The 144179-nt window shown below is 39.4% G+C and overlaps 4 protein-coding genes across 5 annotated transcripts in view; 2 read left to right on the plus strand and 2 right to left on the minus strand.

Moving 5' to 3' along the window:
- LOC135465690 (uncharacterized) overlaps positions 1-11165 on the plus strand; it is a 13412-nt gene extending 2247 nt beyond the window's left edge. Inside the window, exons 2-8 of the mRNA XM_064743000.1 lie at positions 1-7; positions 3774-4368; positions 5188-5824; positions 6058-6180; positions 6873-6960; positions 7681-7843; positions 8574-11165. The exon at positions 1-7 is cut by the window's left edge and continues 1309 nt beyond it. Of these exons, the coding sequence (XP_064599070.1) occupies positions 1-7; positions 3774-4368; positions 5188-5824; positions 6058-6180; positions 6873-6960; positions 7681-7843; positions 8574-8632 (1672 nt within the window). The 3' untranslated portion in view covers positions 8633-11165. The remainder of the gene's footprint in view (positions 8-3773; positions 4369-5187; positions 5825-6057; positions 6181-6872; positions 6961-7680; positions 7844-8573) is intronic.
- Positions 11166-13466: 2301 nt separating this feature from the next.
- Positions 13467-24926, minus strand: LOC135465543 (twisted gastrulation protein homolog 1-like). Its single transcript, XM_064742780.1, has 4 exons — positions 24855-24926; positions 23513-23753; positions 21828-22034; positions 13467-17023 (listed from the first exon to the last, which is right to left on the minus strand). The coding sequence occupies exons 1-4, from the start codon at positions 24855-24857 to the stop codon at positions 16701-16703; spliced, it is 774 nt and encodes a 257-aa protein (XP_064598850.1). The 5' UTR covers positions 24858-24926; the 3' UTR covers positions 13467-16700.
- Positions 24927-25298: 372 nt separating this feature from the next.
- LOC135465687 (E3 ubiquitin-protein ligase RNF166-like) lies at positions 25299-34813 on the plus strand. The gene is made up of 7 exons (XM_064742993.1): positions 25299-25458; positions 27859-28015; positions 28891-28994; positions 29601-29715; positions 30630-30737; positions 32402-32463; positions 33159-34813. The coding sequence occupies exons 1-7, from the start codon at positions 25334-25336 to the stop codon at positions 33163-33165; spliced, it is 678 nt and encodes a 225-aa protein (XP_064599063.1). The 5' UTR covers positions 25299-25333; the 3' UTR covers positions 33166-34813.
- Positions 34814-45429: 10616 nt separating this feature from the next.
- Positions 45430-119699, minus strand: LOC135465772 (neuropilin and tolloid-like protein 2). Of its 2 annotated transcripts, XM_064743102.1 has the most exons (9): positions 118992-119699; positions 90126-90173; positions 67193-67354; positions 56076-56330; positions 52674-52709; positions 52193-52329; positions 51248-51476; positions 48938-49063; positions 45430-47627 (listed from the first exon to the last, which is right to left on the minus strand). In XM_064743102.1, the coding sequence occupies exons 1-9, from the start codon at positions 119035-119037 to the stop codon at positions 46735-46737; spliced, it is 1932 nt and encodes a 643-aa protein (XP_064599172.1). In that variant the 5' UTR covers positions 119038-119699; the 3' UTR covers positions 45430-46734. The 2 variants fall into 2 exon arrangements, with proteins under 2 accessions (XP_064599172.1, XP_064599173.1); XM_064743103.1 differs by lacking the exons at positions 67193-67354; positions 90126-90173; positions 118992-119699 and adding an exon at positions 57386-57408.
- Positions 119700-144179: the final 24480 nt, after the last annotated feature.

Genomic DNA, 144179 nt, shown 5'->3' on the forward strand with positions numbered 1-144179 from the left:
CCAACAGGTGAGTACAAAAATGGCTTGCACAGGTTACTGAAAGGGTTTAAAGGATATATACAAAAAGGTACTATACTGCGAAGAGGAGGGTGTTAAGGAAAATGAAGAAAGATATGCCAAAAAACAAAACAAAAATAATGTGATTAAATTTTTTTTTCATTTTTGAGACATATTGTGTATTTTATAATAATCCTGCTATTTTATGCATATTTTCTTTCGGGAATATTCAGAAATGATGTCGTGGATGAACATACTGGGAACATGGGACTTGCGCCCTCAATTCTGGCTGTACTACCTGCTGTCCTCCACTCTACAAAGTCGTTTTCACAGCCACCGTCACCATATTATGACATTAATATCTCATGGTTTTTGGACTCTTAACACACAGACTGCTAGAAGAGAGCATTCGTGATGCATTTAAATGTATAGAGCTTTGAAGACATTTGACAAATAGACCTTGAAACTTTTTCAGTATGGTATGCAGTTTTTTTCCACTTATAAACCTGACTCCCAGCAAAGTGAAACATTCTTGAGTATGAAGGGGGAAAATGTCAATCACATAATTAACTATACATAAACAACCCATTTAACCATATATAGATAACCTATTTAACCTTTCCAGGGGTTGGGAAAAATTGAAAGTGGAGCTGATGTGGATGTCATGTACATTTGAAAAGCTGTAGAAATGACTATTTTGGACACCATTTTTTTCATCCCTTTTCAAGGGTGATACATGTACTGATGTCGAGTGAGTGAGTGCTTGGGGTTTAACGTCGTACCGATGTCAAATGAACTAGAATAATGAACTTGAATAATGAACTTGGATTTTAGAGTTTGGGGAAAAAAAATTGAAGAGCTACATGTATAAAACCCAAAAGTACATAATCCAAGTCTGTAAATACATAGCAGGACAAGGACAGTGCCCTGCACCAAATAGCATTTTGACATAGGTCAGAGAACCAAACAGCCTTATAAATAACATGATTTTTATAACGCTCTTAATATTGTGAATAGCTGGAAGACCTGCCATTATGTCCTTCACCATCTTAAAAACTTATTTCTGGGCTTGTTAATCTGCAGGTGTATGATACGTACTTTATACAGACTGACAGCACATGAAGAGAATACAAAGCTCTGCATACGTGTACGTGTACATAAACAATTCCAGACATTATTGGGTATCATTTGTCTATATTTATGTATGGCCACAGACCCCCATTAATTTTCCATAAGCGACAGTCTTAACGTGTAACTCAGCCCCAAACATTCCGGTGCCAATAAGCTTTGGTCCATACCTGACCGAGCCTGTGAGAAAGAAGCCATTAAAATCTTGACATAGGTTGACTGTCAAAATCTGGACCTTTCTATGCCGGCAGCTGGCAGGGGTGCCTAGGAATGCCAGGAGAGGTCACTGGCAACCTCATCACCACCTATCTCCTTGTGTCCTCTCGCCCAGAATTTCAAACTTTCATCATTAAAACTCATACCTGCCCAAAGCTTAGACAATTTCCAGCATTTTGATACCAAGCATGCACCTGTACACCAAAAACGGCATGCTGGCATCAAAAAAAGATTTTACACCCTAAAATACACAGAATTACATATGGAAGTTGTAATGGGGGTCTGTGTCCATGTGTTTTTCCTCATAAATGATCTGTAATGTTCTTGCCTTTGCAGTGACTGTGATAAATCTTATACAGGCTTTCATACATACTCGTGTAAATGCATTAGCTCATGTTGCTGCAGAAAGCTGTACATATGCATCTGTGACGACACTAGCTATTATTAGTTACCATTTTGTCCAGATATGCTTAATTGACCTGGTCAGTCTTTTCTGTGTGATGTACAGACCTGTGTACATGTATTTTATACATTAGCTCATGAAGCAACAGAAATCTCAGCCTCTGCATCTACATGTAGATATACAATCATGACAACACCAGACATTATTGGTTATCATTTTGTCTGTATGTATGTTTTCCACGTAATTGACATTGCTTTGGATACATAGAGATTATCAGGACAGTCCATGATCCACGATCATGTATGAGCTAGTCTAAGAATTGTCTGAGGTTGGCCTGTTGTATCAGCGTGACCTTGTAATTTAGGTTGTTTAGGGGACAAAGTTAGGAATTTTCACCAAAAGGGTCAGTCATATAATCATTGAGTTCTAATAGATGCTGGGACGTCATGGTGTTAACCATGCTTGATTTGTAGAACAAGTTAATTTGGGAGGCGCGATCAAAGTTTGGGCAGTTTTGGACTCGAAAGTTAGATAATTTCCGCCCAGGCTGTAGGGAACATGCTTGTCGTTTCTTTGCGTGCTACAATTAAAATGAAGACCATTCAATGTGTTTTCTTTACAATTTAATGTTGTTGTTGTACATATAGTTACCTCACCATAATGTCCGATGTTAGTTCAGGGCTTTCCCTGGTAAAGTGCGCTTTGAATGTAAACATTGAAAGTAGTTTCTGTTTTCAGAGGATACATATATACGGACCATCATTCACGGACAGTATAGGCTGCTACTCTATGAGTTGGGTAACAGTTGGGTGATAAAATACATTAGAATAAGAGCTGTTTTCAGCTAGCCTGATTTCAAAATGGCCTATACTATATACACATACATGTACTTCACAAGCAGCTGCCAGTATATTTATAGTATGGCTTACAATGCTGGCACATAATTTACATGTAAGGCTTTCATGTTAGATTGTATCGATACTGTAATATTGTACACCCAGACAGAGAATAATCTACATGCATGTAGAGTAGACCATTCCGCCCACATCATTATCAATAAAATTGATTTTACCTCATGTTCTTAATATAGCAATCTAGTATAAACAGCTGTACTCCTTTAGCACACTTTTGATGCATACATAAATTCTGATTCAGATTTGTTTTCTTGAAAAGATAGGTTTTCAGAATGAAACTCATTTACCTGTAGTATTAGCATTCGGTAACACCTTTAGGAGCTACATGTACTTTGTGCTGTAACAGTCCATTATAACATTTGATATACACATATACATATAATACCAGTACATCATGTACAGTTTTAGTTTAAATTTCACTCCGCCAGACATGGGAAAAATACCTGTCAATATCTGAGTTGCTGAGTAATGGAAATAAGAAAATGTCTTTACCTTGGTATTTTTGTATTATTCATATTCACATACACTCCAGCACTTGAGATGTACATACATGTGTGCTGGAACCCAGCTCCCACTGCCATGACTGAATGGGTCAACCAGTAGAATGTATACTTGGACATGGTTTTGTCCTGGGCTGACTTTATTCAGAGCTTTGGTGTCTCTATTCAGTTTCCTAAACCTTTATTAATCAGACTGCCTTTATACATTTATCAGCAGGTAGGTTCAATATTTTGTAATGTTTGGTATTACGAAATAATGATAGATGTGTTTTAGATCACATTTATGTGTATATGGATGATATAATCTTAGATGTCTTAAGTTGACCTGAAATTTCGCCCATGACTGTGAAGACATTTTGACTAATTCTGAAAGTTCTGTTGATCTTAGAAAGGTGCTTTGAGGTTTGTTTGGAAGGTAGGATGATAGTCTACTGGGAAAATGTAAATAATTTGACTTTTATTTACCTCTAAAATGCACCCATTTGGGTGATATTTTATGTCATTTACTTCAATAATTTTTTTTTTTTTTATTTCTGTACATGTATTTTGAAATTGTATTTAGCAAACGTACTCTGGACACAATCTTCTATTTCTTTTTGTCTGGTTGTTTTTCAGGCTGTGCTCAAGTGCATGTTGTTGCTGTTAAAACTCGAGTCTCAGTACCATGAAATGTGTCTACAGGAAATGCAGACGACTTTACGAGAACTTGCTCAGTCATGCGCCAGTCATAGTTGCCATGACGTCCTCCAGTTAATGGCTAGTCTAGGATTGGCCAGTCAGGGATCTCCTAACAGAAGCCTTGGGAAATCTGTTGGCCAGTATTCAGCCTTGAGTGATAAAGGCACACCCCATACTCAAGGTAGCCATGACGACTTGCTGTCAATCAAAGAAAATGGAAGCATAGAACTGGAAGAAACTGCCAAATTACCGGCTAAACAGGGCTCAAAGTCTTCAATATTCTCTTTGTTTGGTCGCAAAAATTCACCAGAGGATGTGAAGAACAATGGAAGCTCATTTTATGTTGACATAAAGTCTGACAAACAGCCTGTGAACTCTAAATCTTGTGGCCTGTCAAACATGTCAAACCAGCAGCTACATGTGGACACAGGAAGTGTGCTGTCACTATCTGTGACTCCACCCCCGAGTGATGGCAGTACCAAAACTTCTCTGACCTCTGACAGACTTGGCATTATTGGAAGCAAGAGCAAAGGTAGGCAACTCTTGTGCTTTCAGCAGGGGTGAGACTTTTCAGCTGATAACAGCTGATTTCAGCTGATTTTAAAGTGCTCTCTCAGTCCCAAGAGCTGCCAGGCGGAAATATTAAACTGATATGAAGGGTACCCTATGCAGTATAGCTAGCACCAGGGTTCAAAATATTTACAATAGAAAATGCTATTTATAACCCCTATCAGTGAAGAGCCCTTAAAAGCAAAAGCTTCTTCAGTTTCTGTAAAGTTTTCCTGATGTTACGGGATAATATTCCTTATGTGACAATGAATCAGGCTGATATGGCGTCGAGTATTAAAGGCAGTTATGCTGGAATGACATCATGAGCATTGGAAAGAACATCATTTGTTGGTGTAGGTCAGTGATGGGCGACGTCAAGTGTTCTTGCATGACGTCACACGAGGCAAAATGGGAATCGACAGAAAACTTTTGTTTCCGTATTATCCTTCCGAACTATAACATCGGTTCTTATACAGTCCCTTTTTTGTTGTTGTTGTTACAAATTAAGAAAGTTATTCCTACAATCTGGATCCTTATCATTTAACCTTGCTTTTAGGACAGACATGTCTTAACACTAGAGTAGCTCTTTAAGGGAAATCAAGTATTATATTTTTGGGGTCAGCTAGGAGAAGAAATTTCTCACTGAATCAAATGTTTAAATTGCTGGCTTTCAATCCTTAACCAATGAGATTGCATGTTTGATCCAGCTCAGTCACATATACCTGATCGATACCAATCAAATACATGTGAGTGTTAAAATAAAGTAAATAACATTTGGGTGCCATGCTCTTGTATATTTCAGCCTCACGGAACAGTCAGCTTGCATCTGAGGAAGAGCTAGACAGTGTTATTAATCTGTTATCTGGCTGTGGGGCCAGCAACAGTAGTAACAGTAGCAGTCGGGCCTCGCCACAAATGCAAAGTATACCCGAGAACAAAGTGGCATCCCCGAGGCTTGAACTGCCGCGGGACCACCTCCCGCACCATCACCACACAACGCCCAGGGGCCTCTCCCCGACCCCTGCCAGCACAAACTCCTCAGGGGTTGGGCCTGTCGTCACCCACATTCCCATCACCGTGACACGAGAACCTGACAGCCTTAAACCTCCGCCTCGCACCCAGCACCATAGACGCTCCGAGGGGTCCATAGACTTCACCAACAGCGACTTCTATGGCCGGAATACCTGGCCACATCAGCACCGCACCAGTCTTCCAAATGGACCCCCTGGTGCCCCCCAGGGACTTTATGACCCTCTGTCTCAGGAACAGCAGTCCTTTGCTCGTCGCTACTCTTCCGATCTGCAGGCCAGACCACGCGGTTACTGCGGTAACCATTTGTTGTCCTACCCTCAGTGGACGTTTCCCGAGTCTAAGTTCCAGACATGGCAGACGTTGTCGAGTCATACCAGTTCTCAGGCCAGTGGACTGGCTACAGCTGGGTAAGTTAGCTAAAGCAACCCTACATTAAGGTCAAGAACTGCATTGTAGCCATGATTGTAACTCATAGATCAAGGTTATAAAGCAAGTCACTTTTTTGGTATAAAATAGAAAATGTCACGCAAAAGCTGATGCAAATTTTTAAAAAAAAAAAAAACAGGCTTGGTGTAGACGTATTTTGTTTGTTAATCAGTGAAGTGACCTTGCTTGAACCTTTGATGTTTTGTTTGGTCAGATCTGACACGATGACCAGTAGCTGGTCTGGCTTCCAAGACTCCAGTGACCTCAGTGATGATTCGTCTAGCGGAGAACAGTTCTTTGCGGTCGGATTGGACCTGGTCAACGCATTAGACTCAAAGTGAGCATACGTTCTACATGTCTTTTTTTTTTGGAGGGGGGGGGGGGTCCCCACAGTAGATAATGATTTTGTGATTATTGGCACAAATATATCATATTTTTCATGTATGTTGTAACTCTTGGGTATGGTATTAAATATTGAAATTTCATGATTGAAATATACTGCCTTTCAGTAGATATCAGACTCATACCTGTACTAATCTACTTATATTGTTAAAGTGATTCTGAAGTTTGAAACAGTTATAAAATGACACACTTTATCAATTTTACAAGCATTATTGCCAATTTTGTGAAAATGAAATGCTATTCTAAAATGATAACAAGAACTCAGGAGGATCAGAGCTGATAAATTTTTTGACAAAAATATCTGGTATAGCCTCATTAAACTTTTGTTCTGTGATACAATAATGTTCAAGATATACAAATCAAGTATTAAATTTTAACACTCAACGATTAATGTGTTGAAGTTTATACTGCATGTATGTCAGCACAGTGCAATGACCCAGGAGCCTTCCACAGAGCGGTCGCTGTGAGTTCAAGTCCAGTTCATGCTGGCTCTGCTTGGTTCCTCTCACCATAATGCTGGCCGCCATTGTATAAGTGAAATATTCTTGAGTATGGCGTAAAACACCAATCAGATAAATAAATAGATTTATACTGCATGTATTACGTTTCCAACTCTTTCTCTGACAGAAATGATAGCAGTGATGAAGAGCTTGAACAAAGAGCTTTTCTCCGGGATGCCAAAGAACAAAGACCTAGAAGTCTGGAAAATCTTCTGGTAAGTATGTACACACACATTTATAGGCTCCAGAGGGTTTCCGTGTGATTCTGTATATTCCTCTGTCACACTCAAGTTACATAGATGACAGTGTCTTTGTGACATATTGTATCAAAACAAGTGTGCAGTGAGCTCTTACTGGCTTCCTCTCTGACTGTCTGTGGGAAGGTTTGTCAGCAACTTGCAGATGGCCGAGGGTTTCCCACCATAATGCTGGCCGCCGTCATATAAGTGAAATGTTCTTGAGAATGGCGTAAAACACCAATCAGATAAATAAATCAATCAATCAAAACAAGCAGTTGTGTGAGTGGACAGTAGATAAGGGGAGATGTAAGGGAAGGGAGGAGATGGTCTTTGGTGATTGAGTGCATGTCTGTCTGTTTGTCCATCGATAGAAAAAATTGCCCTATACACAAATTTTTGTGTTTGTTTTGTTAATAATTTGTGCATAATAATTGCAGAATTTCGTGCTTTATTGTTGGATTTAATTGGCTGTCTTAACAGTGGTAAGTTTTATGAAGTAGCAGGAAAAAAAGACCTGTTAAGTGTTACTTCCTGGATGTTTGGGGCTGTTTCTGCTCATGGCCGTCTGTGATTTACATCATTGTGATCGATGAAACGGATTAAGTGCTGTTTCAACTTGATGTCAGTTGCTGAGAGTTAACTTCGTTGAAACTGCTTTCAGTTGTGTTTTTCTTCATTTCCTTTATCGCATGGCAGGACGTGAAATCCAACTACACCTGGCCTCCCAAGCAGCCCTGGGCAAGGTCTGCACTGGTGATCAGTGAGGCCATGGAGGCGTCTGTCCACGACAATGCTCACCGCCCTCTGCAGATGCAGTGGAGTGATCCCATGTCCAGTCGCAATGTCTGGGGTGCAGCAGGTAAGGGAGCTAACTCCAAGCGGACTTTTATCTCTCCACGTACAAAGCTTACTAATTTGTACTTTAAGGGAGATAACTTGTAGAAAACTCAAATTTGGCTTAGGTTATGTTCATGTCAGATGCAGCCCCCTAGTTGGCCACTTGTATGTAGTACAAATCTTTGTGTTTGCCCTAAAACTTCATCCCAATATGTATATTTCATAGGGAAATAAATTTTGCTGCTTACAGTTTCCAAGTTGTTTGCCTTCCAACCTTCCAAACAAACTTCAAAAACACCTTTCTAAGACCAGTAGAGCTCTCAGATTGGGATTAAGACTTAATCATGGGTAAAATTTTAGGTCAAGTACAGGTCAACAATTTATTGTAGCTTAATATCAATGATTGTAAAATACGTTAACATGATTATTATGAGAAGTTTTATTTGACATTTCAGGAATCTTGTGAGATCGCACAGGTTGAGACAAGACAGGGATGGGGGCTCTCACGGCTAAAAGGCGGGATTTGACAGCAGCTGCTAATGACACTGCTGAGCCAACAGACCCGGCTATGCGAGATGTTTATTCAGTCTAGCTAGTACTGTAAAATCTCGCCTATTAGCTGCGTGCATTTGCGAGAGCCTCCACCTTGTCGGGTCCATATCTGCTTGAACTCGCAGGACTCTTGAAATGCTGACTCGACTTTTTATGATTACCGGAAAGCAAAAAAATGAAATTGCTGGATAAATTTACAGGCCTGGGACCCCAGCTTCAACACCGAGCGATGCACGATTTTGGACCTCTGCCTCACTGACAACAGGAAGACGTTGGAAACACTGTTACTAATATAAAATGCTCTTGGAAGGACTAAGGGTCATGCTTTGGTTATCTTCCCATCCTGTGCTATGAAGTGACTGCTGACCTCAGGTTATCCCCCTTTATGGTGCTCTTTTCTCTGAGAACAAAATATGTCATTTTATGAGTTTAACTCCAAATGATAAGTTGACTTATGATAACCTTTCACTGTAATTTTATTGTTTTAGTACTGCTGGATGAGAGAACATTTTAAGACATAATTAACAATCATGGGGCATTGATATTACTTCATCTACTTCCAGGTACATTTGCTGGAATGATGTAGATCTCTGATTTTGGTGCATAATTTACAGTAGACTAGTGATTATCAGGCTGTTTTCATCACATTTCATTGGCTCTAAGCTTACTATACACAAGGATATGAATTGGATAGCTTGCTTTGATAAACCACTTCCATATTAAAGCTTCATTTATTGACAGCCGTCTTCACATATTGCCAGAGCCAAACATGGTAAAGGCTAGTCTCACTACAACATGGCTGAAATATTGCCGATATGGCGTTAACCCGCATTCATTCATTTATTCATTGGCCATAGCTCCTCAAAGAAGCTGACACCAGATTTAGCAGTGTACTACTGTGATTTTTTAATGAAACTTTTCACTTCCACGTAATTCTGCCACATTGAAACAGTGTTATATTCCCAGGCCCCCGTGGCCAAATCCAGAAATAGTGGCCACGAGTGATGATGAAACAGAAATAACATTAAAACAGTGTAATTTTCCCAGGCCCCCATGGCCAAATCCAGAAATAGTGGCCACACGTGATGATGAAACAGAAATAACATTGAAACAGTGTAATTTTCCTAGGCCCCCGTGGCCAAATGGTTAGCGTGTTAGGGCAGCACAGTGACGCAGGAACCTCTCACAAATGGGGTCAATCTGCGGATGGATTTGGGATTTCCCACAGGTTCCTGGCCGCCATCTTATATGTGAAATAATCTTGGGTATGGCATAAAGAACCAGTCAAATAAATGAAAGTTAAAGTCTGAGCAGACAAATTCAGGTCAGATTTATGAGTGCATGCTGTTGTCAAGAAAGGAATATTGAACTTTATGATAAAATAAAGAAATGATTGTCTGTACATATCGTACAGTAGCTTGCTAAATAAAAAATAAGGGCTTAAGCTCTGGATACACATTGCTTTCTTCACCAATTCATATTTCTGTGTCTGTTCTCTGAGACATATTGCTTTCTTCCTCAATTCATATCCCTATGTGTGTTTTCTGAGACATATTGCTTTTTTCCCCAATTCATATCCCTGTGTGTGTTTTCTGAGACATATTGCTTTCTTCCCCAATTCGTATCCCTGTGTATGTTTTCTGAGACATATTGCTTGCTTCCCCAATTTGTATCCGTGTGTGTATTTCCCCAGAGAGCAGGAATATTGCCCGTCATTTTCATCATTCATCTGTTATTGTTTAAACCTTTTTTTTTTTAATTCACAGTATTAATTTATGTACATACATGTCAGTTAGTTTGTCTGCTTCAGGAAATTGTCTGAAATCTGATTGAAAAGTTAAACAAAGGTATATAAGCATGATTCTGATGTGGTCTTAGCTTGTAATGAGGTAACGGCTGCCATGAAATTTTTTAAGTTTTTGTCTTTTTTTTTTGATATTATATTTGAGTTCTCTGGTTTACATCAATCAAATCCATTGCAGCAGATTTTGGAGAAGTAAAGCGAACTTTCCTGAATTGTTGAGATAACAGAATACATATATCTGTGTACTTGTTTTAGAATTATTTTACAGTATTAACACATTGTTTTTATTTTAGTTTGATGCATATTAACATCATCTCTGTACTTGCATTCTAAATTGGTTGTTTTTGTTGAAGTTTTTAGAAAAGTTTATTACAGACATGTACATATCCCTAGATTGAAGGCTGCAATCCTTCATATTACCCATGATCCTTTGTAATACTTTTGTGAACTCACTGTGAGCTTTTGAATATAAGCAGTGGAGATATTGTTGGTTGATAATATTCAATATTTACAAATAATGCAGCATATTAGTTACGGTTCAACCATGTATAATTAGGACGGTAGATTCACTGGAACTTGATGTACAAATTTGAAATGTGCTTTGTATTCCAAAAAGTTCAGAAATTCAACATTGTTGAATAAGCTATCGGCTGGGTTTAAATTCGTTGGCCAACATTTATTGGAAGTTCACAACTACCAGGGAAAGTGCTGCTCGTGTTTTTTTTTTTTGGGGTTTTTCTTTTTTCTCTTCAAGTTAATATGAAACAAAAACAGAGTTGATCTCGTGTTTTTTGGCTGGGCCATACTTTACAAGGTAATTATTAGCCAGGGGCTTAATAAGGAATTGTGTGGTTTAGACACTATTTTTATATCAATGTTGTTGTGGAAATGTCCCCTCTATATAAGTTACATGATTACTAATGTGTACTAGGTGACGAATTCCTGTAACAACTTTTTTAAGAAATGAACTGCTCACGGCATAATGTCATACTGTCATACTGTGAGTTTGCAGAGAGTTGCAACATGTATACACCTAACTGTAATTGTTTGAAGATACATCTGGAAAGCAGATGCCACGCTTTGTAATGTCATCATGCTGTGTCATACATTGTGATGTCATAGAACATGTGATGTCATCTCTTTGGAATAACATCCTGCATGTACGTGTCAGATGTTATGATGTCACACTATGTGATGTCATACTACATGTATGTGATGTCACACTTTGTGATGTCATATTAAATGTATGTGATGTCACACTTTGTGATGTCGTATTACAAGTATGTGATGTCACACTTTGTGATGTTATTTCGCTGCATGTATGCCATATACTGACGACAGCCAATTCCCCAGAGCCAGTTTTGACGTAACTTAAAATGTAAAATTTGATTTGAACGCTCATTTTTGCACCCCCCGGAGTTCAAAATTGGGAGCACCTAACAAGTGTTATGTCAAGATAAAAGCGTCACAATTTAATCTTCGAAGACAGTAAAGTACGCAACATATTGAGGTTTGAAATTCTCACCAAGTCTAACAGATTTGTGGAATTGAGCCGTGGTGCTTGGATATCGTGTAATGCCATCTTGTTACTTAATAATGAATATCACCACATAGGGTGTCTTGGTGATGTGACTTTGTCAGTGAGCTGGTGTCATTTTTGTGATGCAGAGTCAGAGGTTTGGAAAACATTTTGTTATGTACCATTTTGTTGATGTTTCCAAAAGTTAATCTGAAACTTCAACATATATGTTATCACATTAGAATATTTTGGTGTCAGTAATAACAAGAAAAGTGTGATGATAATTGTGTTAATTTGATGGAAGTTTGTCAGTGGGAGTTTTAGAAAGAAAATGGCGAGGCTTTGAGACTCCTAAAAGCTTATAGCTGTTGTACAACTTAAGTTTGTTGAGTACAGCTTAAAGACTTTAATCATGTTTATATTTAAATTAGAATGCAATTATCAAAATTAATGTACTTTTTACGACGATGACGAGTCTGTTATATTTCCAATAAATTCATATTCTTTTGGACTGTAAACCAGTTTTATCAATGTCACAGGCTTGTCATCGTCAAACAAGTAAAATGGGTCGCTGGCAATGAATCATACATGTAGGACAAAGTTTCTCCATAAAGTGTTTGCATGTAGGTTAGTGCTCTGTGGCAAAGATTGATCATATTGATCTGTTAGTTTTATTGATTGTAGCACTGGTGTGTTGATGTGGCTTAAATTTCATGACCATGGTGAATTGATTTATCTGTCAGTACAGTACTGTCCTTTGGTTTTATGTGCTTTTTTTTTTGTAAAACATCAGTTTAGTGCTTTATTCCCAAACCTGGAAAGGTATTGTTGCCTTTCTTCCATACCTTGGCAAACATAAATTTGGATTTAGCAGAATGTGTAGAATTGCTGGCAATTTTGTATCATGGGATTTGGTCTGAATATTTTGGCTTAAAGTTTAAGGGGAACTACTGTTTCTTTTTTTGTTTTTGCGTGTATATTGTTTTCATTCGGGGATGTTGGTTCCATGTTTCCAGATTTTTCTGAAAATCAACATATATACAAGTGTTGTTGCTGAGCAATAAGTTATGAACAATATTGATGTGTAGAAAAGTCAATAAATTGTCCAGTTTGGCTGAAATTTAGTTGGTCTTGGCTTCATTTTATTTTTATCCATTTCCTTTTTAAGCACCCATTTCAAACCAATTTTAGCATGATCACAAAGCCTTGAAAAATAGTGAAATTAGAAAAACATTTCTTGACATTATTTTGTGGACATGGATGACTGTTTCATATATGTGCAGTAGAACTGTCTGCTGTCCTGGGCCAACCAGTGGCCCAAACACTGATCATTACATACAGGTAAATAAATGCAACATTCCACGTCAATGCAAAGAAGTACCAACCTCCATAATCATATTCTTGACTGATTGGTGTTAAATGCTGTACTCCAGAATTTCTCCTCTTGTATTAGTTGACCATAATCAGGTTTTACGGGTGGAAGAACCACTGAATTCGTGAGGGTGCTTGACCAGCCCGCTGAGAAAGCTGCAGCACAAACAAGAGCTGGATTCTAATACGCAACCCCATTGGTCAAAGGATTTTACCATCTGGGCCAACAAGGCCCCATCTTATTCTAAGGCATAATTTACACAATAAAATATTTTGTAAGAACTGACCTGGGGGGTAGGTGACTTTGTACAATATTTTCTCCCTACACATTGGAAGTAACAAAAACTATTCCATAATTAGGGAAAAACTTTTAACATACAACAATATGCATACACTGTATATGTATCATTAACAATTTTTATTACAAATGTATTGAGGCTTTGTATACCCAAACATTATAAAAGCTAGCAAATCAGTAAATTGCATAGGCTTCTACTGAATGCAATACAACATTTCAAAGAACAACATAAAATGTCTTCACAAAGTGCATGAATACAAAATGTTGATGGGCTTTGGTAAGCTTAATGGAAGCTTTATCCTAGGTAAATCATGATTGTCTCCCCTGCACATACAGAACACATGGCAAACTGCAAGCTTTTCCTGCCCTTTGAACGTGTACCTAGGGTAATTGACGGAATGGAAAGGAATAAAACCAGTTCGAAGTACAGTTTAACATGACTGATCATTCTTATGTAATGTTGTGTTATAGGCGAAAATATAAATCAAGGAATTAGTAGCACTAAGGGGGCCATCAGTTATAAATTCTTTTAACCAGATATATGTATGTTAGTTGGGATTTAACATCGCTTTTACCAGATATGATGGATGACTACATGCCCGCCAGCAGGACGCACACTCAGTAAGTTAGTTGAACTGGCAACAATCCTTGTCAATGAGAACAGAAATACATACATGTACAACCTAAGACAAACTGTACACATTTCACCTGTACGTGTAAAACTTCCCTTGTCAGTTGTTAAGTCATGAGGTAAATAGTATGAGTTGTAAAAGCATGGATATTTAATAAACATCTGTAATCAAACTGAAATATAAAACAGGTTTTAGATTTCCTTGATAATTGGAAAATTAACAGAGTTACACTTGTGGTGGGATTTTGGCAGTATTGCATGAATTGCGTTACAAAAAGAGACTCTTTGGTACAAATTTGACTGATAAAAGCAACATTAACAAGGCTTAGGGAACTGCAGCTAATCACCAAGGTGAATTAAAAACATGGTGCAAAAGTAACACATCCTCATCAATAAAAATCTGATACTCATGTAAATCTGTCTTTGCGAAGGGATAATTATGGCAGTACGGAAATGACAATTCTCTTCAAATATATATTTTATCAGAACTATCTGATGTTCACTGTGATCCAGTTTTAATGTTTCTCTTTGTAATAGTTACATCTATGGCATCTGCTTTATTCAGTTTCAAACAGAATTGAAGACAACACTAGATCAAATATACATTGAAAAAGTATCCCACCCAAAGTTTAAAAAGCATACCATTATGTTTCCGTGATGTTGTGAATTAAACTGAGATATCACAGTTCAAAGTAAGCAAAATCGTTCACAAAATAAAAAGTGATGCTGTTGTCAATTTTACTCAATCAGTTCAATTTTTTTTTCTTCTGAAAGCTGCGTGTCAGAAATCACATGTGTTTCCCAATATGGCCTATCTGCTGGTTTCATAAGAATTCCAGATTAAATATTGATTTATACAGTTACATGCACCAAGCATGTCAAAAAGGAAAGGCTGTGGTTGTTTGTTAGTTTTCACACCTTGTCTGAAGTAACCAAGGTTAAATCATTTCATTTCTTTCAAGGCTAACTGGATATAACATATATGCTATGGGTTAATGATTTCGCAGGGTTTTTGTACAAATTATGTATATAACGACTTACACAATTCAGAACTACCACAACTATACAATCAAAACTACAGTTGTATAAAAATATAACACGAAACCACTATAAAAGTAGCCCTTCTACAACTATACATGTATAAAAATAATGTACAAACTGACACAAGCTCAATTCCTTGCAATAGCAAAATGCTAATTATATAGAGCAAGCATTATTAATAAATTGGTTTCTAAGGGTATTGATGATGACAACACTGTAACCAGTTTTGCCACAAAGTGCAAAACTGGAGGAAATCTGTAAATTTAGTATTTGGATTTATTCACAATTAAGCACCTCACCAAGTTAATCATATGATATCAAGACGTATTCATGTGTAAAATACTCCACAGGCTTTGCTAATACAAATGGTTCCCTTTTGGTTTACGGAGCAAAGTAGAATATGTAAAAATACTACAAAAACAGAAGAACATTCACATTTGCTCAGGTAAATTATTGCAAAATTCTAATAAAAGACAAAATTTTCATGTGGCACATGCTGTTCTAAGTTAGGCTTCCTGATACTGAAAATGGTCAGTTTTACTGAAACATTAATGTAAAAAAACCTGACCTGAAATTTTGATTCAAGCACATTAAATTATAAATGTACTCAGTATTGACATGACTTACAAAATGAGGTATGGACGGACAAGCAAAACAAGAATAATGATGAAATATATACATTCTACAAAATTACAAATTTAAGTACAAGTTACGGCCACCACACATCATGCATGTGCCCTTTCGCTTAAAGTAGTTCATAAAAGTTGTCTCTGATTAAAAATGATATATATACCACAACCATTTCTTTTCTGTACAAAAGATTGTCTCTGTGAATAGAATGTGTATTGTTCAAAAATGAAATGTATTCCTGGCTGATCCATTATGTTCCAGTGGTTCTTTGTTGCTTTTCAAATTTTGTAGTCTAAATGCCAATTGTTCTGTATTGTGCACTGTTACATACATCAGAGACATGTACAAATCAGTATGCATGATCCATTTTATCAAAATAATACCTTGCATAAAGCTAAACTAGCAGCTAACACTGTCACCACTTTGATTTGACATCATTTTAAATTTAACTGACAATAATTATACACCTGATTTAATCACACTGATATTTCAGCCGGCAGTTTTAATGCAAACTACATGTACTATGTAGATAAAGAGTATACTGGTATAAAAACTATGCTGCTCACATTACCATGGACCTTGAGACCACTGAGTGCACAATTATTTCGTTGTCATAGCAATTGCCAATAAGTACACCAAATGATCTGTGCCACATAACCAGCAAAAGTACACCACCTGTTGGAAGAATATGTGCTTGTTTCACTGTAGTGGGAGTTTCATAACCAGGGTATGTGAGGTTTGACAAGCGTTCACTGAAAATTCAGTGACTGATTTTTAATACCAGTTATCAAACAATTTGAAGTAAACTTCCTTGTATCTCTCGAAGGATCGATTTCAGACTTGATCCCATCAACAGCTCACAGAAACATCTCAAAACAGACACATGCACTCATGGCCCATTTAAAGAGCACATTAGTCACCTCAAGCAATGTAGAGACGTTGAGCTCAAACCCACATAATGTAGATCAAAAATAGTTTCAAACACCATCTATATTGGAACTTTTCTTTCAAACTGAGCAGTTCAGCAGATACCCTACTCCTCATCAAAGTCCATGGAGTTTTCCATCATGGCTGCCTCCCCTGCTATCAAGTTCTCATAGTCCACTGCCTCCACTGTTTCCAAATCGTCCTCTTCCTCTTGTTCCCCGTCCGGCAGGGGACAGCGTAAACACTTCTCCTCCCCAATCCCGTAATCCAGACACGAGTTGCCGATGCACTGACAGCAGCCATGCTCATGGAACCAGCGGTACCGTGCAGCCCCCATGGACTTGCACGAGTCTTTGCACTTCCTCAATGACATGCACTGCGACATGAAAGCCACGGTACAGTTCAACACTGTATCACTGTCTGTCTGCTCTGGAAATATACAATATTACACAAGGTTGAGAAGACTTTCACCAAATTTGAACTTTTTTCAGATTTCTGAAGCATTTTCAAGTTTGGACTCCTATCAAACTTTTTATATTTTGGTTGTTGTTTATTTTCATTGTCATAAAGCCTCGTTTTTCTTACTAACAAGAAGGTGGTCAGTTGTATGCATGGAAGACTGACAAAAAGATTACACGTACACTGTACATATAAGTTATTCTGTGATGTTGGACGGACTCGGATAAATCTGACAAATATGCACATCAGGTATGCTTTAAGATTTTATAAGCACAAAAATCTGGTGTAAATGTCATTATATTTCAACTCCTTTAAGATTACAATGTCCGGCATTAGTAAGACACAAAGGAGCACAGATTGAATGATTCTTTAATGTTGGACAAAGGACTAGAGAATATATAATGTATATTCTAGTCCAATTTTGCTTTCTTTATGTCCATGTGGGTAAAATTTTAGGTCATTTAGGGTATTAAAAGAGAGACCATGATAATGTCTGAGGCTAATTGATGTAAACCATTGACCTCTGGACCAGATACCATAGGACACCCAGCACAGTACAGGCCTTTAATTAGCTCGATGGCTACATGATCCCACCAAGATGTTTTGTGACCTGTTTTGTCACATCAACACAGGCTGCATGCTGATTTTCACTTGTTCACAAAACCACCCCATGAATCTTCAGTCCTTCAGTCCACATCACCCTAACTTTGTCCACTGTGCCCTACTGTCCCAGCATTTTCTTTTCTTTTATGTCAGGGCTCAAGTGAGGGGTAATGGTACTTTAAATACCGCCCTACCTGCTGGTTACCATGGCAACAGACATGAGAGTATAGAGGAATCCAGTAGCACCCTGCCCACCACTGAGGGGGCATAACAAACCAGTATTTTAGGGAGTCCAGAGTGCTCTGTGTTTACAGTTGAGTTAGAGCCCGCTCAGGGCTGGTTAGTATCAAATCTTTACCTACTGTAAAACATCCTAAAAATCTGTTCTCTATAATAGTCAGGACAATGGCACAAGTACAGGCAGCACACATTCAGCTTCTTGACTAACCTATCTAAGATATCCAAACTTTATCTCAAAGCATCCTTGTGTATTATTGTAACAAAATAACCAATATTTGCAGGTTTTTTCAGACAAAACACCCCCCCCCCACACACACACACACCCACACACCAGATGGAGCACACACAGAAACAACCATAGGCCAGTACATGTAATTTAGGGAGCTTGGAATTAAGTTCAATGTGCACCAGTCCAGAACTTTAATATTAATAAAGCTAATAACCCATCACTGACAAATTGGGCCTACAAATGGTCAATGTGTTCATTTCTTTAAATCTGCATTTCTTAGACTGTTTTGTACTGCTCCTGCAAACCATGAGAAAGAAATGTTACAGTTACTGAAAATGTATGATGCTGACACATACAAATTATTACAATGTTAATGTTTACAAGCTAAGCACACAGATACCCTAAATAACCTAAAATTTCCCCACACATAAGTGCATTTTTAAAGGCAAATAAATGTCACAAAGTATTATTTCTGGGGCTGAAACTTTTCCAGTTGAATACCATCCCAAGTTCTAAGCAAACCTCAACACTCCTTTTTAAAATCAATAGAACTTTCAGAATCAGGAAAAATGGGCAAGTTAGTCATGGACGAAATTAATGGTCATTTAGGGTAATTCATTTTAATATAGTGCTTTCAGTGAAATATGAAAAAATTGTTTGCATTTCATCGACTAGGTCCCAAAAGTATGGCTCCTGCAACAAATTTGTATCTTCAGGGTGAGTACATTTTCAACTTTTTGGAGGTTTTACATCAAAGTCTTTTCTGTCCTTCTTTTTCACCCACATGGCAGAGAAAATGTTGACAAAGTACAAGCAATTAGTGCTGTAGTTAACCAGGATGAGTGGGAAGTTACACATACCATCAGGGGAACCCTGTAACTGGCACTGTTACTGTTCAGTAGTCTACATCTTCATTTAACATCCACACCTACACAGCTTTTAAACATATCTCAGCAACCAGGAATTTTGTCCTCAGCCAAAATACATGTAATGCCCGAGACAGTAGTCAAAACAAGCTAGAAGTAGATATGGACCATCACTCAGAAAAGTATGGACTACTTTAAAGCCTGGTCTTCAGTCTTAAACTGGTGGTGTACACCATTGTATAACACCACCAGTTTAAGACTGAAGACCAGGCTTTAAAGTAGTCCATACTTTTCTGAGTGATGGTCGATATCTACATCTAGCTTGTTTAACATCACAGTATTTCGGCTACATCAGGTATTCAGAAAAGTGACAGTCCAAATATTTAATTCCCTACAAAATTATTCCAGTTCTTTTTTTCTTTTACTTAATTTTAAGTTTTGTTACATTTTACTAGCTCTTTCAAAAATAAATTCGGTTTCACATGTTGCTTTTAGCTCACAACAAGGCTCTGATACTGAGCATTACCTTTTTCAACTACAGTACTTGTAACTTTGTTTAATGAGTCATGTGGACAACCACTACTGAATGCAGGAGAAGTAAATCACTGCACTGCTCACTGAAGGACCAAGTTATATAGTTTATAAATGTCAAAGATATTAATTTATTTTTATTTGATTGGTGTTTTACGCCGTACTCAAGAATATTTAAGTTATAAGACAGCAGGTTGCTGGCAGATCTTCCCACGTACGGCCGGAGAGGGAACCAGCATGAGCTGGTCTTGAACTCATGGCGACCTCATTGGTGAGAGGCTCCTGGGTCATTACGCTGCACTAGCGCGCTAACCAACTGAGTCACGGAGCCCTCTCCAAGATATTGAGTATTTGGGTCATAATATTAAGTTTATTTTTTACTTATTCTTTAATTAGATTGGGTCAAAAATATTTCCTTCATCAATGCAATGGAGGGCAGAGTTATGGTGGGATGAAACCAGGCAAAACCTACAGGAAACACCGAACCGTTCAAAAGGCTGCAGACCTTCCCATGTACCTGTACGACCAGCATGATCTGTACATGAACTCACAGCAGTCACATTGTTGAGAGACTCTCAGAGCCTTGGTTCAAGAAATGAAAAGTGTTTCAGTGTACATGCATTTTCTGCAGGTCTTGTTATATCAAAAATCTCTTGATACAGAACCTTGATACAATGGTTCTTTTTAACAAAACTTTTGCAAATACATGCATACAGGACTTCCAGTAAAAGCCTATGTCTCATTGACGGTTACCTTTCTACCAATTTTATCATTCTCATTACAATTTGACTGTAAATGCAGTATTTTATGGGGGGGGGGTGGGGACGGGAAAAATCAAAAAAATCCCAAGTGACCTACCCTTATTTTCAAACTACAGTTCGGGAATTTGAAACAAACACTTTTTTATGGATGGCCTTGCTATTTATTTATTTGATTGGTGTTTTACGCCGTACTCAAGAATATTTCACTTATCCGACGGCAGTCAGCATTGTGGGGGGAGGAAACCGGGCAGAGCCCACGGGAAACCCACGACCATCCGCAGGTTGCTGCAGACATTCCCACGTACGGCCGGAGAGGAAGCCAGCATGAGCTGGACTGGAACTCACAGCGACCGCATAGGTGAGAGACTCCTGGGTCATTGTGCTGCACTAGCGTGCTAACCGACTGAGCCACGGAGGCCCCTCATAGCCTTGCTATGATTCATCTGTATTCATAAACCATGTGTGTGTAAGAATAGACAACATGCACTTAATTACATTTTGTACAAAATCAAATTTCTGCCAGACAGGTTTTTATACATGTGTGATTAATCTTCAGCATAGCCTCTACAAACACCCTGATACTGAGGATGAGCATAGCTATATACAACACCTGGAGCTGTCAACACAGACACCTCCCCATCCATCATACCTGTCAACTTACCTGGCCACAATGTATCAGGTATATACAATAGCTATGTACAGCATACACCATATCAGCAATCTGTCATTTTAATGTGCTGAAGATGAATTTCTTCACCACAAATGGTGCACGCTGTCAGAATAATAACATCTAAACGGTTACTTGCATGTCTTTTCCTGCAGGGAAGAGAGTCTTTCCCATCAAAATGAGTTGAAATTTCTTCCTCTTGCTGATGCCCATTAGTGAAACGATTAGTTTTGGCCACTTCATTTAAAGATAAGATACTTTGAAAATCCTGATTTCCCTAAAAATCATTTGAAAATTCTTATCCCTGTGCATGCATATAAATGAAAGTCAAGGCACAATGTACACAGATTTAGGGTTTGAAAGAATTGCCAAGCACCAATCGTGTACAGGCCCACTTGAACTTGTAACTTGAGCCAGAGAACTGGGTGCACAGGCATAACAACTGCATGTTAAAAAAAAAGAAAGGAAGAAAAAAAACAACAACAAAAACAAAAATGCTGAGTCCAGACAGTGGTTAACTCTGAAGACTGACACAAAATCACCCACACATAAAACTCAACATGAACTCTGCATAAGAATCAGTACACCAGTTCATCAGTTCAAGCTCTCTTGTCAGTCTAAATGTCCCTAACGTTCTCAATTATAAATTTATCGAAAAAAAAAAAAATCACAATAATAATAATACCAGGTTTTCAAAACTTTCTTAACCTGAATGCAAGAAAACATGCTAATGTGCATCCGGCAGTTTTGTTGCACAGTAGACTGACTGGTATAAATTTCTTCCTTACAAGCAAAATTTGTAAACCTGGATATCTAATCAAAACAATGATCACAAACAATCTAAGCCTCACTGAAGCACAGAATTGCTGTCACTTACCCATGTTTGTGGAGAAGTCCATGTCTACATGGTGAGGTTTGTAGATATAGGAGTCATCATGTACAGGATAACGGTGGATGGACCAGCGCTGTAAGATATCGTCCTCCTCAGTTAGCACATTGAACAGGTCAGGAATAGGATCATTCAAGTCTTCAATTGCACTTGTCCTCTGAATGTTCTCATTTGCTTTTGGAGGGTCACACATACCTCAAAACAACAACAACAACAACAATAGAAAGGCTCATACTCTAGATCAAGATAAGACCATGTTTTTTACTCAATGTTATTTTTCCCATATAGGTTAGATGTATGTCCAACTGAGTCTCTGTCCTTCTTAGCCCGCTCTACAAAGTGATAGTAAGCTCTGTTCAGAGTAACTGAACTCCCATTGCAATATACAACCGCATATATGTATTCCAGACCTCTAGCTTCAAACAAACAGGGGCAAGGTGGCATTTTTCCAAAAAGGGCACAGTTTTAGTGCGAATAATAGCTTTAAAGGGCGTTTTTTTCTCCTTGCATCTTTAATACTGAATGTGATTAATAAATATTCTAAGGATATTTAGCAGTAAAAATAGCATACTAAACACCGAACTATGCATTTGTATACAGTAATCCTTCTAATTTTCAGAACATATGAATTGGAAGTGATTAAAACAGATAATTGTAATTCTCAAAAAGACATTTATATGTTGTTCATTGGATGTACTAACCATGTGGGAGAAAAATATCTATCCCTGTTACAATTACAGTGTGTACTGGTTAAAAAGGGCAGACAAGATATCCCAACAAATAGAAGAATTGAAAAGTATATGTTCACAGCAAGTGTTTCCTGCTTTAGGAGATTACCCCAAAATGGACAAACAAAAAATTTATAAAACTACTGATCATTACAGAGGCCTTATTTAGAGCCTTGAAAAAATAACTAATAAAAAGAGCTTTACGTCTGATGTTAAGGTACAGACATTAATTAAAGATGCTAGTTGTGGTATGTGACTAAATATAACTTTGGCTCTGCAAGTTGCTGAGAGACCTTCCCACGTCACTGTTTAATAAAAAAGCAGGATTTCAAATCCTGCCATGAAAACAGAAATCAGATGGAGAAAAATGAAAATGTGATCCATTGGAGTATAATGTTCTGTTTCACAACACTGCATATTCCAGTATTATGTTCGTATCAGGTCTCTGACTTGAAAACAACAATAATTTACAAGTATGTGTGTTTTCGCAATGACACAGTGAAAAAAAACCAAACAAAAAAAAAAAACCCACACTGCCCGACTGGGTGCAGTCGATCTTTCAGCTGTAAAACAGCTCAGCTTAAACAATTCAACAAATCAAAAATACTTTAACTTGCATGCTTTGTACAAGTGAGAGGTCTGCATTCTACTTAGGCTACAATCTACAGCGAGGTTTAATCTTTGACTTCAGTCAAAAATCGCTTTGTGGAATCAAACCCAGCACTCTGAATTTATTTTTCTTTCCCATTGTTTATCTTTGAACTTAATATCAAAAAGGTCAGGAATGAATTCATTGGCACTTGTTTTGAACACCAAAACATCCTCTCCAGATGCAAAATAACACATTTCAAACCAGTTTTTGACCAAGCAATCTACATGTACATGTAGATGAACCCAAGATAACTACCATATCCCTTTCAGTATTTGATGACATGGTGAACTTACCAACACAGGAACAGCAATGCAGGTAGTGTTTGGCCAAACACATGTGACAGTCCTTACAGCATGTACAGTTCCTTTTATTGGTCATATCACACTCACAAGACTTGATCAACATACACTTGCTGACCACACTGGCACATATCGCTTTATTACATCCATTAGAACCTGTTGCCATGGCTACCAGTCCTACCATGCTTAACAACAGAAGTGCCCAAACACACCACTTCATCATGCTTTGACTGATCTGAAAAACATAAACATACAGATTGTAAAGAAATGGTGATTAATGATTTCACACATGATGTATCATGTAACAATGAATGTCAATATGTAAATTTTTAAAAGAACGCAGCGATACATCTAGAACTGAAAGAAAAAAGCCCTAAAAGCTGAAAACCTACTAACACGACTAACAAGCATCTCAAGACTGCAAAATTGGGCCATTTTCACTGTTTCCTTGCTCTAAGGGACTGGAATCATTGCTTAATGGCTGGTGGGAGAAATAGGAAAGCCCTGGCTAAAAACTATACATTTAATCAAGCATGACCAATTCTGCAGGATTTAACCTGGTAACTCCACTGTCAGTCATTCAGCATCGATTCTGCATCTCATCAAGGACATATCTGGGTTGTGAAATGATGATGACGAAGCGAAATGTCACATAAAAAAGAATACAAAGCATAGATGTTAAACTTAGGCCAACATGGCCTTCTCTGTTTTCAATAAAAGAACCAAAAAAAAAAAATTATGATGAAGCCAGACAAGCAGTTGTAACAGTTCAACTGCACAGCTGCAAGATATGTGTATGTCCAGAATCTTGAAAGGGGCAAGAGTGATCGAGACAGGTATATATACACCATGGACTCCTTCACGGTGGTAATTTATCTATACTAAAGCGAGATCTAATCCTGGAATAACCCACAGAGTAAATCCTCCATTCACTCACATGATTTTAAATTTGGGGAGGAGTCAATCTGCCAACATGTTCAGTTTTTGTCTCAAATTAAACTTTACAAGAGAGCCGAAAACACGGTGACCGTGCAATGCCAGCTCTTGCTGGGTCTACTTTTAGTCTTAGGCCTAAAATGATGTCAGTGTCACAGATTATCAGAATTCCTAAAAGAACTCACAACCCGCGATCAGCAATTGAAGAACCTGACTTGTAATGTCTTTTAATATCAGATTTAGTCTGACTGAAAGAAATAAGATACAAGCTAACACGTGAAAACTTCGAAAGACTAATGTTTCCCAACTTCATCAAATACCATAAAACCGATTGCACAAACTTTACGCTGTCATTAGCAAATTTCCTTGATTACTAATTAATCACGTGCACACGTCTCACCATCTCCAAACCAGCGTCTTCCTTACAGAATCGTTATGAGCTTCACCGCAGACGTGCTTCGTTAAAATGGAGTCGTCTGCACATAATTCAGCGACATCTATCGGAGGAATTCTGGATGAAAATTTTGAACTCTTCTATGTGGAGGTAAGAAAAGTATACAAACTCCAGCGCATAATATTGTTACTTGTCCTCTGCCGGAACGTACGAGGATTAAAGTATGTCGGTGACTAATCTGTTGGTAAAAATCCCACTCAATTAAAATCATTTTGAGTGTTAATAGCTGTTTGGAATAATAATGTTCCTTGCGTAATGCGGTGAAGAATAAAAAAATGAGTTTTTTTTACCATTAAGAATAGTAATCGCAGGGAGAAATAGTCCGTCGTCAATTCCGAGACCATGAAGGTGGAGAAAAGTCAGCTGAGGAGACTGACACAAACAAAACACAGCTGAACTCTTGCACGTTTGTAAATATCTGTGGCATGAAAATGGCTTCGGGAAGTTCCAAGTCTAAACTGAAAGTGTCGCCATCAGAAATGGATTCCGTGACATGTTCAATATGTTTAGATATATACGAGAAGCCGATGAAAATAGCTTGTGGTCACAGGTTGGTATCTTTTGCTCTAGGATGATAAATTATCCGTTTTCTCTTGTGACCCTTCTCGCCACGAAAACCAATGTATACAAAGGCCCTCGGAGATAACTAAATGAAATGTGCGCAGCTGCATGTGTGACCCTTTTGGCTTTCTTTGTGTGGTTGTCTGTTTTAAATAAGTGTTGAACTTAAAGGACGTATCATCCTTTTATGGTCACACGTTGTTAGTTTATTTCCAGGCGAAATGAATATGCAACTGGTTTCATTATAATCCTATAACAGTTTCATTATTTTTTTTTCCTTTGATTTTAATCTTGAAAATGAAAATCGTTGTGTTTATTTTGGCTGTAACGGATATAGGAGTCACACGATTGTCTTCTCATGTAAGCTGGTTGTCAAGTCAAGGTGGCAATGTATTAGAATTGTAATGATCAGTTGTTTCAGACTTGTCTCAAACCAATGAACAGAACTCTCATTCAGGCACTTTGTGAGAGTTACAGAGAAAAATATTCACATAGTGTGCGACAGTCCATATAAAAGTGCTAAGTTAGCTGGCCCAGTATCCCCTGTGTAAAATTTGTTGATGACATGAAAGCCCAAAACTGACAGGAAATATGCATATGAGGGCGTCTATTAAGAGATATAAAATATGCCTTGACATTGAAATTTTTCTTTGTTTATTTCATTTTTTAGGCATAACCTTTTTTTCATTTCTTTTCAAGACATAATCCTCATTTTTGAGTTCCTTTTCATGCATCCCTTAACTTTCTGTGTACCTTTTTCTTACCTCTGCGCTGTAACAACATTCGTTTGTGTTTACTCATGAAAGATACATAGTCAGACTCGATCCGTTCTGCCTTACCACCCCATATAACATGTTGAGGACCCTCATTGGCCAAGTATATAATGGCGTCAGTTGATGGTTCATTGACCCGTTAACTAATGAGGCATAATGTTTTGATTTGGCCAAAGACTACCATTAAGCCATTAAGCTTGTTCACGATGTCTCTGACAAAGACCTATAGTTTCCTCTAGACCCTTTCTGGTTTCCTCCATACAAAATCCTGACTACTGTCTTACATGCATATAGGAATGGCCTAAGCATGAATCAGATGATAAATAGATATAACACAACAGCGAATTTAACGTAACACAAGTGAGATTAGTTTCGGTAAAAACAAGATTACTATAAAGCACGCAGAATGTAGTTTTATGTTACAGCAACGATGACATAACAGAAAGCATGATATAAGCCTTCGAGACTCATTGAAATGTTGAGAGATGCATTCAGTGTTTTTCAGCATAAGTAGAATTTTCATTAGGGCAAGGGTTTTTAAATTACCTGTTACGTTTATTTTGGACTTTCCAAATAAGCTTCACAAAATTAAAATCTCTTTTAAGAATAGGCTTTCAACTAGGTGTAGCTTGTGCTGCAATTCCAAAACTTGTTATTAACAATTTTTGCGGAGGTCCCACCTAAACACAGCTTACTTCTAAAATGCATCTTTTGAACAGGACAGTGACCTCAAGGGAGGTAATTTGGTGAAGCCCTATTAAGATAGCTGGAATGGCCTGAAGGGATTATCTGCAGCACAGTTGCCCTAGATTTGGATCAGTTCATTTACAACTGAATGGGTTGGTTCGACAGATGTTGCAGTTTAGCTGCCGTTACTCACACTAAATATAACCTTTCATTGAGGTGGATGTGAAATTTTCATAACAATGAACCACATGTGGTGTGTTTTAAAAGGCTGTGTTTTTGATGTTACTGAGTGTGTGCTTATTATAGACATTTAATAGAAATACATACAATGTAGCTGTTTTGACATTACAATAAAGTGTTTTTCTACGTGGTTTACAAATAGCATGAGAAAAGCATAAATAAAATTGGTGGTGTTTGTTGTAATCACATGGTTTGGGGGGTATGTTGTAGTGTAAAAAGTAGGATGCAGAATTGCGAAAGCAAAAGTAATACAGAAGTAGCAAAAAATGTAGAGACTGGAAGTTTTGTTGAATATGGCACTGGGGTATATGCTGCATTGAGTTAATGCTTGTCTTTCGATCTCTACTAGGATGCTCAAAGTGTTGCAATAATCCCCCCGGCTTCCATAAGTGGTCTCAAGAAGTTTGCTGATCACTTGCACATTCCATGAAATAAACGTGCAATAAATATATACACCTTAAGATTGCTCTACGCGAAAAAAGTCGGGTGTGTGAAAGTTTGTGTTTTTACCAAAGCATGATGATTTACTCTGGATATTTAAAACTGATTTACCTCTGTGCAGGTAAGAAATTGCTATTGGACAATTCGTTTTTATCTCTCACCTTTATTAGGTTGTATTATAGTTTTATATACTGTATGTTTATATATATAGTAATAGTGAGTTTAACGTTGCTCTGTATCTTTTGCAGATTTTGTGAACATTGTATAAAGCCGTATAGTTCGCTCTCTCAGCCACAGTGCCCGCTATGTCGTCAACTTTTTGACCCAAAGTCCACCCGGAAAGACAGTGATCTGAAGAAATTTATCAGTTCTAGCAAAGGACAGTGTACATGGTGTGGGAAAGAGGTACGTGCTGTGCCACCTGTTACAGGCTTCTGAAAGCTGTGTTCCCATGTTGTGAGAAGTGAAGTATGTTTTTTTTTTTTTTGTTTGATTGGTATTTATTGGCACCCTTGAGAAACATTCATTTTTTGGATGGCAATTTATTGGCAGAAGAAACCAGAGCGCCAGGAGTAAATTACTGCTCTTTTCCAGGTACTGGTACTTGAGAAACTTCCTAAAGCAAAATTGGAAGTGGCTGGATTTGAACCTGCAACATCTTTGTCAGAAATTGATCAACTGCAGCGAAAATGCTTCAGACACTAAGACTAATGAGTCATAAAAGATTAACTTACACTGCAAGGGTTCTCACTAGTTATAAATGTAGTTCTGGTCTTGATTTAGTAAGTTGACATAATTAAAAAAATATACAGGTAGGCCCTACTCTAATTGTTCAACTTTTCCATCCACCAGTACAGCCAATATTTTGCAACATTCCGAGAGAAATATGGGGTGTAGTGAAATAATCTGCATAGAAAAAAATTATTTTTGGTGTAATTTTCATAATAATTGAATGCATAAATTTCAATGACGAAAGTGTTGCAGAGATTCAAGAGATGAAGACTTACAGTAAGTGAAAAAGTGCCGTATGTCTTGTCATACAGTACAAGTAGTTCTGCAGGGTATAATGTGAAAAAAAAAAATGATATTCGACTGGTTTTCTCACATCAGGATGCATTACTTACTTTGAATTTAGTCATACATAGCTATGTTCCCGTAAAGAATAGATGCTCATATTATGTGCCATCTGAGACCCGATAAAAAGTAACATACATTTAATGTCTCAATATATGATTAATGTCTGTTCATTTCTGTTCACCACTTCGTCTTCATTTTTACAGATGAGTCTGTCCAAACTTCGATCTCATTCATCGTCTTGTTCTAAAATGGACAAATCTGTTCCCCATTTTCAACCAGTGGCACACACAAGCCAGCCCATCCCAAAGTAAGTCTTCCATAAAGCTTCTTTTAAATTTTGCATAAAAACATGTATCTGTTGAATCTGAGCTTTAGATGTGGTGTAATTTGAGGCACAGATGTTATGTGATGGCAAGGGATGTACCAAACCACTCCACGTTTCAGTGCCCATACTGTGGCCTGACTTTTTGGTGTTGTTGCTTTTCAGCGATGTACCAAACCACTCCACGTTTCAGTGCCCATACTGTGGTCTGACTTTTTGGTGTTGTTGTTTTTCGGTGATGTACCAAACCACTCCACGTTTCAGTGCCCATACTGTGGTCTGACTTTTTGGTGTTGTTGCTTTTCAGCGATGTACCAAACCACTCCACGTTTCAGTGCCCATACTGTGGTCTGACTTTTTGGTGTTGTTGTTTTTCAGCGATGTACCAAACCACTCCACGTTTCAGTGCCCATACTGTGGTCTGACTTTTTGGTGTTGTTGTTTTTCAGTGATGTACCAAACCACTCCACGTTTCAGTGCCCATACTGTGGTCTGACTTTTTGGTGTTGTTGTTTTTCAGCGATGTACCAAACCACTCCACGTTTCAGTGCCCATACTGTGGTCTGACTTTTTGGTGTTGTTGTTTTTCAGCGATGTACCAAACCGCTCCACGTTTCAGTGCCCATACTGTGGTCTGAAGAACCTTGATACTCATGGCCTTGTAAAGCACTGTAATGAACAACATCAGAGTGGACCATCTCAACTTGTAAGCTTTTTTTATTAAATATCTACTTGCATATACATTGTACATCATATTGTACTAGATTATAAGGTAAGTTTTATTATTAAAATTTCCTCAAAGTTCGCCCATGAATAAGTTGCACAGTTTACTTCATGTTGAGAGTGGTATTGATCTTAGAAAAGTGTTTGGAGATTTGTTTGGAAGGTAGGATGATGCCCTGCTGGAGTTTTAAGACCAAAAATAATCATTATGACATATTCTTGCTTGTAAAAAAGCTCTTTCTTAGCGCTTATTTTGGAGTTTGAACCAAAGACTTTTTGGCCTGTAATTGCCTTTCTAAAGCCAGATCGAAATGGTTATTCCCATGGGCTCTGTTTTTTTGATAGCCTGGTCATAATTTATGCGTGTTTTGCATCCATTTGTTGGGTGTAGCATATGCTTTTTAGTCATGCCAGTCTTACCCCATGTTCAAATTGAATTGTCTGAATCGAAAATTATTTGATGTCAGCTTACATGTACTTGAATGGTAATAAACTAGTCATACAGCGGTACTGTAATATGAAATGTTCTGTTGCTGAAGATCAAAGATTTGTCTGGCTCTGAAATTCATTAACATGCTGACACTATTTTTTTTTTCAATATTTTGTAATACACGTCCTATTTGTTTGGTGATCCGTCACCCTACAAAATGTACACTTAACATAGTATGTTAAAACTCTGAAACTCATTGGCATGTTGAATTTGAATCTTTAATATATATCTGTATACATTTTAGGCTTTCAGACTTATCTCATTTGTTCAGTAAACAATTATCGTAATGTAAAATAGGGGCCTTGATACCAAAGCTAGAAATTTGTGCTTTATGTAAAGCTGTGAAACACATCAACATATTGGATTTGAAACCTTGATTTTTTGGTAATTTATTTTTGGCTTTTCAGACATGTCCAATTTGTTCAGCCATGCCTTGGGGTGACCCCAACAGGAAGAGCAGCAACTTTATACAACACCTAAATCTGAGACATAAATTTGAATATGATACATTTGTGGTGAGTAATTAAACCTATAAAATTTATTGAACTCTGTTGTCGTTAAAGGTAAAAACAGTTCTGCTGTAGCAAATGACTTGTGAAAAATGTTAGGCAGCCTTTGTTGACGTTATTAATGTACCAATCACTTATCTCACCGTAGCTCAGAGGCACAAATGAAACCTTCTTCATTTAGAAAGTTCACAAATGTTCAGCTCCTCATTTTTCTCCATTGTTGATGTACTGGTACATGTACTTTAAAAAGCTTTTCGTGAAACTTTTTCCAGACCCCCCATGTTATAATAAATGTGGTCAATAATTAATAGTTGCTTAACATTTATGACGGGTTGTTGAAACACAGTAGGACATTTTTTTACCTTTAGCAAAAAAAAGCTCGAATTCGAAATTCCCCTATTATAACCGTTTCATAATCAGGATAAACAGCCCTGGACCACGGTATACAGGTGTATTATGACTCATTAAAACGCTGCCTCTCCACGACTATCAGATCCTTGACAAATGAGGTTGCATGTTCAAATCCAGCACTTGCTGTATTGGCTGTGGCTTTAAGTTATTTATTTATTTGATTGGTGTTTTATGCCATACTCAAGAATATTTCACTTATACAAAGGTGGCCAGCATTATGGTGGGTGGAAACCAGGCAGAGCCCAGGGAAAACCCACAACCATCCACAGGCTGGTTAGCACACCAGCACGGCACAATAACCCAGGAGCCCCTTACCCCTTGCAGTGAGCTCATGCTGACTTCCTCTCCAGGCATACTTGAGAAGGTGTGCAGCAACCTGGGGATGGTCATGGGTATCCCCTGGGTTCTACCTCCTAACATAATGCTGGCCGCCTTCGTATAAGTATTCTTGAGTACGGTGCAAAACACCAATCAAATAAATAAATAAATATTTTTTGTAAAACATCAGTGAATATAGCATTAAACAACAATGAAATAAATAAATCATACTTTTTATTTTTTATCACCACATACATATATATATATAGATGTCGGATGGGCATAAAAAAATGGGCCATAGTTTGATGCTGCATTGCTCCAGTATCCTTTGTTCAAACCCTTTCAAACTTTAGCTATTGAAATGACATAATTTTGTTAATATACTGATCAATTTTCAAGGTCATAGCTTGAGTAGTCTGTACACAGGGTAGAATGAAAACTCAAAAACGCACATTCCGGTGACCCACATTGCATCACCTGTCAGGTGTCATGAGTAGGGCACATGCTGCACCTGTGTGACACGCATCAAGGACTGCTGGGAAAAAAATTACTCTTAAGGAGATTTGGGACTCAATCAGTTCATGGAAGAAACGTTTGCGCGCCGTCTACCAAGAAGATGGAGGACCAATTGATCACCTTTTCAAGTAAAACAAAGTAGCACATTTTGAAATGTCAGGAATATGCGTTTTTGACTCTGTTTTGATTTTGGTCCCATGAACAGAAATCTTAAAGGACGAAATTGAAATTTGCTCTGTATTCTTAGGACATAATGGGTTTTGAGTGTGTAAATTTTTAGAAGCTGACGTAAGAGGGTTTCGGAGATATTGAATGTCAAAGTATGGCCCATTTTTTTTATGCCCACTCGATATATATGTTGGAAAAACTGCTGCTCTCAGCATTTAGCGCAAAACCATGTTTTTTTTTTTCACCGTTTGTTGTAGGACTTTGCTCAGGACGATGACACAATGCTGCAGGCAGCATTACAGGCATCATTACAGGAATTGTAAGTCAACACTATCCAGATGTTTATATGCCCTGAAATTTTGAAATCATGTCTATAAATGAATGTTGCTGCAGGCATCATTACAGGAATTGTAAGTCAACACAACCTGATGTGCCCAAAGTGCCCATTTTAGCAAAACTTTGTGAATACCTTTTTTTTGTGTGTGTGTAGCTCTAGACCCTTTGCGCAAAGTGAGTTCACAAAAGTACAACTTTTTATTTTTAAATTGGGTCTGTATCGAATGTTTATTGAACGTAAACAAATGCATTCCTTGTTATAAAGGATGCATTAAAATGGACTACAAAATGAAGAGAGAAAGGGTTTAAGGAAAATTTTTACAACCCAATAAGAAAGCTGAGAACTTTTTCTATTTGTATATGTTAGGCCATATTATATACACCATATTAAAGCAATACAGAATTTATTTTGATTGGCTAGTGTGCGGGAAAGGCAAGTCTAGGCTACCCCTAGCTGAGGCTGACTTTTATGTATGGCAGATTTATTCAAGTGTGACCAAGGCTGCAGGATTTAACCCAGGATACCGTATCTTCACTGTCATCCAATCAGCTTCGCTTCTGTTTAAGAAATAAGAGCCAAGCGTTTCATATCCGTTAACATAGCCCCACAAAACCCAAGCCAGTTATTTCCCTGTGCTGTGGAATTCACCGTTCATGATGTACTATTTTTACTTTCAGTTCTTAACGTGGAGGATGACAGGTTGAAGTATAAGGTGGTTATCTCTGGGCCATCATCTTAACATCTGCCCAAGGTTGTTAAAGAATATAGTCATACATCTTAACATAAGTACATAAACAGCTTAAAAATTCAATGGAGAAATGCAAGTTTTAAGCTGTGTTACATAGTTTTTGTTTTTTGTTTTATGTCACAGTTTTCATGTGGAACACATAAGTACCTGTATTTACTCCCAACACATCAACCAAATGTTGCCTGAAAAGGTACTTGTATATCTTATTCTCCACAGAGCAGCTGTAACAATCAATTTTCCTGGTTTGTATCAGTCTTTTTTTAGTTTGTTTTCATAGCTTACATGTATGCTAGTGGGGAAGAAATTTAGTGAATCTTTTTTTAGGGTTTTGTTGATTCTGAATGTTTGCTTTTATTATGATATGATTTTAGAGACTGTGTAGAGGAAGTATTTAATTATATAATGAACCACACTACTTCCTTTGTTATTATTGAAATGTTGATACTGGTAGCAAGATAACGTGTGATGCTAGAACACATTTTGTGTATACCTCCTGGTCTGCATTGTAGTCTCTTGTTTGTACACGATTATGTGGGATTGATTTGTTTTATTCTCCTTATTCATATTTTTTATGACCAAATCAGTTTAATGTAAGAATGAAAATCTTGAATTGTCTTCTGGGACATGTGTTTCATGAATCATGTGTTAAACATGTAATTGTCTCAATTGTCTAAAATGTCAAAATCATACTATCTTCAGTGTTTCTGACAGGTTAGGTGTTTGTACAATATGTAATATATAAATAGACCATAAGCCCAGTATTAGAGATAGATTTGTAATGCGAACCTAGTCACATTAATCACCAATATGTCCCATATATAGGCCTGTGTGTAGTTTTAGAGTTCCTTTGAATCAGGAATCAGGAAGAAAAGATTCCACATTTAATGTTAATATTCCTGTGATTTCTATACACTGTTTTATTTAATATGATAGCATATGAAAATATAATATCTGAGGCACTTCTACAGCTTCACCTTGGTATACACATGAGTGTAGCTTGGGTAGAGAGAGTATATCAGTTTGAAACAGTAAAATGGGTGCACTGTTTTGTAAAAAAGAAAGCATAAAAGGAATGGAAGCAGTAAAGAATTTTCTCTATGAACTTTAACTTGTTTTTTTTTTATATAGCAGTATAGATAGCTGTACAATGATCATTGCATCTTTGAAGTTACATATTCTTCTGGTCTTGTCCTAAGTAATGAAAGATTGACATCCCCTATGCACTTTTAACAAGCATTGCAATAATGAGACAAATTTTCAGTGCTTTTATAATTCAAGGTTTTTAACATGAGAAAACTTAGATAAAAGTTTTAACTCAGAAGTGATTGTGAATTATAAAGCCACATTGTGATATTACTTAATTGTTTGTGGATCATTACCTAAGGCTCTTGCTGCCTAAAGCTTAGTGCTGTCATTTTTATGGGTTTTTTTGGGTTTTTTTCATTTGTTTCGAATTTATCTCTGAACTGTATGTGAAAGTATTGTATAGCTTACTCTGTCTAGTATTTGTATAAAACTCTAAAAATGTATTATAATGCAAACAAAGTGTAACAAAAACACAATAATATTATAAAGCTTCCAATGTGAATCACTACAAATATTGGTCTTTGTCTTTTAGTCTCTCATGGTTTCAGCACACAGATCTAATTAGTCAGCTAAAGTTAAAGTCCAGCTCATACTGACTTCAGATCCTGTTGTCTTATCGTCTCCTTGGTTTAAGGAGAGTTTCTGATACCCAGTATATTGGTTACCACTGACTATGAACAGTAAACATTGTAAATGTAAGTAATTTTGCAAGTGGAAATACACCGAGATTGTGTATTATGGTGTACTGGGCTATTTCAAAATGGTTCTTGGTTTTTTTAGCGCAAGGGGAGATCACTCTCACAGACCTTCCATTCACAGAGTAGCCTCCCATTGTCCACCCCTTACTGAAACGCGCACATCAACTTCTCACTCAGTGGATGATTTGCAATGGCAGCCATCTTTCAGGTAAGTTTGTGTATATTGCCCATTGTATGCCCTTACTAACCAAGGGCCTCTGTCCGGCTTATAACACCTCTAACAACAGACACCCAGTGGGCGATACACAAACTTACCTCAAAGATGGCAGCCATTGCAAACCGACAAATCGAAGTGTGAACGCGGCTTCACCATTATCTTCATTCCACTGTATCGGTTCATGAAATCTCACCCTTTCGGTCCATGAAAATGACCGGCCTACGTGTTGCAGTCTTGCTTGGCGCTCTGCACTGACATGCTAGAACAAAGAGACCAGGAGTGGTGAGTGGGAGGTGTCAGTATAATGTGACTTGGTTAAATGGGCTGTCATGCCTGATGTCTGAGGCATTTGGTGACATGGACTCGCCCTGCAACGAGACTACGCTCTATATATGCTTCCGTAATGATTCCAAGTCGTCATATGACTGAAAAATTGTTAAGTAGCCTAAGACGTTAAAACCCAAGCATACATTGACATATACACCCACACATACACACATTCCTTCCACTTTAGTCTAGCTGTAGGCCTATATAGGCTTTTATGTGTACTCAAACAGGTCAACGTTAGCCTACATTAACGTCAGAAGCAATAAGGCTTTCTTTAGTTCTTCTCTTTATAAAGGTTACCACACATGGGATGTTACATTATTTATTGAATTACTTGAATTTCTCATTAATAACATCTATGTGAAATTCGAGGATACCATTTATTTATTTATTTATTTGATTGGTGTTTTACGCCGTACTCAAGAATATTTCACTTATACGACGGCGGTCGGAGAGGAAGCCAGCATGAGCTGGACTTGAACTCACAGCGACCGCATTGGTGAGAGACTCCTGGGTCACTACGCTGCGCTATTGTGCTAACCAACTGAGGATACCATACCGGGATACCATTTACCAACAGTGCATAGATATTCCATTGGGTACCAATTGTGCTCCTCATTTGGTAGACCTATTCCTGTTTTCATATGAATACGACTTTATGCAGAAATTACTTAAAAGTAATATCTTTAAAGCTCGATCCTTTTCATTTACCAAGCGGTATAATGATGATCTACTGGCGTTAAATAACACCCATATTGCTGAAGCGGTGAAGGAAATCTATCCGCCTTCATTGGATTTAAAGGAGACGACAGATAGTCCTGATGGTACATCTTACAGATCTATATTTGTACAAAGACGACCAAGGTCTCCTTTCACGCCGCCTTTAGGACAAAAGAGAAAATTTCGATTTTGATATTGTAAATTATCCTTATTTGGATAGCAATATACCAAAGGGTCCCGCAAACATATCTCACCTTGTAGCATTTGTCAGATCTTGCGTTAATTGTGATGACTTTAATCTGCGTCACAAGTTGCTAGTTCAAAAACTAGTTTGTCAAGGATACTCCACCAAACGCCTTCATTCTAAGTTTCTCAAATTTTACAATGAGTATAACATTCTCGTTGGCAGGTATGGACAGAGCGTTCAGAATCTGGCGATCTGCATTGTGATCAACCACATAGACGGCGCTATTATCACTATGTACATAGCTTTTATACAGACCAGTATGTCATGTGTAACATCATAGATGGCGCCTCTTGTATTATCAGATCTTTACATATTAACGGGAGATACGTAATCGTCCGTTACTTTTGAATCACAATCTATTCGGTTAAGGCCGTAAAGGTAGCCATGCTCATTACATCTGCATGATGCTTTTATGAACAGTTGCAATCAAAGCGCGACTGAGATACTTGTTATTTGACCTGGTACTCATTCATGGACCACGAATTTGAACGTTCATCTCCATGCAGTAAGTTTAGTAACAGATGTGTAAGGTATGAACTCGTCTTTAGTGATAGCCAAATAATGTTGGCTGTGTGCTTAGACCGTTGGGGATTTCGATCTGTCAACAATTTTCCCACCATACAACGGGCATATTCGTATTTGACAGGGTGTTGTTTTGTTTTGTTTTTTTTTTTAACCCAGATTTTTATTTTAATGACGAGCTCGTAAAATTCCTTTGCGCCTTACACAATGCTATGTACTATTTTGTTCTATCCTGTAGTACAGGTCGAGTTGTTACGTCGTTCCTAACAACTATTCAGTCATATGGTGACAAGGAATTATTACAGGTGTGTGTGTGCAAATGAGCCTTTTAATTATTTTGTCTACTTATGGCGAATCCATGCCGCCAAAGAGCTGCCGTCACTGAAGTATCATGACGTAGACACCAGACATGACACCACACCCAGTCACTTCATATAGGCCTACTGACACCGGGCCAACCAGTTCTGTGCGGAGAGCCAGGCTGGACAGCAACGAGTACATGAAGGCCTACCATTCTTCGCCAGGGTTGGATCCCAGGTCTCCCAAGTTCGGGACGGACGCTCCCACCATTAGCACCGCAGCGGTCCTCTCCTTTGATCCGTCACATCTTTAAGTGTATGTGTGGTTACAAAACACTGATGCAGCACAAGAACATTCCAGTGTTACAGCAGAAATCGATGTGAGATGAGTGCCCATGCCGTGTATTCCAACCCCTGTTGGGATTCATTATGGGATGTACCCCAACAGTTGTCTAGGACGAATGCCCAAGCGGTGTATTCCAATCATATTGTCTAAGGCGAATGACCAAGCGGTGTATTCCAATCATGTTGTCTAAGGCGAATGACCAAGCGGTCTATTCCAATCATATTGTCGAAGGCGAGTGACCAAGCGGTGTATTCCAATCATATTGTCGAAGGCGAACGCCCAAGCGGTGTATTCCAATCATATTGCCTAAGGCGATTGACCAAGCGGTGTATTCTAATCATATTGTCGAAGGCGAGTGACCAAGCGGTGTATTCCAATCATATTGTCTAAGGCGAACGCCCAAGCGGTGTATTCCAATCATGTTGTCTAAGGCGAATGCTCAAGCGGTGTATTCCAATCATGTTGTCTAAAGCTGCGTTTACCGAACACGCGGTATGCGGATTGCGGGTCGCGGCAACGGAATGCGGTATGCGAAACGCGGTAAATATACCGCACTGTCTATTTATCGGTACGCGTTACCGTGGCGGTATCACTTCAGGTTTCATAAGCATGGCGCCCATCTGGTCCGCCCCTTCTCAATCACGACGCAACCGAATCCAGCAGGATGTAATCATCGCTGTTGGGGCCTTTGTGATAGCAAGGAAGAGACGTTCTAGACGAAGGCGAAGATGGGCAGTTCATCCTATTTTCAAGAGACGGAAGGAACAAGGAGCATATCACAACCTGGTACAGGAGCTGGGATTAGACGAAGATATGTTTCAACGCTACTTTCGATTCAGACGTGAACAATTTGCCCAGCTCTTGTTCGTACTACGTGGGGATCTTGTCAAGTTCCATCGATCGACAGAAGTCCTTTGTCCAAGACAACGTTTGGCAATTTGCATAAGGTAATAAATAAACGCAAATAGGACTTTTCAATACTTGTAATTGTTTTACTGGAATGATAGAAACCAAATATTGACGTAAGATAGGTGCAAATGACTTAACTTTTTGACTTCACAATATTATGCCGTTAACTGAAAATAGTTTTTGTCCAAGGCATGGCTTACAGGTAACAATGAAAACAATTAAAATCACAGCAAAGTAATCAGAAACCCTTCTTGATTTAGATTCGCAACGCGACAAGAGATTACTGTATGCGAAGTTGTTCTGTTCTGCACAGCTACTATTGAAAAGTCATGTGCATAGCCGCAGAAAGCAGGTCGGACGTTGCTCCAGAACACTCGTTTTGGCTCCGTATCCCTGTGTCCTCGTAGTGGGTAGATATCGGCGGCAGGTGCTTGTTAGCATATTGAACATTTGGAGCAAAAGGAGCAAGTTCATTTCGCGGTGGTAGAGGCGTTAGGCGAATCTGTATTCCACTCTGATTTTCTGCGTTAAATAAGACTTGTGACAATTGGACCTTAATAAATGCTTGTGTTTCCTTTGGTAGTTTCTTCATACGCTTGGCATAACTCGCGAATAGCAGCTCATCGGGATTAGTTTAGGTATTTCCTTGAAGTTCTTCATGATTCTTCATGCTTTCATTAATGAAATCAGTCAGAGCTGCTTCAATTGAAGAAGTGTCCTCTGCTAAGTGTCGTTTTCCACTTCTCTTTGGAGCTTTACCGACTCTTCCAGTAGATGTGCTTGGGGTAGGCGAAACTGATGAAGCTGCTGTTTCCAGTGGCAGAGATTCACTAAAGGAGCTAACTTCAGACCTATGAAAAAAAGAATGTAGTCAATCTACTTATAACTATGCTATTTTTGCAGGTACCTGGCAACCGGGGAATCATATGCATCGCTCGCCTTCAGCTATCGCGTCGGTGTCTCTACAATATCTAAGTTGGTACCAGAAGTATGCGATGCTATTTGGAAACAAAGAGATGTTGCGATGAATGTACCCAGCACCAGCGACGACTGGAGATTGATAGTAGCTAACTTTTGGGAGAATTGGCAATTCCCACACTGCTTAGGTGCACTAGATGGGAAACATGTGGTTATGATGAAGCCTTGGAAATCGGGGTCTTTATATTTTAATTATAAAGGGACTTGTTCTATCGTTCTAATGGCCCTTGTTGATGCTAACCTTAAGTTCATTGCAATTAATACCGGTTCGTTGGGTAGAAATAGCGACGGAGGAATCTTTGCCCGAAGTAACATGTGACAACGTTTCGCTAATGGGACATTCAATTTTCCATCTAGCTCAGTGATACCGGGTTTTGAAAGTCTTGGTCCTTTACCATATGTTGCGGTGGGAGATGAGGCGTTCCCTCTACTTCCAAACTTAATGCGCCCTTTCCCTGGTAAAGATAACTCTTTGGAAAAGCAAATATTCAACTATAGACTAAGTCGAGCTCGTAGAATAGTGGAAAATGCATTTGGTATTTTGGCCGCTCGATGGAGGGTATTTCACATGAAAATCGCCCTGCACCCATCCCATGCCAATTCCGTCGTCAAAGCTGCATGTGTACTGCATAACATGTTGCAGAGGACAAGTAATCCAGCCCAATTGACTCAGCTGATGGAAGAAATGGCAGACATGGACGCCGTCGATAGCCTCGCTCCTTTGTCACGTATGGGAAACAGGGCCAGTGAAGAAGCAATTTCTGTTCGTAATACCTTCAAGGATTTCTTCATGAGAGACAAATCGCTTCCATGGCAGAGACAACACGTGTTGAGAGGTTCTTTTGATGCTGATAACAATTGATGATACGTACCTGTTATCTTCATTAACACTCTGTGTACCAGCGCACGAATCGTTGTCGTCCGTTTCTTCAATATCAGGAACATTAGTGTCGGCCCTGGAAAGAAACAAAGAATGGTATGTTGTCGTTTCAAATGATTTTCTTTTAGAAAGAACCTTGCAGTATTGCAGACTCGAACACAAACACTGATATAAACAAGACTTGTTGGGTCCTGAAAGTGCATGCATCTCTTGCTTGGTTCAGAAACAGCAACACTTCTTCCTGCCAAAGTACATTGTGTTATTCATTTGTAAGTATAGGCCTAGACAATGACCAAGTTGTTTTATTTGTGAACATACTCATTTTTAGCTATGTCTGGTTCCAGAAACGACAGATAATAACAATTGATGATACGTACCTGTTATCTTCATTAACACTCTGTGTACCAGCGCACGAATCGTTGTCGTCCGTTTCTTCAATATCAGGAACATTAGTGTCGGCCCTGGAAAGAAACAAAGAATGGTATGTTGTCGTTTCAAATGATTTTCTTTTAGAAAGAACCTTGCAGTATTGCAGACTCGAACACAAACACTGATATAAACAAGACTTGTTGGGTCCTGAAAGTGCATGCATCTCTTGCTTGGTTCAGAAACAGCAACACTTCTTCCTGCCAAAGTACATTGTGTTATTCATTTGTAAGTATAGGCCTAGACAATGACCAAGTTGTTTTATTTGTGAACATACTCATTTTTAGCTATGTCTGGTTCCAGAAACGACAGAATATCAAAGAACTTCCATTTATGGACTTTTTTAAGCTGCGTCACCACTTTTCTTTTCCTTCAGAAATCTGCGTTGCTTCAGGTAGCTATCTCGCAAGTTTTTCCATTTTCCTCGCCATGCCTTTCCTGTAATAATAAACAAAGGCGTTTTCTAGCCCTTGCACTTTTAAATAAGTAATACAATCATGTGCAAATGCGCAGATATCAACTCAAACATGATTGTTTGTTTGTTTGTTTGATTGGTGCTTATAGCCATACTTAAGAATCTTTCACTTATATGAAGGTTTGCCAGCTTACGGGTGGAGGAAGCCGGAGTACCCGGAGAGAACCACCGACCTTTGGTGAGTGCTGGCCACTCTTTCACATATGTCATACATCCAGTTCCACACACAGAGCGCAAACCAGGAGTACATCACAGTGGTGAAAGGCAAGTGATTTCGAGCGAATGCATCACTGCTTTTTTGCAGATGTACAAGCGTTGTCAATCACTTAGCCACCAAGGCCCCATAACAGTGTGAGCGAAAGAATCATTACAATTCTCTGACCGAGGCTGGATTTGAGCCCGAGCCTCGTATGTCCGAACAGCTGAAAGACATGCGCCTTTAGCTACGCGGCCACGACCGGCTCCAAACTCAAACATGAAGCTCATCATCTAGACCTTCCACTTTCAACGTTTTTGCTATGCTCTCCCAGGCATTACTCATCTTCTGCCCATCCATATGACTGTCGTCCTTGGCATCGAAGATGAAAGGCCGTTCCCTGACGAGTCCGACCCAACGTTCGATTGCATCGTCCGGAAGTTGTTTTCCTCTCGGCATTTTAGCTGTATGAGCGCACGCAGGACTGCATGGAAACAATAAAAGAAAGTTCGGATAATTGCTGCACGTGGACTCTAAACCGTTACGGTATATTATACCGCGCGGAAAGATCGCTACACCGACCGATCGGTTTTACCGCGTACCGCGTGCCGCGACCGACTCGCATAACGCATACCGCGTTCCGCGGTCCAGTAAACGGATTTAGGGAAATGGCTTGGAGTGAAAAAATCTCTATACCGCATTCCGTTGCCGCGTCCCACGATACGCATACCGCGTGTTCGGTAAACGCAGCTTAAGGCGAATGCCCAAGCGGTGTATTTCAACCCTATTATCAAAGACAAGTGCAAAAAGGGATATAAATCCAACCCTGTTTGTCTAAGACCACTGCTTAACCCGTGTATTCCAACCCTGTTGTCTAAGACGAGTGCCTATAAGCTGTGTATTCCAGCTCTGTTGTTTACAAGTGCCCATGGGCTGTAAATCCAACCTTGTATGTTGTCTACGGCGAGTGTCAAAGGGCTGTAAATCCAACCAAGTTGTCTAGGACGACTGTCTAAGCAGTGTATTGCAACCCTATTCTCTAAGGCGAGTGTCTAAAGCGTGAAATTCCAGACGACTGCTCGAACCATAATTGCTTAATTAGTATCAACATATCCCCCCGCTCCCCCTCCCCCAACATTTAATAAACAATATGACGAATATCCAACAATCCTAAACCATTGTGCTTAAATTGGTTGTGCTACCGACAAACGGCGGTATTATTTCCACATTAACCTAAAAATCCGTGACTATAATAACGTATTAAAACTCATATCAAATAAATTAATATATGAGGTAATACCGCACATCTTTATCGAGAAACAGACGTGGTTGATGGAAAAGGCAGACCCACTTAAATAACATTTTTCAGTAAACTTAAGAACAAGCATTATTTATCATGGAAAGTAACATAATAAATAAAGTAAAGTAAAATAAAGTAAGTGTCAGTCAATCAACCAAGAAAGTCATTTATTTCAAGGGATAAGTCATTCAAAGCCAAAAGTGAAATGCAAATAACCGCGGTCAATCAAGAACGACTGAATGCTTTTATCCTAAATTAACGTCGGTAGTATTTCAGCCATATTCTGACGATATTGCCCCAGGAAAAAAGCTATTAGCAGATCAAATAGCTGTTGTGCTTCAAGTATTAACAAAAACTAAAATGACAACATTTTAAACAATGGATAATATATGAAAAGTATGCAAATTTATTACGATTATCAACGCATTTATTCAAACAGTTCGGTCAGTCAAACAATTTGACCCCGCATGTGATTTACAATGATGTTTATAGCAGTGACACAAATCCAGATCAATCAAAACCCAAGATATCTCCATGCTTGTACGAATAATATCTTGGAAGCGAACTAAAATCAGCACAATAATGTATATGTAAAGTATAGAATGACATATAGTTTGCATCATGATCAAGCACGAGTGAGTAGCAACAAATTATTATAGACATAAACATTTTTGGCAAATGTGGTTACACCATATTTTCAAATTTCGTCAAAATTCGACTAGTCGAATGAAAATACAGAACACGTCTTGTTTCATAAGTCTAGTTCACACAATGCGATTTGTTGAATTCTACCTCGTATGAAATAGCATTTGTCATAGCATTTCATTCCACTTTTCCAATTCGACAAATCGATACGACAAATTTGTCGTATCGACTCGTCGTATTTCCAGGAACAATATGACAAAATGGATTTGCACAACATTTGTATGCATTCTGTTAAAATCTATTGACGGTTCGCATATAGCATTTTTTTTATGTATTCTGCAAATCGGTGCGACGAATCGCATTGTGGGAACGTGGCTATAGCGAGACAACATATGTCGTTGACATTAAAGCATATACTTATATATATTCATTATTCGTAACGAGCCAAACTATGGAAGATGTAAATAAAAAAAGCATACAGTTCACATTATGTTTTCTTTGGGCATCCGAATTTATCACATGCCTTTGTTGCCAATAGGTAAATATAACACTATGGTTCGAACAAAAGCTACTTTAGACCTATTGTACGCCATACGTCATTTTATCTGTGCAGATAGAATTCAATTTATGATGGTCAAAATCAGTTTTTGTTGTTCACAGATGGCATCGTTTGATTTTAGACACATCTGTATTTCATACTGAATCCAGCAACGTAAGCAATAAATAGAATATTAACAAGCTAATAACAGGCTGATACTTTTCACTTGTGCTCGATGCTGCCCAACGCAGAACACCCTGGCCCATGTCTACGAGGCCTGCCTGTAGCATTTCAACCAGATAGTTAGAAAACATTCAGACTAAGTATCTTGGTAGATACGATATATTTTTACATTAATAGTTTACCAAAGGCCACAGTTGCTAAGTAATAAAATATTGCACTTTTGAAATACTTTAGTAGGCCTACGTGTAGCTTTCTGCATATCCTGCTTGAAACTATGCTCGATTGAAGTTTGCAGTCTTTATCCAAATAATTTTTTAAATGGTAACATGGATATTAGTGATAGTACTTGTGTATGTGTGTAGAGCGATTCTGATATACAGCTTCTGACATTTGTTGAGGTGGGTGCTTTCGTGAATTATCGACCAATGTCAAATGATGTTCATTCCGAGAGTGAGGATGTTGGTAGTTGACTGATCACAGCAGAAGCAGACGACACATACTTCGTGACGTCATTTTGAACAGGACGCGCTGTTGGTGTATTGGACAGTTGCCAAGTCGACAAGCTGTCTTCTCCTACGCTAGCTCTACTCAACAAAGCTCGTTTTGTGCAAACTTTTTGTTGCCATGAAACTTGCAATCAACCACGACAGCCAAATCAGGAATACATTTATGAATACATTGCATGAGAGATAATGGTGAAAGTATACCTTGGTAGGCCTATATGTGACGACTATTAAGTGACTGACTTACATTTTGCCAATAAAATGTCTGGTGGCCGTCTACGAGTCCGAATATTATATCTGGTCTTTTCGGACCCAAGACAAGAACAGCTGCTATTTTGTGTTCTCCTGTGTGAATATTACGATTATATGTGTGAGGAAATAAATTATCTGAGTCAATAGGCCTAGTATATTTAAATTTCAAATTATATGCCATCTCGTCTGTTTGTGAGCAAAATTTTCGTAAAATGAGTAACATATTACTTGATAGTCCGCTCTTTCATACCGTTATTGACACGGTTTTACCAAAAGGGATTGTGCCCTTGGCTTATTGCAACTAGGAGCATATTTTTTTTATCATAATGTTGCCGTGATGGTTAGGCCTACAACCAACTTAGTCAACGACCCCATTGTGTAACGTAAATCTTCCGCAAAACAATCGTATATAGGCTAAGATGATATAAACATATAACTTCAACATATGTTGTTATATACGCGTATGATAGTTACAATCAACTTAAGCTACGATTCTTTTTGAGTTCAAATTATGTTGGTTATCACAAACGTCTTACAACTGACGCTGTTCATAGGCGTATAAAACAATGGCGCTTTGTTTACTCAAGTCAACAATGAAAAAATGCATAAATACAAATAAATTTTTACAATTATGGCAATCAAATTCAAAATGACGCTGCATATAATGTAAGCCAAAGATGCGGAAGCAAACTGGAGCATTTACAGTTGGCAGAATTATAAAAGCATGGCTCTACACTCAAACAAATCACGTTTTGTCGTTGTATACTTAGGTTTACATATAATTTATTTCAGTACATCGGTTTTGTTAACAAATTATAGGCACTTCATTTCTCCACTTCCCAAGTCTCTAACACTGGTATGTATACAAGCAGACATGCAGCTTGATCATATGATTAAAAACTTAGCAAAGATGAGATTTCCAAAATATTATACATTGACTCAGCTATTCACATTCGTGCCCCATTCATGATGCATGATAACACAGAATCCATATATATTTACATCATGACATTATCCGCACCTTTCTGAAACCAGCTCTTACGTATGTCTACAAAACTGTTGTCTATTTAATCAGATTATATCATTGATAAAACTGGGAAAATGGCAAGAGTGGTTGCACAGTATCGCATGCGCAAAGTCTCGATTTCAGTGAATTCCGATCGACCTCGTTGCATGGTGGGATGCTATAGAAATGGGATTTTTAGACAGCTTTGACGAAGCTTTGTCGGCATGTTCACTTGTCAAAAAAAAAAATAAATAAATAAAAAACAAAAGGCAGTAAATAATGAATGCGGCTACTGTCCATTCTATGACCGTCCATGGAGTGCATACATTCGATCCCACTGATAAACGGTAGGCTGCACTCTAAACTCGACAATATTCCATAATATCAAAACTAGATAGGGCATATCCGTCTCTACGCTTGTATGCAAGTCAACATGCATGAGTAAATATATAGGCCTATACCTCACAGTCAATGTGAAACTTTCTCAACAAGGCAATTACTCTCGCGAGATTTTGAGACATGTTATTTAAACAATACATTTGGTTTTAATTAATACAACAATGAAGAGTAAAATCGTACTATTGAACTCAACACATTCAAAAGACAAACCTCACATGTTTTTGGCACGGATATAGGCGATGGCAATACACGTCCATTTTGCATAGATTTTAGTTACTGAAAGAGCATTTCGCCGACTAGATGTCACAGTGGTAACGACCGCGGCTAAAATAATGACGTCATGAATGACGCCACTACGATGATTGTGGATGGTTATGACGTCCGATTTGGAATCGCCCGGATGGAGGTGGACCAGTGGATAACAACCTTTCCGGGTTAATGTAACTCTTCCGGGGTGCGATCCGAGAAGGGTACGGTTGTCCGGGGGCCTCCGGCATCTCTCCGCTTTCACAACTGGCACAAATTTCACCCGGAACTTGCCCATTCCCTTGCAAGGGTTTCATCAGTCGTGGTAAAGTTAAGTAACGCATTCTGCCTTCTTGCGGCACCACCAATTTCGGGTCACCTAGAAACTGGTTGGCTGGTAGAGGCGGCATGTAAGGACTCTTATCAATACTGCTGGCGAGATAATACTTTTTAAAGAACTCCGGTTCAGGGATATTGATGGAAGAAATGGGGCTTGGTGGGGCGTGGGTGGGGCTGTGGGGTGGTTTCTCCGTAACCGGAACGGGCAGGTACCCTGAATAGTCCATGTGCGGGAAGCGCTTGTAGTGCCCGGACTCCACGGTATAATCCAACATGTCCGGCAGATGATGGGGGGTCTCAGGGGTGCAGCTCTCCGGCCGCGTGTGGTGCGGACAGTGAACCTCCACCGTCGCCGTGCTAAGGTCGCTGGTGCTTGCCGGCTCTGGGGGCGTAGCGGTTGGCGTGGTGTGACCACATTTCAACAAGACCCCGTTCGGTATGTTCCTAGGCAACGTTCCTTGCTTCAACAAGTTCTCCATTTCTACAGTGTTCTCGGGTTGACCAGCATCCTGTTGTTTTTTTACGGCTTTTTTGCGCTTTTTCTCGTTTCTCTTGGCACTACAGGTAGCGCAAATGGATATGGCTACCACGGTAAAGAACAACCCGCCTATCACACCCAAGATTATCGCATGCGTCGGGGGTTTTGAGTCCTCTTCGTTTTCTGAAACAATAAAGTGAACAACTGAATTAAGTTAAATTAAATTATACCCTGGGTTATTTGCACATATAAAGTAATCATTAACAACATAATCAACTATCTAAACTGTTGGGTGAGTCATGTATTTCGTTATATACAGAGTGTATTTTCTGGCGCAGTGGCGAGACGGGTTCAAGCCGGAAGGACCATTGTTCTTATGCAATGTGCGATTAATATACGTTACCAGTTTGTCCACAAAGCGACATCACAAACGCAGGAATGAACAAAACACACAGCTTGGGCTCTAATTAATTCAGGCGAGAAACGTTCCACAATGGCATTTGTTGGCATTTAGGACACAGCTATCACAGAAAAATATGTTAAAAATTCTAAAAAGTTTTGTTTCTTTAACGTTCAACATTGAGGATATGGCACTAAAGGGCAATTCACTCCAAGTAGCAATGTTGTGGAAGCCCTTATGAACTGGGCCAATCACTAGCGCTAAAAGCATCACGTGATAATTGGCTGTCATGTCACAAAACCTATTTGCCCTCGATTGCCAGTGTGATTTCTTTTAATGGATAGTCAGATATCGAAGCAATAGACTGGATTTTGTGGTTAGATTAAGTGGTAAATTGATGCATTTTGAACCACACATTTATGAGCAGGGAACTGAAAACATGTTGGGCATGATACTGCAGCAGTAACTTATCAGGGTGAGCTGGCAAGAAAACCGTCTCGTGAGAGTCGTTGTTTGAAGAAAAATATTATGATTTCGCATTATTTTTCCTTAGAAAGTCAGATTTATTACTAGAATATCTTCCCAAAATCTGAATGAAAGGGTCTGTAATCAATCAGAAGGTTCTGCTATGTTCAGTAAATTCCCAAAAGTCAGTACAGCCAGCGAGGCCAAATGCTTACACTCATGCAGGACGGGGACGATCAGGGCCGCTAAAACAGGACATGTTATAACATAATTTTAAAAATCTTTTTAGAACATTTATGGAAAACTACCTTATTAATTAATTCAGCTATAGTGGCCGACTTTATGTTCACTTTAAGTTTTAAACATGTCATTAAAAGTGCAATTGCTCAAAGCTAGTTCTTAAAAGATTCGCACTGGTTAAAAAAAGGACAATGGCCAACCATTCATATATTCACGGCCTAAAAAAGAATTGCTATATATGACGTCACTAGTTTCAACCGTTCCTCAAAACCCGTATACGTACACATAGCTCCAATGAATGACCTTCTAGTCAGCACCAATCCTTGCAGCACCATTTCCGGTGCTTTACGAATGAACATGTATAAAAGTAGCTTTCCATAAGATTTACCTTTGTTTAAGGCACTACATGTTTCTTCGTCCGAGTCGTCCTTACAATTCGGCCGTTCATTACAGGTAAGGTCTTTGTCAATACACATGTTGTAGCCACAGTCAAAATACTCGTTACTACACTTCCCTGTAGTTAAAAAATCCAGATCAAAGGGTTAGTCCAGAACTAAAATATGGCAAAAACAGGCGGGACTCAGGGCAACGAATATGTCGGGTTTTTATTTTTTTTCTTCACATGCAGAAATAATGTCGTGATTAAATAATTTTCAGAAATTATGAGAACATCTCTTAATAAGTTATGCCAAAGTCTGACTCAAAGATAAATGTATCTTGCGACAAATTTTTATTCACATTAGAATATTATATACCTTAAATGACACTAAAATTTCTTCCAAACTAAAATTTTCCAGATTCTGGGAGTTCTATTCTTTTTAGAAAGGTGTTTTGAGGTTTGATTGGATGGTATAGGGAGATATCCCACTGGGAAGTTGTCAATTTTAGCACCAAGGGTAATATCTTATGACATTTATGTGACTCTAAAAACGCTCTTTTGTGGTCGAATTTTAGGTAATTTAGGGTATCTCTATACCGCGCCATTCCTTCTAACATATCAGGCACAAAAGTTGCTAAAGTGGCTTTTGTTATGTATGACTATTTAACGTCTTCATGTACTGTTAGTCTGCGGACCTTTGTGTTATATGTTATAAGCATAACAGGCCCTGTTATATATGTACAGTGCGGACCTGGCCGAAAGCACCTTGTTCAATGCTCTGTTTATTTAACTGGATGTTCATTGGCTGTTAATTCTGTGTCTAAGAATAGTTGAATCCACCTGGCCCGTATATAAGCCGTGTTTTCTGTGCAGAGTGGAGGTATTTTTTTTGCTGCATCCACTGGGAGCCAGGAGAGTGTGCGACGCTCTCGTATCGAGTCCATTGTATTTATATGAGCTGGTGATGCCAGTTTCATTTGGGAGGACAGATTTTTATGCCGACACCGTTTGTGTACCACAGTAGTACTGATGTCTGGTTTATGTGAATTTCTGCGGAAGTCACGTTTTTTGGTGTTCGGATCTTTATTATGATTATACAGTGTGGACTGTGTAATTTGTTTAACACGCTGACCTCACCTGACCGACAAGGTCGTCAAGGACTCTAAACTGAAGTTTTCAGTTTTGCAAAGGACGTTCGTTCTGCCACAAGGTGACATTACTCTACGTCTCTGAACGGCTCGTTTGTGAGCTTCTGCGGGAGCTGTGACTGATCTGAAGTGGATTATACCTCCATGCCTGTATTTACCTTGTGTTGTGCTCTGCGGGTGTGACGTCATGCAAAGGCTTGACTGTTCCAGTTCTGTGTAACCTGTGTTCGTGTTCGCTAACCTAGCGAAGTACCTGTCTAGGACAATTTGTGAATTGTGTGTTTATCCCATGGTCTTTACATTGGAATTCCTGGAATACATTCCTTGGGATGCAAAGGTGAACTGGAAACTTTTAAAGACCGGTAATACTGATGTGTATGTTGTTGTTGAACTGTCTGTAAAACTGTACGTCTCGTTTATATATAAAGCATTGTTTACATTGTAATATTGAGTCACTGAGTCTGTTTTCTGTTGCCGTTTTCAATACCGTAACACTTTGCAGAAAGACCGGCGTATAATTACGCGGCTAATCTCAAAACCATTTTTTTTTCAATATGTAAATTGGTTGTAACATGCCGAACAAAATGTTGTTAAAACGGCTTTTATTTATTATTTTTTTTCAGTTCTTTAAATTTGTGTGCACCGTATACTAAAGAACAACAAAGTCATGTATAGTTAACGCCCCCTGCAGTAAACCCCAGAACTACATCACATATATACTAGTATATCCACAGAGCAATTGAGTTAGCATACTTGTCACACAAGGTTTTGGTCTTTGGTATATTTTTAACACCAATGCTGTAAATCTCCAAACTGCATCACATGTGATGTAGTTTTGGGGTTCACTGCAAAGTTGTTAACTATACATCCCATTGTTGTTCCCTATACGACGCATACCAATCAAAGAACTAACTGAATAAAGCCATTTGAACAACATTTTGTCAGGTATGTTCCAACCAACTTAAGCACAAAAGCCCTATTTATTTGCCCAGTTCTTCAGTTCTTCTAAAGCCAGTTTAGCAACTTTTATACACAGAGCAATATGGTTCCAACATATCTGACATAACAGTTGTTGAAATGGCTTTGAACTTTGGCATGCGGCTAACGACCCTGTCTTCAATCCCAAAACTACGTCACATAAATTTACAGAGAACATCAGATTTGAACATACCTGACACAAACGTTGTTAAAATGGCTTTGAACTTTGGCATATAGTTGACACTCCTGCCGTAAATCCGAATAAAGACTCTGTTAGTTTCAGACTTTCTCTGAACTACAGTCGCCACGCAGTACTGTTTCTTCATGGACCGTTCTGACGTCGTCCCATCGTATATCTCCAGGAAATTTTTGGCACAATCATCTTGAGATTTCACGCGGAAATTTCTGGAGTCAAACAGCATCTGGGAAAAGAAAGAAATGTACAGATATGTACAGGTATCTAGATGACATATACCGTGCTTAGGACTGTTTCATGCATTATTTTGCGGAGGTGGGTGTTCAAACCTGGCCTTGGACTCGGCATTGTAGGATTCTCCGGCTCTCATTGACTGTGGGGCCGTGGCCACAATAGACTGTCGGCTACATTCGCGTAACCGTTACGCGGTCTTACTAGGCCTACTTGTCTTTCACCAACATCTGTACGTCACACAGGGGAAAAAGTTCCTTAGTAACTTGTCATAGGTTGGTGGTTTACCCTTACCACTCTGGTTTCCTCCACCCAGAAAACTGACCGCCATCGTATAGGTGAAAAATTCTTGAGTACGGCGTTAACCAGTAATTGAACAAAAAGATGAACTGGGGATACCTCATATAGCAGACCTTAGGGCATTTCTCGATTAAAGCCTACTTGGCAAACTTCATGACACAATGCTGCATACCACCTCGCTGACCCTGGATTCGTGGCATGTACCGGTCTCAATAGTCGAGGGTGATTAAACTGAACTGAACGCTTTTCCCAGTATGTCAACCATGGTTCCAACGATTTTAGTGGAATGGGCATGTGAGTTAGTTGGGAATTTGACTTCGTGTTTTGTTTTAGTGGTTCATAACCTGAACTATAGGCATATATTATTTGGATTTTTTCGCTTACTAATACGATCAGATATGATGGACCTACCTTTCTGTGCGGAGGAACGCGTAATTCCCAAGTACAATCTAATGGGCGACCTTCTGTCTGCAAGGTAAATATACTGGGGATATCTTTGTATGAGATAACCGTATCAGCCTCTGTTATCGACCTTTCAATCCGACACACTGGAAGAAAAACACGATCAACATATAAAACAAGAGTAACAAATCGTTGCCTGCATACAGATTTCTGAAACAATCCTTGAATAAAGAATTCCAGATTCAGTGTTCATGGGTGGCTTGCGCGTTCCATTGAAATACATGTATGAAACGTCATCGCCTGCGCATTAATACGTCATCTAAAATGGGACAAATCTCAGAAATGAACGATCATCTGCGCGGCACAGAACCTGAAGGACATAGACATGTCATACAGAGTGATAACCTTATATTTCAGACTTAAAATATTATAAAATGGTGTACCGGAACTAGTGCTGATGTGTCGTCGTTTTTTGAGAGATCAAACTTACCTGAAAAAGCTGTTGAATTGTCGTTTTTGACGTAAGCTGGAAAAAAGGATAAAAAAGACATGTTACAACATGTTACCACTTAACATTCAAGAAGCACTTAATTTTTAACGGTCTTGAAGAACAATAGGTTAAACTCATTTCTCTCCTCGTAAACCAACTGTGTGTGTGAGGCTAGACACATCTTATCCTGGTGCTAGGACATAGGTATGCATTGTACTGAATAAAATCGCCATGTTGGTTGAACATGTTCAATGAAAACACGACAAAGATTCATATTTTAACGACAATTTGGAGACTCATTAAATTTACGCGCCCAGGCCATTCCTTGCGTCTTTCCGCCATCACCGAAAATTTTTGATTGTTTCTTTCCTAATTTTTTTACTTAATATAGTTTCCCAGCTCTTCCTGGGTTCTTTGTGTTGAACGCTGTCCTGGGAATTGGTATTGCGATGTTTGGCTTGGAACGTCCATTGTCGTTGACGATTAGTATATGAATGTACGTATATGGCTATAGACTTACAACAAAATATTTTGTTCTTTAAGATTATTTGATAATGAACATTTCTGCTTTGTAAATGTTTAATATATAACACACTGTCAGCTGTCGTAGGCGGGAGGTAATTCGATCATGGAGACTGCCGATCCTTGTACCTAATGATGTTACCTTGAATAGTATGGGGTCTCTTTGGGGCGGTAAAACTACAGCAGATATTAGAGTTCTAGAGACCTTGAGGTTACTGCCTTTTAACGAACGCTGTAATCAAATACCAGAGCTGCCCTACCTATTCCCCTGTCAAGTGATCACCAGAACTGTTAAACTATGGCTGACCATTGTCCCAGGGTGACATTGAGCTCAACACTTCATGACAAGGGACGTAATCGGATACTTAAGGATGGGACATTAAACTACTTCCTCGTGTTTGATTAACGGCCATTAGACATATTGGTGACCTGCCGTTCATCAGGATGACGCTGCTTGTGTCGTGCTACTGTGATGTATGGCCTTGAAGTTAATCACAGCCAATGCGGGTATATGGATTGTATTTGGGAAGCGAGACGAATGGTTCTCAGCAGACATTTGATCGCAAACCAGTGAAGTTGGATCGATCAAGAAACCATCTGTATGTCTACAATATGTAGAGCTACAGGCCTTATACAATGTGCCCAGGAAATGTAGTCTACCCAACATCACGAAAAGCAATTACTTATCTTAACAGGGGCCAAATAAAAGAATGGCAACGGACCTATTATTAAACAACTGGAGCACATTTGTCTTGGCACAATCTCCACTTCCGTACATAATTCAATGAGAAATGTGTAACGGTTTCACTTTGAAAGTGGGCCAATGCTGAATCCACCGTTATTACAGAGATCAGTGATTCTACTAGATAGAATATGTACCGATATCTCAGTTGGTACATCGCTACGCGTGGGTGGGAAATTAGTACGGTGTCTGGCAGGGTAAGAGAAAACATTGCATGTATAAGCAATTCAGTGTTGCTACGCTATACGTTGATGGGCACAGTAAATAAAACACAAAAGACATTAACATATTATAGAAGTTAACATATCTTATTTCAATGCAGTAAATACACACTCCAAAAAAGAAACAATCTATTAATTTTAACAGAAAGTTTGATGTCTAAGTGATGCTGGAATGTATTCTGCTGTTGCAACAGATTATTCTGTTAAATATAACTGTTCTCATACTCTATTAAGTCAACATCAAAATTCCAAAATTCCAAATTACCCAAACGTGCATATGCTTCGTAAAGCCACCATGGTAATTATTTTTACTTGTATTTATTTGCTCAGAGTTTTTTTGTACAATGTTACATGGGGTGATGACCAAAGCGTTACTTTAGCCATGGGTAATGTTAGGTATCAAATAGTTTTCCCTTAACTGTATAATGTTACATGGGGCGATGACCAAAGCGTTACTTTAGCCATGGGTAATGTTAGGTATCAAATAGTTTTCCCTTAACTGTATCGCAAACAGCTTGAAGAAGATTCTTCACCGTATGATCCGTGCAAACAAACAGCGCTTTGCAATAGGAAATAACAGTGAAAGCAGTCATGCGAAGGTGTCATTTTCTTATGATGAAGCCAAAAAAAAACAACAACAGTACTCAGAGACAAATTAGGATTACAGCAGGCCATTAACTCGATGTGACAGGCCACATGGGGGTTTAGCAACCAATCAGATATCGGTCTGAGCCCTAACAAGAGGATCATGGGAAGGGGATTTGAACGTTCCATTCAGAGGTGATCATTCCGGAGCTCCGATGGTCTAATTGTTCTCGTGTCGGGGATTTCAGCCGGTGGCCATTAATTGATTCAAGCGTTATAGTCAAGAAATCGACCAAAGGTATCAACACTGGCTGAAGGCGGTTGTATTAATTCGCTCCTGGTTTTATCTCCTTGGTGTTTCCTGAACGGTTCTGTTTGTGTGGAAATGGACCTATTGTATGACGACCCTTGGCAAGACTTAGTCGAACAGAAATCGTCTGGTGACTGTATACGACGGCCTTTGACACCAAATAGTCCAAAGAAAAGACGGTATACTGGGCCTACTATATTCGAATGGTAACTGTATACCGGAACGACAACCCTTGGCACCAAATAAATCAAACAGACAACGGTATTATAGGCCCACTACATTCGCCCGGTGATTATGCATGTACATACAACATCTGATACCAGATAAACCAAACAGACAACGGTACTATAGGTCTATTCTCCTGCTGACCAAGCCTATATACGACAACATCTGACATCAAATAAACCACACGATATTCGACTCGTAATAAACTTTTAACTATGTCAGCCATTTGAGTGAGTGAGTGAGTGGCTTGGGGTTTAACGACGTACTTAACAATTTTTCACTCATATGACGACAAAGGAATCCTTAGAGTGCACTTAATGTGCCTCCTTGTTGCAAGACGGATTTCCACCGCTCTTTTATCTATTGATGCTTCACTTACCGAAGGCAAGTAAGACACCCAGCCCGAGTAATTATACCGATACGGGTCAACCAGTCATTGCACTACCCCCTTCATGCTAAACGACAAGCGAGGAAGTTACAACTTCCTCTTTTAGGTCTTACGTGTCTCGGTCCAGGATTGACCTGGCTCTACCGCTCCCGAAGCCGACGCTCTGCTAACTGAGCTATCGTGGCCGGTTGCCAGCCATTGAAGAGGCACATTAGTTTTTTCCACTTTTGTACTTCTGATAATACCATGCTGCACGCAAGTATCTACAGAAGCGTGTACAATTTTTTCGCTTTATTTTTTTATATACATATAGAATATATTTCTGTTTACATTTCTATATCCTGATCTACCAACCACACAGATTGTATAAATGCATTTTAATCGAATTGGGTAATGCTGTAAAACTTACCAGGATTTACTTTGAAGTTGTACACTGCTCTAAATCCTGAATACTGCAAAATATCATCACTTCTAAAACGAATCCACATGTAATTTCCTGTTGATTCAATCCACGGAGGAAAAGTCCTTCCACAGTATCGTCCAATCAGCGGTGAGTATCCATAGGGGCCATCTCTGACTTCTAGAAAATCATATCGGCAATCATTGGCGGACTCCATCATGAAATGGTCCCTAAAGTCAAGCTCGACCATGTACCCAACAGGAGCTGAAAAAGAATATATATAAAATACAGATACACAAACAAAAACTAAATCACAAAAATATACCAGTCACTTTTTTCTCTTTCCATTTATAGTCTTTCATTTTAGCGTTTTGGGGTGTTTTATTTTGTCCTCTTCTTTGTCATTCATGTTATGAGCACACGTGAACTCGTGTTAATATGACGTCAGAATCAGTGAAATGAGGTTCATTCCAGACATACCGGAATGCATTACCGGTATACGCCTTTGGGCTACCGTAGCAAAGCTTAAGCAAAAGCTACGTTATAGTGTGATTGTTGGCAAACATTTAGGCTTCATCAAATTAAGAGAAGATCTTTTTTTACTGCTCAGGTGTACATTCGTTTATCAGGACATAGGCGTTCTCTGTGGTACGTGCATGGTAAATGTAATTGCTTTAAGTCCGAAACGTAAGTATATAAAACTGTACTTGTGTTTAATTTGTTTACATTTATGCTTTATCGGGTCCTAGATGTGAAGGCAACAGATGTCTAATATTGTTCTGATGACATTTATGTTGCTTATCAGAAATAATTCAAATCTGATAAATCAGTGGTTAACGAATTACGACTAATAACGACGTGAAAATGGTCCAGCCTATATGTTTTGGGTTGTAAGAGCAGCTTAAACCTATTATATGTGTGTCCGTTAACCAACTCATATAAAATTTTTTTAAAAATTCCATTTGCTTCAAGTGTAGCTTTTGAAAGCTGTACCATAGTACATCGACATTGCTGAGTATGGCAATGAAACCGATTGCATTCATGAAAGACGTTTGATATTTGACACATTTTATCTGAAGAGTAAAATGGCAACTTTCCTTAATCCCAAATCCCATGCCGATTATTGAGTTGATTTAACCGAAAACAGATCATGTGACATCGTAACGTCTGAATGGAACAGCTTGGAATACGACCTAGACAAATGGATTGAACTTTACAAAGAGTTCACAAAGCTATCGAAGTAATAATTGTTCCTCTGTGAATGAGAAAGAGTAGAGAGAGAGAGCAAGTGAGAGAGGGAAAGAAAAGAAAACCCTCACCATGCCATCACAACTCTGTGACCGTTTGTAAAACGGTTGGCCAGTTACTCCCCATCCATTAAAAACTGGACATTTATTACTGCCCAGCGAGGCGTTTTTTAAGACCTAATAACCTCTTCTTTGTTGGAAGAAGAATTATTCGTGTGCCTGGCGACGGTCCGCCGTGTTTTAGCGCTCCAGGCTTTCCCGGCTAGTTGAGGGAACTTCTAAATGCTCGGCACGTACAATTACACTCGCGGTCTGTTTTAGCCTCATCGGTCACTCCTTGACGCGGCCAGTCTAGCTTTCTCCAGGCGAACATGTCTGCAAAGGCTACTTTAGGTGAAGTATATGCCCCAAATTGCTATTCGGTATTCCAACCCTATCACATGTTGCCAGACCACTGGAAAGATGTCCTGACGTAAAGAAGTTCCTTTCAACAGTCATCAACAGAGGTTTAAAATTTGTGCCCCCTGTCGGTCAACCCATTCCCTGTAAACGACATCCCCTATTCTCTACTGGCCCTACCAATCGCCCCCACCACTCCCTCCAACATCCCCTATTCTCTACTGGCCCTTACCATCTCCCCACCACTCCCTCCAGCATCCCCTATTCTGTACTGGCCCTATTCTGTACTGGCCCTACCCATCTCCCCTACCACTCCCTCCAACATCCTCTATTGCAACTGGCCCTACCAATCGCCCCCACCACTCCCTCCAACATCCCCCTATTCTCTACTGGCCCTACCCATCTCCCCCACCACTCCCTCCAACATCCCCTGTTTTCTCTACTGGCCCTATTCAGTACTGGCCCTACCCATCTCCCCTACCACTCCCTCCAACATCCCCTGTTTTCTCTACTGGCCCTACCCATCTCCCCCACCACTCCCTCCAACATCCCCTGTTTTCTCTACTGGCCCTACCCATCGCCCCCACCATTACTGGCCCTACCCATCGCCCCCACCACTCCCTCCAACATCCCATATTCTCTATTGACCCTACCCATCGCCCCCACCACTCCCTTCGACACCCCCTATTTCCTTCTGGCCCTACCCATCGCCCCCACCACACCCTCCAACATCCCCTATTCTCTATTGACCTTACCATCGTCCCCCACCACTCCTTTTAAAATCCCCTATTCTCTACTGGCCCTACCCATCTCCCCCACCACTACTCCCAACATCCCCTATTCTGTACTGGCCCTATTCTGTACTGGCCCTACCCATCTCCCCCACCACTCCCTCCAACATCCTCTATTGCAACTGGCCCTACCAATCGCCCCCAACACTCCCTCCAACACCCCCCCCCCCCCTATTCTCTACTGGCCCTACTCATCTCCCCCACCACTCTCTCCAACATCCTCTATTCTTTACTGGCCCTACCCATCGCCCCCACCATTACTGGCCCTACCCATCTCCCCCACCACTCCCTCCAACATCCTCTATTGCGGCTGGCCTTACCAATCGCCCCCACCACTCCCTCCAACACCCCCCCCCCCCCCCCCACCACCCCGCTATACTCTACTGGCCCTACCCATCTCCCCCACCACTCCCTCCAACATCCCCTGTTATCTCTACTGGTCCTACCCATCGCCCCCACCATTACTGGCCCTACCCATCGCCCCCATCACCCCCTCCAACATCCCCTGTTTTCTCTACTGGCCCTACCCATCGACCCCACCACTCCCTCCAACATCTACAATTTTATTTCATCTGTTATCTAGGATTATTAAAAAGTCAACCATGAAGAAATACGGTTCTAGCATAGGTAGCTTTATTGTTGTTGAGTAAATGTGGACAGACCTGCAAATTTTCAGCATGGCAACTCGTGTCCAAGCTGGACAGATCTGGAGTATTCTGTTGTAATCCATGCCATTTTGCCAGTTTGCCCATAAAGACAGAAAGATAGGAATGAACAGTAGACGAAAACAGTTTTGAGCCAAATTTTACCCCACTGCATTTTTTAGCATGATACAAGATTGGGATACCGATTTCATTCATTCACCTAGTAACATCAATGAAAATTGTTGACTGCTTCTCTTTGTCTGAATCCGTCTTAATTTAGTACTGTATATACTTTCTTAGTTCTGTTGTGGCTTGTGCTTGGACGTTATTTGGGGAATTGGCCTTGCGATTACTGACCTGGACTGATCTTGGGTGACGGCTGGTATACGAATGTCTGCTGGATGTGGTGGTTTATCCATACCCCCCACCCCCTACCTTCCCACTCCCATAAACCTGACTGGTGTCATAAAGGAAATCTTGAAAGTCGCAGTTAACAACAATCGAAACCAGGTTTGAAGGATTTGATCTTCTACGTCCCCGCGATGTCAATGTTTTCAACTATAAGCTTTTAAATCTGCAACGTACAAGCTTTGGCCTGTATGCCTATAGGCCTGAAATGGTTTCCAGAGGGCCGATACCATGAAAAGTAAACGTTTGACTTAGTGTAGTGTTGGTTGATTTGGACAAAAGTCACGATCAGGGACGGGCCGCACTCACCGAGTCAAGGAGGAGAATCAGGGGTTACGTAACCTGTGATGGGAAGTCTGATCGTTAATGGAAGCCAAGGAGTTAGAGAGAGGAAGAGAGACAGGGAGAGAGAGAAGGGGGTGGGGAGGCGATCGACCGGTCTCTGTGTACGCTCAAATGGAACAGTCTGCTAGCTTCCGAAGAGAAAAGTCTTACGCTTTAGGCTTATGCTGTCTTCGATCACTCCCTGCTAAGTACTTTACGGCGGCTAGTTCGGGCAATGATTATAGACGCAAAGCCGCCCTAAACATTATCTTATTGGAACATGTCTTCAGACCTAACTGGAAATGACAGAACGTCCATTTCATAACACCAGGTATGTAAGTAAGTACTGGAGGCTTATCGGACATGTTCGCTTTTACAGTGTATTTACCACTGACGATAAATCGTTATACTTTTTTTAATTGTTTTTAATTCCTCCGGTAAAACGACGGCTGACCATCCTGATCGCCACGAAATTGCATTTGTCCAGTTTGGCGCCCACAATTCTGACAGGTTTTTGGCGAATGATGTGTTTATGGCTCGAACAGGTCACCGCAGATAGAGAGATGGTCGGCGCTTGCAACCGAAGTGTGCCTCTGGGATTTGGACTGTTGCCATTGTGGCTCAAAGGTGAGGGAAGAAATGCGATGCTGTAGAATATAGTGCAAGTGTTGTTGATAGTCAGGATGGTATATGGTTCTATATTTGGGGTTCATATTCCCGAGATAACCCCAGGGGAGGGGATGTATTCTACGCCTCTTTTTACTGTGGTCGACATGAGCGTCTTCGCCAAAACACAGACAATAAACCTGGCAGAAAAAAATACTTCCAGCGGAAGAAAGTTGGGTTTTTTGCCCCGTTTTTATTCTTTGTTTTGCTGCAAGAGAATGTCTTAAAAGCTTATATTATCTTTACTTCCCAGCTATAGTCTAGGGTACCTTTACTTTCCACTTCTCACAAAAATCTTCATATTATAACAAAATTTTACTTGTCTGCAAAAACAAACTGGACAAATCCGTGCACTAAATACATAGACGATCCAGGATGCCGGAGAAGCCACTGAAACGCATAATCATTCTTTATTTAATTGATTGTAGTTGAACGCCATGCGCAATAGTAAGCGAAGTGTACAAACCATAGTCCTCCTCGTGTACTGGTAAAAGAATAGATGTATCTATAGTCAAATTCCTAAAGACCAAAGGATTCAGCACTCAATAGAGGCCTACGCCACTATAGTAAAAGCGCTTGACGCAACGTTGTGACAGCTTTCTAAAAAAGCGCACATTCTTCCTGACAGCCAAGGTTGAGAGGATCTAATTTCTGTAAGATCTGTTTACCGTTATTCACATGAAATTAATAATCATTGATACATATAAAAATATGGCAGATAGGGGTCATAATGATATAGATTTGAATACTGACATGGGTAACCTGTCTGTCCGAGTTTCATCAAATCTGGTATGTTCCTTTCCGTTATTTTAACTGGAATTTGTAAAACAATAAAGTATCCAGAATTTACATTGTCGAGCAGTATTTTGACCTATTTACATCAGAAATAACAATTTTAAAGTGATTTGAAATTTTGACGCGAGTCTAACATCATTTCGTGATCCCCACTGTTAAGAGAAAAGGGTCAAAACTACCCGAAAAACTAGGCTCAGATGTGACCCTGATATGCAGGGTATAGACATGACCAACTCTAAATATTAGGGTCACTAATCAAACCCTATAATTTAGGGTCACCCGACCCTAAAAATTAGGGTTTAACTACCCCATGAATAAGGGTGACATAACCCTAAAATCAAGGATTATCGGCAGCATTAAATAGAGTGAGTGAGTGTTTGGGGTTTAACGTAGTACTTAACAATTTTTCAGTCATATGACGACGAAGGAATCTTTAGAGTGTATGTAATGTGCCTCCTCGTCGCAGGACGAATTTCCACCGCTCTTTTATGAAGTGCTGTTTCACTGAGACGGTTTACCGAAGGCAAGTAAGCTGCCACGCCCGAACCATTATACTGATAAGGGTCACCCAGTCGCTGCACTATCCCCTTCTTGCTGAACGCCAAACGAGGAAGTTACAACTCCTCCTTTTTAGGGTCTTAGGTGTGACTCAACCCAGGATTGATCCTGGATCCACCGCTTCCGAAGCGGACGCTCTACAGGTTGTGCTATCGGGGTCTCTGATGTAAATTTTAGTGTTAAATGGAAAAACTTGCCTGTGTTTGCAACCCTAAAAATGAGGGTCCCAAATATATAGGGTCACTGTTTCAACCCTAAAAATTTGTCTTGTTTAGAACAATGGCCCTTGTTGTTACTGTCAAATGATTCGACCGTTATTTTCCGATCCTATATTTCAGGGTCAGTTTGCCTGTGACCCTGAAAACTTGGCTCGAGCTGACCCTAAAATTTTGACAGTGTGGGGCCTGCGATAGGTTGCCTTCTATCACGGTTAAGACTTAAGCCGTGCTATGCTTAAGACATGTCTGTGATACCGCGAACGTTAAGTTCATTTATAACATCAGGCAGGCACATGCACCGTTTACGCCAAGAAAAATAGTTTTTCGGTTTGTTTTAGAAATATATTGAAAGTAATTTTCAGAATAACTTTCGGCTCGTCCTGAAGATGAATGCCGATAAAATCCCACGGAGCAGTCGTTGTTGCTTACAAAATCACCCCAAGGATGGATGTTATTGTAAATGATCAATGAATCAACGTTAGGTAAATGAAACACGCCATAGTTACATCTGCAGACTCCTGTGTTGGCTATTCGTTTGCAACTGTGGATAATCCCTGCGGCTTAAGGGGGAAGGAGGGGGGTTGTAGTCAGATGGAAACAATGGCGGATGTGGATGCGTGAGTGCAGACTGTTCCTCATCAATCTGGATCTGGTTGTGGACAGACAAACTGTTAATGAAACAATTCGATCTCCCTTTCATTTCAGCGACGCCTTCTTAGGGGTGAGCTGACGGACATCTGATCGACTTTTCCACCGAAAAACGTACACGGAATGCCCGGAAGAGAGCCGACCAATCAGTCAGAATATAGGCCTACAGCTTTTCCGTGGGACTTTCCACGCGCACAGGAAAACCGTCCAATGAAACTTCGGGGTTATCTAGTCCTAGGATTATTAAAGCCCGTAACTATCAGATTCATTGCTGCTGAAGACCCAGAATACATTGTTGATCTAATCCAACTTCTTTAGTATTTTAACCCGACGGCGAGATCCACGCAACTGGCATGAATATGCCAACAGAAACCAAGATTCTGGTAGACTAACAGGCCTGAGCCCGACTACTTTTCAACACTTTCATGTTACTTTTCATTAAATGCGATCACCACACACAATTTTTAGTAATACTTGACCAGTAAAGTCTAATACATTGTAATTAACACCATCGCATTGATTTTTTTACCTAAATTTGCTTTAGCCATGCTGCCAGAAACTTAGTACGTTGTTACTAGGTAAACACTTGTACAAACAATTAGAATAAAACCCTAACTGAGGTCAATTCACATTTCAACGATTACGTGTGACCATTTGCTAACAATCACACTATCGTCGCTAACCTAGGTTGACATGCTGTAGTCTTTTTATATTTTTGCCTGATTTCTTTGAGGAAAATGTATAAATGTATAGGTAACACCTGACCAAATGTATAAATGTATAGATAACACCTGACCAAATATATAAATAACAGGCAACACCTGACCAAATGTATAAATGTACAGATAACACCTGTCCAAATGTATAAATGTATAGATAACACCTGACCAAATGTATAACTATATAGATAACACCTGACCAAATGTATAACTGTATAGATAACACCTGACCAAATGTATAAATATATTAATAAGACCTGACCAAATGTATAAATGTATAGGTAAAACCTGACCAAATGTATAAATGTATAGATAACACCTGACCAAATGTATAAATGTATAGATAACACCTCAGCAAATGTATAAATGTATAGATAATACCAGATCAAATGTATAAATGTATAGATAACACCTGACCAAATGCATAAATGTATGGATAACACCTGACCAAATGTATAAATGCACCAATAAAGAATCCCATCTAACGTTTAAAATACCTTTTTATTTTTGTGATATTATATAACCGAGATACCGCAGTTCAAATTAAGGAAAATCGCGCAAATCGAGGAAATCGAAAGCGCCGCCAAGTCATCAATTTTAACTAATGGTGCGCGAGTTATTTCTATAACTCGATAACACGCCTGTTTCCGCTGTAACGTCATGAGATCTATGCTTTCCTGTTTGCTATATAGACATAGTGTATAGGGTACAACTGACGCGACATGAAGTTTCCGGTTTAACTAAATTTATAATATGGCCCACAATAATTCCAGATATAAAAAGTTAATTTGTAGTTTTCCCACGCACATCAGAAAAGAGAAACTGCTGTGATCGATTTCTGCTAACGCATCTAATTAAGTAAGGCTATATTACCTGTTGCTTTCTTTTTTTAATTTCAGCAAACTGGATGATTCTTGTTTTCCTCGAGACCTTTTCTGCCTCAGTCACCTAGAGAGCGGAATTCTCTGTAGGAGAGCGGGCGAGTTGAAAACGTACCCCGTTTATGCTCGACTAGTGACATTTGTGCAGTAAAACTAAACGGCATTCTTGGCACAGTGAGAGACCGCGCCTGCAAAAGAGATCTTCTAACTGTTATTGAGACAAGTTTCAAAGGCTAGCATGTCTGCTAAAAATACGACTGTTATATAGGTTCAAAGACCAGAAGACAATGGCAGGTGTCGAGTCCTTTTCGTCCCATATCCAATGATAAGATGGGCTCTCATAATGGCATTTGAATATTAGTTGACCCTACAATCTGACATGTTTTGAAAATATTACACTTCTGTTGGTCAACAGCTTTACACCTAGTTTACACCTTGATCAACACGTTTTTCAGTGCCCTGGTTAATATATTGATCATTACGTAGCTTAATGCCTTAGTCAACACGTTGTTCAATATCTTGGTCAAGACGTAGGTCAACATGTAAGTTATTACCTTGGTTGACACGTCGGTCAATATTTTGATGAACACGTTGGTCATCAAGTACCTAGGTTAATACGTGGATCAAAACGTAGGTCATTATGGTGGTTTGATTAATATGTTGGTCAACACGTAGGTCAATACTTGGTCAACACGTTGGCCAACATGTAGGTCAATACCTTGGTCAACACGTAGGGCAATGCCTTGGTCAACATGTTGGTCAACACGTAGGTCAATACGTTGGTCAACATGTTGGTCCACACGTAGGTCAATATCCTGGTCAACATGTTGGCCAACATGTAGGTCAATACCTTGGTTAACACGTTGGACAACACGTAGGTAAACACGTAAGTTATTACCTTGGTTAACACGTCGGTCAGTATTTTTATTTACACGTTGGTCAGTCAAGTTACCTAGGTTAATACGTGACATTAGCTCACTTGTCAAATCATATGGGGGTAAAAAGAGTTTCATCTTTCATATTTACCAATTCATTACCAACTGTTTACTGCCAAACCCAAATAATTGTCAAAAATTCAATATAATCCAAAACGCTTAGCGTCATGTGACTTACGTATCGGTACTTAAATACTAAACGTTTACTACACAATTCTCATATCGTATGATCCAGATTGATGTGGCCAACACATGTTTTTCCCCCAGAAAAAAAAACGTTTCGGTATCTCAAATGTACTATCCTTAAAATAAAGTCCAAACTGAAAAACTGAACTACTTGCTTGTTCTGGTACAGACTTCATTGCTAATGGATTGAGAAACATCTCAGGACCAAGAAATGCAACAAAGATTTTCATATGGTATTCGAGTCTGCTGTACAAAAAAGGCCCAGCACTCGGTTCGCGTATAATTACATATTCACGTGAAATCCATGTTAAACCAATAAGTTAGAAAAAATGGCATTTTCCAGTAGCGGTACTACATTATATCTGTGTGGCATAACGTTGCTAAGATTTATATCGGGCTACGTTCAACATGACAAGCGGGATAAAAGCTTCAAACAAGATTTCTGGGCGCGCAAAAGTAGGATTATAAAGCCGCTTGTTGGACAGTAGTATATATTTAGAATTAATAAAAGAGAACTGCTTCTCTGAGGCAAGAAGACAAGGCATTCGTGTGTATACATATGGAGACACAATACCATATTCAATTTGTCAAAGTCTCCTTTGGAAATGGCTTAGAGCCTAATAAAGGCTTTAGCAATGCATGGCGCTTCAGGAAGAGAGTCTATTCCGAGAACAAATCTTTCCCAACATTATCAATAATTTCCCAACTGAGCAGCTCTCCTGTAAAAATCTGTCATCCTTCGCCAAGCCATCACTCATGCTTGCCTGGAAGAGAACTTAACCAACTGCCAGAACATTTCAGCTAGGCGAGCTGAATCAGCATGTACATGTTATTTCGGTTTATATATGAGCCTCTAATTCGGTTAAGGTGCATATGACAATCTGGAAATTTTCTGTTAATCACTAAGAAGACAATTCGGGTATTAGGTGATAACAACATGGAAGTTATCTAAAATCACATTGTTCACATTACCCCAATTCTTTTAATGTTTAGGACGGATATATTTGCTAAAAAGAGCAGACCACGTGTCAGAAAAATTAGAAGAATTAGGGTAATGACATTCGCCAATCCATAGACTTTTCATAATTACGTTTTGAAAATGTCTTGAAAACTTTGAAACCTTAATTACCACCTCATTGTTCAAACGTGAATTTATTTACAGTTTCTATGCAAATGCATAGTGTTAGAAATGCTTCAATGTGCACAATTTTATGAAAGAAGCCAAACATGTTAAAGGATTTATTTAGTTTAGTTTATTATTGTTTAACATCTTACGTACGAATTTTTCAATTACACAATGTTGATTAATTTTATCGAAATGGCAAACTAAAATTCCAGGGGCAACCATCGCTCTTTGGCAAGTTATATGCACTGATGAATTTTTGTCTTGGTGAGAGAAAAGTGGTCTCCAACGAATACATAAACAGCACAACACAACGAGCGCCGTCGACGACATGAACAAAGAGACTTGGAAGATCTTGAAACCGAATCTAGTGTGCCAACGCTGATTAAACATTGCAGACATTAAATTCTAAATCCGGAAATAAGAATTTATGTTCACAGTTATACCGATGGCGTGGTGATTGTTCTGCAGGCTATGTCATGTTTTCATCTAGCACAATTTATAAAAATAAAATACTTCTTAGCAAAACCTATAGAACAAAATTATATGAAGAAACGATGAACAAAAGTTAACAGTATACTTACCCACTAAGATGGTGACACACTCCGTGTTGTTGGGGTAATTATGAGGGTAAAGTGGGCTGTAAAACTCCATGTTCTCCCAGTCTCCAAACGTAAATTTCCAGCATTTCTGCGGAACATGCTCCTTGTCCAGTGGCGGAGCACTGACCTTGTACTTGACCTTGTCTGAAACATTGAAAGTTTTTTAAAGTTTAGATCTATAAACATGCTTGATGGCGTTGGTTCGCTTCTTCGTTAACGTGCTTAATGTGTAATATCACGCGGGTATCTCCATGTAACAGGCCTGTCTGACTCACTGGAAGGTTATGTCGAAGACACTATACATGGCACCGCTGTCATATTAACACTGGTAGCGATGTTTATGTTAAAATATGTCACACGTTTTATGCTAAAGTATGTCACATGTTTTATGTTAAAGTATGTCACACGTTTTATGTGGGGGCCTCCGTGGCTCAGTCGGTTAGCGCGCTAGTGCAGCGCAATGACCCAGGAGCCTCTCACCAGTGCAGCCGCTGTGAGTTCAAGTCCAGCTCATGCTGTGAACGGACGTACGTGGGAAGGTCTTGCAACAACGTGTGGATGGTCGTGGGTTTCTCCCGGGCTCTGCCCGGTTTTCACCCACCATAATGCTGGTCGTCGTCGTACAAGTGAAATAATCTTGAGTACGGCGTAAAACACCAATCAAATAAATAAATAAATAACACACGTTTTATGTTAAACTATGTCACACGTTTATGTTCAAGTATGCCACAGGTTTTATATTAAAGTATGTCACATGTTTTATGTTAAAGTATGTCTGTTCATAAAACACTTACACATAAGTAATATACAAGTATGTGAGTGGTTTTAGCAGAAGACAACGTGTTTTGCTGATATATTTTTGTATCTTGTCAGAGTGTTTCTAATACCTTGGAAAACATACAATCTCAGGCTTTTGAAAGTGAATTAAGGGGGAATCACCGATGACCAAGAGGACGTAACCTGTTGGTATCTAGTGCGCATGCATGGAATCAATTTTTACTTATTGCCTTGGTCATTGTATGGTTTCCACAGCTTACTACTATTAGTTGACAGACCATGCACTATACCACGGCAACAGGTCAAAATATTCATGAAAAAGAAAGTCTCAAGTGACCAGTTAACCATACAGTAAAAAATACACTGTGTTTTGCACGCGATTGCTCTGTTATGCCATTGTCTATTTGAGGTAACAGACGTTTATATCAATGTCTTGTCTCTAATGTATGTCAGCCATGTTGAATGGTCATCGACAACAGCCAGTTACAATGAAAACAACAGGTAGCAATACAGCAGGAACATCCTCGTTTGAAATGTCCGTTTTGTAAACACGTAGCGTTTGTTTTACAAACAAGATCTTCCAGAAGCGAACCAATATGCTTGTCTGGCATCGCTTAAGTGAGACATGATTTCAGCCATGAACGAATTGATAGATGTCAGGATTGTCTGATCGTCTCGTCAATAGAGACAATATGTGCTATCATAACTCTAGCGTGACTAGTCTTAAAAGAAAGATCCTGCAAAAGGGAAGCGAAAATCCAGAGAAAGACTGAATTAATTGTATGGAAATGTTTCACGAAAATGAATTGTAAGGTGGCCTTCATCGACCACATTGATACCAGTACAGGTATGTCGTAAATGACACATTTTCGCCTCTAAAACTTTGTGGTTAGGCCTGAATAAAACAAGGAAAAAGTAAATGTGACATAAAATATCTATTTTGGGGGCAGAGAAATTGGTTTGATGTGATCGGAGATATATACACTATGGATACGGCCCATAAAGCTAACCTTGCAAATAAAATATTGTAATGAACTTAAATATTCCATAAGGCATTATTCAACATTATCCTATTAGTCTAATATAATATTTATGTTGAATTAATAAGATATGTGTGTTACACTTAACAGAACAGTCTGCTGCAATAGCAGAATACACCCTAACATCACCCAGGCAACAGATTTTCTATTAAAATTAATACATTAATTTTCTGAGTGCTGATTGCATTTCATTTCCCTTTAAAACTTAAACCAATGGCCAGGAAATGGAGAGTGAGAAATCCTTGAGCTATCTATTAAACACCCCAGGTACGACCCAGCGCTGAAATGATATTACTTCAGGAATCTGGGACAGGGATCGGGGATACCCATCGCACGTCACCAGAACAATCCCAAACCTCCTGACTCATGGCTGCAACCGTACCAACCAGAGCTAGAGCCCACCAAGTTTGAAGCCAAAAATAGTAAATTATTTAAACCAGACGGAAAATCTAAAACCTACCCGTGTATGAACGTTATCTCTCTTGACATTGCATGTATATCTAATTAAGCTGTATTTGTTTTTTCTGTGGTATTTACAAGAAAAATATGGCAACACTTCTGACTGTATAAACGGAAGATATAGCCATAAATAAATAAATAATCTGATGTGTTAAATGTATAGCATTGTCGTCATGAATAAGCTGATCTCAGTATTTCCAAACGGATGCAAATAGTAGATTCATACAAGCATGGTGAAAAGTATCATATTATGGCGTCATCAGGGAGAAGCTATTCAGTTGAGTTTGACAAATCAGTTGAGTTTGACAAATCAGATGAGTTTGACAAATCAGATGAGTTTGGCGTCTTAGGTGAGACTGATAAATCACGTGAGCTTGACAAAACAGATGAGCTTGAGAAAACAGATAAGTTTGATGAAAGAACCACCACGCTATTCATGCTGCGTCCTCTAGCCAGGCTTGTTGGTATTTCTGTAAAGCTACGTGTATCACCATTTCCAAGAAGTCTATTCAACTGCGTGGCCAGAACTCTCTGTATTTACTTCACCTGTTGGAGGAATTTCCTCATGTACTGTGTATGTCCCCTTGTTTGCTATTAATGAAACCTATTATAAAACGGATAGCATCAGAGCTGGGTTAGTCCAAACTAGCTCTATCAGCTACAGATGTGTGGAAGGTTCAACTGACAAAGAAAACAAGCAAGCGTCAAAAGCTACGCCTTGCTTTTTTAGGCGCCTCAGTGTGTGATCCCATACATTAGAAGAACAACTGCAGTTTGATCTGGCTACCTTTTCCAAAGGCTCACAAAAAGTTTCCAAACCTTCTGCTATTTTCTTAGCTCTGACAACAGACAGATCATAGTAATTTAAGACGGGAGGCAAGTTTATGTTGAAAAAAAAACTGCCTAAAGGTTGATGGAGTTATAGTGGAATTTTGTGGACCATGTTGATTATTTTGAGGTTTCTCCTCACTCGCCTTAACGAAAGGAGTTTTGGAAGTGATAGCCTGGGATATAGATTATATGTCAAATTATCGGCATCTCGCTGTGGGCAAACACGGAGATCAAACGACGCGCCATCTTGAATTCCTCGAAGAACTCTGCAGGAGCCAATTATGCTCGCTTCCGCTCGAACTGCAAGCCATTTCAAGGCATCACTTCACCCCAAAAGTAACAGTATTGCTTCAGGAAATCAATGGTTTCGTGGCAGTTGTTTGGGCTTGCTCGTAGTTATTACACCACGTATTGTATTCACGGCCTTTTGTACAGTTACGCAGTCTTCAAAGACGGATGACGTTCGTGAATGATGCCAGCTGATAAACAGACGAAGCCAAGAAACCTTCGCATTCTATAGCTCCAGGCAATACACGCACAAACCTTGTACAAACCTGCTAAGTCATCTGCAAATGAAGTTGTTTTTTGCAGCGAGGTGAAAAACAGCCGGACGAATGAGTTTCCAGATTGATTTAATAATTCGCCAATTTAGAAGATCAAACATAATTTCATGCCTGTTATCTACTTAGACGAGTTTTTAATGACTCTCACTATAAAGTCAAGTCCCACTTGCTACAGCATATCAGACGCAAAACACTCAAATCTATAAAACCTATGAAATTAACAGTTTTTGGAAATCCCTTATCTGATCTGACTCAGACATGTTTTTTTTTCTGTGAAATTAGCACAAAGATACATTACTGAAGTACCAAATCAGACTGTTTTTATGAAAGCCTCAGGAAATTAACGCCATAATGAAACGGCCATAGTCCAAGTCAGGAATCCTCTTTTTCTTTGATGGGGGAGGGGGAACTTTCCCGCCTAAAATTCCTCCTAAACCTTAGCTGTGTGGTCTGCTGCATACTCCTGTCTTTACGATAACGTTTAGTTGTCCAGCTGGTAAGGTAGTATACTCATTTAGTTTAAGAGATTAATGGTCAAGTCTTTTTAGGAACGAGTTGTCTTTTTGTGCGGGAAAACGTTCTCCGCTGGCATAAGTAACGGCAATGAGCCATTCCTCTCGAACTTCATGTACAGCCGATTGAAATCCGCCACTTCCTCAATACATTTAACCTGAATGTATGAAACGTCAACGAACAATGTGTAACATTTGCAGTATTACAAGGTTACAAGTTTTGGAGATTAGAGACCATTAGAAGTTACAGGTTCAAACTTCTAACTTCAAACTAGAATAGGTACACGAATTCTGGTATGAATTTACAACTTACTAGCTTGTACTTGTAACTTCTAACTATAAAGGTCTCTACTTTTGGGGTACATATGTACATTGTACCATTACCAGGCAAATGACTTTCTATACCAGCTTTTATTATGTCACCTAAATTTTATTCTGTCTTTGTTACTTATACTTGCTATATGAATTCCAAAGGTTATTTGTTCGGCTAAGCGTTAAATCGATAGAACGATTCATATAAACGGGCTATTTTCAGTTCACTTGGGCTATATGCAAAATGTAATATATATATGGTAAAACACGGATTAAGATTGCACTGGAATTCAACAATTACTTAATGTTAAATTCCACTGCGACGTTTATGCAGGATCTTTTCTGGTGAATCTCTAGATCTTGCTGATCATCCAAGGATTCCATTTGTCAAATTGTTCAAAATTTCTGAGCAGTTAAGAACACAAGATGCTGTTAGTAAAAGATTTAGAACCTTTATCGTATAACCCATTAGTCTATGTCGGGGTCGCTAATATAAACTCGCTTAAGTGGAATAGACATTTTGACCACAAATTCCTTTCAAGCACAGGATAGCTAAATGGCAACCATTTCGAAAAGAGCTGCTCGTCGTTCCTCAAAGAAGTTATAACTGGCTCTCCAACTTTACCACAAACAAATGTATACGTCTTGCCACTCGAACTTCCCTCCAATCCGACAAACTGTCTGGCATTGTGATCAAGAAGTCTGATATCAAGTGGAATGTGAAAAAGTCCAGTTACTGTGCTCGGAGGGTGAGTTCTTTAGGTCATACATGCTAGCGAAGATGTGTTCCATATTGGCCTCCTCACGGTTTCACGGTCACGTGGTTCACCAAAGTTGGATCCACTCGCGGCACCATATCGATACTACAGCAGCCCTATCATGGAGAAAACATGCCAGAATGATGAAGCAGTGTGAGGTGAGACAATGAGACAGTAATATTCGCCTCCACCATGTGTTTCATCCAAGCTCTGTCAGCTATCTGAGTTGCGAAAATGAGACAGTCACATTCGCTTCCACGACGTGTTTCATCCAAGCTCTGTCAGCTATCTGAGTTGCGAAAATGAGACAGTCACATTCGCTTCCACGACGTGTTTCATCCAAGCTCTGTCAGCTATCTGAGTTACGACAATGAGACAGTAACGCCTCCACCACGTGTTTCATCCAGGCTGCACTGCGCCCAAGATTACATGGGCACAGTATATTCCATGAATTAATAAATGAATGATTATGGCTTAATGTCACATCGGCAATATCGCTGCTAGAACGCGCATGGACTTGGAAGCACTGAATGGCTTTCGTCATGGTAGTTAATATATTGGTGAAGCAATGTTATAATCTGAGGTAGTATGATACGGAACGTTGGGCTGGTCTTCAATACAATTAACTCCATATTGCATGCACGATCATCAAAACAATCTGGCGCCAGTTTCACAAAGCGTCGTACGACATTTTTATCTTACATTTGTCGTACGATATTTTGTACGTCACTTTTACCGTAGCGTTGTCCTGTATGTGCGATTATCGGATATGTACGACATCTTCGCGAAACTGGGCCCTGGTGAAAACAGTCAATAGTTTTATGTCACAAAGGTCTCGGGAACAGCGGTTGCGGCGCTCCAACAACTGTTTCATGTTTCATGGAACAAGTAATAGCTACAATAAAAAAATTTTCCTTACATAAAAATGAGGACAGTGTTTAGAAGTACGCATAACAAGCGAGATAAACGCAATCAAAAACCGGCTCTCGGAAAGCTTTAGAAACAACCTGAAGCAAATTAGTTGTGTCAAGATATGTAAGCAAAACAGGTAACAGTGAACGCTAGTTATACCGTCCGATAGATTGAAACTTGTGGCAGTACGTGGGGCAAACAATCAGATAACAATGGGAAACCTTTCTAGCCTAAACTAATCAAGGTCCAAGATGCAAAGTCATCCCTGTCTGTGTAATGGCGAATTGTGGGCAAACTGCTCACGTAGTACTCATGTTCATGTACGTCAATTTGGTCTATACTCAAGGCGCCATTGCACTGGAACAGGCACTTCGTTGAGGCATGGTTGTCTGCTTCCGCCTCTCTCTTGCCTATTTGTATTGGGTTTTTACTTTCAAAAGATAAAGGTGAAGCCTATGAAGAAATACAGTCTGTTGTTCCATTGAGTCTCTAAAGTGACAAGTAGCAGAATTTCACCGGTTACATCTGTCTATTTGCCAATTATCACAGTGCTGTCTGCTCTAATTTTACTGTCTACGTTGTAGTCTTTTATAATGAATTTCACCGGGTTACCTGTGACCATTTACCAACTGTCACACTGTCATCGTTCGCTGCTCTAGTTTTACACTCCAAGCTGTAGACTTCTGTATTCCATGTAACAGTACAAACTTCATTTTCGGATCAACTTTCGTGGTGAAAAACAGGTTCTCATTCTTTCACCCTGACGCCAAACAATGGTGACCTCTCATTTTACAACAGATTGGTAAAGACCTGTGTAATACTCCTAGTTTACTTGGCAAACATTCCGGCGCTACAGACGCCTCACTTCTAATAGCCACTGTCATATTGTTGTTACGCACGTGCTATACCATTCGTTTGTTTGACAAGTGCAATGCACCCTCCACAACACAGTGTGTGTCTGTTTTGATAGCTTAGGAAAGCTGGAAGACGTGGGATGAGGGGTGCTGGGATACAGCGGGGCTGGAGTGAGGAAGGGAGTTGAGACGTCAAGAAACAGCTGGTACCCACGCTTTTATACCCTTGACTTGGCTCTCCAGATAGAATAAGAGTTTTGTTTGTCAAATTCCACTAGGTCAAAATCGCGAAGTAATATACAGTTATATTGCCACCTGAAAAGATTTTAAATGTGAGAGGTTTGGATGGTGGACTTTCTTTATTGATTGGCTACTGCTTAATGCCTTAATCAAAATTTTTCCCCTTTGGTGCAGGCAGTTCTACAGGTGAAGGGAACCGGAGTTACCTGATTGATAGCCTGATTACCTTAGCTGATTGATTTGAATTAATGAGCTTAATTATGCGTCCATCGATGTTGTAAAATAACCCACATTACCTGTAAACAAAGAGAATACGGACAGGGAAGAGCAACACAACATGAGGCAAGTCCTGTAGGGTTTGAATTTCGTTCGAACAATGTACTCATCACCATATGGCTGAAATATTGACCACGTAGCGTTTAACCACAATCTTTCAGTCGATTCCAACAAAATTTGATACAATATACGTTTTAAATGTTGTGGTCCTCGGAACAGTCATGATGGGAAGCCTGTTTCCGATGGTAGTAAGAAGTCACTTCACAAAATCTGCCAATTATATCAGTATCAAATGTATGTTGTTGATTCAGTTAGCAACATTTTCTACGCGTGAGTAAAAAAGATATTGTTGTAAAGTAAGCCGAATGTAAATACATCGTCGAGACGACATTAAAAAAAAGAAAGTACATAATCAACGCCTCGTATCGCTCGAATTGTATGTGATATCGTAAATGTGCTTTTGTGATTAATCTTCTACACACTATCCATGCATGAATTTAGCCTTTAGTGTAACCATACTCCATGCTGCCGACTAGAAATACACACGTTCTAAATACCGTACTGTTCAATATGTGGAAAACAAATACGCCCGTGAGAAAATCAGCATGTATTTTATGGTAATAGAAAAGTATTTGGGCAGCAATCTGTATTCAATGTTGGCTGGCTACAGATGAAAAGTGGCGATACAAAACACTCGTTGATGCTCCCCAGGGATTTAACCACTGCCAGCTAAACATAGTAACAATGGAGCGTTATTAGGTGTTCCCTAAACTCTGGGTGAAATTTTTTTTCATGAAGTTGACCCTCAGGCCTTGTGACAAGTAAACCCATTTGCATGTTGCATGGATCTGGGACGTACCGAGTTTCTTGGGTAAACCTGATTTTGCACGAGACGCCAAGACCCTGTGACTACTTAATACAAAAAAAATATTCAGTCTCCATTATCAACTTGTGTAAGTACCGAGTCATCACCACGCTATATGCTTGGTTTGTAAAGTGTTACTACAACGAATCCTCAACACTCCCAGTTTGCCTAATTTGTATTCATCAAGAGCAAGTCCAGTTTGTGTTCATGAAGACTCCACGTCCAGTACCTATTCATGAAGATATCCAGTTGGTATTCATCAAGACTCTGTATGTGCTGTTTGTAAATAGCAATTAAAATGAATTTATGCTTAACTGGTAAATAGTCGTCCAGATTCTCTATGCCCAGTTCGTATTCATCAAGACAGTATGCCCAGTTTTAATCAACACTCCATGCCCGGTTTGTAAATAGTCACAAAAAATTTATTCCCGGTTTGCAAATGACCTTCAACACTGTGACCAGTTTTCAAAGTTTTGTTAGAAATAATCCAATTATTCAGACTATATGCGCTCAGTTGGTAACTTCTATGTGAATGTGACGTGTCTTGCGATATCAATACCCTGTCAATTAGCATGTACATTAATTCCAAGCCAATGTTTAAAGGAAACAGATTAAAATATAAACATGCAGAAAGTTACGATCAGGCCTAATGTATTCATATACAAGAGCCGCCGTGCTGTTACCAGGGTAAGCCCAAACAGACTATCAGTTTTATCTTTTTTTCTTTTATATAATTCAAAAGGTTATCTTTTATTTGTCAATTAAAATTTTTAAAAAAAGGCTTTAAAATCCTAACTCATAAATTCATCATGAAGATAAAACATATAAACAAAACACGGCTCTGACAACATGTTTCTTTTGTTCAGCACAAAGCCATCATTAGCAATACATGTAAATGAGTGATGCTAAGTGACCAATGAAGTGTTGGAAGTTGTCACTGATTGATTGATATCCCACCATATGATATTGTCTATTGGCGTGAACTGACTTTCAACTATAAAACAATGAAGAAACCACGTGAATTGAACAAAAGCATTTCGATTTTGAGAAGATTTTATACAGGTAAGATTTCCGAGATTAAAACTGCTCAACAAAAATCTAAACATTAGAAAATGGGCGATTTCTGTCAGTGCATCTAGGTCGTCTGCTTATTAAATATGGTCGGAGGCTGCAGAATCGCTGTCACCCAGACAATGGCTGTGCGCGCAGCGTGTTGAATATGATAACAACGTTGTATATGTAAACAGTTGCGATCAAAGAACAACTGATATGTACATTTTCATTAAAGATCACTCACAAACTCTACACGTATATATGATACACGATTTGGATTTCTTACGTCTTTCTGGCATCAATGGAAAATGTTGACTGCCTCTCTTTACATGACTTTAGGTACTGTCCTAGATTTTCAATGTTTTGTGTTCGACAGTGTTTTGGAAATTGATCATGCTATAATTGGGATGGACTGCCCAATATAGTTGACGATTGGAATACGAATGTCTGTAAGAGATTCAGGATACTATGATCCGTTAAAGGTGGCAATTCATCAACAGATATCTTGAAATGCATGTAAAAAGCCGTGTTTGTGTATTATCAACTTTCACGCAGGAATTTCATTCCAATCTAGCAAACCTATTGTAACCAAACACCTAACCCAAAATCGACTTCCACCCTCAATGCACTTTTTTCAGGTAATTCAGCGTTTTAATTGGGTGCCGCTGAGTTTATCTGTGAGTGATGGGCGATAAACAGATATAAATACGCCAGGCGGATTGTTAAACAGTGACTCGGTACGGAAAATAACACATCGGATTCTTACACAGACCCGACAAATAACAGATTCCATTTGCTATACCGTAATGTCTCTAATTTTCACCAATTCATAAAATAAATAGTAAATGAATGTAGAATCTCCCAAATTCACCGTGAATTTATGAGTTAAGATTTTGAAAGCCTTTTTTATTAATTTTAATCGAGCCATAAAAGATAACGTCTTGAATTATATATAGATAAAAATTGATTGTATGTTTAGGGTTTAACCTCATAACAGCACGACGTCTCCTGTATGTGAATACGTCATATTTATACCGCTGCCTCACTGGAATGCCATGCCGAACATGGTGCCACACCCAGTCAGTGTACTCATATTACAATTTAAATAAGATACTTACAAGGGAGTGAGGAACAGAAGAATTACTTTCTGAACGGTACTTTTTAACAGTTGTCAATGTACTCTGTGGAAAAAAGTTCAAGAAGTTAATACTGTACAGGAATAGAAAAAATGTCCAGTTTAACATCATCATTCTCCTTCGACAAAACATTGGCCCAAGATGTCTCATGACAACAGCGAGTCCAGGAATAGTGGAGCGCGCTTGGGGTTTAACGTCCAGAAATAGTGGAAACATGCCAATAATTGGCTTCCACAGACGTGTGTATGTACATTCAGATCTAGTGTGACAATGTAAATATATATCGCTATCTTAAGCTAACAAAGTTATATTTCAAAATCCAACCACAGCTATGAGTTTCACGATGAACGCGCATACGCAGAAACAGTCTAACAAGATGCAGCTGTGAGAGACTAGATTCGATGTCATGGATTTCCCCGACACACTGTGCAAGACACTCTCCTGACATCATCCTGAAGCTGACCTTTCCAAAATGGCGGAAAATTCCAGGAACCGTTACTGTTCTGCGGTAATGGATAAATAAGGGAGATAATTAAAAGCTGGGTGATAAATCTGAACGGATGATAGCCCTCTGATGGATATCACATGTTGACTTTGCTTCGTTCCAAAAAGGCGTTTGGATCGTCATGGCGTATTAATCCCGATGTACTCCATGTGGACTTTGCGTTGAGCGCTACCAGACTAAGACTTGGCTGCCAAATGCCAATTTAAAATTAAAGCACGCTTTAAAAAGTATTACTGCGCGTATAAAATTCTCCGGTGAAGCTTTGGAAGACGCCTACGGTGAGAGTGGTAAGATAATGATCTGCACCTTTAGGTGATCTAATTTGTTAATAGGTTAATGTTAGATTTATTGGCTGACTTATGCGGGGGCAGATGCCTATACCTAGTCTGTTTTTTGAACACTGTGGCTTAACTAACCTTAGGTAACATGTGAGAACTTTAGATACGTGTATGCTAAGTAGGTTATACGCCTACATGTGCACATGTTATCACTCATAAACAGGATCACATGTTATCATCAAAACGCCAAACTGACGTCCAAAATTACGACCAAACCACCACATACCATCAGAGGCTACATCTATTTATATATTTAATTTTATTCTAAAATATGTGCAAAATGTACCCAAATGACATTTTAATTTATTCAAGATGTGCCTTCCGTCCAAATAAACTGTATATACAGACACAGGATGTTTTGTTTGCAGATTCAGTCATTGTTTCTTAATAATAATAAGTTTCCATTCACTTGTCCCAGATTTGTCCATGGAGTCATTCTGACTGATAACTAGCGAATCTCGAGTATACCTAGCAGCATTCGTCAGTTGTAGACGGTGCATCCACTGTGAGAAGTATGAAAATGGTTCCGAAAACTGTACCCTGAGTATCACGGAAAGGAGTCCGAAAATTGAAGTTCTGGATAGTTGGGCATGAAGACAAAAAACACTTTGAAGAGTATGGTGGGTCCAAAAATTGCATTATATTTATTTGATTTATTTGATTGGTGTTTTACGCCATACTCAAGAATATTTCACTTCGGCCAGTATTATGGTGGGAGGAAACCGGGCAGAGCCCGGGGGAAACCCACGACCATCCGCAGGTTGCTGGTAGACCTTCCCACATACGGTCGGAGAGGAAGCCAGCAGGAGCCAGAAGTGCGGTAGAAAAGTGCAGTTCGGTGGACAGCAATAAAGGTGAAAATTTAAAAAAAAAGAGGAAAGAAATGTCAAAAAGAATGTCAATATTATAGACGTCATGTGAAATCGAACTCTAGCAGACTTAGTGAACGATGTCTACACATGCACTGAATTAAATCAATATGATTGAGTAAGTATGTTTGTCTCTTCATACAATAGATAAGGTAACTTTGTTCTTTTTAAATGAAGTTGAAATCCTCCCATAGAAACTACAGTCTCCTTTAACTCACCACCCAGGCAGACGGATTAAAAGACACGCAACAGAGAATCTGGAGCGAGCCAGGCCAGCAGACGTAGATAAGTGCTATCTCATGCTCAAGTGTTATTTACAGAACTGAAATATGCAACTTGAGGATGACACCATCATCCACCCAAAATCCAGACAGATTTTGTCGGTGCCAGGTATGTAGCGAAGGAAATGATAGCATGGACCGGAAGCCGTAGATCAGACGCACGACTGACATCCCCAAGAAGTCATGAGATAATATCCCGTCATGAGATAATATCCCGTCATACATGAGTCAAACAGCACACCACATTGAATCGTTCGGTGCTAACTTGTTAGTAGGCAACAAAAAAGAAGCCTTGTTTATTGTCAAGAAAGAATTCATGATGGATTGTAATTAACGTTTTGGATTTCTTTGATCGTGGCATTCTTTTATGGCTTCAGGCGTACCAAAAAATTCCATAAGTTTATTCTTTCGTCAGGTATCTCCTCTTAGTGAAGTTTGGTTGCAAATTAGGTTGACGCGGAAGAAATTAACAAAGAACAAGATAAAATGATCGATATGCGGCCATAAGCTCCCACGCAGGCGCATCCCAATTGCCACCCGCGCAAGATCAAGCTTAAAAAGAACAGCATCGACCAACAACAACGCCGTGCTCCAATATAGCTGCTTGACTCAGCGATGTATAATGTATAGAAATGTATAATTAGCAAATACATCTTAGGCACTGAAAGTGTGCTATCCGAGGAGCCATTTGGGATTACCTTGTCGACTCGGAGCAATAATGAGAGATGGAACTACACCGTCTTGCGGATTAGCAATGCGGCCAAAGTGAGTGATGAGACTTCATTAACAGTCTGTTCTGGTTTGTTTTTCACGCATGCGCTGTGACAGGTAATTAATCTGGCGTTTAAGAAGAAGTCTGCCAGAGCTGCTTAACAATGAGTGACGGTTGCAAGGTAAGTTCGGTTGGAAATTAATTCATGGAGGACAAGCCCGGCGTGGTGCTCTTTTCGGAAAGCAACGAGACAACTTTTGGAATGCAACACTGGCCTTTGAGCAGCTGGCTGAAGCTGGGGATAGCCCCACTTCAGATAGCGGGCCCTAATTAAAGCCGACTTGTGTTTATCCTCGACAGCAAACAGCGGAGCCAGTTAGCTTGCAAACCCATCTATTAGCTGCGTTTATGGGAGTGATCGAGACCCAGCGTAACGAGCACACACCTACCCGCCGCTGATAAGCTCATAAAAAGGTGAAGCCTTAGCGATGTCTCAAGAAACTCAGGGCTAATGTAATAAAACTTCAGCATCGTCCGGTTCAAAGATTCCATACGAGTTTGAGAGACGCCTTTTTAAAATATAAACCAGCCTCGACTGCTGGCGACGCATGTAATGGCGTCCAAAAATTTGTCTACACCTTGCAATTTTTTTGCACAGAAGGTATATTTCCGTGCACTTGTTTTCTTTGAGAACGCTTACAACCAAATCTTCTAAATTTTTCAAACCGAAAACAACAGAAAAAGTTGCTTTGTTTGAAATAAACCTTCTGTACACACAGTCAATTTAGATTTCAAACCCGACTAGTTCACGTTTGTCTTCATTGATGCGAACGTTAGTTCGATGTCCTGGTGTCATACTTATCAAAGATCTTAAGACCTAAGTCAAAAATTCAATCACAGATGCAGTTAAAATGTTTTGCTCTAGAAAGTTCAAGATTTGCTTACTGATTCTTTACTGCAAAATAATGTACTAAGCACAATTTGAGTTCTTTCCTGTTCTGGCTTTCTAAGGACTTGTAATTTATGGCTTAAGTCTTAAGTTGCTTGGCAAATGCGGGCCCTGGTAACTATCGTCCGGGGTGTCTCCTGAAACCTTGATTCTGGCTATCTCTAATTCGTGTGTATGACGTCACCCCACTCCGTCCGTCTTTTCACTTTGTTCCCAGAAGATTGCAGACAGGAATGACGGCAGAGTTCCATCTATACGGTACAGTGCAATAGTGCAATATGGTAGTCAATGGTCACTCTGCAATTATTGACCTGGAAGGCTTATATACGTTTGATTATTGGTATACGATTCTTTGGTACGACCCCTAGATTGCAAATTATTCACCACCAAATTTTGCTTTGGGTGAATCTAAAATTACATGCGTATCTGTGAATATTGATAACCTGGTTTTGTACACACTTTTACCAGAGACACATTCGCTCCACACAAATACCGGCTTCAAGGTCGATTTTTTTCCCCCACGGTATCAATTTACCTTTCATTGATGGAAGATCTCTAAAGCCGTCAAAACAAACGAAACCAGTGTTACTTAATGACTAAGCAAGAGCTTGCTTAACAGCAAACATGAATGTAAAAAGTAACGTGTGAGGAGAGCTTTCAAAACGCTGCCAGGTGTTACGAAAGAGCAAGACTTGACCTTGAGGCAGTTACGGCACTAATAGGCTGTCACAAAATACGAAATGAGACAGACTGTGTGCATGTCTGCATTTAAAAAACGAAACGAGTACTAAGGGGTTCAGACAAGGCCTTCAGAGCTGCCTTGGAATATGATTGTCAATTAACGGTACTGGGATAAAGCAGCGAGATGTTTTATACACAACATGCCTCATTTGTCATGTAACCAAACACAGCTCCTCTACATTGGCTTCTCTATTGACGGGCTAACTATAGTTCTTTTATATCGGCAGTAAATGGCGCTAATTTGTTGTGTGCTTCACATACAATTATTTATTTATTTGATTGAAATTTTACACTGTACTCAAGAACATTTCACTTATAAACGACAGCGGTTAGCTTTACGGTGGGAGGAAACGGGGAATTTGCCCAGTGGAAACTTACGACCTGTTTCACGCAAAATGCTTACTTAATACCACAACTTTCCCACATCGTGTTTGGTTTCTCCCTCATATTTAAATACATATGCTATAATGATACACCAGTATGTGAATGGCGATGAGGTTTTAATGTACCTTGTATGTCAACATCAAAGAACACGTTGATGTGTAATGCAGAAATAACCGAAACACTCCTTCATACTATTTTCTTCAATTGAATTAAAATTCGCGTCCTGAGTTTACTTACGCACGTATTTTAGACTGTACTATTTTTGTACAGAGTGAGAAGAATTTTCCTACAGCATAACTCGCTTTATGTTCAATAGCTAATAAGAAATTCCAAAGAATATGCATGTACATGATGGAAACAAGATCAGCTTTGGCCATGACTCTTTGTGACGCCTATAAGCACGTTGCAGCAACCTTGCCTGTGGCAATATTCACCGTAATATCACAGAATGTGGTAAAAACAAATGAAATGCGTAATAGGCACATATATATTCGAAATATTGCCCATACCGTAGCTTTATTACAAAGCTATAAATCCTTGACGTCTCATGCCTGCGCTTATATACAACCATATGGTTTGACTGATACCGTGTCAGTGTGTGCTCTACATCTAAAAAAAGTGAACCCAAAACGCGAACAAAAAGAAGTGAGGATCTTGCGTGCTGCTTGAATGGATGCAAAAAGAGATAAACATATAATGTACGCACCCAAATGGCAAGTATCCATGATAGTTAAACGCCGTTACGAGTATCTGTGCCCGTCTGAGTGGAGTTTAATGAGCGCAATTAACGAGTTCATGTTGACCTCTTACACTGACATCGCGGTGCTCAACTCCTGACAAATTACCCACTTCTCAATGAGTGTCGATGCAGACAAATCACCATAGCCTGATTAACACATTGCGGTATATACTGAGTACTAACCAACATCTTGTTTTTGTGAGGGCTATACCTCACTAATACAAACGAGGCTGAAACAAGCAAGAATTTGGAATCTTTCATCAAGCTTTCCAGAAAAAAGAACTCATTCACCGAATTTCAATTTGAATATTCATATAAACTTCCTAGGGAGAAAAGATGAATTCTTCATAGAAGTAAAAATCGCTCAAAAGTCCTTTGAAAAGCAAAATAGGTGAGAAATGCAATTTGCCGTTTTGCCACTTTCTGGGTCATCTACAGTCAGGCACGTTTAAATGAATCGCGACAGCAAAATGTAAAGCACCATCTAGTAGTTTTTTAGCCATTGTTGAGCATGCAAGGTAAGAGCTAGCTATTCTGTTCTGTAATAGGAATCGAACCGGATGTTGGAGGAAATTAGAGACAAGGTTAGCCACTTGGAATCACAAGGCCTCAACCTTTTGACTGACGTAAAGCCGCAGTGCACAATGACCCAGGAGCCTCTTACCAATGCGATTACTGTGAGTTCAAGTCCAGATCATGCTGGGCTTCCTCTCTGGCAGTACATTTGAAGGTTTTTGACGTGGGTTTCCTCCAATCATAATGTTGGCTGCCGTCGTATATAAGTGAAATATACTTGAGTACGGCGTTAAAGGCCAGACAAATAAATAAATAGATAAGTAGTAAAGCCACTTTCGTGCCATTATGTCGTAGAGTTGAACAGGTCAGTTAACGGCCTGTGTGAAGCTAAACACACCAGATGAGTTGTTCTAAAACCGAATCAATTACACGAATGAGGTGAAATAGTTCAGTGTAAACCATACCTGCTGCAAAGCTCGTCTTTTCTAAGAGCCATGTCTCAGAGCGGTTTACCACTTAATAAGGCTTTGTCTCTGCATTGTCACAGACTGTGCATTGTTTTGGGGATAATATATATTGATCTGAAATGGTCGTTTAATAATGTCGTAAGAACCATGGTGTTAACAATGATAAATTATAACAACAGAGAAATGTGTGAAATAAAAAAAACAAATTAGAAAGGGTTGGGATTGAACCCAAAACCACTTATACGACAATGGCATGCCCGAACCCGGGGGAACCGAAAGCCATCTTCAGGTTTCCTGGCAGACCTGTGGAATAAATGAACAATGTTGAGCACGGCAATAAACATCAGTGAAATAAATAAATACTATACGTCCATCGGACTATTCGCAGAAAAGGCCTTAAGGTACGCGTTGTATTGCTGAGGTAATGAATATACAGTTACTGGAATTGTTCCCTTCTAGCGAGCTGACCAGGACACACACTGGCAGTAGACGGGTCCATGCCTCGGGACAAAAAGAGTGTAGATGATAAGGAAAATCTATAGGTCGGTTTTCGGCTTATTCATCTTAATCATCTAATCTCTTCTGCTTGTCAGAGATAAAACTACATCCGTGATTACCAAACAATAAATGTCTCTCAGGAATGCTACAGCCTAGCGCTGGAATAATAATTACAATCTCGGTCAGGAATTATTTAGACGTTCTCTGTTAAGTACAACCCACAATCTGTGCGACGTGTTCAGGTCATATATTCACAGCCATTTCAGGTAGGCCTATAAGATTCCAAACACTTAAAATCCAGTAGTGTCCGCACTACATATATTACAGGCCCACAGCTGTTGCCTTTCTCGTGCAGACCCCGCACTCATGTTTTAAGGTTCATAAAGGTTATTTTTGACAAGGTTATTTTTGACAAAGCCTATGAAAGAATCCTTTTTATAACAAAGGTCATCAGGGGAAGTAATGAAATAAGATTACCAAACAATCAGTGTTGTTGTTGCCCTGATTTAAATGTACATTCGTATTCACTGTCAAGTAGGCGAAAAATTCCACCAAATGTTATTTGTATATGGGCAGGTATAGCCTTTTAAAATATGAATAGGACTCCTGAACATAAAAGCTCACATGCCATAATATTTTCAACTATAGTTATTTTATGCCAAAAAAAAAAAACAACAAAAGTTGAGAAGATTTATAGTTCAATGCTCACATAAATAAAATTATTTCATTCCATCGAATCACCCAGAAACCGCCGGCAATAATGGTATGATCCAGTTCCTTATCTGCTCAAGCTATTACGGTGCACTTTTTATTACATAGCAATATAAAACTCGTTTCAGGGAAAATTCCTCTAGTCCGTCAATCCTCACAGGACAATCTCACGGTATTTCAGGCACCGTGAAAAATGTAACATGACCTTGTGAATTAATGCAATTCTAGAAATAAATCAGCCGATTCGGATAGCATCTGCAACGCCACTCACACAGCTAGTGAAAAAGCTGTTTTTTGCCACGGTTTGCTCGTTGAACAATATCACTGTCATCAGACGTCCAGATATGAGATAATACTCATTCCTCTCGCTCCATGCAGTAATCTTGCTGTACCGACTCTTAAGGATACACATATATGTACGCATGATATGAAATTACAAACATTTTAAATTGGTCGTGAAATACGAAAGGTTTATGGACATATGAATATATTTGACATGAATTAAACGTCCTGCTACTCGGCAGAGGCGCCATTTTCCAGAATCTATTCCGGAAGTTTAGTCTTCAGTGTGTATATACAAGTTACATGTCGGTTTTGCTTCCTGAACATGAGATCTTTAGGTATAATTTGGGCTAAAAGCTGTGAAATCATTTGTTCATTACTGTCGCTTTTCCCTCATGGTTTTTTTTTGTGAAAAACTGGTTATATTTACACATATATAATCAGTCCTCTTGCACAATACCACTAGTCAGTCCAGTTTTGACCAGCGTATATTGTTCTTGACAAAATGGCTCCAGAGATTTTGCTACTTAGTAAAGGTGGATGCTCAATTAAATAGTGTAATTTATGCAAACACTCACTATTGAAGAAAATATACCTGTTTGAAATCCACAATCATATAACAAACCGGAAGAAACATACATCGGGGTAAGGGCGGAACCAGAATTTCACATAATTTAGACAAAAACAACATGCATGTATGGGTGATGAAACATCGTATTTAACAGCGAAATGGTTAAATTATTCTTTGGTCTGTTCTTGTCAAACTGGCTCCAGAGATTTTGCGGCTCAGTGAAGGTAGGGTGACGAAACAGCGAACTAAACTTAGGCCTATCTAACGTGTGTGCCGAGAGAATTGAATTATTCCGTTCAGTCTTAGGGAGATCTGGTCAACCTTTTAAAAGGATTCGTAATGTTACTAAAAATATCGTAACTGCCCACACACTGTTGTGAGGATATTATCTGCCTGGTGGTTAGTGGTCACCACGATTTCAGACTGTCCACGTTGAGGCCAACATCACGAGTGACGGTAAAGAGAAGAGCGTTACTAAGTGACCAGTTAGACGATCTCAAGGTCATGAGATGCTCAAGTCTCCTGGCCTTTTTATAAACCTGTCAACTCGTGTGTTATCTGCGCATCCCAGAGACCTGGGCCCTTTGCATTGTTTTAATATTACAGAATCATAAATGTGATGACAACACAGCATTTTGAGTAATTCTAGACCAGTGACACCTAAAAAAACTGCAGTTAACATCACTACATTTTCTGACCTAATTCTGTTTAATCCAGGCGCTAGGAAGCATGTAAGTTGCTAATGTTTAAGCATTTACATGAACAGTTAGAATAAAACCTCAACTGAGATAAACTGACAAGAGGCCGTATTTCACCGGTTACGTGTGACCATTAGCCAGCTATGACACTGTCGTCAGTGCTCTGGTTTTACTCTCTATGCTGAACGCCTTAATTATATTATAGTCTTCCACTTAACTTGCATTGGAAAAACGGCTTGAGCTTGAACAGGCTCCATTTTGTGGATTGATATTTTTCCAAGAGTATAATACCACTGGTTTTCAACGAATTTTAAATACTTTCGAGTGCGAACTCTTTTATGGCTAAAGGTAAAAAAAGTCTGCTGTATCATGTGACCTGTCAAAAATGTTAGGCCATTACTGTTGATCACATTTACGATAACATGGGCGTTTAAAAAAAGTTTCTCAAAAACTATGGAGAAAACCGAGGAGCTGAATGTTTGTTAACTTCAGAAGTTTCTAAAAGAGATTTCATTTGTGGAACTGGAACACTGTGAAACAGGTCATCGGTAATTTAATGTCAACAAAGGTTCTCTGAAACTCGAAACTCTTCTACTCTTTACTATTGTAAATACGCCACAAAGGTAATATTATAATCAACGCAACAAGTACATTCATTCCCAGCACAACTCACCTCAGGTGGCATCTGAGGTCCTTTTTCTCTGCGACAGGCAGCTCCGAAGAGCTTTGTCTGTCAGTCTGTTTGTCGACTAGTCGGCCGATCCACAGGTTTGTCGGTTGATCGCACTGTCGGTCTGTCCAGACACTTAAATAATATGTTTTAACAAAAGCCACTCAATAAACATACCAGTGACTTTTCATCCCTATGAGCATGTGATAACGTTTAGGATTAGATCGTATGACAACGGGTATCTCCTTGTAATTGGAAGACAGCAATATGACACCAAATACAAATGTTAATGTCCCACTAGAGGTACCCATATTCTTATCCTAAACCTGTTCTCATAACAGCCTCAGTTAATATCTGAATTCAGTTTACAATATCGCGTTAAATGGTAATCAGAGAGTCTCAATTGCTCCTCTGGTAGACTTGCTTAGTCACAGTAGAGATGGCGAAATCATGCTTACGGAATTAACATGGCGTGCAGAATATGTATAGATACATGATGCGAGATGTCTGCTGGTGATTGACATACACATCTATGCTTTCCAAATGCCACAGATTTGTAGATTAGTAATAACACAGAGAAACAAAAACCTCCAGCTTAAATTCCCATTGTCTAAGGGGGAGGGGGGCGAAGGTTACAGACAAACAAGCTGGAACATGAACGGAAATCATTTCCATACCTCCCAGTTCAGGGGACTCACTCAGACTATTCCGTCAGATTCCGCCTTCTCTGCAGACATCCTCGGACTGACACTGTGATCGTGGTACATAGATTACATTTTATCTTTTGATTATACTGAAGATACAAGCATTGGGCAATAAAATTACTTATTGCACAACGTGACGTTAGAACATAATGGGCCAGGACTGCCGTAAATCTTTCTACAGTGCATGGAAACTCCGCCTTGTGGCATGTCGTAAATGTCGTAAATGTTATTTATTTTCCGTCACGCTGTGCAGAGTTCGTTAAATTATCATTCTTGCCGGATTATAAGCACTTGACTATGCTGTCTATGAACCGAAACATATGGGGATGATTAAGCAAGAGTTACAATTTATAACGGTTTGAGTGACAGCCGCTCAAGTCCAGCGCCTCCCACTCTGAACCTGGCCCTGACCATTTCCACTTCATCGGTCAGCCATTGGGTCAATGGCCAACAGACGGTCGAGATTAGTCCACGCTAATAAAGAGTTCCTCTACATACCTGCTAAAGCCCTTGTTTATATAGTTCAACCAGTAACATTTGTACCAAATTAGTGACGACTTTATCCCTACCAGCGTCAACAAACCGGCGAAATGTGCACTGACAGTGAGAGGACTTGGTACACATAAGGCAAGCCGGTAACATCTTGTTCGACTAAACTTCTCCAAGGCAAAACTAAACGCTCAAAGGGCTGTCAAAACAAAGGATAACTGAGACGCACGGCTTTAAGACACAACTGAGAAAATAGTTATATTTAAGGCTCACAACAATTCCACAGGCCGCTCTGACATGTTAAGTGTGTTTCTCTTGAAAACTTATTTTATCCTCCAGCAATAAAACTGAATCCATTGTAGACATTTTGTATGTACGTGAGGAAACATTCGCACACCAGTTATCCACTGTAATCGACGTTCCGGGTCAGTGGGTCAGTAATTGGAGGACCAATTGTCAAAGCAAAGCCCAGATGAACACACCAATCAAAGATCAAAGTATATAAAGTAAGAAATTAGGACATCTTCTGAGTCTTCAGAGAATTAAAAACTAAGAGAATTTAAAACTAATGCGAACCGCATAGGACTTGCCAGTCATGTCGTACTTTTGTCCTAAAGGGAAGATTTTCAGGGGGGAAAGCAACGATTTCCGACTCAAATCAAATAATACACACTTAAGAGGACTTGTCGTCTTGTCATGCTTGCAATGCTTTTGGACGCTTTAATAATTTCCAACTCAACCATGTACTTTATGGCGTAATAGAAACATTTCATTATTCAAAAACTTACCATAATACAGTGGGCTGGTACATTATTATACTGTAGCAGGCTAACAACACTTCATTAATCGAGATGAAAGGTTGAGCATTTCATTATCTGTGCACCTCGGGTCAGAACAGTTCTGGTATTACAAAAAGCCGTAAATTTATTACAATTTATAATCTGGATGTTGAAAAATATCTCTCTTCTCGGTGATGTATATTCAGGCATCATACCCCGTAAGGAAAGAAAAAGCACAGATTGCTAATTTACTCTGAATGTTGCAGAAATTAACCCCCCACCTTTGTGATTGAAATGAATTATACATCTTCTCATCTACATCCGAGTCCTTAAATGACATGCAGTCTTTTTTCCCCTTACATAACATATGTTTACGTGACAAAGGACGTGGTCAAATGTATTCCGTTGAATAATTACATCTCACCTTTTTTCCCAAATCCGTGGCCGGTGGGAAACATTCCCAGGAATACAGCTGAAACAAACAAAAAATGGGATCTGTTAAAAATTTTCTGAATATTTATAAGAGTTATAATATTAGAAGCTAAAACAGCTTATGTATCCGTTTCCTCATCATGGAATACATATCGAACTGTGACAATAAAAAAATCATTCAGTGACTATATGTTATAATATATAAATAAATATGCAGGGGAATGCAAATGCTCACTGCTTTTCCTACAAAAGATATGGGGCTCTGAAGCTTAAATAAAGACAGTCCATGTCTTGTTCCAAGTTCTCGCGATTGGGACGGCGTTAAAACTAAGAAAATAGATAATCCATATTGAAACTTTATAGAAAAGAGTATCCAGTATAAAAGAGTACAGCACAGAAAGTAGAACTACAGAGCAGCCACAACAGTGTACAATCCAGCTATTACGAAGCTATGCCTGGGGATTTTTATTGATATTTTCCTTTGATAACAGCCTATGTTTAATACCCACAGCTTCTTAACCCAAAAACTCTGATAGGTAACATTGTTTTGAGTCGACTAGTTAAGAAAAGGACATTTTTTCGAATGGTCATAATCGCCATACTTTTTCTTCAAACATGTTTAACAGACGTGACGCTTATGATAGCCGTTCGATCGTTTTCCCTGGTCAATGTTATACTGTTAAGAAAAGCTTGATGACGCGGACATTTATATATTGGGTAGCCTAGTACCACAGACAAACTATCACAGACATTAATGATAGAAAATTTGGCCGTTATCACAGATGAAGGTTACCCTGTAACAAAAGGCCTGTTACACACCGTCTTCTATAAAGGGCAGTCGAATATTACATATGTATGTGTTTCTCTTCCTTTTCAGCTTGTCGCAAAGAGGACATTTGACCATTTCGCGACTCGCTTGATCGCACATACGCGGTAGACTTCAAGCCAGCTCGACTACAAATGCCAAAGGCATGATCACATTCAACGCGAGTGCTTAAAGCTTCACCCACGCTACATTTTCCATGATAAAAATATGCATGTCATAAATTGCTTGGAGAACATTGTATATATAACTATACCTTATGAACGAGCTTCCTACACTTAGTGGCAAAGTCAGAGGCACTCCAGAATACTGATCTTGCGACAGGGTAGATGATATATAAGATATGAAACAAATTTCTTGCAGCATGTTAATTTATGCTCGAGGAGTGTGCCACACGCGGGTCACGTGTTCCGTGATCTCATATCGACTACTGACCTAGATACAGCCTAACATGGTAATCTATCGGTAACGAAATTCATTATTGAAAGAACAGAAAACAGTATATACAGTAAAGCAATGTTGTACCCTATATAACTAAGGATTAGAAACTAAATAACCAAGTGGGTCAAAAAATTTTGTGGCTACAAGCTGAAGCGTGTTTTTCTTCAAAACGTTGAATGGTAGCCTGCATGTATTAGACCATGCGGCTAATGTGCGTAACAAAAACACATACTGCAAGTACGGACAATTCCGAATTTTAATGCAAACAATAATGATGACGAATTGTCTATGTAAAATAACTACCAAGGGCTGGTTTATGACAAGCACAACTTGATTCGAAAGATAACACTTAATCATTCTGCTGAGAATGCGACTAACGCTAGTTTCCTTTGGGATTTATGTCTTACAATAAGCGGAGATACCTGTCGTGACAGTCGTTATCAAAGCACAGCTGAGATATATATTGTGATTAACGGCATCTACCAATTACCAATTTTCAGCAATGGTTCCATGGCACTGCCGCAGTGATAAGTGATAAGTGATATGATCGCGTTTGTATTCCCTGCTATGCTCGAATGTGTTATCCCTCTGGCTTGCTTTTGAATGTAGAGATCTCTCTTCAGAGCGGAACACCATCAACATGATTCACGGAATAAGACCAGGACCGCCGTGAAATGCTGGCCAAGAATTTACCAGAATGGTAAAGCAAGGGAATACTTCCTCTAAAACACAACATCCAAGGAAGGCGTTCCTTTCAGCATTGAGTGTCCAAAAAATAAGTTTTAAAGTAGCTGGTTAAAAAAAACCCTGTTTCACTAACAGAATCTGTGAAGAAGCTTTTAAAGATCAACATGCCATTATTTATGCATGTGCAGTTGTAAATTTGTTGTAGAAAAAAAACCAAGCAAAACACAAAAAAACTATTTCCTGGTCAGGAGAAGTATGAATTAGGTTCTGAAAATCAAGCGATCATTGACCAGTGGATGTTAAAGCACCGGGTTGAAAACAATCTCCACTTTAGCTATATAGACATCGTTGCAATCAAAGAGCTAATGAGATGCATGCTTTTGATTAGAGCAACTGATTAACTAGAATGTTACACGATGTGGATACTCCTTAAATTTATGAGTATGCATGCTACATTCTTTGTTTCTTTCCAGCACCTTACTGGCTTTAATCATACTTTCTCAGTTCTTTGGCGTCTTTCCTTTCGTTTGTTTTAAACTTATTTTCATTAACAATCGTCAGTTGGGATAATGGACAAGTTATTGGAACTTACATGCCTTTCTCCTTTCAAATAATATCACAAATCTTATACATGTCGGATTACAAAGTATTTTACAGGCGTTAACAAAATAACAAAAGATACAAACGTAAACAGTGAGTTGTGTTAAATATACAAAAGACTTACAGAACCTTGGTTATAATGTGAAGGAAAGAAGATGTGTGGCATCAGAAAGCGAGAAAGTATTTTCATCCAACACTGTAGAAATCTTTTTGTTTTTATTATATATCTACTCACAGCATAGAAAATATATTTAGATAAGGAGGGATCATTGCCTTTTACCCTAAGCAAATTAGTATGAAGTGTTTTCATCATCGTTGCCCTACTTGTATTATACACCGGGCAATGTAAGAAAAAAACGGGCTACATCCTCAGACGGACGTCCACATCGACGACCCTCTTTCGACGCATAGATTCTTGTGTTGAATGTTGTATGGAAATTGGCCTTGTGAATAATGACCGGAAATGTACATAATAAATGACGAATGGTTTACGAAGGTCTGAATATAGGTCGGATTATTTTACTATAAAAGCAGCTTTTTTCAGCTTCGTTACCCTTGGCGGGTACAGGGATGGCAGGGAGAAAAGGAGAAGGGTAGGCTACCTTTCGCCCAACCATTGCCGAAGGAAGTGTGATCCACAGATGTGGATGTTGACAACTCTTACTCATTCATTTCCATTGAAGATCGCCTAAGAAATAATCCATTTGTTTGCGAGGAAAATTGGATTTGCAACTGGAGAGACGTAGAGGGCGATTTAATTTGGAGCTGGTTTTATTGACGGCAAGCTGTAATCCGGCCAAGACCAGGTCGGTTTTGGACAAAGGTGTGAGCTAGACACTTGTTCAGTAATTGAATCCGCCTTACTCCCAAATCTCCGCAAACGATCCTAAATTCAATCATTTTGGGCCAGCTCTATTTTTTTTAGCACTGTCAAATGACGCTATGTTGCGTTGCATTGAATATGTCACGATATCCTACGCCCTTCAAATGTTTCTTGTTGGATTCAAACGACTTTTTGCTGTCGCTTTATTCACTTTTTTATGTCGAGTCTGTTAGAGATTCTCCCACGCCAGTCTGACGAGGCAAAGACAAGGAATTGCTTTCGTTACAAAAGAATATTTACTTTTTTCCTCGTTGAATCCTTCATGTGACTAACTTGTTACACATTGGCTCAATCAGAGACGGCGAGTATAATTTTTATTATTATTTTTTTTTTTTTTTTGGTTTCTTCCTTACCGCGTTGGAGTAAGCTTTTCATGTGACAAGGATATTTTGGTAAGTTAATTTCCTTTACCTATTGGAAGTTTTTTTGTAATTTGCCAAGCTGTTGTAGTAAAATGTAGCAGCATAAATGCGAATGCAATCTTTACGTATCAAGTCTGACATTCGTATACCATTCGTAGATCATGGAGGCGCATTCCCACACATATATTCAGCTCAAATCACAAAAAAACGTACAACCCAAGAGCCTCCCACCAATGCGATCGCTGTGAGTTCATGTCCAGCTCATGCTGGATTCCTCTCCGGTAGAATGTGGGAAGGTCTGCCAGCAACCTGTGGATGATCGTGGGTTTTCTCTGGACTCTGCCCGGTTTCCTCCCATCATAATGCTGGTCGCCGTCGTATAAGTGAAATATTCATGCGTAAAACATCAACCAAATAAATAAATAAATAACGTACACATAGATGTGGAATATTACTACAGTACTGTGATCATTTTAATTTGTCTTTCAAAGGGTGTATACCGTTTTGGGCGTTAGATATACCCAGAAGGTTTCAGAATCAAAGTTTTAAATTCCCACATTTGTATTCTACCCGCTGACCACGAAGGTGCGTCCCAAGTCTACAATCGCAAGACTCAATTCCAAAACAACACAAAAGCCTCTCTGGATGGTAGATGTATCTGTATATATGGGTCTACCTATTCTCTTACAAAGCGCTGCGCTGCTAATTTATATACTCGATAAGTCCTAGCGAGCCCTGCATACTGTTTGCTCGGCGCACAGGGTCCAAGGGGTACCGTGTCAAATCGCAATGGATGATTGCTAGTTAATTCTGACATGCAGTTAACAGGCAGAGAGCTGGAACAAATGCTTTGCATATATACAATTCCACAAAAGACACATCTGTTCAGATATGATAGCCAGGGTCATAGACAGGCCTCCGATATCTCGGGCAATTTTTACGCAACCATAAGCCGTCTGGAAAAGCCTTCCATCTCTAATTGAATCGATCCATCGGGAGTGTCATTCAACATTGTTTCGGTATTATACTCCCGCATGACATACTCGGGACCTTTAGCTGGTTCGGGGACACGAGGATCTTATTGGCCGATTCTGAGCCGGAAGTAGACGCCGGTCATCAATAATGGGTCTAGCCGTTTAGGAATTCTGGGAAAAAGGGGCTATTATACAGGCAGCAGCTTATAAGTTCTGTAAATAAATCCTTAGATTCGATTATGGAGTTCAAGGCTCAGGCGGTTTCCATAAGCTATATTGGTGTTATTTTGGCTTAATTTGGTTTATCCCTTGTGCTCATTTGTGGAAGACTATATGCGCTCATATGCCCTGTATAAACAGGCTGGTCGGAAATGGTCCTCGGAATATTCCTTCAAAGCTGAAAAACGAGTAATGGTATGGTGCCATCGAATCCAGAGCAGCCTGCAGCCAAACTTCACAGGTCGGTGAAAAGCTAAATAAAACACATCCTTCTTAACCGTGATCCTGCATTGCATTCTACACAGATCTCATAGAGGAGAACAAAAGAAGTGTATATATTAAGGCGAAAGATGTAGTAAAGTTCCTTATCCTTCTTTGTGTTGCATTACTTTTGTATAAATACGATATAACAGTTATTAAAGTCCAGATAAACAAAAGTCTTAGCAATCTGTTTTTTCTTTATGTATATGATTTTTGCTCAACAGCATACCCAGAATTTTTGGCTTTTACGATATCAAGCAGTATTATTGGGTTGAGAAAACTGGACTGCCTTGAAGAAACCATGTACAGACCTTGTCAGTATGGTTTTTAGTAATTCTATCAAGTAATTTGTTCAGCAATACAGGAAATGTCTTTCTCTGGTGTTTCAAGTAGTGACAAGCCGTTTACCAGTGTGGGTAACAATAGACACCGACATGTCCTTCGTGGTCCAGTACAATCAATGGCAAATTGCTTGATACGATAGAATGGTCAAACAAAAATAACGTCATATATACTCAAGAAACTGGAGTTCCTTTTGGTTCAGATACAAACTGACACAACTAGTCTTGCATGTGATCTGCACGCAGTAGCCTTTTCATTATGCAGTTCGTAAAAGAAACCAAAGCCCAGGGAAGAAACTTTAGTAAGGATTTCAAGGTTAAGTAAACGAGTCTTACTACTACCACATATAAAATATTGTCATGGAAACTATTACAGCACTAAGCACTCCTAGACGCCTTTCTCTTGTTTGCTGTAGCACGCGGAACGTAACACAATGCAGTTTATATTGTGGTACAGCAAGAGCAGTTTACTGTTCTATTTTCGAATCTGTAGAGCCGTTCTGAGACATATCTCACCAGATCTCTTCTCTCTTTAAAAATGACTGTTTACAGTGTTTTTGGAAGCTTACTGGATTCTCCAGGAAATAATTCGGCTCCCAGAATATTGATGTGTTATCCAAAGTATAATAAGAGAGAGCCTGCAAGAAGCGATGTTTTTGTCCAGTCGAAATTTTGAAGTTCAGTATAATGCTTATATAATGCGTGTGAGCCAAAACGTTGAAATCAAGACAGTTTTGTCTGAATTTAAAACTACCTAGACCTGACAAACTTCAATTCGTATATAAATTAAACGAATAAGCCTTAAAATGAAATTTCAAACTATGACTTTTCAAAACCAACAGTGTGGGATCGGCCCCTGTCAAATGATATGTTGTCGAAGAAGATGAAGTCAGTTACTCATCAGAGTTTAGCCGATCGACATGTGTGTATACCGTGAATGCTAGAGCGACGCTGTGAGTCGGCAAACGTAGCAATCCCAGACTGTAGCCAGTCATTAGTTATTTATCCTCCGTGAAACTTGACAGAGAATCCTGTGTGACTTCATTATTTTCCTTCCCCCACGAGGATCGCACCATGACTCTCCGGCTGAAGAATTCAAACATTTTTAATTACGTAATTTCTCGCAAGGTATAACGCTAGGCGGTAATCAATTGTTTGAATAATTTAAACGCGTTCTTTATGAGACAGGCCCTACAAGAAGAAGGACCACTTTGGGATTTGTAAGAGTGAATAAATAAATAAATTCTTGAGGCCAAACAAGGAGCACTAAATCCCACGTCTGTACTTGGCCAACGCTTAATCTAATTTGTACAGAATAGCCGCGAGCCAATGCCGCACAGTTCATCTGAATATATAGTGAAACACGTTCGAACAAAAACGTAGGTAGAAGTTACTGATTCCGGAACAAACCGACAACACACATTCTTGTAAATAAATCATCAGCATACGTGATTAGCTATGTAAGTTAACATGATCTTTGGGTTGAATTTTGCTTTATGTCAGAATTTAAACCACGTAGGTTATACATCAACCAAAACCTTAAATTTATATCAGATCTCGATCATAACGTTCTCAAAGATTTCGACGGATGTTTAGGCGTGGCAAAACTCACATGCGTAAGATATATTTTCCAAAAAGCAATCACACAAACTATTGATAAGAAGAGGCTCAGTGAAAAATTGTGATGATGGATTTATGATAGAGAAGTAGGGATTTGACCATTATTGTACTTGTATGTATGTATGTATGTATGTATGTATGTATGTATGTATGTATGTATGTGTGTATGTATGTATGTATGTATGTATGTATATATGTATGTATGTATGTATGTATGCATGTATGGTGTTTAACGTCGTATTTAAAAATGTTTCATTTATAGGTCGACGAGGTGTCAATAAGTGAGTGTACATAATTGTGTCTTGTGGCAGGGCGAATCTTTGCTGCCAAAGTGCTGCTACAGCCACTGAAGTATCATGCCGAAGACACCAGACATGACACCCCACCCAGTCACTTTTACACTGACACCAGGCTAACCAATCATGTTTGCTTGGTCTAACTTCTCAGTACAGAGCGCGATGCTTAGCAGCAGCACGTACATTTTTAATGCTTTTGGTATGACCCCCACCGAGGTATGATCCCTATGATCTCCCGATAACCAATATTGTCCAGATGTCCAAAACAATGTTGACGACATGACACTTTCATGTATATTAAATGTTTACGAATGTCACAGATCATGCCAAAGAGTAAGAGCTTTGTAACATCTATTTTAAAACATACTGGGTGATCCAAAGAAACATTACACTGGTAAAAATTGTTTTTGTCATTGCCTTTTTTTTTTGCAGTATGTAATGGGACCATCGTGTAGGCTTCCAAGGTGTAGTGTTGTGATTTAGATAGACGCATGAACTGAGCATTACACGTCTAAATTCGAAAAATGCCAGGGATGTTTCCTTCAGGAGCTCTAGTTATGAAATATGCATTTATTCAGAATTATCAGCAAAATGCCATTAGTAAATTCGAGATTTCACGTTACCAAGTTGTGTCCAACAGGTAAATCATCATTCCAATAATGGGCAAAAAAAGTCTATAAAGCAGACTGTTCGAAATTTCTAAAACAGAAATAGAAAAAAAGAGTCTTACAATTATAGCTTTTTCAGAGGGAAAACGTATCTTCTCAATCAGCACAATACGTTAATTGTGTTATGTTTAAAAAATATCCCCTAATTATAGTCATTCTGGGATTTCCACCCACTCACGAGTTCCAAACTTTGACAGAGAGAGAGAAATGTAGTTTACACCCCATAGATCAGCTGAAGCAGTTAAATTTTTCAACGTTTGCATGCGTGCCATTGGGGAAACCAAGCCACTTCTTTCATTAGCTTGAAATTACATAAGGCTTCCACTATAAAACCACCACTGATAACAACTTTAGATATCCGACTGTATGCAAAATGTATTTGGAGAAATGCGTTCTGACTTTAACTTTCAGTTTATGACCATTTAACACTTCCGGCGAATAAAGTTCCCACGCTTTACAGTGTTTTATTGCTGAAAATCATGCAGTGTCTCCACGCCTGTTACGTTGAGTTTCGATATGCGTACTGGACATAACGGAAACTTGATTATAAGACTATCTGATGAACCATTACCATTACAAAAGCTGAAACATTTCAAACGGTTTTATTTACATGAAAATTATTAATGGAATTACTGAATATATGTAGTTATTGCATGTTTATCACAAAGTAGTGACGGTAGAGACATAAACCGCCTTCAGATGTGGTTCAGCTGTTGTGGGGCCAGAAACCATGTACAACCATTATGAGTGTTGTCACATACATTTATATATTTATTTATTTGATTGGTGTTTTACGACGCACACGTGAATATTTCACTAACGCGACGACGGCCAGAATTATATGGGGAGAGGTAAACGGACTGATCACGGGGGAAATCCACGACCATCCCCAGGTTGCTGCCAAACCTTCCCACATACGGCCGGAGAGGAATCTAACATGAGCTGGTCTTGAACTGACAGTAATCGCATTGGTGAAAGGGTCATGAGTCATTGCATCGCGCTGGCACGCCAGCCACATCGGCCACGGGGGCTCCTGTTCTGACATGGAATTCATATAAACGTCAGGCTAGAGACGCAGATTGGATGAAAATTATCAAGCCATGCATGTAACAAAATCCAGAATTCATGGCATCGACTATGAAATTAGATAAAATCCCTAAAGGGAAGGATAACAGGCTTCGGCGTAATGAATCTGTCATATCCGAACCTAACAAACTAAATTAAATATAAACATCGTAGTAATAGATGTCAAGTATAGAGGGCGCCGGATTTTTAGTATTCTACCTACGATCTACAAGCTGTTTGATTTGAGACAACATAAAAATATATGACGTGTTGTGCTAAATCAGAGCACATGCTGGGTCAAAATTTCGTGACATTTGTTAAATGGTTAAAAAATATCGGTACATTACGGCCGTTGGACAGTTTTTGCGTTCGATCTCAATGGCAGTTGAGACACAAGCCGAAGTCAGTGGTTTGACTGTTTTGGGAGAAGTTTGTTTACGAGGCGGGGTGATCTAAAAAAGATTTGACGCACTGACCTATCATGGCATGGGATACTGCTCAGCTGTATTGTATTGCTTTGGGTCCTTAGATTCTTTGATTGTTTTTGTCTGTTGGCATCAATATTTTGATAAAATCATGGCAGTGTCTTCACGGATTCGCCTCTCTCCAAACAAATGCTGTCTCACTCAATCACCATGCCAAAGACACCAAACATGATACCTCATGCGATATATTTATACCGAACGGGGATTCAGTACGGGACCTAACCACTAATGCTAAAAGCCGATTCAAAGAATAATGCTAGAAGAATTCCCGGCATTGTGCTGGGAATCAAAGGAGAATGACAAATAATAGTGGAGGTTGAAATCTGGCGCCATCGGCCAAACCCATTCTGGAGATTAAAGAACATTCGCCCAATCCATTATGTGGCCAAAGAACATCCATCAAACCCTTTATGGGCGTCAACAAACATGTGCCAAACCAATTATGACTCAAGAAACACTAGCCAAATTTATAGTGTCAAAGAACATTTTAAGAGATTTTGAAGGCGGTCTTGAGGTACCAGCATGAAAGGTCCTAAATCAACACACCGAAGGTAAAATTTTATTGCAACGCACCAACGCTATACTTTCAATGTGACCACAAGTTATAGGCATAAAAATCACGGCTTTTTCTTGTTGTACACAAAACAATATCGTTCAAATCTGAAGGGACCAGAAACGGACGAAAGCGTTGTTTATGTATTGGAAACGCGTGTCAAGGTCATGTTGAGACGAAGCAAAAAGTCACAGACGCTCTATGAGGGGTTGCCAACCAAATCGTCTACACGAACAATATAATGACGATCCTGTAGAACCTGCCAAATTGATCGTATAAACATGAACGAATATAATAACACATATTATACGTAAGAGAATACTTTCAAATTCAGAGCTATGTCTGAGTCCGTCTCTGCATGAGGGATGTTATCCCAGGACAGTTTCTTTTGTTTCGTTATTTCTCCCGAACTACCAGCAGTTGTTAGCATTCTTGGAAGTGTTCCATGTCGGTGGGCGAACGAATAACGTGAATATAGTCTACAGACCTATTTGTGGAAACTCTCTGTGCATTTCAGGGTTGATTAGAAACTTGGTTAATCACTACGTGTGTATTATACACTTGTATAATCCAGTTATCTATATGCGAAATTGATCCGACCAGCCTTACATACATTAAATTATTGGTCGTCCCCAGTCTGCTGTACACGTTCCCAGTCTGCTGTACCCTCATGGGCATCCGTGAGAAAGTCTCCCCAATCTCTGATCTCGTAACCTAACATTGGGTTGATCTCGACATAACATTGCAAACACAATGACAATAGAGAGAAAGGATGTGGTCAAATGACCTTGACTTTGACCTTCATCCCTTCACCATACGTGACACAAGAAATCCTCTAATTAGTGACCTAATAGATATCTGTTGTATACTACAGCTTGTATATATAGTTTTGTTAAATAAGTCATTGCTCATATTATCAAATCCTGCGTGGCCCATTGGGCAAACATGGTTATATCTTTTTTTTGCTTTTTTGTTTTTTGGTACAGGTAGCTTTCGTTATCTCGCGGCATGGCTCCACGTGCTGAACTACATTAAGCCAATCATAGCATTCATCTCTCATCTCTGCAGAGCATCAACGTATCTGACGCGAAAGGAACAGACTGACACAGAAAAGAAGATGGATGCTTCAAGAAAAAATACAACACCGCGACGTAGGTTCAAGTAAACAGGACATTAGATAATGTTAAGGAGATAAACCCATTCCGTAATTACCTACATCAACAACTACCTATAACACATGTCACAGAGGACGTAAAGCCACTGGTGGGGAGCATACACCATGCAATGTAACCACATCCAGTATGTCATTTCTTATCGGCAATTCTTAAGCTTGGATTCGCTAGAGTATCAGAGCACTGATAATATGAAGTGTTACCTATAATGCGATCCATGCTAACTATATTTTCCACGGTAACTATATTTGCTTCCAGGCTTTAATTTGTTCCATTTTTTTTTTGTATACACATGGAACAGTCTTGTACAGACGGAAGGATAAGCGAGAAAGGTTGGGGATAACCGGAATAATAAACCGCGATAACAGAAAGATTGCGCGAATTGAGTTGAACCAAATCTATGGCTATTCTGCCGGTTTCGTAGTACTTCATAATTGACAATCGCACACGTGTTCAGCTCACGGGATTCATACCTCACTCGCAGGTTGTATTTGGTTGCAAAGGTAGTGTAACTCAAAAAAAAAAAAAATTTATTATAGTTTAAATATTTTGGTTTTTATTGAGGCTCAGCCAGAATAGTGATTCACAACTGTAGCTGTTCTGTTTTTTTTTTTCGGAGTTACACGATACCTGTGTATTACATTACGCTTGACAGTGGAAGTATTGGAATATGTGGATGTTGCTACAACATTTAACACTCTACATTCTACTCATTGACTGTATGCATCGGATTGACTGTACAGACAAGATTGACTGTATGCATAGGATTGACTGTACAGACAAGATTGACCGTATGCATAGGATTGACTGTACAGACAAGATTGACCGTATGCATAGGATTGACTGTACAGACAAGATTGACCGTATGCATAGGATTGACTGTACAGACAGGATTGACTGTATGCATAGGATTGACTGTACAGACAGGATTGACTTTATGCATTGGATAGACTGTACAGACAGGATTGACTGTATGCACAGGATTGACTGTACAGACAGGATTGACTGTATGCACAGGATTGACTGTACAGACAGGATTGACTGTATGCATAGGATTGACTTTACAGACAGGATTGACTTTATGGGCAGGATTGATTGGACAGATAAGGTTGACTTTATGGGTAGGATTGAATGTAAGAAGAGAATTGATTGTATGGACATGATTGACTGTATGGATACGATTGACTATATGGGCAGGATTAATTGTATGGAAAGAATTGATTGTATGGATAGAATTGAATGTATGGATATAACTGATCATATGAACATGATTGACGGTATAACAGTAACTGATGTTAGTGTTATAAGCGAATGTTGGAAATAAAATAAATGATTAAAAGAGACAGCCATATAAGAGAGGTTCAGAGCCGTTGTCTGCCCATCATCTGTAAGCAAAAAACAAAACTTCATGTATGAAGATTATGGGTTTACGTCACGTCGACATTATTTGCTCCATATCGTGGCGCTCGACAGACTAAAAAAAAGGTATTTAAAGATTTAAGCTACGCAAGCAGTATTTCTCTCATATCGTGGCGATCCACAGGTTGAAATACCGCGTTTACAACTTGGCGCCATCACGACAGTATTTCTCCTATATCATGGTCATCGACAAATTGAAAGATGACATGTACAGCTTGCGCTACCTCGACAGTATTTCAGAATCGGAAGACTCTGACCATCAGCAGTATAAGAATGTCTCCACGCCTCCACCGACAGCCAAAGGTCGATGAGTTCTTACATCGCACGTACACGGACGGAAATAAATTGGCTCAGCTTAAACTAATCCTCGAGGTCCCGACGGCGAAAGGCTTCCTTAGACTCGATGCAATCGGACATGATACAGGCAGGTTGGGTATGGGTCCACACTTAGGGAAAGGCGTAATCAGAGATGTGCGCCACATTCGGCCGAGACATTCGCCGGACTCTCTTGATCTGGAGAGATTACGCCCCTGTGGCTTAAGCGAACGGAAAAGTAGTACAAATTACCGATACCCAAGGCTGATAAAACCGAGTATGAAGTCATTTCAAGTCAATTCAAATCAATCTGCTGGTGCTACAATCAAAAACGGAAGTACATAAACATTCTCAGAACGGGATCGAGGTCAGTCCAATGGGTGAAAGAAAATGGGTAAACCAATGCAAAAACATATTTATCGCGAGACGCTACTTTTGTATGAATCTATGCGTCGAAACAGCCATTCCTATACAAGCCGTCAATCAATAGGGACGTTCAAGGTCAATAATCGCAACGCCAATTGCCAAAACGACGTATAACACAATCTACCAAAGAAACTAAGAAATAAGTCTGACTTAATGTCTTATAATTTGATTTCTACTGCGCTTTCGAGCAATCATTGCAATTCTCTTGCTCTCTGAATGGGTGTGTATTTTGGGAACACTGTCATCCTGATGTTAGTAAATTTACACCGTTTATGACAACAGTCCATTGTGACGAAAGACAACGCAGTGGATAATTACGACTACGCTTTCAAGACTAGATTTCAAAGAGGCCAAATTCCAACTATAGTGTCTAGGCGTCAAAACAGACATTCGTATACCAGCCGTCAACCAAAATGAACGTTCCAATAATCACAAGGTCAATTCCTGAATCAAAAAGTCTTTTATAGTTGTTATTAGAAAGCGCTCGCTCCATAAATATGTCCAAAACGAAAGACCATTAAACAATGTCCACAAAAATAGTTGGTTTCATCTTTTTGTTAGAATGTTTTTTAATCTCAGTTAAATGCATTTAAAACGTCTACGGAGGCATTTTTGACGATACTACCAGAATTCACTCAATCATATTTTAAAACGATTTTACTCGGTTGGAAAAATTTAAAAAACAAACACAAATTGAATTATTTTCCTGGTCATTGTATAATGGTCTTTTCTCTGATATATACTAGTACTTCATTTAAATGTTTACTTTACCTTTAAGCCATGTGCTATAAATGGTATTCGTATGTAATATAAGGTATTTAATTTGTGGATCAAAGGACCACAACAATTTTGAATCGAACTGAGTACGTCGTAAAAACCCAATCATTCATTCATTTAGTAGAACTTAAGATGATTCAATTGATGATTCCCACTAGACTATACTCATTTTCAGCTTATGATTGATGCAATACTTAAAATTCCATACTATCTTCATAATCAAATGATTCTTTGGGCGAGCTCAAGCTGCTAGTACATATATAGATGTAGCGTAATGGATAAACGCAAAGACAGACTTTCCATACGAGGAAAACTCCGCTCGGAACAGTTTTTACTGCGTTTCCTGTTTCTAAGGAGTTTTTGTTTCAAAAGACTTAATGACTTCGCCGAGGAAAATCGTCATAGTGGACTATTTCTCAGTTGCACCCCATAAAGCGTCAATTTGTCGACAACTTGTCGAAAGAGACACATAAAAACTACTTCTGTCTCGAAGAGAAATGGTCTCTGTTTCCAGATAAACACTGCTTTCAGTTGCCAACGGGGAAATATACTCTTGTACAGATAATAGATTATTGTCAAGTATTCGCTTCTTTCAGCAAATACTTTTTCACCGAGACCCTTTTAGAGTAAAGAAGATGACCTTTGCAATGAGTTCAAAGTCAGCATCATGTACCCACAAAAGTGCTTTGACGCATACAGACTGTGGGGGGTGAACCACATGACTTTCAGTTCACATACTCGACTACTGTCCAACAGCTAAACGTCACTGACGGATTTTCTTAGAACGAACCACAGTTCATCACTTTCGGCTTCTTTTGTCAAGCTACACAGCTAGGTTTCGTACTGAGCTTCAGTTAATGCTGAGAGTGATATTTTATAATGTGCTTCCACTTGCACAATGTTTTCCTAAAAACAATGACCCGATGTAACAGCTTGCTTTCTCATAGCTTCCTTAAAAAACACATTAACAGTTTTTATTATGCATCGCTATAGTTAAAAGCAGTTAACCTCAAAATACCGGCCTTTGTTTGGGCACAAATGACATTAAAACGCTCTGTACAACGAATTCATCATAAATGAATACATAATACACGAGAGAAGTACTCGTGTTTTGCTAAATTCATATTCATATTTTTCTCAAAAACATAACGCAATAAATTCCATATTCAAGACTTTCTTAGAGCGTGAAAGTCGGTGGAGATTTAAGATCTTCCAGTCTAGTGGCACATGGGTAATATCAAATTTACCACCAGAAAAAGGATCCATAAACAAAATTTTCTTCTACGGTTAAGTTTGCAGAAAAACCGTATGTCATGTCAAGCCGATGCGGAGTAGTTTACGAGAGTTCGTGTCAAAATAATCCAAAAACTGCTCGGAGCGACCAAAACTGCTATATTTCACAAAGGGTCAGCCAAAAGTTGAGACACATTATGTCAAAATAATTTAACATCCCCTTCAAGTCAGCGAGGCCACGATATTTTTCGCATGACACGCAATAATGACAACAACCAATCAACGGCTCGCTTTGTTGGCACGTGGTGAATGAGTGCGCCACAGCCAATGATTTACAGCGTTACTCTCTGTCATGTGCAGCTCTCAATTATGAACCCGAGCTCTGCCAATGATAAAACTCCATCAAGAAGCATTTCCGGGTGGCATGAATGCATATTTCCTTATCGCATATCCTAGAAATATGTTATCAGGGGAGTATAAGGCGTATAGCCGTCTGCCACCTGACCTACACCAGTCTATCCTCCAAATCTAGTTAGGCCGATGTCTGGACTGATAAAGAAAACAAAGACAGCGAGAGGAAGCTACTAATTTTCAGTCAGCTCTCTTTGCCGTCGACATTGTTGATATATTGGTTTAGGCCGGGATGAATTGCTGTTGACATTAGCACTGACATCCGGGTGCTTAGGAATACAAACCAGAGTGATATTCACCCGTATTAACTCGCTCATGAAGCTAATGAGGAGATTTGTTTACGGGACCCATATACACTGTCACGACGCCTGCCACAACTCGACACTATCTCCTGCATCTCTGACATAAAGAAACCCATCTGCATTTGTTAACATTTTGCATGGTCCGATAAAAACATATATGTATGTCTAGAGTATTTTAGAAACCAACCGATTCTAATTTTACCAATTGAAAGAAAAATAATGCATCGCATCCAGCGGAATACATCTGACAGTGCTGTAGGGAAGTAGCGGAAACAAATGATTGATGTCAGCAATGTTACTTCATAAATACGTATCCCATTTATAACAGAAGATTGTACTTATGCGATCTCATGTTTTTTTTTTCTTCAAAACCATCTTCATAGTTCCAGTAGATACTTGGGCAGTATAGCTTGCCAATGTTTGGTGGTTTTTCCCGAGCAGTCCAGTTTCCTCCATCTATAAAGCTGTCCGACATCTTATTAGTGAAAGAATGAAATAAATAAATAAACCATGGTTTCCATGCAGAGTACCTCAGTTCCAGTGGACCTTTTTTCCACAACAGTTCCACTAAACGTCTTGTTTAATAACGACACATGCAATTATAAATTACCAAAGCAGGTATTGCTTTTGTCGTATTCTTGAATGCCTATTTCTACGGTACAAATAACATATTCCAAGTTGATAATCAATCGATAATGCCCTCACACAACAGCCGATAGTAAACGAATCTGTCACTAAAAACTGATTTTCACTCGAACTGAAGTTGTCAGACACATTGTCTTCTATGTATAATTTAATTAAGATGTACAACACAGAGAGAGAAACAGAGCAGCCCAACATTTTGATAGCTGGCAAATGATCAAACAGGTGAAATTTACCTCAGTTAGGGTTTTATTCTGTTTACGTAAATGCATAAATAGTAGCAAATAACGCACCCCCTTGCACCATGGCTTAAACAGAATTAGGTAAAAAAATGCAGTAATGTTAATTGCAATTTAGTAGGCCTAGGTGTCACTGATGCTGTGTTGTCATAACATTTAACATACATGTACAATAACATTAAAGCAATGCCAAGGGACCTGGCCCCGGGGATGTTCGTTGCCCTTATGCTGGTCATTAAAGTGTGTATCAGATGGAATCAAGTAATAAAAAAATCAAGTTGATAAAAACGATGCCTCGAGCTCAATACCGTTCTCATTTCTGACGTTAGAAGTGATTTGCTTTTGTACTGACGCTCACATACCGGAAACTACACTGCTGGAACCAAACTGTTCGTACTTTTTAATTGGGGCATCTAGATTTGGATGTATTTCTAAACAACTACATTGAATCATGTTTTATATGATGCTGCAAGGTCTACACTAAACATCTTCAGGATCGCAAACAACGGTGACAAGATCGCCTACACGGTCATCTTCCCAGAAGCGGAATATCGCGGTCACGTGGTTTGCCAGCTAGTGTCGTCTGCCAGTTAGCGACAGACAAACATCCAATTACACAGGCCTGTCACTGGGCCCTTCTCTGGCCCTGCTTCACATCAGAGGTATGTAAACACTCGCCGATTCCCAACCACCGAAGTCAAACAAAATTTCCAGGGCATTCTGAAAGAAAGCTGTGTTTGGGGACATTGCGGTAGGGCTAGGGGTTGGATTCTTACCATTACTCGCAAACACGACCTGGGTGAGACGCATAAGCTGTTCCTCGCTCCACCCATAAAGCTGACCATTTTCGTATAAAATGAAGAATTACTGAGTAGGGCGTTAAGTAACCATAAATCAACCATCAATCCAAACCAGGTGAAATGGTTATCAGTTTGTGAGTAATTTGACATGGATTTTAAAGTAATGGATATAATGACATGTTTACTTCATTGCGTTCTATTTGGCTACAACGCTGGAATATGTTTGGGAACAGAACAAGATGTTCTGGACCTGCTTATTGGCCTGAAAAGTTCTCATTTGGGATCGCACGTACGAGTAAATTATATACGAACTTCAGTTCGAACATTTATTTTATTTATTTATAGATTAGTGTTTTACTCCGTACTCAAGACTATTTGACGTATACGATGGCGGCCAACATTATGGGGGGAGGAAACCGAGCAAATCCCTGGGAACAGACTGACAGACCTTCCCACGTTCTCAATTTGAACATGAATTCTCTTCTAAACAGAGCAGAAAAAACACCATATTCTGCGTTTTCGTTAAGACCGCCAAACGCTCTCTTTAAACTAATAATCGACGCTGATTGGCTGATAGTAGAGATAGGGATTCATGGGTTAAATCCTGCAGGCTTGGTCACACTTAAATAAATCTGTAACACCTAAAATTCAGCTTGGGTAGGCATAGCATGAGCTTTCCTATCTTTCACACCAGCCAATCAGAATCGATTCTGTATCCCTTTAGAGAAGAGATCACTGCTGAAAGATATCAATACATTCTTTCTTCAACTCGCTACCGTTATATGCAAATTATATTCCTGTAAAAGCTTTCTTTGTGCGAGTATGATAATTATTTACGCATCGCGTACCCAAAAAGTCCAAGAATTCACAGTTATTTGTCGCAAAATACCGTAAATTTGTTTTGTCCAATATATAGGAGTCTAAGCTCATGCGATAATGTCCGAAACAAAATCTACACCTGTAGAAAGTATCACCTATTAGGAAAAATGCGGAAAAAAGTCAGAACGGATATTTCTCTTAATTTCCCAAGATACTTATTTACGTACAGACTTGCCTACCACGTAGTCGAGACATCAAGCCGTGATCAGTTTCCAAGGAGTCCGCCAATGACCACCGAAATCTACACCAAAGAAAAATTGAATTTTTAGTCCGCCTTCGGAATCAGTATCTCATTAATCCGTTTTCTGACCGTATCCGTGACTGCTTAGTTCCACATATCGTATATCCCATTGATCCGTTAAGAATCGATCAGCCGGAAACTTCCGTCACTGCCACAGCTATTATCCCCTACATTAACTGCGCGGATTTCCACAGAAAAGGACTTCCGCTTCACTTAAGGGAATCCAGAGGTTATAGGTCGAATTCACCTCAAATCCGATATTCTAGGGAATCCACCAACCCCGGTAACTCGTCCAAAAATTTACACACGCCGTGTTGATGTCTCAAAGGAATTAGGAAAGGGAAGTTATAGGCGGCCTTTTAACGCTGACCAGCGAGATGCCCCTTCAATAGGGAGCTCCAAATCCCCACCCCCAACCCCCCAATAAACTCCGCCATGTTTGTATTGGCGAGAGGACTAGGTTGTGGCTGGGAATTGGCATTTAAAGCCTGCCTGGTTGCATATGACCTTTAGTATGGGCATCAGGAATTCACCAACGCATTCACTTCCTCACGCGATTCTAGCAAGAAGAGCTAACGTTACAGACTCAAGGCCACCTGTTACTGACAACACTGGGCGCTTCGCTGAACGATGCTGCCTGATCATTGATTCTGTGTACAGAGGACAACAGCAGAACAGCTGAAAGATGAAACATTTGAAAACCTGGGCAAAAGCTGAAAGAAGTGCAACAGCTGAAAATATATAGCCCAATGGTTGAAAACACAGGAACAGTTGAGAATATAAAGCGCAACAGTTAAAACCAAAGAGCGTAACAGTTGAAATATATATCGCAACAGGCGAAAATATACAGCGCAACAGTTTGAAACATTTGAAAACTTGGTAAAAGCTGAAAACAGCACAACAGCTGCAAATATATAGTGAAACAATAATATACAGTGCAACAGTTGAAAACATCACATAAGCTGAAAACAGCACAAGAGCTGAAAATATATATCGCAACAGGTGAAAATATACAGCGCAACAGCTGAAAATATCACAAAAGCTGAAAATATCACCAAAGCTGAAAACAGCATAATAATTGAAAACACCACATCAGCTGAAAACCGCACCACAGTTGAAAACAGCCAAACAATTCCAACTATGTAACGCAACAGTTCAAAAAGTCTCAAGGATTTTTCACTTATTAGTACTCATTGACCCGACGGTCATTCGTTGTAACTGATGACGGTACGGCGAAAAATTACAATGAATTACTTACTTACAAACTATGTTTATAACAGTCACTTAACTGTTTAAATTATTAAATAATTATTCACTTACTAATCCATTATTTATTTCTGGGAGTAAACGTCGCCCATCTTTTATTGATCAACATGTGGGTCACGACTGAGAAGTGCACTGACTACCTTGTTGTTGATTGGCTGATAGGTTGGCTGGCCTAAAAATGAAATCACTAATCGACTGATTGGTGGATAGATGGTTGGATAGAATGATTCACTGATTGGTTCAAATGATTTTATGATTCACTGACATGATTGACCGATTAATTCAATTAACTGAGTGATCCAATGATTCAATGACATGATTGACTGAGTAGTTCAGTTGACTTAATGATTTATAGATTGATCCCATGATTCATTGCCAGCTTACAACATTAGGTACTGGTTAGTTAGTCAAAAGCCATGGCTTTCACACTAACAATCCTAATGCATAGGCGTTTCTGCTTTCTGCACCAATTAAATGTAAAAAAATCGGTTGATAAAAGGACGCATTCATTCAGTCATAACAGTCTTATCTTATCTTATTAAGCTTACTAACGTTCTTTTATCTAACAGCAGAAGTGGTTTGCTTTTGTCCTGACGCTCAAACTCCGCCAGGTACATACACTGTTATGAGACGAAACCGTTCGTACTTTTTGGAGCATCTAGATTGGGTGTATTTCTAAATAAATACCTTGTAGGTTGTATTCAATATGAGAACATCACAGAAATTAATATTAGTGCATTTTCTCAGAAACGACCGTGCCTCATTAGCGTTTAGCCTCGATTAATACAGCGAATGAGACACGTGTGGTAAGGGTTCGGTCTCCAGCGGTCTTTCGTGAGCCAAGCCCACCAAATCAGCGGAATATTATATGACCACAGACAGCGGCGTTTTCGTGGACAGATTAACGGAATGCTCCGGGTTTTGGGTATTTGGTCTCCGAGCCTTGTGCCAAGGACTGACACCATACAATGCCTTACCGCCACCTATTCTTTGACGGGAGAAAGCTGATACTAGTATTTGGAAATGTACTCCAAGACATTAACTGACAGATTAGAAAGAATCTCCCCTCATGTGAATAGTAGTCACTAGTTCAATTACAAACAACACACTTAGTTTGAAGCATTTTTTTCTTTTGCCGAAGAAAACCCCAGCACCAGCCCTTCCTGTATCCCGAACCCCTTATACCCACACTTGTTCTATGTACAACCACCTATTAGGCGCACTAAACACTAACAGATCTGTTTCCGTCTTCCGTCTGTTAACACTCGATGTTAACCGCCAAACACTGCCCAGGCTCTGCTCCTTTATTTAGCGCATTGTCCAAAATATATAGTGCTTTCTTCATTTTTGCAAAAGACTATTGCATGGGGAGCAAAAGCCGGACAGCTACGGCAGTGTGACAGTTGGTGCCGAATGATCACACTTAACCGTTGAAATACGGCCTCTTGCCAATTTACCTCAGTTAGGAACAAATCCAACTGCTCATCCGAATGCTTAAAATAGCAACTAAATCCCGGGTTATGTCACTGTCTGTGTTACATTAGAACAGTGGTCTTGAGTAGAGCGTAAAAAACCAATCGGAGAAATAAATAAATGATATCCGACACTTTTATTAGACAGCGGGATTTTTACAGTTCTCCATCAGTAGGGCATCTCGGCTGTATTGATGCAGTGCGGTAACAAGTGTTACCCGTTATTTCAGTAGACATGCGTCCACATCAAAATGTGCTCCATTTGTTAAACGTCATGAATATTTTACGGATATTGTGTTCGGCTTGTACATCAAGTGAGACAGTCTATAGCCGCGGTATAAGAGTACTACAAACACAGCTACCTTAGATTACAAAATACACGTATTAAAATTGGTACAATCTTTATACAGCTTTATATCAAAACATGTATAGCCCATGTCAGCTAAATCTACTATAGGCCTACGCCGTGATTCTCACCAGAATAATGTCAAAATACAAAAAAAATGTCCTCAGGAAACGAGATGTTAAAAGCACATAGTTATAGTTTGCCTTTCACATTTTTGAAACAGGTGGTGATTTATAATACAATACGTGAATACTGTTTTGTAACAAAACCAAAATACACGAACCAACATGTTTGTCGCGACAAAATTGGTTTGCAAGATCGCGTCATGTGACAAACAGGGGTTGATAACACATTTTATATTGATCAAACAACCATGTGACTAAGTCATAGAGGAACGACGAATGAATAAATCAAGGGACGAAACAGATGAACGTTTAAATAAATGAAGGAATGTATGAAGGAATGGACGAAGGAATGGATGAAAGAGTGTTTCAATGCATGAGTGATCGAGCGAATGGATGGACGATTATGTGGAGCTTACTTGCATGAACGAATGAATGAAGTGAATGAATGAAGAGTTGATCAATGAATGAATGATCAATGAACGAATGAACGACGAACCAGGCAGAAAATAAAAGAATGAATGAATGGATCGAGTTTATATCTGTATATTGGGCGCATATAGTTAGTGACGCCTTATATAACGATTGCCCCAACAAGCAATCAGATTATGTGCAGGATATTTAAAATCCTATTATCTTGCCTTTACTTGAAGCATTAAACCTAGCGGTAAAATCATGACGGAACACCTGAGTGGCACTGTTCAAACAAATAAAACTAGGTCTAGTTCACAACGCATCGGACAGTGCCATGTAGAAATAACATGATTCCTTCTCTAATGTACGGTCAATGGCATGTTGGTTGGGTTGTCCTGTCATACAAGGAAACCGTTACTCCTCTAAAGCAAAGCATAGAATGGCTCAGAGCTTTCTCTATACAGCTTGGAATATGGAGTCGTTTGAAGTCGACTCCATATAATCTCACTAAATCCAATCTTCCCAATTGGCCATGGCAGTGCAGACATTTCTCAGCAGGCCTTTGGTGGAAAAAGGTGAAACATAGTGATGTACTGTAGAGTATGGGAGACGAGAAGCAGAATAAGCAAGAGCAGGAGGACGCAACACGGAAGGAATGCTCAGTGGACGATCCCGTCTTGTTTTCAGCACTAAATGTGTGCGGCCGAAAAGCCCTTCAAAACGATTTTGACAGCTTCTTTGGCAACTCTCCAAGGCTACGTGAATCGTTTGGAACTGTTTAGTACTTAGTGGACTCTAAATTACTGCAATAAATGTAACGAAACCAGACCAATTTCTCTGCAAGCTGTTTGAGTCGAATTTTGCTTGTCCGTCTTTTTGGAGCCAAATAAACAGCGCAGTTATGTCGAAAAACCCAGATGTTTGGAATGAATAACTTGTATGGGTCACTATCGGCCAGGATACTGTCAAAAATTGGTTTTTGCATTTGCGCCAGGCCAGCTTATTGCATGTGGGTGCCAAAACTTGTAAATCAAACGTAGTTTGTCTGATTTCCTTGTAAAACCTTCTCTAGATACCTGTGCGAACCAGTGCTACCTGTGCGAACGAAACAAAAGAGAACTGAAATGCATGTTCACAACGACATAAAAATGTACATAGTACGCTTGGCGTATTATCAAGTGAACCATCTCTCTGACATCAGTCTAATACATCAATGAACCCGGAAAAAATCTTGAGTATTTTGAGTCATCATCAAACGCCGCGTATGGGATTAAATGTGTCCGAAATGAATTACTTTATTAAGGACAATGCCAATCTATAGCTCTAAGCGTCTAGCGCGAAACCAAACAGAAAGCACAGATTTGAAATGTGTGTTGATAGTGACATCCAAAGGTACATATCGGCTTGGTATACTATCAAGAGAAGCATCTGTGTGGCATTCCAACACAACAAAACTCCTCAAAACAAGTCTTGAATATTTTGAGTCACACAACATCGCATACACGATTAAATGTCCTAAATGAATGTATCTTCTCCAGGACAATGCCAATATTCTACGAAGCTCTCTGTGTCTGGTGTGAAGCCAAACAAAAGGGATTTGAAATGTGTATTCATAACGAGGTTATTTTTACGTTCTTTGAAGTGGGTTGATAGTAATTTAGAGCTTGCCGCTAACCAAACAAGGACATAGGTGAAATAGAGAGAACATCTGTACCCTGGCCTGGTTTTGTATGCTGACCGTGATTCGGACTAGGATCGTGAAAACCTCCAGTGCAAGACAAAGGTTTGATCTTATCGTTCCCGACTCTTCGAAATGGAAATGCCTTTTGCCGTCCTCACGCCCCTCTCAAGACTGCTACTTGTTGGGCTGTTCTGTTAACCTCCCTGCTCTTATATCAATTCCCCAAAGTGGATCAACTATTGGCTTTTGGCTAAGACCTGTGTTACAGTCCACCTAGTAACGGATGTCTCGGCATGTCTGTACAATAGCATCCTCATTAGATAAACATATATCTTCTTACAATAGGCTGACACAACTAACGCTAGGCAACGAATGTATTCCAGGTATTTGCTGGTAGTGTGCTCAGAAAGTAATTTATTTCAAGTTTAATGGGGACCTGGGTCCAGTTTCACGAAGCTTAACGTTACGAGCTTTCAACTGCCATAACGACGTAATGCCTACAGTACTCGTTGACGTGGTAGTTAAGTGAACCGAACGTTAAGAGTACTTCGTAAAACCGGGCCCTGTCCAATGCTTCGGAGTAGAACCTTGACGTCATTTTATGGACGTCAAATGTTCCTCTTCCGGCGCGTCGCGATGACGTCACATTAAAGACATGTAACGTTACATGTATCAGAAACTGATACATTGTATCAGAAACTGATACATTGTATCAGAAACTGATACATTGTATCAGAAACTGATACATTGTAGCATTGTAGACGTTGCGCTAGAATCCATTTTTCATGTAACAATAGCTAAAGGTTCTGCTTCTCACTAGGGCCACATCAAGGGATACAAAAAATATGCCGTCTCCCTATTCAGTTTGTGGAAATATTCTTATATATTGCACTGCAGACATAACATAAGCTCGCAGGCACACTTAGATTTCGGTGTTTTATAGGATTCGTTGTTGACAATAATTTCTGATTATTACATGTATGAATGAACTTTACCAGATTCGTTCACCTGAAAAATGTTTGAATACATATATTTCGACTTCCTTCGTAGAGATATGACGTCACGTTGGTAGTTATGGCGTTATTTACATGGGTCTTTAAGACCCAATCAGGTGCATATTGGAAACATGAGGTAAACAAATATACAAAGCAGTAATACATAAATGTGTATAAATCCTAAATGCTGCATCACTGATTTTACATTTCAAAACAAAATCTAGATAACGACAACTGTGCCAATAGGCCTCTGGGCACTGTCTGCACACACTACAAATGACAAAGCGTGCATGGATTTGTCAAACAAAATACATATTTGCCAGTTTAACAGGACGAATAATCTGTTACACACATTGCCTGGGGACATCTAATTCCTTCGCTGACACATTGGATTCCAACAATGCCTCTTTCTTCAGGAGATCGTTTTTAACACGGACAGTTGTAATAACAACCGGGTTTTTTGACAAGCTGACAGCCATCAAACATCGTTGAAAATCAATCTGATTCCGGAGCGTAAACGTTATAACATTAATTATTCAAAACACAGATTAGTTTCCTAAGAGGGAAGAAAAAAGATAAACAGAACGCAATGTCTTGGAAAAGTCAAAATTGCATGGGCGCAGACGTTGATTGCAAGGGAAGGTTAAGTTTTGGCGCATAAAATTCCCTGACATTCATATGAAATCAAAGTTTATCTTTCTACAGAATAGAATACAAGTAAGAAAGATCATACAAGAATGCAATAGCGATTTTAAAAACACAGGCGAAACTTCAAACGAGTAACAAAAAATACAACACGGACGGAAACACTGAAATAACAAGAATTAGGAATCAAGATAATGTCGATTAAATCGAAAACTCTGAAATTGCACGTGGTACGGGTCATGGACACCTTAGTACCCCCTTAAAACAATTTTGGTCATAGCTGTGAAAATTATATATATATATATATATATATATATGCGATATACACTGGGTTCCCGACGTTGTGTTGTTAGTCAACCAATGGAAACAGTTGTCACATTGCACACGATGGCGGGGGGGGGGGGGGGGGGGGTGGAGGGGGGTGTGGTGGCGCTCGCGCATATATCGGTAGCTGAGGGAAAGATAGTAGTTACGTCAAACCAGACATTCGTATTTCAGACGTAAACCAAAATGGACATTCCAGGTCAACAATCGCGAGTTCAAGTTCCATAACGACACTAAACACAAACCACCAAAGAACTATTGTGTAAAGTACTAAATTAAAACGGGTTCATGCAAGGAAAAGCAGTCAACAGTTTTCAATGACGTTGGAAATACGCATGGAATGTAGTAGGTGAGTGGATATGATCAGTTCCCACACATGCTCCAAACTAGCCTATAAGTTGTCGGTAATCAAAATGTTGCTCTCAGTTCCAGTTTGACTCCCACTGTTCATTTATCGTGTCGATCTAACTTAACACGCGAAAATTTAGCCATGCAAGTAGGCCTATGTAAAAATACTGTTATATACAAGTATATCTGCGCAGTTACGCAATCAACAGAAGTAAAAAAAAAAAAAGGAATACGCCTACGAACATTAACAACGTTAAAAAAAATGTGCATATAAATTTGATTCCTATTACTCATTACGTACATTGTCCATGGCCCCAGACCTGTTAACGTTCAAAAACTGAAGAATATTGTCTCGTTTCTATCTTTACTCTAACCATTGCCTTGTTTCTGTCTTTACTCTAACCATTGTCTCGCTTCTATCTTTACTCTAGCCATTGTATCGTTTCTATCTTTTAGTCTAACCATTGTCTCGTTTCTATATTTAGTCTAACCATTGTCTCGTCTCTATCTGTACTCGTTGTCTCATTTCTATCTTTACTTTATTATCTTTACCATTGTCTTGTTTGTACCTTCACTCTAACCATGGTTTCCTTTTTATCTTTACTTTAACCATTATCTCCTTTGTACCTTCACTCTAACCGTTGTCTCGTTTCTATCTTTACTTTACCCATTGCCTGGTTTCTGCCTTTAATCTAACCATTCTGTTGTTTCTATCGTTACTCTAACCATTTTCTCGTTTCTATCTTTACTCTAACCACTGTCTCGTTTCTACCTTTACTCTAACCATTTTCTCCATTCCATCTTTACTCTAACCATTTTCTCGTTTCTGTCTTTACTCTATCCACTCTCTCGCTGCTATCTTTGCTCTAACCATTGTCTCGTCCAAGCATATACATTAACGTCCCATAACAACTGCAACCCGAAAGGATAATGCTAAATGAAGTTCTTGCCTGCGTGTTTAGTTATCATTACAGTACTCGTGGAAAGAAGGTCCGTGTGGTGACGCCATTTTCCTTATATCTCTTAACCGTTATCAGTTCATCAAGACAGATGGTGCAATTGTTTTCGCTATTGTATTAGTACAACCGCTTGCAAATCTATAACATAGCATACAGACTATTCGGTACTCTATCAGACGAATCCTTCCATATGGCTATTATACCTTGGCTTTTTTTCTTATTATATCTATATGTATATGTATTTAGCAATGACAGAGCTAAACCGGTTTAGTCGTGACCCGCACAAGAGCTACACTGATTATGCCATGATACCAAGGCTTACGCCAGGGCTCTGTCCCGTACTGCTTGATAAATGGCTAGATCAAAACCCCCGACGGTGATCTTTACAAGCTGCTAGTCCTCTAGCCGCCCGGCCCAACATGCCCACCATGCATATTGCCCCCTGCGTTTTGTCCAACAGTCCCTGGCAATATTAATTCAATTAGAGGGAGAAACTGACCGCTGAATCCAGATACACGTGTGAATTAAGGCAAATATACCACGCCGCTGTATAATCCGTTTGCCGGATAAAAAGCAGTTCCTGTATTTTCCCCCACCGTATCACCGCCGGTCCATCACTACATTGTCCGATAACAGATTGCTAAAGAGATAGCTGATAAACTGGACGACAGCGACGGTAAAAAAAACAACCGAACCGACTTAACCATTATTCGATAGAGCACACATTTAGTCACCTCATCACGTTACCACAACCTTTTCTTCAATCAACTCGAATATTGTACTTTTCCTTGAGAAAAACAAAAATCAGCATTCAGTTGCAATTCAAATCCATTTACCATGGTATATTTGACATTGCTTAATTCCTTCTCCAATCTCACGTTAATAGACGGTTTTCGTAGCGTATATCACGTACCATGTGTTGTTTTCGTTTTTATTCTTGCTAATATTTCGCCTCTCACAAAAATCGAAGAAGACAAAAACGTGTGTGATAGGCGATCATAAAGACTATATAGTCCGCCTCTGCACGCAAGCTTTCAATGTAATACAACGTAACAAATGTCAAATACTCGATCAATTTTGACACAAAGAGCCGCCAGACCGGCAGTATTAATGAGCTCGTGTATTATAGACCCATGTACAAATATAACTTACCTGCCGTGATATGCAGTGAAATCCATGCCCAGCAAGCTGAATACATTCTCCTGCCCACGCCACACCTTTAGCTAGAGTCTCCGAATTAAAAACTCTCCTTCCGCATTCCTCTTACGAGTTGACATTCCTGTATAGATGTGTTGCTGTCATTATCTTATTGCAGACGACCCCACATTTTCTTACTTCGGAATAAAAACCAAGTAAATTATTCCAATGTTTTTTGCGGCGTATTTTGGTGTATGTGTTTGTGAAGAACAGATTCCCTTCTGGGCACGTACCAACTAACAGATGATAATCAAACCGTAATGAAACAGCCACCGGGAGAAGGCAAACACAGCTATAATGTGAGGTCGGATACAATTTGAAAACGATCACAATATTTGCCTAATCGAATTAGATCACACGGGTCGAGTGTAACACCCTTAGGTAAAAAAAGAAGTGACGATAGATCTTTCCCTTTTTTTCACCGAAGCGTAGAAAACAATCCTAGGCTGGTATCGCCCGACTTTTCCGATTTATGAACGGCCGTGGTATGGCTTGTATTTCTCACATCTCCGTCCGTTTGGCGTGTCTAATCCGACTGTACTTTATACCCCAACCCGTCAGAGTTGGACCGACGCAGCAAGCCCGTGTTTCCCCAGTGAGTCTCCCTCCCACTTGCTTTCAATGAGGGACGGGCCTAGTCCAAAGAGCGCGTAGAACTACCCTCAACCGTTCTCGCTTAAGCGCGCCAACATTTGGCTGGCCAGGAGCGAATTCCGATCGGTCGGTAGTCGGGTCTTGACGATAGCTTCTGTGCTTCTCTCTGGCTGCCGGAGTGTGGAAACAGCTGACACCGAGCATAGACGGGTTCTCTACCCCGAGCAACTCATGTATCAGCCGGCGAGCGACACTGGATCAGCAACTTTAAGGGAGTGGATGAGAAATCTTAACCGGTTCTCAGAGCTACTCGATGAAAGCATTATGCTGACCGCCTCAGGGTGCGTTACAGTATACAATAATACTCAAAGCTACGTGTCCTTTTAACATTCTCATGTTAGCCTTTTTCCACCGTTTGCGAGACAAATTGATGGTATGGCTCTAAATCCACCTTCAGGCAGAAACGCGCGAAATTCTCCAATATAGTCTGTTTCAGTGGATTCTTCGGACAGTTTTATGTACCGTACATGTAAACATCTCCACTGACAAAAGCTCTGTGGCGCTCATAAAACCATGTACAACAGCTCATTTTTTTCTTGAAAATGAAATAATTTCCAGATTATCGGCACGCCGTTTTCACTTGGACTCCCGGCTGCGGGGATGTTCTTTTAAGATGTTCGGGCCGTCATTAAAACCACATGTCCGCATACCCTGTGAGGAATTCTTATCAAAGGTTGATACACGATCCATTCACCCCACTCGATGTACGCCTTTTCTCCTTTTCGACGGCGAATCTTAGGAAACATCGCGAGGATACGGTCACATGAATCTTGATTTTACAGACAGGGTAGCTTGGTGGATGCTGCGGTAATTTTCCCCGTGGACAATACAGATCGCACATGGCCAAAGCGAGGCACACCAGCCAACGATCAGAGCGGACTAATTAATAAGTGATATAGCGGTCGCCGGAAAAGCGATCAAAACTGCAATACTCCTGGCTTCCGTATACAAACCAATCATGTAAATTATCCACCAATGATCAGCCCTCTTAGAGATAATTACTTCGTTATTAATTGTCCAATGATCGTCAGTTTCTCACAGACGTAACAAGGTGACATTTATTTTCATCTTGCCAAGCGCGGGTTCTCGCCGATTTACAGAACCCTTTTTTTTTTTAATTTTTGCGATTGAATCTCATTTGCTGGCAAGTCCTTGGCGTGAAGGGTTAACAAGACAAGCGATCAATGAATGATTAGCAGAGCAATTACTCACACAAATAACCAATCCTTAACACATCCTCCTCATTATTTTGGTCCATTACAATTTTAATTAGCGGTTTTAAAAAAAACTCATATAACGGAGTCCAATGCGGTTCACATGCATGCATCTTCGATGAATCAAATGCTAACAAAAAAACCAAAAAAATCAATCAACATATCCAGCCGATAATCGATATCTTTTTTTTAATTAGTCATCTAAATATTGCCTTGTAGTATGAGGTATGAAGGTTTGCCTCGGTTGAATAATTCGTTTTCAGTTGTCACCATTTTTCATAATGCTTAATACGCCTGTTCGTATATGCATGCACGTGATCCATCACTTTTTATTCAGACCTACACATAAAATATCATATTTTCTGAATCGTGGAAGAAAAAAATAGATAATTAAACTGTTTATCCATAATATTCATGAGACAGATGAGTCGCGGAGATAAAGACACCCTGCTGGTTACCTGTCTGATACACCGGGGCCGTATACTGTACCTAGCAGATCATCTACTGCAAAAACTGCCACACGGCTGGATTTTATCACTTACATCTATACCCAGTTTTTTTTGGACTGGTGGCTTTTTGGAACTGTATAAATACAATTAAAAGGCACATTGCCTCTAAGAGGGTCCCCTGTAGAGCATCTGTCACTATTCGCCAAGTTTTGTTGTTATTTCGTTCTAGATAACGAAGAGGAAAAAGGGGTTGAGTTGGGGGTACGGCGATGGCATCGCTTGACCATCTTTTCCCTTTGGCTGACCGCTGGGCAGTGTCCTTAGACAAACACAGACATATGTCCACTTCAGTCTGTGTTTTCAGGTTTGTTTCATTAGCTCAGGGGTCTCAGTTACAAAGGCCGGTGTTCTGAAGAACACATGCCTCATGAAGTGACCTATGATATCAGCGTTACCAGCTACTCCCTGCCATGATCCACTGAAGCTCCTTTGGCGCAACATTCACCAACCTTTGTGTTTTTTTCGCATTCGCTATCCTGCATATAGGCCTATACTACAGGCACCTAGACCAGTGAAATCTAATAAATTACAATGAGCAGTCTTTACATATTTTTCTTACGGTACCTAATTCTGCTTAAGCTTAAGTGTTATATAGGGGGCGAGTAAATTTACTACAACGTTAAGCATTTACCCGAACACGGTAAGAATAATCACGTGGAAGGTTGAAAAGAGGCCGTGTTTCACCGGTTACGTGTGACCATTGCCAGCTATCACACTGTCGTCGCTGCTCTGATTTTACTCACTATAATGAAAGTTTTTTTATTATATCCTCTTTGGCTTAGACTTAAATAGTCACTTTTTCTGAGCATATGTTATATATACTAGAATGAGACCACACTGGTTATAAATTGAACTATTACCGCGCTACGGCATTTTTGTAGAAAGAAAAAGAGAAGCGATGTACAACTAAGCGTTGCATCATTCGTTGCATCAAAGGATGGAAAAGTTAGTAAAAACACATGTATTTTTTTCTTGCCCACCCTTAATGAGGCCGGATACACAGAAAGAGCGAGGGATCTCAGTTAGAAACAAAAAACCAAATAGCATTGCACAGCTTTTCTGATTACCGCATCATTTCCCATTGCCGACAGTTCACGCCCACAATATAACAAGGTATTCCTAAGGTCTAAATGCACGCTGTCCAGATCTTGTGACGCCATGCTTGTATAATGGGGAGCAATTTCTGTTCAAGATAGCCCATTTTTCAACATTCGATAAGGGTTCTATAGCAGAGGCGTGGTATTACTATGTAGTATTCTATATCGTTATAATTTTACCAGAAGGAAAATGTATATAAGATTCATGTGGTTTAAAGTTCGCCAGACAGTGCTGAATTGATCATAAAGGTTCTTTTATCTAACTGATTACATCTTTTTTGTGAATAAGTGAATAAATTGCACTGCTAATACAATCAAGCTATGAACATTCACCACGTATATGTGCCAGGTTAATGGCCATCCTCTTTGCATGCTTTGATCTATGGAATATATACTGACAAAGTTACTATACAAAGTTAAATTTATTTATTTTACTTCGTTTGTATTTTACGCCGTAATCAAGAATATTTCGTTGACACGACAGCGGCTACAAAGTAGGTACTTGACACTATAAGTTTGTATGTATGTACATACCATATATATCCTAGACAGTGATGCGTAACGCATGCAATATTTATGCGACGACAGTGTGATAGTTGGCTGTAGCATGATGTTATCATCATTTACACACGTATCCAGTGAAATACGGTCACTGGTCAATTCACCTCAGTTAGGGTTTTAATCTAACTGTTCATGTAAATGCATAAATAGGAGCAAATTACGCGGCCCATAGCACCATGAGTTAAGGTAGAAAAATTGCAGTGACGTTAATTGCAATTTATTAGACTTCACTGGTCTAGAATTTATCAAAATGCTGTGTTGTCATCAGAGTTAACATAAAATAACAGTGTAGTGTTCCTTGAATTCTTTGCGCGTGTCCAACAGGCGCACATGCACAAAAAGGTTCGTGTTTTTCAGCTCTCAAGCATCTGCTCAAATTCTGACATGCTTCTTAACTGCAGGATGACGCTAAGAACTGGAAACAATGTAATCTAAAGAGACAGGAATTGATTGTACGTTTTTTCTTGAACTCGTTCAGTCTTCAAGAAACATGGCAGAATTATGTAACAGTTCATATGGTCTTGACGCAGTGATATAGCTGACTAATTAAAACCGCAGTACACAGCTTTTGCAATTAGGTGCTCGTTAAGCCTAGGAACGAAGTTTGTCCGACCTATCCGACGCTCACAGATAATTCCAAACATGTAACATTACGTAACGTTGTTAAGGTTATGTATATATAGTAACAGCCTATAGAGATGGGCGGGGAAGCCTATCAGGTAAGCAATGCGTAATAAACAGCTTAAATGAGCAGCATGAGCCATGAGTAGGATATTGGTGAAATTTCTTAGAGAAATGTAAATACATGACACATCTTCCAGCTAGAGTTCTAATCTCACTTTATTCATGAAGATTCAAACTCAGGATTTATAACCATAGCAACATCCGCTAATCCAATTCATGGTTTCAAGAAACCGAGTTCCTCGCAAGGAGTTCCCCTGATTACTTTTCCAGAAAAAAATCTTTGGGCTGTTTATGTCCAAAAGTCAAAAAAAGGGGCCATAATTTTGTCCAAAATGGACTTTATCTGTTACTTCTCATAGTGGAGTCATGTACCAGTCTCCATTTAATACAACGAACTGCTGAAGCCCGTAAAGCTGTTTGCTGAAGGACGGACGTACTGATGGACTGATAGACGGGGTACAGATCTATATAGTCTTCTCCACGTATACTGTTGGGGGCTAATAAGGGGAACTTTTTTAAGTTTAGAAAAACACCCCAAGCATTCATATACATGTATATAGAAAACATATAAACTTGTTTTCAATGTTTTGTGGTCTTCAGGAATCAAGAACGTTATCAGTATAAAGGTATGATAGTATATTTAGTTATGTCGTATATAATATCTCATATAACTAAAAAGAACAAACGACAAATTGCACTAATACTGACGCTAAATTTGGAGCAAATAAAGAGGGCAAAGCACCAACGACCCAACTGTTCAGTTTGTATACTGCATGTACATACATATCTGATCATCCCTGGAACTATACACGAGCAGAATTCATATTCCCGATTCATTCTTGAAAGTAGTTTATTAAATTGAAATGTAGAATTTTTTATTCCTAAAAATGGTTTATTCAACATAATGTGACATGCCTTGTCAGTCAGCGTTTCTTGGAAGTCTTGACATTAGCTCTACAGGATCCTGTCTTACAACACTACCGCGGCGATACGTATATATATATATATTGCCAAGCACGTTACAGTAGGCGACGCCAGGAACAGGATCACAACGTGCCTAAAAAGTCTGTCCAAGCGGTATTCTTTGTTCATTGCTCTCACTGTTCTGTCCATAGAGCAAAGAGATATTTCACCGCACTCAAGAATATTTCACTTACAAGACGGCAGAGTGGGGCTGGGCAGGTTTGGGGTGGGGGGGGAGGATTTCACAGGCATTGCAACGTCTAACAGGAGAGAATGGTGATTTGTTGTTACTCAGCTTGGAACCCACAAATTTAGGCGAGAAATGTTCTTCATTCAACGCTTTCAGAAAAAATAGGTATTCGAATATAAGTACAAGCTGGTCTGGCAAACTGGTAAACCCTGCACCGTATGAGAGAGGGAATTCACCTTATGCGTGAATGTAAAGGACAACGATATGCACACGCATTATTCTTCATTTAAGATTCTTCAATCTGCCCTGCAGGCTCACTCCCCTAATGCAGCGGTATAGCCTTTTGCCATCTACCTCTGCTGAGAGAGCATGCAAATGTGACACACATGGCCGATTAAAATTCCTTTCGGAACGACCAATAGAAACGACAGTACCATCGTATAAGCAGTAACATGCTGTCGTTGTAAAGTTACTTCGACAGCGTTATAGAGCTAGAGCTCTGAACAGAGCGGGAAGAATGGAGTTATGGTTCAACTGTGGACGAAGGGTGACACCAGGGCTCGTAATTACAAGTGCCTACCAAGACACTCAGAACAGGTATGAACTCCGCCTCCACCTGGAGCTGGTAAAGTGTTCTGCAGTGAAGAATCAATGTACAAATTTCAAATTTCTAGAGCAAAACATTTTAAATGTAGGTGGGTTTGAATTTCTTACCTCAGTCTTAAGACCTTTGATATGGGCCTATAGGTACTGCTGAAGTAGTTTTTTTTTCTTGATAACGCTAGACTTGTTGGTCGTCACCATACATGCCCCTGTGTGAGTTACCGGAATATTAATTAACTCACACACTCCAGTGTATTCGTTTGCAAAGGTATTTTGCTCGCCTGGAGTGTTCATTGGCTAACCGCTGATTAAGCCACTTTCCATTTGTATCATTCGACAGAGCATAGAGAATCGATAGATTCGAATGGTCTGTCGTAGGGGTAGTAGCTCGCATACATGGCTCTGCGTAGGTGTACACCAATCCCCCTCTAGGACGTGATGAATGAAGGCTTTCGTCGTAACCTTGCTATATTCGTAAATGGTGACCATAAAAAGGCTGTTTTGTACCGTCTAGTTGTCTCTAAAACCTGTTGGTTTTCATTTTTATTGTCCCTTTCGTAAGAATTTACTACGCTCATATAAGCTCCCAGCTCTGCTTCGGTTTAGTATTTGACAACCCAGTATTACCGAACGCCTTTTCATGGGGCCGGTCGATGGTTCTGGGGGACTATAAACGCTATTTCTTGTTAATTCCTGGGAAGAATGCCGTAAACCCTATCGAGTAGGGTGATTTATAACAAACGCATTGTGATACTCCGTGTAGCGTAACTCTGTTTGCTGTGCTTTTGGTTGAACTAATTGGTTTAACAGTTTTCAGTACTTACGATGTAAATGACTACAGCAAAGAGAGAAAACGCAGAGCAGCGACGACAATGTGATAGTTGGCGAAGATCTGTGAAATACGACCTCTTGTCAGTAAACCCCGGTTATATTGACTTCTCGTGTATATATGTTTAAACAAGTAGTAAAAATATGCAGTGATGTTAATTATCAGGCTTCACTGTTCTATAGTACTACTCTGACGATCATACCGAAGACACCAGACATGACACCCCACCCAGTCACATTATACTGACTCCGGGCTAACCAGTCCTGTTTCCTTGCTCTAACCTCAGTGCTGAGCGTAAAACCAGATAGCTATGGGGTATGATTATATCAAAATACATGCCCTGATCTTGTTACGGTGAAAAATCTTGTGATTTATTTACTTCATTTATTTGATTGGCGTTTTACACCATACTCAAGAATGTTTCATTTAAACGACAGCGGCAAGCATTATGGTGAGAGGAAACCAGGCTAAACCCGGGGGAAACCCACGACCATCCGCACGTTACAAGCTTCTGGTCACAGCCTTAAAAAGTCATAAATATATGTTGCATATCTATATTATTGTCGATTTTCAGTCATGTTATAAGGTTATGGCCTTACATACGATTGTCTCCGGCGTCCAGTTTTTCTTGACGATGAAGTCGACATGGTCAGTACGTAATATGACATTTGATGATCATTTTCTAGCTTTATATATCAGCTTTACATAAATGCATCTCCGAAAGTTAGCTTTCTAGTTTCTCGCAAAATTACATACCTAAAGTGTACTTAAGGTCAAACATAATGTGTGCCTCAAATGAAAGGTAACAGTGCACTGTGCACAGAAGTACTTAACATTTTTTTCTTACAAAGAGTGAAAAAGAGGTGGGTTCTTTGAGACAATATTTTCCAAACAATTTTCATTTTGAGTGCCACTAAACATCACTAAAACTCATCAAAATCATCTTAAGGTTGTTCACTAAACATGATTTTACAGAAAATAACCATTTTCAAAATGTTCTCTGTAGGCAAATAAGGGAAATTCTTTTGAAGAAAGTTATATATGTGACGTCACATCACTCAGATGTGGCCCGAAAAGGCCACTCTATTAGCATCCTGCAACCCTTGATACAGTTCTCCCTCGCTCACATCGATTCATGATCGTGACGATCAAATGAGGTTTTAGGCCAGATGACCAGATATTTACTTGGAAACCCTATAATCTTACTCCGAAATATGCCGCAATAATAATAACCCATTGCAAAGATGGTGTGCTCCTGATGTTTACGGAGATACGCGAGGAGACCCGAAGTGTGGCGAAAACACGCCATTTGTTGCACCATGACTCGGCAGATTGTCCAGGTCGGGCGTAAATCAAATCAATAATTGATAATGATGTGAGATAATAAGTGGTACTTTCCCCGAGGGATATTGACCAACCACATAGTTTTGTTAAGACTAAGAGTCCCCCGGGCCTTAGCAACAATCATGGCATCATGGCTGGATGATACTGCTCTTGACTATATTATGACCGCAATCTGGTATGTCAAATAGAATATCGCTGAAATGGAGATCTTGGCCATTGGAGTTTCGGCTGTTCGGAGGGTGCAGCCATAATGCGAAACCAATATTGCACGAAGTGACCGGGTCATCTCGACCGATACGGAGCCTGTTATCTTATTGACGAATGACATGGTCCCAAGATGGTCAATGTGGATAGACACATCGTATCTAAATCATCTCCAGCATGTCCAGTTCATATGTATATATAGCTATGCATAGCTGTGCAGCAATATGGGTTACTGGTTAATGATCTGTCAAAATGGCCACAAAAATATGTTTTCATTTTATTTATTTAAATGTATTTGTTTGATTGGTGTTTTACGCTGTACTCAATAAAATTTCACTTCTACTACGGCTGCCATCATTATGGTGGGGAAGAAACCGGGCTCGGGGAAACCCACGAAAATCCGCAAATTGCTGTCAGACCTTCCCACGTACGTCCGCAGAGGAAGCCAGCGTGAGCTCACATGAAGTTACCGCATTGGTGAGAGGCCCCTGGGTCATTGCGCTGTTATATGTCTTCAATGAAAACTAGTGACTGCTTCTCTTAACATCAATCCGTCCTAATTTCGTACACATAATACACTTTTTTAGTTCTTTTGGTTGTTTGTATTGAACAAAATGGGAATATAGGCCTTCCGATGATTGACCTGGAACGTCCACTGGTTGACGACTGGTATACGAATGTCTGTTTTGATGCCCATAGATTCTAAGCAGAAAAGATAATATTAATATTATTAATATAATATTCAACATCCGTAAACTTTAAATAATTAATGCAAGAGAAATTAAATATAAGTAAGAGGTACAGCACAGAGAGATAGACCAGAGCAGCGATTACAGTGTGATTGTTGGCACATGGTCATAAAAACAATCTGACGTTCATAAAATCACACTTGATTTACAAGTAAGATGTATGAATTCGCTTTTCGAATCGCATTGCTTTATAATGTTAGAATATTTGTCTGATGCTTACACTTTTTACTCCATATTTAAGGTATGTAATGTGAATTGAGAGAGTATACTGTATTCTTGCAGTGAGTTTAAAAAATTGGTGTTCACTTCAGTGATAGGCATAACTTCCAGAAAGAACCATACGTGTAATCTAAACATTTAAACACATACGTGCAACCTAAATTTTTAAACACATACGTGTAACCTAAAGATTTAAACACATACGTGCAACGCAATTTTTCAAACACATACGTGTAACCTAAACATTTAAACACATATTGTAACCTAAACAGTTAAACACAGTTATGCAGTATTGATTTATCTTTAAAGAATGAACGTATCTGAAAGATTTTAATTTTATGTGTAATGATATTTCATAGTCTGCGGTTTCCGTGTCTTATCACACAGAGTGAATGGCATAATTCGTATGGATTTATCGTTACCTAGCTCTGTTTATTGCAGTATCTTTTAGCGACTTTAATACAAAGAACCATTGTCGAATTGTGAGGCAAAAGCATACACTGGCAAAGGTATGCAAATATACAAAGATAACTGAACCATTCTGTAACACTGATGTCACCTGGCTGTGTATAAACAGGAAGGCGTCACTACAAAGTCAACAAACATTACCACCTTTGCGTGATAATCGTTGAAAGCAATTCGACCATGAGGGATACTCGAAAGACTTAAATTAAGGTTCAGTAGAGTTGATTTTACGACTAACTCTTCGACTTGTTACACTTAACAATCCTTTTCTAGATTCTTATTTTCCTCCGTACAGGGTTATTTGTTACATGCTTATCCCACAGCTGAAGACGATTAAAGACATGCAATAAGTACGATGTTACACTCTTGTATATGGTACGGACTGATACTGCCAATAAGAGGTGTGGCTTTACCGGGTGTTAAACTCCGGACGCCAGTACTTTTTATCTCTTAAAGTACGGAAACAAACTATACAGTGTTAGGTGAAATGCGTTATATATACTATAACGGGTACGGAGACCCCCGTATAAAGGTGGGTGTAAAATGTTCTATGCGGACAACGTTGATAGTCAATATCCACTTGCTCCCATTGTTTATAGAACTGTAAACAGAGCGTTTGTTGAAACCTCTCCGCACCTATGTTGACTGTCATGTGACACCGGTTTATCACAAGTTGAAGGCGTTAAGGATATGCCACTATTAAGAGCTCTAAAGCATGGTATCTTTGTTTAGTGTGGTGCAATAGCTTGGCTATACTATATGAATTCTTCATGGTGTGTAACGGCACAGCGCCGTGTGTGTAGGCTGGCGCACTTATAACGAGCTTTGTTCAGAACGACTTGTACTCTGCTGATGGACTAAGCATTCCAGAGGCCTGGCCACCAGGCATTGTTTTAATATTATTGTATGTTAAATGTGACAGACAACACCGCCTTTTGAGTAATTCTAGACCAGTGATATCTAATAAATTGCAGTGAACATCATTGTATTTTTTACCTAATTCTGCTTAAGCCACGGACCTACACAGTAAAAACTGATGGACAGATTGGTTAAAATAATAAAATATGTTTTGGAGAAAACGTTGAAATGATTTACTGAAAACACCAATGTTATAAATAGAATCCCAGCCTATATTTTAACAAAAAATTATGTTTCTACAGTCCCACCATACACATGTACGCGTTTATGGATAAGACGTCTGCCTTCAAATGAAAACAGCAAGGCGTTTGCGCATTAATACATGTGTTTTTATAAATAGATGTCATGCGCCGCTAATGTTTGCAATGTAGGGAGCTAGCGTGCAATTTGCGACTGTTGAAGTATTTACATGAACAGTTAGAATATAACCCTGACTGGGATAATATACAAGAGACTGTATTTCACTGGTTATTTGTGACCATTTGCCAGCTATCACATTGTCATCGCTGCTCTGGTTTTACTCTCTATGCTGTAAGTTTTTAATTATATTGTATATATACCAACCAGATTTTCGGAGCATTACAAGAACTCCGCACAAAGGAATATTTCTCTAGATGCTTGGTTAAAAGTTATCGACCTGTAGGCTGTACAGCTGATTAACGTATATTTATTTGATTTTATTTATTTATTGGTGTTTTACGCCATACTCAAGAATATTTCACTTATAAGACGGCGGCTGGCGTTATGGTGGGAGGAAACCTGACAGGGCCCGGTAGAAACTCATGACCATCCGCAGGTTACTGCAGACCTTCCCACGTACGGCCGAAGAGGAAGCCAGCATGAGATGGACTTGAACTCACAACGACCACATTAGGATATAGGGTAAATTATCAGACCTCATGACAGAATGTCATGAAGTCTCGTGGACATACTGAAGATGATGAAGCAGGTGGACATACTGGAGATGATGAAGCAGGTGGACATACTGGGGATGATGAAGCAGGTGGACATACTGGAGATGATGAAGCAGGTGGACACACTGGAGATGATGAAGCAGGTGGACATTGGGGATGATGAAGCAGGTGGACATACTGGGGATGATGAAGCAGGTGGACATACTGGGGATGATGAAGCAGGTGGACATATCGGAGATGATGAAGCAAGTGGATATATTAAAGGTGATAAAGCAAGTGGGCATAGTAGTGATGATAAAGCAAGTGGACATATTAGAGGTTTTAAAGCAAGTGGACAAATTAGGGCAGATAAAGCAAGTAGACATATTGGAGATGATAAAACAAGTAGACATATTGGAGATGATAAAACAAGTAGACATATTGCTTTATAATCTCCAGTGGACACTTGCTTTATTATCTCCAGTGGACACTTCCTTTATCATCTCCAGTGGACACTTGCTTTATCATCTCCAGTATGTTTTCTTGCTTCATCATTGAAGATGATAAAGCAAGTGGACATCTTGAGTATGATAAAACTGGTGGACGCAATGGAGGTGATAAGGTGGAATCCTTCCTCCAGGCATCCGTTTAGCTTGATTCTTGTCAAGTTAAGGTCATCGGCAGCATATTTTGAATACAATGGGCATGTGTGCATTTAATCTACTCCAGAAAAAATCATGCTCCAGAAAATAATCATAATAACAATTTAAAACTTTGCTTGTTTCGAATCTTGCAACGCTGAAATTCACTTTGGAGTCCTGTATCAATGTTAAAACCTTGACTGCTGGTTTAAATTTAAATATTCCGTGCACGTCAACATTACATTTGATATAAAAGGCCTTTAGTGGTTTAGTAGGTGTGATTATTATGTGATAAAATTATCTTGACGCTATGTCTTGGACTTAAGCTAAGACCAGGCATTGCACAATCTGTCAGCAGCCAATCTTTCCGAAATGATATACGAGAAAATTTAGCGATTCAATCGGAATAGAGGATAAAATATTACACGTCGTGCCACCTGGAGTTTCAAATAAGTCTATCGTCTTGTGCCAGCCATATTCTGACGTCGTGTAGACGACGTACGTTTTAGTACACACCAATCTCGGTCGACTCCAAAATCGATAAGGACCCTCATGTCATGTTTGGTAAAACACATTCGGTCACCTTAACGACTGCACATCGCCAACCACCGCCATGTGTTCTTCATTATGTACTTTTGTCGTTAACACGTCTGGAGATTTAACCGTCTCCCCGTGAGAAGCTGTCAAAGTGACGAAGTTCACACACAAATCACGTGAGCAATGCGTGACACGTGACCACAGACGAGAATTAACTGCATCAGCCCGTAGCTGGTTTATAGAACTGTACTATGTTGAATTTCGTAACCTGATGTCGTTCAGTTTGTCCAGACTCCTTAATTTCGGTTCTGTCTGTGCGTCACGGAGGTCAGAGGAGTGGAGCATTGATTTTTTTTTATCATCACACATTTGTATCAAACAAACGTACGCCAAACGAGATACAACAGAGAGGGCTTACAGTTTGACCTTGATGGCTGTGTTAACCCCAGACTAATACTTAATTATTCAAACCATTATATGTCTTCCATGCGACCACCTTGGGTTTTGAGAGGTGAACACTGGTCGTTGATCGAATATCGGCCGCCTTTTATATGACTTCTACGAGTGTAAACTAGGAAGCCTGCTTGAACTTGGACGCTACATCTGGGACATGTGTACTGAATACGTAATGTCTAGTGACACTGCTGCTGCTGAGAGATTCTTGGCAAATATGACCTTTGTGCCGTTTTAGGTGCAACATGTTCCAGATTACACTCTTAGACTTCTATGACTGTCCCATTCACCATGCTCCCTTGGGATAGAGATATTTAACAAGGATGACGTAGGATAAAAGAAACAAATTTTTTAAATCATTTATTGATTTATTTACTGGTGCTTTACGCTGTACTCGAGGATATTTCAGATATACGACGGTTGTCTACCTTAAGGTGGGAGGAAACCGGAGAAAAGACACGATTATCCGCAGATTCCTGAAAGACCTTCCCACGTTTGACCAGAGAGCGAACCAGAATGAACTATAAACTTGAACTCGTAGCAACCGCATTTGTGAGAAGAACAAACTTTAAACAATAGACAAGTGTGTTTGCATGTAAACTATTTGACATGCGCATACCATTCTTCAACCACAATAGCACAGTTGGTAGAGCGTCCGCTTCGGGGCCGGTATCAGTATCCCAATCATATATTATGCTACTTAAAATGTCGTCAGTCAATAATTTGTATCTGAGTTCTATTTGATTGCAACGGATTGCAGTTGATGGAGATACACCTCTATCCCTTGGTATGTTCGCGACTGGTCAGTGTGCTTAGTAAAATATACCCACAGACAACCTTTAAAATCATATTTCATGAAGTAAAGACCGGAGACTTTTGGCAAAATTCCGTATTTGCTAAGCATTTTAAATTAAGCAACTCAAACTTTTCACATTTAGCTAGAATAGGACGGAGGATGAGGATTGTATTACATGAAACTGGTCAATGGAACACGTGGTTTCGTAAACATACGGGCTATGTCAAAGCATGGCTGCGCAAATTTTATTAATTCATAAAGCAGGAAAATTTATACCAACTTAGACCAGATCCTAATCATATACCTGTGTAAGATATACCACTTTAACCAGTTGGGAGAGTGTAGTATGCAATACATCAGGATATGTTCCAGATATGACGGCTTTTAAGGTCAGTCTTTATGATCATAAGATACATCACATTAATCACATGAAAACTTCCACTTTTATCCCGAACCGCAATTGCTTCAGGGGGTGAAGAAGCCTGAATTGACTGACTCCACGAGGAGGACAAAAACAGGAGCTGTCCTTTCGTACAAGAAGTTAATGATGCAACAAGAGTAATGCAACTTTGATTTCCTCTCAAGATAAATGTTGACGCAGAAATAAGTTATAAAGATAGACAGAGCTTACATGTCCATAATCATCCACGGTGGAATGCTGGTAATATCAAAGGCGCAGCTGCACATGTCAGCTGAAGGTCATACACTGTTACTTATTTTTAATTGGCTCTCCAGGCACCAGCTGACCAATCAAGTTGCGACATTGATTGATCGACAGCAGGCTTCGCGGAACAGAACACGTGCAAGCTGCGTTGTTTTGACGATCTGTTTATCACCTTTCGCGCGAACAGACGAGAGCAGATATCTCTTACACATCTTCCTATAATTTTCACAGATCATTTTGTTTTTCATCACTCGAAGTCTACAGCTCTGTTATCTGCCTAGGGCAATATGGGTGGTCACTTCAAAGTAGGAGTGACTGGTCACTCTGTAAGTAACAACAACTGGACATATTATATATACATCAAAGTAAGGACAGCTGAAAGACAAACAGTTCAGTGAATTTTCATAAATCAACAGAAACTGAGCGGAGCAAAGCAAAATACAGAAAATCTATGCATCAAAGAATCGAGTTTGTAACATCTGTGTCCTATGCATTATGATACTTTCAGAACTGTATTAACAAGAAACAGCACAAATCAAGCAAGTAGAAATTGGAACAGTTTTATTATTCTAAAGAAGCGAATCCAGTGGTATATTTTCAACCATTATTTTGACGCTCATTCACGGGTTATTCCCAGATTTTAACTTGGACAGTTTTCATTTTCAGCATTTGAAACATGAAGACATTTTTGCAATTAATTTGACAAACCAGCAGTATATATGGAAATCTGCGGTCTCCAATATACTGAAAGTCCTTGCACTCAGATTTGTGGTCAAGCAAATGCATCAGGAATATGATTTGGCTTACTGGGCACTGTTTGACCCGCAACAACAGCTTATCACTGTTCGAGTACAAGCTTAATCGAGCTAGAACAGTTACAATAATATCGAATATTTGAATAAGGTCTGCATGGGGATATTTGCAGGTGAAGGTTATGCATATACTGTACATTTACCCTGAAATGTGCAAGATTCTACCTTTGCTTGATTGTTCATTTGATTCTAACAGCTAACGCCAAACTTTTAAAGCAAAGGGTGTTGATCTTCCCAAAAAATTGGCATTTGCAAAAGCTTGTGGAACTTAAGTTATACTCTTCACTTCAACAAAAACACGAGACGCCAGGCAGCTATCACAAGAGGAGCGCGGGATGAGCGCCAAGTCATTCTGCACGGGGGAAACCTCTAGGCTTTGCCTAATTGCTTTGAGGCGATGGATGTAACCTGGTTTAAAATTTCTTCCGCGGAAAGAGAAGCTTGTGTTATTACGCTGGACAACAAGGTGTGACATTTCACACTGCATGGGTTTAACATTGCTTGCCTCAAGAACGTTAACATCAGTCAGCGCCGAGGATATTACGCATCGTAACCGATACACATGTTAAGAGCCGCGGTCCTGACGTGCCAAGCAACTGCCAGTGAACGCACCATCTGTTCATGACGTCATAATTTGAGTAGAGCGATTTCTGTACTAGCACAGAAAGGATCCTTGATTGCTCGTCTAATTAAAAAAGACTAGAGAAATTATTTCTGAGATACAGACGTGAAGAATAGGCGGTGCCGTTTACTCATCTCGTGGTAGGTTTTCTCAGCTGTCTAGGAAAAAAATATTATATTTAATCAGGTTTCTTAGAAGAAATATATGCCCAACCATTTAATTCAACAACGGAAAAAAGAAAATGACGCAGATATAAAGTCACGATGAAAAAAGACAATGTTGTGTTGTCAAGTTCAAGAAAATTGATTAACTGTCCTAAACCGTAACCCTTTTCACTGCTCTTATTCAGAAGTTGTTAGAAGAAGTGCACAACCCAGGAATTCAGAATGGCGTTTTTGAAGATTTTAATTTTAATTAGAAATCTAAATTAATCATAAACGTAATTCTGACCCATATGAACTCTATCAGCTGGAGAACAATACAAAGTTAATAAACTCAAAGTATATGCAATATGAAATTGCGAAGTTCTTTACATCCATTAATCCTAAGCACTGAATCATAGTCTTTTCAATTTACTATTGACCCAGACTGTTATAAACAGATCAATTATGTACCGCAAAATCGGCCTTTCATTAGACTTCATTTGTTGAGGCATTTAAAATTTTACAAATATCTGCATTCAACTGCGTTGATAGAGTTCTGCTTTCGAAATTTCCAGAAAAGGGGTCATTTTCGAGAGTAAAGAATGCATGTTAGTTAGTTGCCAACTGATTCATCATAGGTTATATCTCATCAGTATGGCCCAGTGTTGATGAAACTGTGCCTGTCAGTTTGGTACCGGCACCAAGGCATATTTCACCATTACAGTCACATGGTAATGAACATTCATTTAATTAAAGATAAAACAGAATGTTAAGGTTTTAGACAGCGGGACTTCAGCAGAACATAACAAATCTTTTATTTTTAGAACAAATCAGATCTGTTCATTTCCTTTCTGTATACACAGGCGAGCATACAAATGAATCGATCAGTCTTCACTTACTTATTTGTATACATTTTGAGAGAACTGATTTACGATGCGTGTCTCCGTGTTGACCATCTGCTCCTAAACATTATTTATTCTTTTTGTTTTTTGACCACGCAGCTGGACTGGAATCCAACAGCTGGGCGAGAATTGACCAGTCGTATTAATAGCTTACAGTGACTTCTTCTGATGATGAATTATGACAAACACGTGGTACGTTCACGGGAGCGATGAATAACATAATGATCTGCGAACATTATCCGGTCAACTATACGAAGGAGAATCTCCCATCTCGTCTGTCTACGCGAGATCTGTGTGCCCGAGAAGACACACGAGACACATAGTATATACATCTACTGAGAATTGACACATGCGTGTGTGTTTTAAAAGGATACATGAAAAGGTACAATAAAACGAACAATATCATTATAAGGAAAATGAAAAAAGATATGCCAAAAAATAAATTTTATTTTTTTTTGATGCATATTTTAAATATCTTTGATAACGTCATCGACGAACATTCTGAGAATGTGGGATCAGATTAGCGCCTCTAATTCCATATTAAGAAATAAAATTTAAACGTTTCGTATTTCGCTCAAGCATGTCACATGTGGAATCATGAGATCGAACCTGACGCCTGCTCAATTCTCATGAAATCATTTTGATAAAACTTGGATTGTATTGGCAACAGATTCATCAGTAGGGTCTTTCATTGCCAATTAATCTTAATCAAGTTGGATACTTATGAGTCAAGAGTCAAAAAAAATCCCTTTTTATGGTAGAATTTCAAAAAGACCTGTTTGAGAAACAAGATTAGCACCACGATCTTTAATACACATATTAATTATATATCAAACGAAAGAGAGTTTAACCTGGAAGATTATTAAATGGCCGATAAATCTGGCAGAATCTCGATTTCAGCATTGCTAAATGATAATACCTGTACGTATCAGTAACATGGTGGGACATCCGTGGTTGACGGGGTTAGCACTCCAGTGTAGCGCAATGACCCAATGCAATCGCTGTGAGTTTAGTTTAGCCCATGCTGGCTTCCTTTCCGACCGTACTTGGGAAGGTCTGCCAGCAACCTGCAGATGGTCGTGGGATTCCCCCGGGCTCTGCCCACTTTCCTCCCATCAAAATGCTGGCTGCCTTCGTATAAGTGAAATATTCTTGAGTGTAGCGTAAAACACCAATCAAATAAACAATGGTAATATAAGTCGTTCTCAGTATAACGCTGTTTAATGAAAGTATGTATATATGTCATATCATTATTGGTAATACACAATGAACCGACCTCAGGCAGGTAACCGGCGAACCTTCGCATGTGTGACATAACCACACATGCACGTCATATAGACGATCATTGAAGTGTTCTCCTACTAGCAGATGGCTGCGCAAACGGGCCCATTTTCCCTTTCTGGTATCCTTAAATAGGCTCGACTCTACAAGCTTCGGTAAACGTCGAGCCTAAGATCTTACATAGCGATATTGTTTCTCGTGAAATAAAAAGCCCTTGCATAGGACAGTGAGGTCCTAAAAAAATTATTTTCAATCTCAAATCTTCTACATTCGATTAGTGAATTCTTGTTATCCACGAATGTTCGTTTCAAGAAAATTGAACGTGTGGAAAATCTCAGACGATCACCAAACATCATTCCTTCCATCTGGAACCGAACACGTGCCTGACCCGCAGTGGGCAAAATGTACCCAGCTGACACATTCAAAAATATATTAAAAAATTTAATCCGCATGCATACAGACACATCCAAAAGGACAGAAGTACTAAAGGTATATTATGGACCGAATGTTCTTCTTAAATTCTCCCTTAATGGAAAATTTTAAAAAGGGCGGAAATGAATTTAACGGCATACAAATTCATTGGTTTTCACGGCGTTGAAAACTTTTGCTTGATGAAAGTTCTTGGGGGGAAAACCTAGGACGTTATATATAACTGTACAAAAACGTTTCCCACTGAATTCCGGATACCTTGCATTTTTACGTCGAAAGTCGTAGCCTGGATCTGTAGACAGCCAGATAGACAGACAGTTCTTACAGGAGATACTGCCAAGAAATATGAAAGCATGGCTTCCTCAGCAAAAGTGAAATGCGAGTAAAAAGTATATTCCACCTCTTAAGTGTTCCCATGTAAGAGTCCTCTCATAGGCCCGCGGGAGGAGTTCACAGTGGTGGTGTAGTTAGCGCATATATACATATCTGAACAGTGGTAAGTCTCGGCGGCACAGGCTCCTACGGGTGGGGATATGGCGTAACATCTGGTAGCCATCTGTCAGTAGATTACAGACACTCTATATACAACTGTTTACAAGAAGAACTACATTGCGGGGTGTGAAGCGGTTTGCCAGCTTTACCGTTACTCAGGTCTGTTTGTGTGACGTAAGGCCAGATTAGACTCGACTGATGTGGATTTAATGGAGAGGTTTGTGTGTGTGGTGGTGGCGGTGGGGGTTGGAGAATTGACGGGGAGCAGTGGACCAGCGTTTGCCGGTTGTGGATATACAGGGGAACTGGATTGTAGAGGGGTGACCAAGAGCTGGCGTGAATATTAAGTAACATGTTCAAACAGTGGAACTAGTGTCGCATTCATGCGTGCTGCGCAGCTCGATATAAACGATTTGCTTTGTGTTATTACATTCAGTTTGCACCCACAGATTTGCGCTAAAGAAAAATCTAAATAAAACTAGAAAATCCAATTCAATAATCAGAGTAATAGAAGCAAGTGAAAAACATAATAACTAAGCAATATTAAGAATGAAGCTACACATTAAGCAGAAGTGAGTGCTTGGGGTTTAACGTCGTACTCAACAATTTTTCAGTCATATGACGACGAAGGAATCATTAGGGTGCATGCACGTGTAATGTGCCTCCTTGTTGCAGGACGGATTTCCACCGCTCTTTTATTTAGTGCTGCATCACTGAGACGACTTACTGAAGGCAAGTAAGCCGCGCCGCCCGAGCCATTATACTGATACGGGTCAACCAGTCGTTGCACTATCCCCTTCATGCTGAACGCCAATCGAGGAAGTTACAACTTCCTCTTTTAAAGTCTTAGGTGTGACTCGACCAAGGATTGATCCTGGATCTACCGGTCCCGAAGCGGACGCTCTACCAACTGTGCTATCCGGGCCGGTTAAACAGAAGTGAAACGGACTGATATTTCGATGTGGGTGTTATTTTTGAGAAGGATTGATCAACCAAAAAGGTTTAGCAACATTCATCAGACTAATGTAATAATATGACAGACTTCAGCACAGTTAACTCGTGAAATACGACCTTTTGTCACTATACCTCAGTTAGGGTTTATTTCTAATTCTTCACATAAATGCTCAAATAGTAGCAATTTTCACGCCCACTAGCGCAATGGCAAAAGTAGAATAGGGTAAAAAGATGTTCCGTTATGTTAATTGCAATATAGTGGACATCAATGGTCTAGAATTACTCAGAATGCTATATTTTCATCACATTTAATATATAAAAAAGTACATTAAAACAACACAAAGGGACTAAACATAGGCCTAGCTATATCCGAAAATACGATGTCATTTCTTTATATACAGGAACAGAAATACATTCAGTTTTGGTGTATGGGCTATATACTATGGTGGAGAACTGGGGCTTTATTAACCTAATGAATAATTCAGTCAATCAGTTAATCAATCAATAATTCAATCAATGATTCAGTCAATGGTTCAATCAACGAACCAATGATTTAATCATGATTCAACCAATAAGCGATTCAATCAACCAGTCATTTAATTAGTAGATCTACCAGTCATATTATCAATCCATCTAGCAATAAAGCTCAAATACCTGTCTGTCCCCCATCTATTTATTTATTTACTTGATTTTTGTTTTACTCGATACACAAGAATATTATATCTGCATTTATATGAGTACAATGATAGACTTTATTTTTCAACTCCGGCCGTACGTGTAAAGGTCTTGCAGTAACCTGCGTATGGTCGTGAGTTTCCCCCGGGGCTCTGTGCGGATTCCATAATGCTGCCCGTCAAGTGTAAGTAATGTTCCAATCAAATAAATAAATAAATAAATTTTCTATTGATTTTTTTAATCAATCAGTGAAACAGCCAATCAATGATTGCCATCAGTCAGTGATTCATTCAATCAATGATCAATCAATCAATCAATCAATCAATTAGTACATCAATCGGTTATATAATCAGTCCATATTTCCAAGTGAAAATACCAATCTGCAATTCATACAGTTCATATTTTTTGGGTTGATTTCTAATGCTCTAATTATCAAATAAAAACAGATGGTTGAATCTGCCTGAGCTGTAGTTATAAAACTTGTCACAATATATACCATTCAAATCATACTCATTTTCCAAAAGTATCTGATATGGTCAAAAGCCTGATGAATCGGTGGATTTCATTATATTATTATAGCGCGCTAATATCCCCGAAACTCCATAGTTAGACGCAATTTGTTTAGACGCTAGGCATTAAGGAATTATTGAATGGTCTGACACCACATTTAACAGCGTTTCCGCTGAAAATTACTCCGTATACAGGACGGCAGTCCATCACCCTTAAACACTTACTGGCTTTGACAAATTTGAAAATCTCTTCAGAAAACGAGTCTATACAGCGTTTGTCTAAGGACTGGTTTTGGATTGGTGTGAGTCCCCACAGCGACGAGAAGTAACACTAGTGCCTAACAGCGTTGATACGGAATCCCAGAACTAATTTCGCGGATGTGAAAGAGATCAAATTGCCGCAACTGATTAATACCCGAATCGGTTTAGCCAGACGGACTACTTTCACACTGGGGTTCGGTAAGTAATAACGGGGGTCTAATTAAGCTAGACCGAGAACGCAAAATAAAGCATCCATTTGGCCAGAGTCGCTATGAGCATAAATCACCAATAAGTAAGAAATAAGTTTTCGGATATCTCGGTCCCTCGTGTCAGTGTGTTCTCGTAGACAGGAAGTGTATATCTATCATCTCTCGGGGTGACGGGAAGGCGGTGTATATAATTCGCGCTGGCCAGTGAAATATATCGACTTCACAAGGAGTTGCAAAAATTAGTCCTACATGAACTTTAGCAGACAGCGACTGGGGGAAAAATAAACTCTTTCAGGTGTTAAAGGGTTAGGCATAAATAAAACCCTAACTGAGGTAAACTGAAGAGAGACAGTGTCAACTATGACACCGTCCTTCCTACTCTGGTTTTTGTCTCTATGCTGTACGTCTAATATTTGCAGACGTTGCAAAATCTATAGAGTTAGTGCCCAAATGGTGATGACGAGCAGTCATTAGGTGTTTGTACATACAATGTGTCTGCTTCTGGGAGAGTGAATCCCTGCTGTCATGGTGCTGCCGCCACTGAAGTAGGCCTATATGTATAGCTGGTTGGAAGCAATGCATATACTTTCATACTCTATTACCCCCGTGACACACATTTCAGTCAAAGTTTAAGGTTTGATTTTTGTAATTTTCTGAATCAGATCAGTCACGATCTTCAGGCTGTATATTTAACTGAGGGAAAACTTCCTATCAGTAATATATAGGGGAACTGAAAACAAGGCTGTATGTACACAGATTAAGAATATGGGGCGTATATGAGGTGCTGCATCATGTGGGAATTGACATATAGGTCAACGTATAAGTAAAACTAAACTATAATATTACCGATATATAGCCTGGCCCGTGCACTTTTGTGTGTGTACAAAGTTGATACGTACACCAAGGTGATGCTTGTGTCACTGCAATAACCATGTAACAGCGCATTCAAAATATCACTGGGATATTTATACACTGGAACCCCACAAGAAAGACCCCAATTTACACCCTAAAAAGTAAGTAAATAAAAAGTAATTATTTTTCAAAGGTTTGTTTTATCAGATTAACCCCTTGGAGAGGGAAAGTGTGAAAACTATCTGAGCCAGAGGGAGGGGGTACGATTGCGTCAAACCCCGTTAGAACGAGAGATATCCTGCATGGCAGGCGTTCATATGTCTCTGGAAATTTGCTCTCAAAGTACATGTGCAGAACAGATTTGCAAACTGTGTTCATCGGCACTCTTTACTAGTTTTTGTTTCCCTTTTTTTTCTCACGAGAAATATACAAAAACGAAATTATTTGGTAAGGTGTATGAGTTTTTTAGGACTATACATGACCAAAGATCTTCTCACTGGTCGCTGTGAGTTCAAGTCCATCTCATGCTGGCTTCCCCTCCGGCCGTATATGGGAAGGTCTGCCAGCAACTTGCGGATAGTTGTGGGTTTCCCCCAGGCTCTGCTCTGTTTAATCCCACCAAAATGCTAACTGCGTTCGTACAAATGAAATATTGTTGAGTACGGTGTAAAAACACCAATCAAATAAATGAAATCATTTTGTGCTGGAAAATTAATTAAATTGCATTGGACTGGTCTCGGGTTATTGATGGGTGGTAACTTCCCATACAACGTAGTTTTCGGTTCATCAAGCATGTGTATTGAAAATACAACTAAAAAGGCTAGTGGGCGTCGCATCACGTGATTCGTATAGCCTTTAAAGCGTGTCTTACAGATTTCTTTAAAAACATTAGTTATCTACATAATTTTTCAAAAATTCCAAAAAAACAGAAAACATTTGAAAACAGTTTTGGAACAGTTTACTCTGGTCGTTATGAGAATATAAACTGATATTAGATAGAGTAAGAAAGCATAATTTGCAGAAAATGGTTGCACCATTGTGGCCGTGGGGTAAAGGTGTTTTTCTCCAGAACTGGGCGCTCTCATGTCCTGCTCTTGCTGGCTTCCTCTGTGGTAGTGCGTGGGAAGGTCTGCCATCAACTTACGGATGATCGTGAGTTTCCCCCCAGTTTCCTTCCACCATAATGCTGGCCGCCGTGGTATAAGTGAAAATATTCTTAAGTACGTTATAAACACCAATCTAATGAAATAAATAAAACGTTCAACACCATTTTGTATACATGCAGCATACAAACAATTCAGTAATCGCAAAGCTGCGACACGTCTCCAAAAATCCATGCGGTTTGACATGTAGGCCCCTCCTTAAGTATATAACTCATGTTAAAAGATGAAAAGACTAAAAGCTATTCTGACCCACCCTGTATAATCTGTGAAGAACTGGTCGACTAAATGCATATATCCAAGTCCACGGTGCCGGAGGTTAGAAAGCATCCGCATGGTTAATGGATACCCACATCGGATCCTACTTAACATTTTAAAATCCTCAATCTAGGTGGGGCGTAATGCCTGGTGTCTTATGCACGTCATTTTAGTGAATACTGAGAGCATTATAAACAAATCATTGGGACCATCCTGAATAATTATTTTCTGGAAAAAAAATTGTGTATTTATTCTCAATTAATATCGCATATTTATAAGATGCACACCCTGCTCACTTAACACTCTTGATAAGCATCGTTCAAAGCTTTATACTTTTTTTCTTGCTTGATGTGATGCACAGCCTTTTCTGAACACCATTTACAGATTGTAGAGAGAT

The sequence above is a fragment of the Liolophura sinensis genome, chromosome 5, assembly GCF_032854445.1.
Source record: "Liolophura sinensis isolate JHLJ2023 chromosome 5, CUHK_Ljap_v2, whole genome shotgun sequence".
Classification (NCBI taxonomy): Eukaryota; Metazoa; Mollusca; class Polyplacophora; order Chitonida; family Chitonidae; genus Liolophura; species Liolophura sinensis.

Coding starts and splice junctions, on each gene's coding strand:
- LOC135465543 (XM_064742780.1), bottom strand. Junction 22,035..23,512: donor GCATTGCTGTTCCTGTGTTG/GTAAGTTCACCA, acceptor TGTTGTTTTGAG/GTATGTGTGACCCTCCAAAA. Junction 17,024..21,827: donor GGACTTCTCCACAAACATGG/GTAAGTGACAGC, acceptor GTATATTTCCAG/AGCAGACAGACAGTGATACA.
- LOC135465687 (XM_064742993.1), top strand. CDS start 25,334: ATGAAAATGGCTTCGGGAAGTTCCAAGTCTAAACTGAAAGTGTCGCCA. Junction 28,016..28,890: donor GTACATGGTGTGGGAAAGAG/GTACGTGCTGTG, acceptor TCATTTTTACAG/ATGAGTCTGTCCAAACTTCG. Junction 29,716..30,629: donor AGAGTGGACCATCTCAACTT/GTAAGCTTTTTT, acceptor TTGGCTTTTCAG/ACATGTCCAATTTGTTCAGC.
- LOC135465772 (XM_064743102.1), bottom strand. CDS start 119,037: ATGTATTCAGCTTGCTGGGCATGGATTTCACTGCATATCACGGCAG. Junction 90,174..118,991: donor TTCACTGCATATCACGGCAG/GTAAGTTATATT, acceptor TGTTTGTTTCAG/CTGTATTCCTGGGAATGTTT. Junction 47,628..48,937: donor ATGTAGTGCCTTAAACAAAG/GTAAATCTTATG, acceptor TTATTGTTTCAG/AAAACGAAGAGGACTCAAAA.